At 46.0% G+C, this 144,179-nt stretch overlaps 4 protein-coding genes, 2 long non-coding RNA genes and 4 pseudogenes across 6 annotated transcripts; 5 read left to right on the top strand and 5 right to left on the bottom strand.

Moving 5' to 3' along the window:
* Window positions 1–6,411: 6,411 nt before the first annotated feature.
* Window positions 6,412–7,257, bottom strand: LOC136461051 (uncharacterized). Its single transcript, XM_066460520.1, has 3 exons — window positions 7,013–7,257; window positions 6,581–6,927; window positions 6,412–6,473 (listed from the first exon to the last, which is right to left on the bottom strand). Exons 1-3 carry the CDS (start codon window positions 7,255–7,257, stop codon window positions 6,412–6,414), a joined length of 654 nt encoding a protein of 217 aa, XP_066316617.1.
* Window positions 7,258–9,924: 2,667 nt separating this feature from the next.
* On the top strand, window positions 9,925–13,180 carry LOC136461050 (uncharacterized; annotated as a pseudogene).
* Window positions 13,181–35,606: 22,426 nt separating this feature from the next.
* Window positions 35,607–42,350, top strand: LOC136459133 (pentatricopeptide repeat-containing protein At1g09900-like; annotated as a pseudogene).
* Window positions 42,351–43,901: 1,551 nt separating this feature from the next.
* LOC136459131 (diacylglycerol kinase 1-like) lies at window positions 43,902–49,819 on the bottom strand. The gene is made up of 13 exons (XM_066459031.1): window positions 49,687–49,819; window positions 48,512–48,723; window positions 48,264–48,386; window positions 48,008–48,136; window positions 47,586–47,671; window positions 47,365–47,488; window positions 46,463–46,511; window positions 46,239–46,321; window positions 46,043–46,110; window positions 45,785–45,859; window positions 44,984–45,071; window positions 44,716–44,835; window positions 43,902–44,444 (listed from the first exon to the last, which is right to left on the bottom strand). The coding sequence occupies exons 2-13, from the start codon at window positions 48,707–48,709 to the stop codon at window positions 44,127–44,129; spliced, it is 1,461 nt and encodes a 486-aa protein (XP_066315128.1). The 5' UTR covers window positions 48,710–48,723; window positions 49,687–49,819; the 3' UTR covers window positions 43,902–44,126.
* Window positions 49,820–54,611: 4,792 nt separating this feature from the next.
* LOC136461049 (uncharacterized) lies at window positions 54,612–55,962 on the top strand (annotated as a pseudogene).
* Window positions 55,963–59,909: 3,947 nt separating this feature from the next.
* LOC136459130 (uncharacterized) lies at window positions 59,910–61,040 on the top strand. The gene is made up of 3 exons (XR_010760142.1): window positions 59,910–59,987; window positions 60,542–60,588; window positions 60,690–61,040. It is a non-coding gene; the product is annotated as an uncharacterized lncRNA (long non-coding RNA).
* A 3,603-nt stretch (window positions 61,041–64,643) lies between these two features.
* LOC136461048 (long-chain-alcohol oxidase FAO1-like) lies at window positions 64,644–66,235 on the top strand (annotated as a pseudogene).
* Window positions 66,236–73,573: 7,338 nt separating this feature from the next.
* On the bottom strand, window positions 73,574–74,251 carry LOC136459129 (uncharacterized). The gene is made up of 3 exons (XR_010760141.1): window positions 74,162–74,251; window positions 73,876–74,084; window positions 73,574–73,777 (listed from the first exon to the last, which is right to left on the bottom strand). It is a non-coding gene; the product is annotated as an uncharacterized lncRNA (long non-coding RNA).
* Window positions 74,252–79,365: 5,114 nt separating this feature from the next.
* On the bottom strand, window positions 79,366–85,717 carry LOC136459128 (uncharacterized). The gene is made up of 5 exons (XM_066459030.1): window positions 85,455–85,717; window positions 84,998–85,383; window positions 84,674–84,882; window positions 80,697–80,804; window positions 79,366–80,415 (listed from the first exon to the last, which is right to left on the bottom strand). Exons 1-5 carry the CDS (start codon window positions 85,646–85,648, stop codon window positions 79,717–79,719), a joined length of 1,596 nt encoding a protein of 531 aa, XP_066315127.1. The 5' UTR covers window positions 85,649–85,717; the 3' UTR covers window positions 79,366–79,716.
* A 248-nt stretch (window positions 85,718–85,965) lies between these two features.
* LOC136459127 (universal stress protein PHOS34-like) lies at window positions 85,966–93,188 on the bottom strand. Its single transcript, XM_066459029.1, has 2 exons — window positions 92,203–93,188; window positions 85,966–86,441 (listed from the first exon to the last, which is right to left on the bottom strand). The coding sequence occupies exons 1-2, from the start codon at window positions 92,975–92,977 to the stop codon at window positions 86,434–86,436; spliced, it is 783 nt and encodes a 260-aa protein (XP_066315126.1). The 5' UTR covers window positions 92,978–93,188; the 3' UTR covers window positions 85,966–86,433.
* Between the last annotated feature and the right edge of the window lie 50,991 nt (window positions 93,189–144,179).

Below are 144,179 nucleotides of genomic sequence, written 5' to 3'. Positions count from 1 at the left end.
AAGCATGGAGCCGGAGCCCGAGAGAGCCCTGCCAAAGAGGGCCTAAGCATGATCAGTTGCTCCTCTGAGGAACTCGAATCGAACACGGTGAGCCTGACCATGAAAAGACAAAAGAATTTTATTGCTCACGAACTAGTTTTCTTTGAATTGAAGGTCGAATCTCCAGAAGCAGGGTGGTTTTATTTTGACTAGGCTTTAAATTGTTTAATCCCCGAACGCTCCTCCGAAGGGAGGCCCACTGCCGAGCCATCCGTCCTCATAGCCCGGCGTCCGTGCTGAGCCAACCGTGCCTGCCTTCTCCCCTGACTCATCGCCCCAACAACAAAAACAAAGATAAGTCCAATCCTCCCAACTGAAAGGTCATAAATGGTTAGAGGGAGTGAATAGCCTAATAAAAAAAATCCTTCAAGACACTAGAGCAAAGTGATTAGATAACTAAATGGCGAAATAGAGGTTTTGCTTTAGCTCTACTTGTTAGGCAAGCCACCTACCAATAGTTCTAGTCGATTAAAATCACTATGACACACAAGAAGCTATGTCGCTACTTTAACCACTAAAGAGCTAGCTAGCAAAGAGATTACAACTAAAAGCAACTAGCTACTCAACTAATTTCTACTCTAGTCAACTAGCTACACAAGGTAACAACTACCACTACACAAATATATCAAGAATGTAATACAAGAGTGATAGAGTGTGATACCAACGCCGGGCAAGAGATAAATCAGTCACAATATGAACACCAAGAGACACAATGATTTATCCCGAGGTTCACTTGATTGCCGACAAGCTAGTCCCCGTTGTGTCGACCGTTCACTTGGTGGTTCACGAGCTAATAGGCGTCACAAGCCTAGCCTTACACAAGGGTGTCGCAAGAACCTACACAAATGAGGGTACTCAATGACACGAGCAATTTACTAGAGTGGCTTTTGGCGCTCCGCCAGGGAATAAGCCCAAGAATCCCTCACAATCACAACGATCGGAGCCGAAGATAATCACCACCCTCCACTCAACATCCCGCTGCTCTAAGCTATATACGTGGCAACAACCACCAAGAGTAACAAGCAATCCCGCAGCTCACACGATCACTAATCTCACTAGATGCTAGAACTCTAAGCAAATGCACTAATATCTCTCCCAATCTCACTTGGATGATGAATCAATGAAGGAGGTGAGTGGGAGGTGTTTGGCTTAGCTCACAAGGATGCATCAATGATCAAAATGTCCAAGAGAGTGAGCAAGAGCCGGCCAATGCATATTTATAGAGCCCTCAAGGCTCAAAAAGCTGTTGGCTACTTTACCTCAGCTGCTGCAGGGGCATCGAATAAGTCCAGCCATCGGACGCTGCCATAGCGTTCGATGCACCATGTGTCACACTTTGGTGAACTAGCCGTTTTGAAAGAGCCATTGGCGCCTAATGGCTACCTGTCAGTTAGCGTCCGATGACCACACTGAACCCTAAGGCTTTAGCGTCCGATGAGGAACAGAGAGCATCTAGAGACGTCAAATTCACATCAGACGTGTCTGACGCCCTCCATTGGACTCTACTTAGCATCCGAAGAATTATTTCTAGAGACAGAGAGGAGGCAAAACACATCGGACCCTACGGGATAGCGCCCGATGCATCTAGCTTTCGAGTCTGATGCTCTCTATTGTGCCTGGCTTCGAAGTGAATAATAACCTTAGACCATCCGATGCTGACTTCTCCAGAGTCTGATGCAACTTAGGGAGTTCTACTACGCTAAGGTTGCCCATTGGACTTCTACTGCTCGGTCGGGAAGCAGAGAATCTCTCCCCTGGGAGACCGATGACCATAAACTTGGGGTTCTCACAAACTTACTCGCTAGCAGCATGGGCATGGCGTTCTTGGCCACCAAGGCCATCGTCGTATCGAGTCCATCCTAATGAGGGACCTAAGACTCTGAGCATGACTCATGAGCATGAGATTACAAACGAAAGTAATTTCATGATAATGGGAACGACCCAGTTATAATATACGGCGGCAAAACCCGCAATGCCACCACCGTCTATATGGCGGCAAAGACCATAGAGTCTCGGCTGGCTCCTTAGCTAGACCCCCATGGCACACAAACCCGAGCTGGTGGCTCAGCTTCAGGACACCTCCTCCCTGAGGATCCAAGCCGATCGGTGTCGACTGCCATGCATGGAGCCAAAGCCGAGCCTCGCTCCCTCTGGTACAGAGGGGCTGTGATTGACCCACCCCGGCTAACCCTCCCCAGGAAAAGTGGAAGAAAAGTCCTTTGGTGACCTAGGCTGGCTCCTCGGTTGGACCCCCGCGACACACAAACCCGAGCCGGTGGCTCAGCTTCGGGACGCCTCCTCCCTGAGGATCCAACCCGGTCGGTGTCGACCGCCATGCCTAGAGCCAAAGCTGAGCCTCACTCCCTCTGGTATGGAGGGGCCATGATTGACCCGCCTTGACTGACCCTCCCCCAAAAAAGTGGAAGAAAAGTCCTCTAGTGACCTAGGCTGGCTCCTCGGCTGGACCCCCGCGGCACACAAACCCGAGTCGATGGCTCAACTTCGGGACGCCTCCTCCCTAAGGATCCAATATGGTCAGTGTCAACCACCATGCCTAGAGCCAAAGCCGAGCCTCACTCCCTCTGGTATGGAGGGGCCGCGACTGACCCGCCCCGGCTGACCCTCCCCGAAAAAGTGGAAGAAAAGTCCTTCGATGACCTACATCGCTAGAATTCTTCCACTTTCTAGGGGAAGGGGACGGGGGAAGGGGTGCTTCACGTCGTGTCATCACCCCTCCTTCACCAAAATCCTTCCACTCTCATGGGAGCGATTTGCTCGGCGAAGGGGAGGATCACTCAAAGGGCAATGTCACACTCCAATGCCGCCATGATTGAGAGGAGATGAGTTTGGGGAAGAAGAGAGGTTGCCGGAGTGGAGATTGAGGGCGTCATGCCTCGGGGGCTCCCCTTTATAGCCCAAGGCAAAGGGCCACAGGGGGCACCAGCACTCTGATCGGCCATCAACGGCATGGACCCTGGGGCTAGTTGGGCGCCCCTCAATCTCAATGAACTGGCATTGAGCGATTGCGTGAATACGGTCGCACAATAAAAGTAGAGTTAGGCATGGCATTAATGGCCAGTCACGCCCCCGCTCCACTTCCCATCAAACATGTCGCCCACTCCACGCACGCCTCCTCAGAAGGCTCGAGGGGACCTGACTCTCCTTGGGCCCACCTAGACTTACCAACAGCCTAGATCCGCGCACAACAAGTGTTGCAGCTTCTTTGCTGTCAGATTGGCACCACGTGGTGAGACGCCCCACCTCCCAGAGGGCGCGGGATGGGGTGGGAACCCCCATCTTAACTCCTCCAAACAGCACGATAGTCCAAGCGCCATCAATTGCCTACACAAGGCACCAGAGGGAGGGGCGCTTGGAGAAGCGGCCCCACCCATGGATGAGGAGGCCCCACGGCGGCCTTGGGCACTATGCCAACTCCTCCAATGGAGACTTTGGGCCCCCGACCAATAGGCGCCAGTTGGCGCTCCCCCAAACAACAACCCCCTAGAGTTGGGTCGGGAGCCACTAAGGAGTGGGCCCAACAAGGGTCCCGTTGATGGCTCGGTGTGTGCATGGCGCCCTGACCCACACTGCCAAATTCGTCTCGAGACACCGAGGCATGTTACCGAGCCCCTAGAAGGGCATGGCGCACCGAGCGATCGGATGACACTGAGCCAGGGCCCAAACGCCCATGATCTCTCGACCAACGGCAGTCCAAGGTCAGAAAGAAGGGCACCCCCAAGCGTAAGGCCGATGACTCCCCGACAAGTCCGCTGGGCCCTCGCTTGGACTCCTGACTAAGGCAGTACCAGTCATCACCAACACTTGGCCCCAATAGCCGAGCACTCTAGTTAGACGTGGAGACCCTCCGAAGGGGATCCGACCCATGTCAGCAGAAGCCCCCTGGCCATGACCAGCCTGGTCATAAGGGTTAGACTCAGCCCCTCATCGCCACCGCCGACATGACCTGTAAGGCCATGAAGGACTCGGGACGGGTGCGTCAGTTCACCATGATGTCCGCCAGGATGGAGTGGAGCGCCATGACCGGCAGACGACACCTGCACATGGCGCTAGTGACGGACAGGGCTGCGACGAGAAGCCATCCCTGTTGATGTCTACAGGGTCGGCGGGACCCGTATAGAGGAGAAGAAGGACCCAGCGATCCTGAAGGACTTCTTCCTCTCGTTCTCTTCTCTTCCTCCACGGTAACCCGTGCTTTCCCTTGGCTTATAAAAGGAAAAGCAGGGTGTCCCACAATGGACATCGAAACGGATCGCAACACATCACACCGATTCGGACTCGAACCCCGAACCGATTAGAACACAAAAGCACACAGCCGAGAAGCGGCCGAGCCCTAGGCACCCGTTCGCTCCTCTCACCAGAGACTTGGGACCTATCCCTCTCTCAACTGTTTGTAACCCCTACTATGAACTTTCAGTGCTAGTAACACGAGCAACAGCACTGACTGGACATAGGGACATTCTGCCTGAACCAGTATAAACCTCGTGTCCTCTTAGCACACCATCCGAGTCAAACGGTAGTGACAACTCTGCTAGGGGTCTAAGGATGCAAGTTGACATCGCACGGAGTGAGCGCGGTTGAAACCCTAATCGCCCCTTGATCCCTTGTTATCCATAGTAGACATGCTCTTCACCGTAGCTAAATTAACAACCCAAGCAAAGGATCAGAAATCCCTTCAACATGGGTTAAACTGGACTACGTCGAGGTTTCCTTGGCCTGGCATATTTCCTTACTACTAGTGTTTACCTATATAGCATCATAAGGCGTATTTTTCTGGCGGTTATTAATTAGGGATCCAAATTTGTACAGCCATCAAAATGTGTGACCGCGAGGAGACATACGTTTTAGGCCGCCGGTGGTGGTTGAACTAGCAGAGTCCAAAGCATACAACAACTCTCATTAGCAACATGATGGACGGAATGAAGAACACACGAACGCACGGGACATGCATATCGAACACATGACTACATGAGAGCAAACCGACGAAATCAAAATTTTCCCTGGAAAGACACACATCACTACATAATACTGAAAAAAGTGTGACACACAACCTGCCGACCCTAGCTGATTAGTAACTTATTCGCTCATACATGGAGGGGAACATAACAGAGAACGAAACGGCCATAGGACATGCCTCCTTATTCAAAGCCATATATAGCACGACTCATCGTCGCGATGCAAGGGACCAAGGGGGGCAGGGCAAATTATTAAGCCAGTCATGCAGGCACTCAAGCGCACGTGGCTTCAAGGCAGACCCAGCTCTGGCGACTCCTACGGCTCCGGCTCCTTCGGAGGCTTCTTATGATTCCTCTTCGGCTTCCCCTCATCATGACACTCCGGCTCCAGCACCATCGGCGCTGCAGCATCCGCCACGTAACCTGCGGCATTTCATTCATTCGGCACGCACGCTCGTCATACGGTCAGACAACTACGCACGGGCACATATGCATTTCATGTCGGATGATTGCTTGGACGATGGGTCGGAGTATGTAGCTGCATACCTCATCCATGCGCGTCGCGACGGAGGGCCGCCATCTTGTTGGGACGCATGGTGGGCCTCGCGTCAGCCCCGGAGATGGCGACTGCCATGAAGAGGGACGCGATCAGGAGGAGGGCGGTGGCGGAGCGGTGGATCGCCATTGCGAGTGCTGCCGCTTCAACCGTGCAAGCAGATAGATTTTGTTTAGAAGAATTGAGCTCGAGCTATATATGCTTTATTGCTTGGATGGCTTGGTGTCGCAAAGATCATGCTTGGCGCCTTCTTATAGCTCGGCGAATGCAGTAGCTGATAAGATGTATGTAGTAGTACGTGACGAATCGATGGAAGAAGCTACAAGTGCGGAGGGCGTTGGACATGTCGTCGCAAGGACGGCCAACACGGACGGGTGAATCGGCGATGCTTCTATGGACATGTCGTCGCAGCACATTTTTTAGCCGGAGTCTGCCATGGCAATTTGGCCCTGGACCAGCAAGTGAATCCGAAGGGATTCCAATGGGCTCATTTGGAATATGGTTTTGGCTAAGCAACGATCTTAATTAGTTACCTTCGTATTTGCCCTATGTACCTGTGGATGCATTAAGAGGAGTTAACGAGGTTTGTGAGTGTTGCCCATTCTGGTGAGAAAAGGTGGGGTTACCCGATATGCAAAAGTGTTTAATTAAAAGCTCTGGAAGACAGCTTCTTGCTCTGTTTTATTAAAGCCCTGTTTGTTTATCCCTTGATTTGGGTTATAAGCCAATGATAAATGGGTTGCCAAACAACCCGAATCATATATAGCTGGCTAGGTACCCAGCTTATGACAAATCCATAAATAGTTTGGAGGAGCTTATTTGGTGCAGCCTGGTTGGCTGCACCTACGGCTGCTGCACATATGCACTGCTCCTCCACAGCGGCATTCGTGATGCGGGCAGTAAGGCTGCAACAAGAAAAGTACAGCCGAGATGAGGTCCAATACTCCGGCTGGTGTTGGTTTGGTGTGACCCTGATGTTCGACTGGACAATTCTTCCACGCCCAATGCATACCGTCAATGGACCCTAGCATTCCAGGAAAACCCCTTCTCTCACCGAGTGCCAGAAAGCGTGCCGTGTCTGCCTCATTGGGATGTCTCAGGTACTCATCTTCAAATAAATCAACAACTGCAGCAACGAACCTACGTAGGCTCTCAAGTGCAGTACTCTCTCCAATGCGAACATACTCATCTGTAGCATCAGCGAGAACCCCATATGTGAGCATACGAAATGCAGCAATGACTTTTTGGAAGCAACTTAATCCAAATACGTTGGCCGCATTTCTTTTTTGCACAAAGTAATCATCATGTGACTCAACAGCAGTCATTATGCGTAGGAAAAGCTCCCTACTCATCCTGTACCTGAAGAAAAATAAACAAAAGTTTAATAACACATATAATACTTAAGTGCATAGTACGGGGCAATCAAAGGTGAATGACCACAAACCTCCGACGGAATAAATGTGGTCCGTGCGTTGGATTATCCGCCAAATAATCTTGAAACATCCTTCGATGGCCGCCTTCTCTATCTCGATAAACAACAGCATGGCCAGGGACAGAACCACCAGGTCTTCGTTTATGACCCGAAAACGTTTGGACAATTGCAGCAGCTGCGATGATGAAATAATCATCGTCGTCTGAAGATGAATCATCCTCCAATTCTCTTTGGAGAAGTGATTTGACACCACTCATGACGTCGCCTGGAAATGATAATTGTACAACATCAATCAATCTGTACATAGCACCCTGACCATTCCCAAAACACTCAAGTACTGTGTACCTGATGGATGGCCAAGGATGGCCGCCCTGCAGCTCCTGCCGGATGGCGACCAGGAGACCTGACGACGTCCACGGCGACCTGATCACGGCGCCCCAAGATGGAACCACGACACATAGGGAGGAGAAGTACCAGCGATGGAGAAGTACCAGCGATGAACCACGACCTGTATATGGTTGCCGCCTGGGACTTCCTGGTGGCCGCCTGGCAGGACACAAGTACCAGCGATGGACTGCAGGGAGGAGACAAGACCGGCCAGGAAGGATCTGCCGCCGTCAAGGAGTCGCGACACGAAGGAGATGGCGGCGATGTTTTGGCGCGACGACACGAGTAAAAATTTGCTCGGAAAGGCCTTCATCCCGCGGCAAAAACCCAGCTCGTGGGCCCAACTTTTCAGATTGGCAAGTGAAATTTGGCAAACTATTGGAGATTGATCTTTTTTTCCTTTGGCAAAACATTTGGGGAGTTGCCAAACTACAAGATTTGGGAAACAAAAAATCCCAAACTGTTGGGGTTGCTCTAAGCCCAATGATAAATGGGTTGCCAAACAACCCGAATCATATATAGCTGGCTAGGTACCCAGCTTATGACAAATCCATAAATACTTTGGAGGAGCTTATTTGGTGCAGCCTGGTTGGCTGCACCTGCGGCTGCTGCACATATTCACTGCTCCTCCATAGCGGCATTCGTGATGCGCGCAGTAAGGCTGCAACAAGAAAAGTACAGCCGAGATGAGGTCCAGTACTCCCGGCTGGTGCTGGTTTGTTGTGAGAGAAAAACACGGTTGGCTGACTGATAAGCCCTGGCTGAAACCAACAAGCGAACAGGCTGACTGTCTTTTCCTAAAAAAAAACCACACCTCTAAGTAATTTGGTTAACAAATAAGGTATAACATACTTCCCTCTACTTTATACTCCTTTCGCACTAAAATTTAGTATAAAGCATTTAAAATTGTAGCCAAATAAAAATGATTTAGGGAAGGGGACATAAAGACAAATTTGTATTAAATAAAATTTGATAGGTACTATAAATTGTATTTTGTACTCAAACTCATTTTTCAAATAGCCCTTTTTTGCGATACCCAGTTACCGCACACTCACCCCTATGAACGTACGCACGCCCTACCTCTATGAGCATCTTTGAAGAACTGAGTTGGACCGACAAATCTCGTGATTGACGAAGTCACCACAAGCGCCTCGCTGTCGACGAGCACGTCGCCTACCACTAAAAGAATAGAGCGGTTAAATCCTAGAAGCTATCATTAATCAAGCAATCCCCTTTGATCACTTGGGTGGTAGTGTCTATACATACAGGAATTAATTCGATTAGTATTAGTATTAAAGCCATGGTATACTCTCTTTTATACTCTCTCCTAACCAATCTTAAAGTCTCTATTCCAAAATGCAGGGAGTATACGTTATTAGCTTATTTCGGCCGTCACGAATAAACCAGCTTATATAGCTGAGAAGGGAAACAAACATGCCCTAAATTATATATTAAAATAACATTTGTCTTAAGTCAATTTTTTATAAGTATGAACAAGTTTTTAGAAAAACACGTAAGCATCTAAACCGTTAAATTAGTTTTATTAGACTCGTTATTAAATATATCTAGTGCACTTATTTTGAATTTATTGGTATTAATATACATTTTGAAGACTTTTTTTAACGAATGCCCACTGGCAACTTTATTGATTCATCAGAATAGTTTGATCGTTCGTCGAATACTAAAGAAGAAAGCTAGGGGGTTAGTTAGCGTTATATAAGTGACATGGAGCCTGGAGGGACCTAGTCATGAAGCAATGATCTGGCCTACATGTTTAGGCTACGGCCCATTTTCTAAGGTCTATTGGGCTGGGCTACATTTACCAGCCAACTTTATTTGAAAGGAAGAAGTCCACTTTACCTCCCTCATCTTTTACGATAGTCAGCTTTGCGTCCCTGATCCCGAAAACCAGAGAAACGACCTCCCTCATCTATCCAAACCATGCACATGACCCCCAGTCCTGGTTTCAGCTGTGATTTCGGCTTTGTTGGCGCCACGGTGGATATGGGCCAAGCTGACTCAGCCCTAGGCTAAATAGAAAGGAAGAGGTCCCGTGAGCCAAAAAAATCCCCCCAAACGCCGGAGACGACGCCCACGCCGGCAAACGGAGAAGGGGAGCAGCGGCGAGGCGGTGGGATCTGGGCGCTGGTCGGGCGCAGCGCGCAGGGCGCAGCGCGCAGCGCGCAGGCAGGAGCATTGCCGCTGCTCGGGCACCGGTCGCCGCAAGCAGTGAAGCACAGGATTTGTGCTGACCAGGGTGAGCGGTAAGGCACAAATGGATCTGTGTAGTTTTGAGTTGTTTTTGTTTCGGATTCCTTGATTCCCTTGGAATTTGTGTTATTTAACTAGTGATTGGTACATCTGACTATGATTATAGCCTTTGCTTTATAGTGTTCGTCATATTTTAAGGCCAACAGGCGCCTTTATGTAGCACTTGTAGTCATATTTTAAGCACTGATGTTGTTTATTGGACCGATTTGATCAGTACTGAACCGCATAGCATGTATGTTTTGCATGTAGGCTTCAGGTGCTTAGCAATGGATGGTTGTGACTTGCTCCCTGTTCGGTTCCATTTTAATGGGGAGTTCGTGAGGAAAAGCGATAGACTGTTTTATGATAGAGGAACTGAAGCTATGTCTTTTATAGACCGAGATAAGATGTCACTGCCTGAAGTTGTTGGTCATCTCCGTGACCATTGCAATGTCAAAGAAGGCACAATGTTGCATTGGCTATTTCCAGGGACAAACATGAGTATAGGCCTAAGAGCTCTGGTTGATGACAAAGTGTGCCAGTACATGTCTGACAACACTACTGAAGATGGTGTTGCCGATGTGTTCGTTGAAAATCACGCGCTGGATGCAATAGCTGAAGCAAGTGAGTATGAGGGAGAGATGGAAGCTGGCTCAGAGGATGATGACATAGAAGATGAAGATCTGCATCCTTTGGCTGTTTGGAGAAAATATGAAAGCAAAGAAGAAGTAGAGAAGCAAGTTGCCCTTGTTAGAGAATTTTACAGTAGTCCAAGTAAAGGGAAAGAACAAGCAAAGCACATGCCTGGAGAGACAGCGAGAGGTGATGATGAAGAGAAGTCTGACACTGATGTAGAAGAGAAGTCTGACACTGACAGTGAGTACATGCCTGGAGACTCATGCAGTTCAGGTGATGATGAAGAAGCAGAGCAAATACATAGGAAATTTAAGGATTTCAAGAAGAAGTTCAAGAGGGGTGAGGCAACAAGCTTAGATGATGTGATATATGAGGGTGTTGCATCTAGGCCTGGAACTAGGCAAGATGATGAGGATGATGGCAACTGCACTCCATATGTAGACAGTACTGATGCAGAATCTGTTGATGAAGGGCAAGGTAGCATGCATCCAAGATTTAACAAGAAGAATCCTATTGTCAATTTTAAATTGGGAATGAAGTTTAGTTCTAAGAAGCAATTCAAGAAGGCTGTAATTAAACATGGCCTGGATGAGAGAAAGGTTATTGTCTTTGCTAAGGATGATCCAAAGAGGGTGAGGGCCAATGTGTCTGGAAAGGTTGTCCATGGGTATGTTTGTTGTCAAATACTTCTAGGTCTGATAGCTGGTAGATATCTACATTTGTAAATAATCACATGTGTCCACCAAGAAGAGACAACAAACTAGTCACCTCAACTGTAATTGCTAAAAAATATGAGAAGTTCATTTTTGCCAACCCATGCTGGAAACTTGGGCATATGTTGCAGACAGTTCAAGAAGAAATGTTTGCCAAAGTTTCTATGTCCAAGCTAAAGAGAGCAAAAGCACTAGTGATGAAGAAAGCATTGGATGCAAGTAAAGGGCAGTACTCTAGGCTGTATGACTACCAGATGGAGCTTCTTAGAAGCAACCTAGGAAGCACTGTTATTGTTAATAAGGAAGATAATGTAGAGCCTCCTATTTTTAGAAGAATGTACATATGTCTGCATGCTTGTAAAGAAGGGTTCAAAGCTGGTTGCAGGAAGGTTGTTGGGTTAGATGGTTGTTTCTTCAAAGGAGCAACTAATGGTGAACTTCTTTGTGCTGTTGGGAGGGATGCTAATAACCAGATGTATCCTATTGCTTGGGCTGTTGTGGACAAGGAGAACAATGAAAATTGGGATTGGTTTTGTGATCTGCTCTTTAGGGAGTTGGTGTGCATGGAGGAAAGGAATGGGTTTTCATCTCAAACCAACAAAAGGTAACCAGATGTATCCTTTTTGTTGTTTTCACAATTCTAAACATGTGATGGTAGATGCTTTATAATTTTTCCAACTTGTGCAGGGAATTCTTAATGCAGTTAGCAAATGGGCACCAGAAGCTGAACATAGGAACTGTGCTAGGCACATTTATGCCAACTGGAAGAAGGAGTTTCCCATGAAGGACTACCAGAAAAGGTTTTGGATGTGTGCTAAAGCACCTTGCCTTATGCTTTTCAACTTGGAAAGAGCGAGACTAGCACAAAAAACCAGAGAAGGGGCACAAGCTATTCTGAACACTCATCCACAGCATTGGAGCAGAGCTTGGTTCAGGTTGGGCTCTAACTGTGACTCAGTAGATAATAATATTTGTGAGTCATTCAACAAATGGATCATTGAGGCTAGGTTCTTCCCAATAATCACCATGCTAGAAACAATTAGAAGGAAAGTAATGGTGAGGATCCAAGAACAGAGAACTAAATTAGGGAAGTGGACAAGTGTTATATGCCCAAACATCAATAAAAAAATTAAATGTCTATATATCTTTGTCTGCACACTGCCATGCCATCTGCAATGGGGAAGAGAAATATGAAGTTAAGCATTACGACAATAGGTTCACAGTGGATTTGGTATCAAAGACATGTTCATGTAGGTATTGGCAATTGTCTGGACTTCCATGTTGCCATGCCATTTCTTGTATTTTGTTCAAGACCAACTGCCTAGATGAATATGTGACCGACTGCTACTTTGTGTACCATTTCAAACAAACATACAGCCATTGCTTGAATCCAGTTGAGGGTATGAATAGCTGGCCCTCATCTGATAGGGTACCCCTTAGAGCTCCTGGTTATGTGAAGATGCCAGGCAGGCCAAAGACTAAGAGGAGAAGGGAGCCCACAGAAGTTAGAAAGGCCACTAAAATGCCAAAAACTGGAACTGTTATCAAATGCAGCAAATGCCACTTGCCTGGGCACAATAGGACAACATGTACCAATATAAGTGGAGCAGGAAGTTCACAGGCAGGAGGATCTCAGTCAGCCGGAGGTAGCTCACAGCCAAAAGGAAATGAGTCATATGCAAGATCACAGCCAACAGGATCTCATTCGGCTGCAGGAAGTAACCAAAATGCTATTGTTGTGTTGTCCAACACACAAAAGAGCAGCATAAGCGGTACAAAAAGGAGTTCCACAGCTGATGTATCTACTGCACAGAGCAACAAAAAGGTAAGTTTACCTATATCTCAAAGTTTTAACTTATGCATCTTGTATTTTAAATTCATTCTTCGAACATCATGTACATCTTGCTTCATCTAACTTATGTAGGCAAAGGCAACAAACTCACAGAACATCATCAAATCAAGTGCACGTGCAAGGGTTTCAACAATTCCTTCTGGGTCAGCTACAATAAACCTGCAAGCTAGAGTGCCCACTTCCAATGTTAATTCTAGTGTGCATGTACAGTTAACTGGCGGGACTGCATCTGTGACTATGTTAGCTCAAGAACCGACCAAGAAGAAGCCCAAGCCTGCTCCAAAGCAATCTGGAATTGCTCCACTCCAAATGCTTCCTCCATGGCAATCTGATAGGCTGTGATGTGTACAGTCTGCTGGCTGTATGCCAAACTTGAATAATTATGTAGGCAGGAAACTTAAGTTCTGTGGTTGATTACCTTTTATGTATGCCAAACCATGTGTTATGCCAAACATCTGGCTTTTATCTATTTGCTACTTATGCCATGTATGACAATTATTTGCACTTTTATCCATTCGTCAGTGTTGTGTTATCTGTGAGTACATGCCTATGTTATCTGTATGGTTCCTGCATAGTGCAATTATTTGCCTATGTTATCTGACATTATTATGGTGTATGCATTGGTTCCTACATAGTGCAAATATAAGATTCAGCATGTATTGCTTTGTTTCTTTTCTAGCACGACAAGAGACAGCTTATTGGCAAAAAAAGAAGGGAATTTGATTCATGCCATTACAAAGGGTAACATCCTACCGATGCCGGCAAACATTGACTACTTATACATTTGCATCACAACCAACACAAGGAGAATGGCAGAATTGAAACCTAACAACACTAGGACAGCAACACCAACACACATCATCCAATTCAAATGTCCTTGCTTCTTCTTGCCTCCCTTCTTGGCCGAAGCTATAGTCCTCCTGTGCTCATACACACCAGCAGCTTCTTTCTTCATCACCTGTTCATACATCTCAGCTTGCACACTATCATCTGTCATCTCCAATGGATGGTAATGACACATCTCAGATTTTGGAAGCATCCCATAATTAACAAGAAAGTTGGCATATTCTTCTTCGAACATGTAGAAATCACAAAGAGGAAACTGCAATGCCAAACCAACAGAAAAAATCAGAAACCCTAAATTTCAATTACCATCGGTAATTTCAATAAGGAAACCAAACCTTCTTGTACTTCCTCAGGCATTTGAAGAACCTTTCCATTGGGTGCTTGTCTGATTTTGACAACAGCTCTAAAATCCTCCCCATGCCGCAGTAAGGACACCAGATCAGCGGCAGCCCACTCTCTCCTAGCGGTGGCTCTCCCGCGAAAACTGGCTGCGGCAGGAGAACACGCGACGTGCTAGGATCCATGGGAGACGGCGGCAAGCAGGTGCCGGAGGCAAGGAAGAACTAGCGTCAGCGGCGGGGTGGCTAGGGTGCGTGAGCAGGGGCCCGCCCGGGATGCTCCTGCCTGCGCGCTGCGCCCTGCGCCCAGATCCCACCGCCTCGCCGCTGCTCCCCTTCTCCGTTTGCCGGCGTGGGCGTCGTCTCCGGCGTGGACGAACAAGGCCGCCTGTGTGCGAGCTAAGGTTGTAATTTGGGGGGATTTTTTTTGGCTCACGGGACCTCTTCCTTTCTATTTAGCCTGGGGCTGAGTCAGCTTGGCCCATATCCACCGTGGCGCCAACAAAGCCGAAATCACAGCTAAAACCAGGACTGGGGGTCATGTGCATGGTTTGGATAGATGAGGGAGGTCGTTTCTCTGGTTTTTGGGATCAGGGACGCAAAGCTAACTATCGCAAAAGATGAGGGAGGTAAAGTGGACTTCTTCCTATTTGAAATTGGTGACGGCACACCACTACCGGATCCAAGATAGATTGTATCATTAAAATACATTAAACTTTTTTGTATTTTAACTACTAATAATGGAAGAAACGACATATTCATGATAAAGTCTTATATCTATATTCATACCTTTTGATAAAAATTCTATTCACACCTAGACCCGTTAATTACAATACTCATTGATACTCGTACCACAAATAGGATTGCTATCCACCAAATAAACTGGCTGAAATTTGCGTAGCTTGACTCAGAAGAAAGTCCAATCTATCTACACCTTGCTGTTTAAATGAGTCTACTCTAACTTATATTAGAGGGACTTATGTTATTGACAACTTCAAGTCACTCTAACTTAGGATCCGTTCTGCGTAGGTCATGCATCAGCTTTGTGTGTAGCTCTAAGCTCTAACATCTGATTGGATGGCTGTGTGAGCCAATGTCAACTCTCCTTCCACCATGATGATGAAGTCTAGGCTCCCGAAGCGCACGTGTGCGTCTAAGACCCAGCTGATGTCGTGGCTAGCCATCCATGGCCTGATGTTTATCGTTGGAACGCGCAAAGGTCCCCTACCTGGCGCGCCAACTATCAGTGTTTCGAATAAAAACCAACTAGTAAATTTATATTTGTTGCGCGTTAGGCCCGGATGGTGTACTAAAGGACACAAGGTTTATACTGGTTCAGACAGAATGTCCCTATGTCCAGTTTGCTGCTGCTCGTGTTATTAGCACCGAAAAAGGTTCGTAGTAGGGGGTACAAACGGTCGAGAGAGGGACAGGTCCCAAGTCTCTAATGAAAAGGTCGAAAGGATGCCAAGAGCTCGATTGCTGCTTGGTTGTGTGTTGGATCTGTCCCCTTAGTGGGGTGCCATGCCCTCCCTTTTATAGACCAAGGGGGAGCAGAGATTACAGACAGGAGAAAGAGGAAAAAAACCAGAGGTAGAGAGGGTCCTTCGAAGCTGCCGGGTCTTCCTTTTCCCTTAAGCCTGCCCTGCTAACATGGCAGACGGTGTCAGGGATAGCATGTTGGTTGATCCTGATAGGGCCATGCTCTGGCTTCGGTCAGCTAGTGGTCATGTCCCATCCTACTCCGGCAGACGGTGCGGCGTGCCAGGGTGCCAAGCCATGACCCAACGGGGAGCAGACAGGAAAGTGACCATCCATCCGTTACTGTAGATGATGTGAGTTCCCTCCTGGATTATAGTGGTTGTCGTATGCTTATGTCAAGGTCTACGTTCGAGGGCTGATGGCGGCGCCCACAACACTATAAGGCAAAAGTCGGTGCCTACAACACTATTCGGGCTCTGTCATGCCTGGAAGGGCTTAAAGCGCCTGTCCTGTCGTATCCTAACGGTACTTTCCTGCAAGCGTACAGGGCATGGTCCTCGGTACTGCAATTGACTCGAATGTCCTATCTTACCATGTGCTCGTCATTATGAAGGAGCAGGGTGTAGTCCTTGGGCGAGGTGGAGCCTGTCCTAGGATGTCAGGCGAGGTGGAGCCAACCCTCAGTCATCGGGCAAAGCAGAGCCTAGCCCTCAGAGGTCGGGCGAGGTGGAGCAAGCCCTCAGTCATCGGGCGAGGCAGAGCCCAACCCTCGGGGGTCGGGCAAGGCAAGGCCAGTCCCTAGTCGTCGGGCGAGGTGGCGTCTGCCTCAGGACGTCGGGTGAGCTGGCGTCTGCCTCGGGACGTCGGGCGAGGCGGAGCCGGCCCTCAGTTGCCCCCAGACGTCGGGCGAGGTGGAGTCCAGCCCTCGAGGGTCAAACGAGGTGGAGTCCTGCCCTTGGGGGTCGGGCAAGGTGGAGTCTAGCCCTTGGGGGTCGGCCGAGGCGGAGCCAACCCTCAGGGGCCGGGCGAGGCGTGGCCAACCTTCGGTCATATGGGCAAGAAGTGCAGTTGCGTTCTTATCTATTTGGAAGCATCAATGTTTGATGGTTATTAGCTCCACCTCATTGGGTACCCCAGTATTAGGTCCCCGACAGTAGCCCCTGAGCCTCCAGGTGATTCGGATATAATCACCCAGGGCTGATTTGACTTGCCAGTGGGTGCGCACGAGCGCACCCGACGGGTGTAGCCCCCGAGCCCCTGGGTGATTTAGATAGAATCATCCGAGGGGTATTTCGATTTGTCAGAGGGTGCGTGCGAGCGCACCCATCGGGTGTAGCCCTCGAGCCCCCGGGTGATTCGGATAGAATCGCCCGGGAGTAATTCGATTCGCCAGAGGGTGGGCATGAGCTCACCCATCGGGTGTAGCGCCCGAGCCCCTAGGTGATTCGGATAGAATCGCCCGGGCGGTAATTCAGACCCTTCATGGGTATGGCTATGAGATTTGGTGTTTGACAACTAGATAGTTTAAAGGGAACCCTAATATCCTATTCACAGGGATTCATCTAGGGTCAGTCCGGTTGAGACTCGATTGCGGATCGAGACTCCCTTGAGTCTCATGCACCTGAGTGTTGGTCGCTCATGGGATCATCCCTCGTTGGGACGACTGTCGAAACTATTGGGCCAGCCCCCAAACTCCTAGGCCCAGGCAGGCTGGAGACATGCTTTTTAACCCGCATCCCCTCCATGGGAAAATAGTCTGGTCTGTCTGGGAAGGCGAAACATCCGGTGTGACTTTGGTGGGAAAGGATAGGGATCACGGACGAATATCCCGCGACATGACATGGTGGTGTATCGTGGTAGGCACGGAGATCTAGGTGGATAGTTGCCCTTCTCGCATCCGTCGCCCCTATAAAACTAAGGGGTTCGCCCCCAGGGTTCCGTACTTTGCCTCCTCGCCTTTGCATCTACAACCTCCGCCGCCAATCGCCTGAGCCTCCCGCACCCGCATCGCAGCCGCCATCAAGCTCGCATCCAACCACCCATCCCAATCGTTCAATGGAGCCATGGTGCAAATCCGATATCACCCTTCGGCACCTAGAGGGCCTCGTTTGTTGTGGCCTCCTTTGCCCATGGACCACCACCGTGGAGTGGTGGCTGCCCAGCAATGAGGACGCATCGTCGTCGCCCGAAGGGTATGTTGTATCCTACGCTCTCTTCAACGAGCGGGGCTTCACCATACCCGCCCACAAGTTTCTTTGGGGCTTGCTACACTACTACAAGGTGGAGCTGCAACATCTTACCCCCAACGGAGTCCAGCACATTGCGGCGTTCATTGCCCTGTGTGAGGGATTCCTGGGGATTAGTCCCCACTTTGACCTATGGCAGTATTTCTTTGCCGTCACCCTCTTGAAGAAGCGGGAGAAGAGGCAAGAGCTGAGCATGCCGGTGGGATGTGCTAGCATTCATCTCCACAACAACCAGGTAAATGAATACGTCTGTCGACCTCCAACAAGGGGTGGCATTCGCTTTGGTTTTACGTCAAGGACGACGTAGCCGCCCCCTTGCCAGCGTTCTTCGAGCGCATTGTCAAAGAGGTCTTGGAGCCGTGGAAATGGGGTGTCCTGGATAAAGACAAGAAGAAAATCCAAGACCATCTTGCCACCATCTAAATTTTGAAGGAGAGGGGTGTGAAGAGGTCAGGGATCATCGGCACCTATCACACACGGAGGGTGGCGCCGCTGATGAGTCACGCACTTCCCCTATATCTGATGGAGCCAGGAGCATCGCTCGAGGGGATGATGCTTGCCGAGGAAGCGCTTCCCCCCTCTAAAGTGGTGCAGCGCATCAAGGAGGCGAATGAGCCCTTGAAGGATGGCGTTGGCATAGTTCTTGATTTCATGTATCCGGGACCGGGCACCCCCCAATGCGGCTAGAACCGGGGTACATTGACTTCGTAAGTTCTCTTTCCCCGTGCCTCCTTTTTACTTGAAATCCTGACCCCTTGATGCTGACCTTAGGATAGCGGGACCAGCCGAAGAGACTCATCTTCATGGATAGCTCGGCTCCGCTGCCGAAGGACCTGCTCATGGCAGCGGCGAATCGCACCACAGCCGAGTAGGAGAAGAAGATGAAGGAGTTCAAGGGGAAGAAGTAGCAGTAGAAACAGAAGGCATAGGAGCGAGGAGAGGAGATAGATAGTGACGATGATGATGAGGAAGAATATTACGAGGTAGTCATCGACATTGAGTGGGGTGACCTAGGAAGCGAAGATGCGCTGACAGGCACCCACTCATCAATGTAGGGACCCTTCCCATTCCACGCAAGGGAAGGTGAGGCCATGAGGCCGGAGGAGGAGGCAAGCCGGATCATCAGCCCGTCCTTAGCATCATCAGGGGTGGGCAGATCTACCGCCGCGCTCGAGATGCCAGCGGAAGCGGGCGGACCCATCGCCGTTCCCCAAGAGCCGGTAGGGGTGAGCGGATCCACCGCCGCGCTCGAGGTGCCAGCGAGAGCGGGTGGACCCATCGCCATGCCCCAAGAGCCAGCAGGGGCAGGTGGGTCCGCTGCCACACCTGAGGTGCCGACGGGAGTGGGCGGATCCGTCGCCGCACCTATGGTGCCGAGAGAGGGGGGTGGCTCCGCCACCGTGCCCCTAGATACGAGGGAGGTGAGCCTCTCAGCTCAAGAGCAGGGGACGGGCTCAAAATAGTCCTGTCTCGATGAGGTGGTGCAGGGAACTGGGGGTTCGTCCCCCAAATGTCTCCACCACCCAACAGTGCCGACGTAAGTTGTTGATTCCTCTTTTTTCTCTATTTTTCATAGTGACTCACGCCTTTTGTTTCTTCTACAACGTCGGGAGATGGGTCAGACGGGGCACTTCCATAGCACTGGTGCCCAAGAAGACCATCGCCCTTCAGGCAAGGCAGGGGCCGCCGCCTGATGTTGCTCCCATTTCAGGCGAGAGCGGAGTCGGCGTCACAGCCTCATTGGCCGGTCTGGCACCACCCGGGGTGGTGTCCATGCCCTCGGTGGGTCAAGCTGTCGGTGAGGCTGAGGAGGTGCCCTCGGAGGTCGTCACTCAACTGGCGACGGAAGTGATGTCGCTGCCAATGTTGGGCCAGGCGGAGCTGTCGGACGCACCCGTTGCGTCGACCATGGCCAGTGCGGTGCAGCCAAACGAGGTCCCACCGATGGAGGCGGAGGTGATGGTGGCTATGACGGATGGGTCGTAGCCAGGAGCAGTGGTGGCAGCGTGCGAGGCAGCGGCACATCCCGTGCTACCGATGGCCCCAAAGACGACGCCTGCTATGGGAAGGACCGAGGGGGTCATGGCCCAGGGACCCTCGGGCACCGTGGCGGTGGTCGCGGAGACCGGCAGGGAGTTGTCCCTAGTCCTGCCATCAGAGGGCCACCACCTGCCCGCATGGGATGAGCCCCCGTTCTGGTGAGTGAGTCCATGGGACCCGTCGTCGGAACTCTTCACCCTCGATGATGTCGCCGAGGGCATGCAGCGGGAGAAGCTTAGCGAGGGGTTCATGGCCACGCTAGAAGCTCTGAACCAGTCCAGTGGTGTCCTTTGAGATGTAATCGTTCGCACCGGCTGGGTATTCACTTGGTCCTACCTCTCGATCTCTTTTTTCTTCATCTATTTTTGTTTCCTGACCACCGTCTTTTTACAGTCTCTTATAACTCGCAGCCGAGAGAAATCCTGGTTCCTTCATGAACACAAGGAGGGTTGGGACCGCCTCATCGATGAGGCATAGCTACATAGGGATATGACCGCCCAGCTTTGACAGAGGGTGACCGAGTTGACTCTCCTTGCCACAGAGGCGGACGATCTTCGATGGTGGGAGGCCGAGGCCCGCGGGGATGCAGAGCTCACCGAGAAGTCTTTTGATGAGCTATCGGAGAGGGCGTGGTGGGATCAGGAGGAGGCCGCCAGAGTGCAAAAGGAGCCGGATGAGCTGCTCTAGCGGGATGCCAAGACCCATTAGGGGATCCTCGACCTCTTGGCTGAGGTCGAGAGGGAGTGGGATCTTAGGCTGGTGGCCGAGGAGAGGTCCGTGGCCCTATAGCAGAAGGCAAAACTAGATGCCAAGACGGTCACCCGGCTGCGCTCGGAGTGAGATGAGCTATGCCATACTCTGGGGAAGCTCTGCTCAGAGCACGGCGTGGCCTACGGGGAGCGTGACCAGGACATTCGGGAGTGCGACGAGGCACAATAGAGGATGAGCTCCCTCTAGGACGAGCTAGAGACCATGAGAGCCTAGAAGCTGGAGGCCGAGGGTGCCACTGCCGGACTAGCCACGGATCTCGCCAAGGCAAGGAGTCTTCTTCAGGTGGAGAGTGATGAGCTCGATATCCTAAAGGTTGCCCTTGGCATAGTCTGCGACGACCTATAGGTGGTGCAAGCGGAGGGGACCAGCTCGCTCGTGGCCCATGTTGCAGATATCATAGCGCGGGTGCGCCAGCTGGAGAAGGAAGCTCTTCACTCAGGGATCACCCAAACCTTCACCATTGCCTGCTCGCATTACGATGCCAACATAGATTTCAAGGCAATGAGCCTTGGCTTCGTGCCTAGTTATGAACCCTCCGAGCTAGATGACATAGAAGCGACGGTGACTCCTTTTGCGGAAACCCTGGCGAGCAGAATTAAAGATATGGTTCTCCCCGAGATGGGGTAGTTAGTCAAATGAGTCTAATGGACATTTATCTGTAATCTATGGACAAGTGTCAATTCTTTTGAAAATAGATTCGCAACTTCATTTCGTTAAACAAATTCACAATTTCATTTTGTTTGATTAAACTTGCTTTCTTCCCTTTTTGCATTCGAAAAAAGGTGCTTATGCAACCTGACCCTTCCGTTCGATAAGACCGTAGGGCCCGAGGTGTATAAGGGGGAAATTTCGATTATGCTGGTGAGCAAAGTTACCATAGCCGTCGGGGCGTGGGTGTTTTGCAGTCTTACCAGGCATGCTTGGTTATTTGTTCCCACAAACCTTGCCGCTAACCTTAACATGAGGAAGAGGCCTGACGCAACGACTGTTTCAAAAAAATGAGGTATTTATACCTTTATCATCCCCCGAGTGAGATCTGACCCCTTGCGGTCGCTGGCGCCGGATGTTACTGGAGACCGAAGCGAGGGTAGCAAACTTACTATTGTATTCGCACGTACCCCTTACTTAGGATTTTAGCTATCGTTCTGTGACCGTGCGTTTGGTCTCATTGCAAGCCCGGCCTTCCCCGAGCCTCCACGCATGGTGGGGATTCGGTCAAGGGTCGGCTCATTTTGTGACTGTCGCTCCGTTCGTGGTTTTCGCAACTGGAGGGGTTGAGGTGATGTCGCCTACCTCGACGGCTTGAGTGACGCGCTTGATGAGCTCACTAATGGGGATGCTCGAATAGAATCCGGTCCCATCGCTTGTGACAGGGTTGGCAAAGCCCTTGGGTGGCATTCCGTTGTTCCATAACCCGCCTTCCAATAGATTCCCCCGCAATAGGGATTCTATGGGCTTGGCTAGAGGCTGGATTAAACTAGAAGGTTGAGATAACCCTATCCGCCTCTATGCGGGTTGGGCGAAGGCCGCTGTGGCTCATCTGTGTTTTCACCCCTAGCTCTTGTTCGATGCGAGGTGGCCTCGGACCCTTCGTGGGCCAACCTTTGAACCTCGGTCTCTCGATCTAGGATCAAGCGGCTTGAGCACCCAAGCCCATTAGGGTCTGATAGGGGTCATCCGTGTTTCATGCGTCACCCCATCCTCAGTTTCCGCAACCAGAGGGGTTGAGCTAACGACACTTGCCTCGACGACTCGAGTGTCGCGCTCAATAAGCTCGCTAATGGGCACGTTCGTGTGGAATCTGGGTCTGTCATTTACTGACGGGGTCAGCAGAGCCCTCATGTGGCATTCCACTACTTCTTAACCCACCTCCCAGCAGATGCCCGAGCCGTTCGATAGGCTCGGGTGGCTCATTGGCCTCTCCTCGATGGAGATTCTATGGGTTTGGCTCGAGGTTAGAATCGAACAAGAAAGGTTGAGATGTCCCTGTCCGCTTCTGAGTGGGGTCAGGCAAGGCTGTTGGGGCTCATCTTAGTTTTTCTCCCCTGGCTCTGTTTGACGCGAGGCGGCCTCGAGCCCTTCGTGGGTCAGCCTTTGAACCTTGGTTAGTTGTCGCTCATATCGAATGAGGTGACTACCACTTCGTGACGCGACATGAAGCATTGAGATGCAGCAATTGCATATGCAACGTTTGGATGTATGGGATTAATGTACGATTTAATTGAAACAAAAGCGAGGGTTGGTGATGTTACCTTGGTGGCATGAGCGATGAGAAGCTCTTATCAAACATGTGTGTGTGGGGTTCAGGTCCGACGTTTGCGATGGGGCCGATGTAACCTGCACGAGCATCGCAATTTTTTTTGTTTCTGTCTCTCGGTGGCGATTCGAGTCGTTTGATTAACTTAGGCGACCTGATGGCTTCTCCTTGAAGGAGATTCCATAGGCGGACCCCTCTGAACCCTTCTCGAGAAGGTGAACGCTAAGGCTAGGGGTGTGGGGACAAAGAGTTTGATTATGCTGGTGAACAAAAAATGCCATAGCCGCTGGGGCATAAGGTCTAGCGGTTCGTCTAGTTTTACTCAAAGTTTTACACCCACACATCATGCCTCCAGTTTTTAAATGTAAGGAGGGGTTAGGTGAAGAGAATGTCTAAAACAAGTAGACACTCTCGGTAGCCCCCGAGCGATGCCCGCGCCCCGCCATTGTTGGGGTCGGAGGCTCGGTAGTAAAATTGACACGCAAAGTAAGTAAACAAGGGTGCTTATCTTTCGGTGGCCGTTTGTCTGGCGTTTGCCTGGGCCATCCAATCGACTCAGGAGGCCCATTGGGCTCCCCGTGATAGAGGTTCCGTCGTTGGGTCGTTCTAGGTCCTGCCTAGGGAAGCGGAGAGTCACCTGCATGCGGGTGCGCCTTGTTTCTCGTGCCCGGTGTGCGGTAGTGGTGGGCCATCCCCAAGCCATGTCCCATTTGACCAGGCACCATTTTGTTGAGTAGAGCATGTCCCATTGGTCTAGACGCGTCCCCTCAAATTCCAGTCAGCATCGATTTCCCATCTGCATTGAATAGGGGAAGGAGAGGGTTTTTCGTCCCAACCTTTCGCCTTTCATCAGCTGTTGCGTCTCCTCCTTAAATAGGGGGAGGGAGGGGGTTCTCATCCCCATTCCTTCACCTATTCTTGAGCTGCTACCTCTCCTCCTTTCTCCTTCTCGCCGAGCGCGTTCGCATGTCGTGGTGGTTCCTAAGTGAGAGAGGGTAATGCGAGGGAGAGGAGAACTCATAGATCCATTCGTGAATCCGGAGTGTGATGTTGACCTAGAGGTCATCCAACGTAGGAGCATGCCATTTGCATGCTCGACCTACCCGTTCGTTCAAGGGTGCGCGATGGTGGCCCAATCGACCCAGATGTGGTTTTCATCGTAGAATCAAACAAACTTTTTGCCGGTGAACTATGTGTCATTGTCTGTAATGATGGAGTTTAATACTCCAAAGCAATGGATGATGTCGAGGAAGAATAGCATGGCTTGCTCGAATTTGATCACGAAGATTGGCCAAGATTTGATCTATTTTGTGAACTTGTCTATGGTGACAAGCAAGTGGGTGTATACCCCGGGCGCTTTCTTGAGAGACCCAACCAGATCAAGTCCCTAGACTACAAAGGGCCATGTGATGGGGATCATCTGGAGCACCTAGGATGGGAAGTGAGTTTGCCGAGCATAGTACTGGCACCCTTCGTAGGTGCGAACGATCTGCTTGGCGTCGGCTACTGCAGTAGGCCAGTAGAAGCCCTGTCAAAACATGTTCCAACAAAGGTTCTAGGCATGGCATGGTGACCACAGACCCCACCGTGGATATCACTCAGTAAATGCTTCCCCTGTTCGATGGGGATGCAGAGCTACAGGATCTCGATGTGGCTTTGTTTGTAGAGTTCGCCCTCTACAAGAACGAAGGACTTGGTGCGATGCGCGAGTCATCGAGCTTTCGTCTTGTCCGTTGGTAGCATGTCACGGAGGAGGTAGTCAAGGTAGAGCGTTCTCTAGTCGACCAGAGGGTCGGGCTCTGTCGCTAGATCCTCTTCAAGCTCCATGACCTCGGGGCCAGACAGAGCTGTCGGGTTGGTTAGCCCCCGAGGCTAGATCAAATGGACTATCGTTGGCCTGCTCTGACCCTTCGTAGCGCACTGAGGGCTTATGTTGGTCACTGGCGAAGACACCTGTTGGCACCGGCTCTTAGCCAGATGCCGCCTTCGCAAGCGCGTCGGCTGCATCATTGAGGCATCTTGGGATGTGATTGAGTTCAAGGCCGTCGAATTTGACCTCCAACCATCGGACTTCTTGGTAGTATGCAGCCATCTTAGCATCGTGACAGCTTGACTCCTTCATGACTTGGTTAACAACCAGCTGGGAGTCACCTCGGATGTTGAGGCTCGGATGCCCAACTCGATGGCAATGTGTAGGCCATTGATGAGTGCTTCATACTCAGCCACATTATTGGATGAGGAGAAATGGAGATGAACCATGTACCTCATGCATACCCCGAGGGGTGATACGAAGACCAGCCCCATGCTGGCACCCTTCTTCATCAGCGATCCATTGAAGTACATCATCCAGTACTCTTGATCGACGACCGTCGGTGGCATTTGGACCTCGGTCCATTCCACGATGAAGTCTGCCAACACCTAGGACTTGATCACCATTCGGGAGGCATATGTAATGCCCTGATCCATCGACTTGACCGCCCATTTTGTGGTTCTTCCCATGGCATCCTGGCTTTGGATGACCTCGCCGAGGGTGAACGATGTCACGACCATCACTGGGTGTGACTCGAAGTAGTGGCATAGCTTCCTCTTGGTGATGAGGATGGCATATAGGAGCTTCTGGATTTGGTAGTAGCGGGTCTTATAGTCAGATAGTACCTCACTGATGAAGTACATAGGGCGCTGCACCTTGAGGGCATGCCCCTCTTCTTCCCACTCCACTACTAGGGCGGCGCTGACCACTTGTGTGGTGGCCGCTATGTATAGTAGGAGGGATTCTCCATCTGTTGGAGGAACCAAGATCGGGGCCCTTATCAGAAGTAGTTTGACCATGTCAAGTGCCTCCTAGGCCTCGGATGTCCACTCGAAGTGGTCGACTTTCTTCAGGAGCCGATAAAGGGGGAGGCCTCGTTCACCGAGGCACGAGATGAATCGGCTGAGTGCGGTGAGGCACCCTATGACTCACTGAACCTCCTTTATGTTCTGAATCGGGCCCATCCTTGTGACGGCTGAGATTTTCTCCGGGTTGGCTTTGATGCCACGCTCGGAGACAATGAAGCCGAGCAGCATGCCCCTCGGCACCCCGAAAACACATTTCTCAGGATTGAGTTTGATGCCACTCACTCAGAGTTTTAAGAAGGTCTGCTCAAGATCGGCAACGAGGTGGTTAGCCTATTTGGACTTAACTACGATGTCATCAACGTATGCCTCAATGGTCCACCCGATGAGGTCCACGAAGCATTTGAGCATACAGCGCCGGTACGTAGCCCCAGCGTTCTTCACACCGAACGACATTGAAACGTAGCAGAACGATTCGAAGGGGGTGATGAAAGATGTTGCGAGCTGGTCGGACTCTTTCATCGTGATTTGATGGTACCCAGAGTACGCATCAAGGAAGCAGAGGGTTTCACACCCTGAGGTAGAGTCGACTATTTTGTCTATGTGCGGCAAAGGAAATAGATCCTTTGGGCATGCCTTGTTGAGATCCATATAGTCTACACACATCCTCCATTTTCCACTCTTCTTTTGTATAAGAACGGGACTGGCTAACCACTCTGGGTGGTATACTTCCTTGATGAATCCGACAGCCGATAGTTTTGCTATCTCTTCACCGATGGCCCTACGTTTCTCCTCATCGAAGCGACACATGTGTTGCTTCACCAGCTTGGAGCCTGGGTGGATCTTCAAGGTATGCTCGGCGACCTCCCTCAGAATGCCTGACATATCCGAGGGTTTCCACGCAAAGATGTCTTTGTTGTCACAGAGGAAGTCAACGAGTGCGCTTTCCTATTTAGAGGAAAGCGTGGTACCAATGTGTACTATTTTGCCCTCGGTGCTCTCGGGGTCTATGAGGACTTCTTTAGAGCCCTCTACCGACTCGAACGACCCGGTTGACTTCTTAGCATCGGGCGCTTCTTTGATGATCTCCTCCTTGAGGGTGGCGAGCTCCTCGGAGGCGACGATTGTTGTGGTGTGACCGCAGCACTCGACCTCACACTCATAGGCATGCTAGAAGGAGGAGCTGACGGTGATGACCCCGTGGGGGCCCGGTATCTTCAGCTTGAGGTATGTATAGTTGGGGACGGCCATGAACTTCGCGTAGCATGGACGTCCTAGGATGGCGTGGAAGGTTCTAGGGAACCCAACCACCTCGAAGGTGAGGGTTTCAGTCCTGTAATTGAACTGATCCCCGAAGGTGACGGGCAGATCGATCTGCCCGAGTGGCATGGCCTGCTTCCCGGGCATGATGCCATGGAAAGGTGCTTGGGTTGGGCGGAGGCATGTCTGGTCGATGCCCATCTCGTCAAGTGTCTTGGCGTACATGATGTTGAGGTCGCTGCCACCATCCATCAGTACTTTGGCAAGCCACTTCGAGCCGACGATCAGGTCAACCATGAGCAGATATCTTCCTAGGTGTGGGACGCTATCTGGATGGTCGGTCCGATCGAAGGTAATGGTGGACTCCAACCATCGGAGGAAGGGAGATGTGGCCGGTTCGACCGTGTAGACCTCACGGCGTGCGACCTTCTGACGACATTTGGAGTTGTAGGCCGCTGATCCTCCGAAGATCATAAGGCAGCCGTCCAGCATCGAAAAGTCGTCGTCCTTCTCCTCGGAGTCATCTGTGGTGGGGGCAGGGTCCTTTCCTTGCTCCCCTTTGTTGGAACCTCCAGACAAGAACCACTGCATGAGGCCACAGTCCTTGAGTAGATGTTTAACGGGAAGGCAAGGTTCGGGCATGGCCCCTCGAGTAATTTTTCAAGTGGCTCGGAGTACCCTCCACGGGCTTCCGACCACCCTTGCGGTCAGCAGCGGCCATGAACGAGTCCTCACACTGTTGCTTCTTGTTCTTCCTTTTGGCAGAACGATTAGAGGTGCCTTCACTAGCGCCCTCGTCCTGCCTTGCCTTGCCCTCGAGACGATTGAAGATTGCTCCGACCACCTCTTCTCCTAAGGCGTGGCTAGTGGCGATGTCCAGAAGTTCCTTGGTGGTTCATGGGCCCTTGCGTCCCAGCTTATGAACTAAAGACTCGTAGGTAGTCTCGGATAGGAAGGCTCCTATAACGTCGACGTCGATGATGTTAGGGAGCTCATTGCACTATCGGAAGAAGCACCGGATGTACCCTAGGAGGGTCTCACCGGCCTTTTGACGGTAGTTCTTGAGGTCCCATGGGTTCCCAGGGCGCTTGTATGTGCCCTAGAAGTTCCCCACAAAGATCTCCTTTAGATCTGCCCAACTCTGGATCGCGTTGGACTGTAGGTGTTCCAACCACGCTCGTGTCGAATTGGCTAAGAACAATGCAAGGTTGCAGATAATGAAGTCATCATTATTTGCACCACCGGCTTGGCAGGTAAGCCGATAGTCTTTGAGCCAAAGTCTGGGGTTTGTCTCCCTAGAGTACTTCGGGATATTGGTAGGTGGTCGGTACCTTAGCAGGAAAGTAGCGTTGAAGATGTGCCGACCGAAGGCCTGAGGGCTCGGTAGGCCAGGGCTCGGGCTCTGGTCCTCGCCGCTATCATAGCGTCTGCCACAACGAGGATGATAGCCATGGCGGGTTCCTTCTCTTGGGTCATTGTAGGTGCGTCTGTGGGCATCGAGAGTGTTGCGTGCGTCGCGATTGCGGCTGAGACACTGATGTATTGGGACCGCAGCACGCTGCCTACCGCCTTGTGGTGCCTGGTGGACTGACGCGTCCCTGGCGGGGCACGCCGAGGTTGTGCGCTGGCTGGGGTCAAGCTCTCATCGTCGAGATAGCGAGCTCTCAGCCTGCTGCGCCGCCGTACGCTCGAGTAGCGTGCGAATCTCACGGTGGGCCTGATGATCCTCGGGCGTTGCGGCCTCTGGAAGGCCATGGAGCAAGGCTGTCGTGGCGGCGATGTTCTGGCTCACCCAGGAGAAGCAAGGAAGGGCTTCATCGTCGATGATGATCCTTCGGTTCACATCACAGGCCATGGCGCGTGCGCGCCCACCGTCTCCACGGCGCTCGATCTCCCGATCGAGCTCCACGCATTCCTGCACAAGCTAGATTCTGGCTTCTTCGATCTCTCATTTTCAGGCTCTCAGCTGCTCCACCCCCATGAGAGGTGGGGCCGCTGTCTCCCCCTTGGTTTTGTCGCCGAGGTTGCCCGCTAGGGTAGCCACCTCTGTGGGGACGCTTTTGACGTGTCCCTCGGGGGTACCCGTCATGAAGCATTCCCGAGAGGGGTGATGGCTCCCCCTGCTGGAGTTAGAGACAGAGGACGACCCTGGCCCCTCTGTGAGGAGGTTGTGGAGGGACTCTGTGACATGTTCGATCACCCCCATGAACTCGTTGTTCACGGGCGAAAAGACCATGCATCGCGCCACAAGGTGGCTAACGGTCGCCGCAGCGTTATGGAGACCGAACGGAAGCGCTGTCGGGGTGCTCCGTATGTGGTGCTCCGGAGAGAGGGACCCTCCTCCGGAAAACCACGCCATGTTGTTGGCGTTAGAAATGGTGAGGTGGCACTGGTCCTCCCTGGACTGCTGGGGTCTAAGGGAGACACCGAGCTGGCGCTCAAGCCTCTTGTGGTTGAGGCCGATGGAGGGGAGAGATTGGATGGCTGTGTGAGCCAATGCCAACTCTCCTTCCACCATGATGATGAAGTCTAGGCTCCCGAAGCGCACGTGTGCGCCTAGGACCCAGCTGATATCGTGGCTAGCCATCCGTGGCCTAATGTTTATCGTCGGAACACGCAAAGGTCCCCTACCTGGCGCGCCAACTATTAGTGTTTCGAATAAACACCAACTAGTAAATTTATATTTGTTGTGCGTTAGGCCCGGATGGTGTACTAAAGGACATAAGGTTTATACTGGTTCGGACATAATTTCCCTATGTCCAGTTTGCTGCTACTCATGTTATTAGCACCAAAAAAAGGTTCATAGTAGGGGGTACAAATGGTCGAGAGAGGGATAGGTCCCAAGTCTCTGATGGAAAGGTCGAAAGGATGCCAAGAGCTCGGTTGCTGCTTGGTTGTGTGTTGTGTGATGTGTTGTGTGTGAAAATTGATCTGTCCCCTTAGTGGGGTGCCTTGCCCTCCCTTTTATAGACTAAGGGGGAGCAGGGATTATAGATGGGAGAAAGAGGAAAAAACCAGAGGTAGAGAGGGTCCTTCGAAGCTACCGGGTCTTCCTTTTCCCTTAAGCCTGCCCTGCTGACATGGCAGACGGTGCCAAGGACAGCATGTTTGTTGATCCTGATACGGCCGTGCTCTGGCTTCGGTTAGCTAGTGGTCATGTCCTATCCTACTCCGGTGGACGGTGCGGCATGCCAGGGTGCCAAGCCATGACCCAACGGGGAGTAGATGGGGAAGTGACCATACATCCATTATTGTAGATGATGTGAGTTCCCTCTTGGATTGTAGTGGTTGTCATATGCTTATGTCAGGGTCTACGTCCGAGGGCTGATGGCGGCGCCCACAACATTGTAAGGCAAAAGTCAGCGCCTACAACACTGTTTGAGATCTGTCATGCCTGGAAGGGCTTAAAGCGCATGTCCCGTCGTATCCTGATGGTACTTTCCTGCAAGCGTGCAGGGCATGGTCCTCAGTACTGCGGTTGACTCGAATGTCCTGTCTTACCCTATGCTCGTCATTATGAAGGAGTAGGGTGTAGTCCTCAGGCGAGGCGGAGCCAGCCCCGAGACGTTGGGTGAGACAGAGCCTATCCCAGGACGTCGGGCGAGGCGGAGCCAACCCTCAGTCATCGGGTGAAGCGGAGCCTAGCCCTCGGGGGTCGGGCGAGGCGGAGCCAGCCCTCAGTCGTCGGGCGAGGCAGAGCCTAGCCCTCGAGGGTCAGGCGAGGCGAGGCCAGTCCCCAGTCGTCGGGCGAGGCGGAGCCAGCCCTCAGCCGTCGAGCGAGGCGACGTTTGCCCCGGGACGTCGGGTGAGGCGGAGCCATGCCTCAGCCGTCGGGTGAGGCGGCGTCTACGCCGGGACGTCAGGCGAGGCAGAGCCAGCCCTCAGTTGCCCTAGACGTCGAGCGAGGCGGAGTTCAGCCCTCGGGGGTCGGACGAGGCAGAGTCCAACCCTCGGGGGTCGGGCAAGGCGGAGCCAACCCTCAGAGGCTAGACGAGGCGTGGCCAACTTTTGGTCGTATGGGCAAGAAGTGCAGTTGCGTTCTTGTATGTTTGGAAGCATCAATGTTTGATGGTTATTAGGTCCACCTCATTGGGTACCCTAGTATTAGGTCCCCGACAGTAGCGCCCGAGTGATTTGGATAGAATTGCCCGAGGGGTGATTTGACTTGCTAGAGGGTGCGCGCGAGCGCACCCGATGGGTGTAGCCCCTGGGTGATTTGGATAGAATCGCCCGGGGGGTATTTCGATTCGCCAGAGGGTACGCGTGAGCGCACCCATCGGGTGTAGCCCCCAAGCCCCCGGGTGCTTCGGATAGAATCGCCCGGGGGGTAATTCGGACCCTTCGCGGGTATAGCTATGAGATTTGGTGTTTGACAACTAGATAGTTTAAAGGGAACCCTGGTATCCCGTTCGCGGGGATTCGTCCAGGGTCAGTCCGGTTGAGACTCAATTGCGGATCGAGACTCCCTTGAGGCTCGTGTGCCTGAGTTTTGATCGCTCGCGGGCCCATCCCTCGTCGGGACGGCCGTCAAAACTATTGGGCCAGCCCTCGAACTCCTGGGCCCAGGAGGGCCGGAGAAATGCTTTTTGACCCGCATCCCCTCCATGGGAAAATAGTCCTGGTCTGCCCAGGAAGGCGAAACGTCCGGCGCGACTTTGGTGAGAAAGGATAGGGATCACGGACGCAAATCCCGCGACGTGACGAGGTGGTGTATCGTGGCACGCACGGAGATCTAGGCGGACGGTTGCCGTTCTCGCATCTGTTGCCCCTATAAAACCAAGGATCAGAAATCCAGCGACGTGACATGGTGGTGAGCGCGGTTGAAACCCTAATCGCCCCTTGATCCCTTGTTATCCATAGTAGACATGCTCCTCACCGTAGCTAAATTAACAATCCAAGCCAAGGATCAGAAATCCCTTCAACATGGGTTAAACTGGACTACGTCGAGGTTTTCTTGGCCCGGCATATTTCCTTACTACTAGCGTTTACCTATATAGCATCATAAGGCGTATTTTCTGGCGGTTATTAATTAGGGATCCAAATTTGTACAACCATCAAAATGTGTGACCGCGAGGAGACATACGTTTTAGGCCGCCGGTGGCGGTTGAACTAGCAGAGTCCAAAGCATACAACAACTCTCATTAGCAACACGATGGACGAAATGAAGAACACACGAACGCACGGGGCATGCATATCGAACACATGACTACATGAGAGCAAACCGACGAAATCAAAATTTTCCCTGGAAAGACACACATCACTACAGAATACTGAAAAAAGTGTGACACACAACCTACCGACCCTAGCTGATTAGTAACTTATTCGCTCATACATGGAGGGGAACATAACAGAGAACGAAACGGCCATAGGACGTGCCTCCTTATTCAAAGCCATATATAGCACGACTCATCGTCGCGATGCAAGGGACCAAGGGGGGCAGGGCAAATTATTAAGCCAGTCATGCAGGCACTCAAGCGCACGTGGCTTCAAGGCAGACCTAGCTCTGGCGACTCCTGCGGCTCCGGCTCTGGCGACTCCGGCTCCTTCGGATGCTTCTTATGATGCCTCTTCGGCTTCTTCTCATCATGACACTCCGGCTCCAGCACCACCGGCACTGCAGCATCCGCCACGTAACCTGCAGCATTTCATTCATTCGGCACGCACGCTCGTCATACGGTCAGACAACTACGCACGGGCACATATGCATTTCATGTTGGATGATTGCTTGGACGATGGGTCGGAGTATGTAGCTGCATACCTCGTCCATGCGCGTCGCGACGGAGGGCCGCCATCTTGTTGGGACGCACGGTGGGCCTCGCGTCGGCCCTGGAGATGGCGACTGCCACGAAGAGGGACGCGATCAGGAGGAGGGCGGTGGCGGAGCGGTGGATCGCCATTGCGAATGCTGCCGCTTCAACCGTGCAAGCAGATAGATTTTGTGTAGAAGAATTGAGCTCGAGCTATATATGCTTTATTGCTTGGATGGCTTGGTGTCGCAAAGGGCATGCTTGGCGCCTTCTTATAGCTCGGTGAATGCAGTAGCTGATAAGATGTACGTAGTAGTACGTGACGAATCGATGGAAGAAGCTACAAGTGCGAGCGTGCGTGGAATTGCGGTGCGGCGCCGCGTTCAGACATGCCTCCTTCCCGCGCAACCAGGACAGACCTGACTCCGACGTAGCGGCCCTGACGGCCGCAGCGCTGGCGGCAGGCTGCGTCCGCCGTCGTGTTCCGGCACGCCAACCCGTCCTACTACTAATCATCCCGCCTGCTCCACGCAAGGTGTATCTGGTCCGCGACGCCGGCGCAGTGCGTCGGGATACGTTCGGGCGTTGTGGGCGCCGGGGATGTCGATGCTGCGAGGATGTTCGCGCGTGAGGCGGACAGGCACGTCGGCGCACAGCGCGGGAGAACTGCAAGTCGGTGACCGGGATGCTGGCAGCGGCGTGCGCGGCGCGGCAGGGCTGCGGCGGCACGGGAGAACGGCAGCGCGGTGCCGAGCGGGAGAGCTACGGCGACGCACAGCACAGGAGAACTGTCGCTCGGTGCGGAGCGGGATGCTGGCAGCGGCGCGCGCAGCGCGGGAGGGCTGCAGCCAGCGGATGGGTTGCGGCGGCTCGGTGTGAGGGGGGACTCGGTGTGAACCGGTGAACACGAAGCTGGATCCCACCAGCTACTGAGAACTTTTTTTTGAACCGTTGGATGGTGTTTGGACGTTGGATGCAGGCACGAAAGTCACGACGTGACCTGCCAGAGCAACGTTACTGAGTCTCGCCCGCCCTATCTTCACGGAGAAAAAGTGGAAAATCTCCTGGAAACGCTGACAGCCGTCGGATGGCGCTTTGACGCTGGATATAGGTTCGAAGTAACGTTACCCGGGCCTGTTCGGCCGATGATAAACCGGTTGAAGCTGATTTGTCGTTAGAGAGCCTGAATCCGGGCGGGAGTGGCCTGCTCATTCGCGCGCGCCGCGCTGGTTACCCGCTGGCTGCGCCCACGGCGCCCGCTTCCCGTCGTCCAGAGGAGCAGAGCAGTCTGCTGCCCGCCGCCCGGAGAAGCCTAGCCACCGAACTGCACAGCACCGACGCCGGGGCCGTGCGCCGCGCTGGTTTCCTGTGGCCTATGCTGACCGCAGCGGCGCCGGCTTCCCGCCGTCCAGAGGAGCCGAGGAATCCGCCGCCTGCTGCCCGGAGGAGCCGAGCCATCGAACTACGCAGCACGTACGCTAGGACGCTGACTGCTCGGCAGCATTGCTACTGGGCCACTGGCCCAGCACACCGTCAACGTCGAGGAGCTTGTAAGGACTTCACATCAGAAAAGTACCAGACCTCTTCCCTATCACATTCCTGTATTTTGCGTTCACTTCACATACAACAATCTTTCCATCTATACCTGAAATCAGAAAAGTAACTGACCTCTTCCCTATCACATTCCTGTTTATTGATTTAGGAATCATCATGTGCTATCCATTGTGTGCAGTAAATTTATTCTTTTTGACAGAATTTGAGAAGGAAAATTTGGTTTACGTTAAAGGTAATGGCAGAACTTCACTAAGGGAACACCTCAAGTTGGTTTGAGGTTTAAAGATTCGGATTAGGCTCGGCAGTTTTGGATGGCATATGGGGATTACATTGGACTGAGGGGGAAGGAAATTATGAAGTCACTGATGTTGGCAAAGGTATGTTGTCTGTAACCTATACATTTCTACATACTGTTTTCAATGTAAATCTAAATTAATTATTTTAATTTCATTGGCAGCGGCGAAAGAAAAATGTTGTTGTTCAGCCCCAAGTCCAATTGGAGAAGGACGACAGCAGCAAAAAAGCAACTCTGTAGTCTCAAGAATACAATGCCGTTAGCAGTTTTACTCAACTCATAACAACTGCAACTTGTGTTGATGATGACCTTCAGTTCTAGTATGTATAGGCTAGTCAGATAGCATTTTAGACACAGCTAACTACAGTCTTTTGCGGTCTAAATGTAGTCTTTTGTGGCGTGAATGTACATGTGAAATGGCCTTTAGAATATTAGGAGTAGCACATGTTGGGGCTTCAGTAGTAGCAAATATTATTGGAACACATAAATCTGAAGTGTGCTTATCTCTTTACCAATTGTGTGCTTACTAAAATGTTTCTATTTGTGTACAAATCTGATGTATTTGTGGAGCCAAAATGGCTTTGTGTCTGTGCAAATCTGATGTTGCAAAGTGGTGTTACCTCAACACATAAAGGAGACATCAATATGCTGCAAATCTGATGCAGCTAGAGATTTCAATTTTCACAAGTTTTGTTAATGCAATACCTCGAGATGAGACCTCTTGATTTCATTGTACAGACATGAAGAATCTAATTACATGAACCATAGGCAACTCAAGCAATGGAGCTTTGAATCTAGTCCCTGCAGAGAGCTCCTTCACGGCGTGCATGCCTCCGGACATCCATGTCTACTGCCATCTTCGTCACAGGAGCTCCTCCAGGACCGCGTGGTGCCGTCAGCTCGACTTCCGCGCTCTCCGGTGAGGCGCGAATGCCGGCGTGGTGCAGGAAGCCTGCGGCGCAGGAGGCTCGACTTTCGCCCCCTCCAAGGAGGCGTGAATGGCGGCGGCGTGGCGCAGGAGCGCTGGAGCGGCGCGAGGAGCGGTCCTCGAGCTGTAGCGGTGCGGCGCGGCGCCTGGTGCGGGAAGACTCGCCACCATGGCCGCGCTCCTCCAGTCGTCTTTCCCCTTCCCTCACGCCTACTTCCCCAACCCCAAGCCCCACCACCTTACCGCCCCCGCCGCTGCCACCACGAGGCCCGAGTCGCCCAACGCCCCCAACCCCGCCAGCGCCCACCTCCGCCGCCTCATAGCCCGCGAGGACCTCGCCGGTGCCGCGCGCCTCGTCGAGCGCTCCGCCTACCGCGACGGGGAGGCCCCCGACGTCTACCTCTGCACCAAGCTCATCCGCAACCTCTGCCGCCGGGGCCGCACCTCCGACGCCGCCCGCGTGCTCCGCGCCGCCGAGGGATCTGGGTCCCCCGTCGACGTCTTCGCCTACAACACCCTCGTCGCGGGGTACTGCCGGTACGGCCACCTCGACGCCGCGCGCAGGCTCATCGGCTCCATGCCTGTCGCTTCAGACGCCTACACGTACACGCCACTGATCCGCGTGCTCTGTGACCGCGGCAGGGTCGCCGACGCGCTCAGCTTGCTCGACGATATGCTCCGCCGCGGGTGCCAGCCCAACGTCGTCACCTACACTGTGCTCCTGGAGGCCATGTGCAGGAACAGTGGGTTCGAGCAGGCCATGGCAGTCCTTGACAGGATGCGTGCAAAGGGATGCACGCCCAACATCGTCACGTCATCATCAATGGCATGTGCAGGGAAGGCCGTGTTGATGACGCAAGGGAGCTCTTGAACAGGTTGCCCTCTTATGTCAGCCCAGGTGCACTGGCTGCCACTGAGTGAGCTGCTGGAAGCCGTCTTCTGCAGAAACAAACACATTTACCGTTTACGTTTTCATTCTTGTATGACATGGTGGGCCCACAGGCCAGAAACTGTATGGCACTTAAGTGCCCGTGACTCTGTAAGACGATACCAAAAGAGTACGCCAAGGCAGAGGGGCAACCTCGCCGGCGTCAGGGTTCGCCGGCCGAATCCATTGTCGTGCTCACGTTGCGGTGACCCGCCGCTGCCAGGGGCTGACATCTTATGGGTTCCAGCCCGACACTGTCAGCTATATCACCCTCCTGAAGGGCTTGTGCACTTCTAAGCGGTGGGATGACGTTGTGGAGCTCTTTGCGGAGATGATGGAGAAGAACTGCGTGCCAAACCAGGTGACATTTGACATGCTAATCAGATTCTTTTGTCGGAGGTATGGTGGAGCAAGCTATTCAAGTTCTTGAACAAATGACGGAGCATGGGTGCGCCACCAACACTACCTTGTGCAATATTATCATAAACTCAATTTGCAAACAAGGCCGGGTTGACGATGCCTTTATAAATTTTTTTTTTTTTTGAGGAAACTGAAGGGGCCAAGGCCCCTGCACAGAATTTTATTAGCTGAACAAGGAGAGTACAAATTACTGACAAAAGAAAGGCAAACCGAAATAACTGAGCTTTACAGAGCTAAACAGAGCAGCTTCAAGAAACGAAGAAGGAAACAAAGAATAAAACTAACACCCTGATCAATTATAGCTGCTGGATCCATTGTTCATAAGTTGCAGACAGACTTGCTTTCACCCTTAGGGAGACAAGTTTTGCTTCTTTGAAAAAATAAATCTTGCACTCCTGAATGCCAACTTGATTATTATTGAAAATAAGCTCATTCCTTGCCTTCCAGATTGTCCAACTCATAAGGATGACAGCTACCATGAAAAATTGACTGTGCATTTGATCTTTGATGGCCATTACATTTTCAAAAGTTCCTCCTGTTTGAATTATATTCAGATTTAAGAGACCCCAACACTGTTGAGCAAATGGACAGTGCCAAAACAGGTGATCCACTGTTTCTTCCACCAGCATTGAACAAATTTCACAGTTGTATGTCTCTAGAGCCATATGCTTTCTTCTTAGAATGTTCCTTGTGCTTAGCCTATCTTTTAGCAGTAACTAAAAAAATTACCTTGTGCTTCGGCTGACAGGATGACTTCCAGAACCACTTGAAGGCTGGGTCAATTTCTTGATGTCCTAGTAATTTTCTATAAGCCACTGCAGATTTGAATTTAGATGCACCCCCAGAGTATGTCCAGACATCATTTTTTTAAAAGGCGGCAAGAGATTTGCCGGATTTTTATTAGACGAGCAAAAAGGAACTAGAAAAAAGAATTACAACAAACAACGGGAGACCAAGCTCACCGCCACCACGGCACACCAGCCGACAACCCAACTAGATGCCCACCTGGATGACAACTTAAAGTCTAGAAAAACACCCTGAAACCGAAAAAACACAAAACTAGACCAACCGAACAGTGACCAACAAATGCTAGAACTACTCCTGTTGTGGTCCAGCATGAAATCTTGTTGCCAACTGGTATTGCTCTATATCTTCCTTGCAAAGGAGTGCCACCTGACTAGGCTGCAGCAACTTGTTCTGAAATGTTCTTCGATTCCTTTCCTTTCATAAATTCCACCAAAAATAGATTATAATGCCATCAAACGCCTTTCTCTGATCTTTGTCTATCTTAATTCTGCACTTTCGCCAGTAGTTGTGTAGGGATCCTGTCATTCCGACAGTATCAATCACCGATAGGCTGAACCATCGCTTGATGAAGGACCAAACTTGCCTTGAGAAATGCAGTCCTTGCAAAGATGTATCGGTGTTTCCGGGTCAATACCACAAAGCTTGCATACTGGATCATTTGGCCAATTTCTTTTAATCAAATTGTTTGCCGTTAGGATTTTTTTATGCAGCAAAGTCCAAGTAAAAAATCTACATTTGGGTTCCGCCTTTGCTTTCCAAATCGGTTGAAGTTTTAGTTTGCTGAATGTGCCCTGGAATTGAATGCAGTAAGCGCTTTTGGCTGTGTATTCCCCATCCACCGTCCAACGCCAACGGATGCTGTCCTCTATATTCTCGATTAGCTAGATTTGGCTCACCTCTTCCCAAAGGGTTACGTACTCTCTTATTTCCTGTGCAGTGCCTAATGGAATGACATGTGATATCCAGCGGTTATCTTCCAAGGCCTTTTGCACCGTGAGATTTTTCCTTTTTGATTTCTTGAACAATGTCGGTGCAATCGCTTTCGGTGTTCGCCCACCGACCCAAGACGATGTCCAGAACCTGGCCAACTTACCATCACCTACTGTCACCACTGTCGAAGCCGCAAATAACTCCTTGTCTCGGCCATCTACCGGAAGGTCAAGCTTGTTCCAAGCTCTATCTCAGTGCTTCCATTGATACCATAACCATCGTAGTCTCAATGCTCTTGCGAAACGTTCAAGGTCCAGAACCCCTAAACCACCTTTCGCTTTGGGTCTACATGTTGTTGGCCAGTTGATAATGGAATGCCCACCATATACCTTGTCTGGCGTTTCTCCCCTCCATAGGAAACTCCTTCTCAAGCGATCGATCTTTCTAATTAACCATTTTTGTTCTGGAAATGCGGTCATATGATAAATTGGTTGAGTTGATAGAACCATTTTTACTAGAGTCTCTCTCCCCGCTGAGGACAAGAGCCTGCCCTTCCAACCTGGTAGTCTGGCTCCTATTTTGTCTATCAAAGGCTGTACCTCTACCCTGTGTAGTTTTCGGACGTGTAGAGGAAGTCCTAGATATCTCCCAAGGAAACTGCAAATCTTGCCGGGGAAATTTTGAAGTAATTGAGAGACCACTGTGTTGTCCATTCTTATAGGGAAAATTTCCATTTTGGAGATGTTGATTTTTAGCCCCGAGCATTCTCCAAAGAAGTTTAGTATCTTGAGTAGATGATCCAACTCTGTATTTGCAGGGTATGCGAAAATCGCTGCATCTTCAGCATATAGGGAGCACCTCAAATTAGCCGCCTTCGGTAGCACCGGTTTAAGGATCCCTCTTTGTGCTGCCGCTTCAATTATCCGTTGTAGTGGGTGGATGGCTAGAATGAATAAAAGGGGGGATAGAGGATTCCCTTGCCTTAACCCCCGTGTATGTCGGATACCCTGGGTCGGCTCCCCGTTGATCAATACTTTTGATGTTGTTGTTCCAAGTAGGGCCGCTATCCAATCCCTCCATTTTGTGCTAAAGCCCAAAGCCTGTAGCACCTCTAGCAGAAAGCTTCAAGCTATGGAGTCGAAAGCTCTGGAAATGTCCAATTTGATGAACAACGCCGACCTTCTCTTTTTATGCAACAGTTGAATCACTCTCTGCGCGTAAAAGCAAAAAGTTATATCCTTTCTGTTAAAAAACTTGTCCAGACATCATTGATACCCTCATTTATAACTGTATTCTCTATCAAATGCTGGATACTTAAGACTTGATCAAAGGCCACTTGAGATAAAGGTAAAGCAAAAGGTTTAGTGAATTCACCTTCACTGAAGGCATTTTTCACAGAAATGTGTTTATTCTTAGCAAAAGAATATGCATGAGGGAACTGTTCATCAAGGGCCTGTGTGCTCCATTTATCCTTCCAGAAAAAAATGAATCCCCATTGTTCACCTGAATGTTTGCCATCTTTTTAAAGGATGTTAAAAGTTTCAACACATCCCTCCACCAGAAAGACCCCTTCTTCACTGTACCTGGTAATCTGCCATTCCTGTAATGTTTTTCCCACACCAGATTCACCCAAGTTATATCCTTTCTGTTAAAAAACTTGTTCAGATTTTTCATTAACAGTGCCTGATTTTGAAGTTCTAAGTTAATGATTTGGAGCCTCCTCCTTCCTTTGAATTGCATACCATTTCCCAGGCAGCTTTGGGACGACTTCCCCCATTTAGATTAGTCTCTCTCCATTAACAATTTTTCCTGAACTTATCTATCTGCTTGATCACAGATTTGGGGAGCTCTAGTGTACACATGTAGTAAGTTGGCAAAGAAGAGAAGACTGCATTAGTGATTTGAAGTCTACCAGCTTGATTTAACATGGAGGAGACCCCTCCAAGTCTTCTCTCACACTTATTCACCAGGGGCAGAAAATCTATGACCTTAGGCTTGGTTGTTCCCAAAGGCAAACCTAGATAAGTGAAGGGCAGGGACCCTTTAGAACAACTAAAGGTTCTAGCCAGTAGGTCTAACTTTTCCTCAGAGATGTTGATGGGAAACATCATTGATTTGTTGTAGTTAACCTTCAGGCCTGTTGAAGCAGTGAAGTTCTGTAGAACAGTTTTGAGAAAAAAGAGTTGCCTGGGGTCACCTTCCATGATGATTAGAGTGTCGTCTGCATATTGTACAATGGGAAAGCTGGAATCTGACTGCATTGGAATAGGCAACTTGAGCAACCCCATGTTTTTGGCTTTATTGATTAGCACTTGCAAAAAATCTGCAGCCATTACAAAAAGAAGTGGAGATAGGGGATCTCCTTGTCTAACTCCCCTTCTGCAGTGAAACTTCTTGCCTGGGACACCATTTAAGAGAACTGAGGAAGTGCCAGAACTAAAAATAGCTTTCATCCAAGAAATCCATCTTTGTCCAAACCCATGCGCTTCCAGGATTGAAATCATAGCCTAATGCTCTATTTTATCAAAGGCTTTCTCAAAGTCTAATTTTAAAATGACCACTTCTTTCTTAGACAGATGACAAAAGTGGATGTACTCAAATGCCCATACAAGGCAGTCCTAAATTGTCCTTGATTTTATAAACCCATATTGATTCCTATGAATCAATGGGATAATTGAAGACTGCAATCTTTTTGCCAACAGCTTTGTTAATAGCTTGACTGAAGAATTCAACAGGGAGATGGGTCTGTAATCATTGACATATCTGGCATTTTCAACTTTGGGGATCAGAGTAATGTAGTAGGAGTTGATACTTTGCAGGCAACAATCGTTATTGAAAAAACTTGCGACATGGGCTCCTATGGGTGCAATCCAGATACCATTAGCTAACACGGTCCTAAAGGGCTTGTGTCGTGGCGAACGAGGGGATGATGCCAAGGAACTTTTGAAAGAGATGGTCCGGAATAATTGCCCCCCCAACGAGTTAACATTCAATACATTTATCTGCGTCTTGTGCCAAAAGGGGTTGATCGAGCAAGCTATTATGCTTATTGAGCAAATGTCTGAGCATGGCTGTACGGTGGGTGTTGTCACATACAATGCTCTTGTCAATGGATTCTGTGTGCAAGGCCATATTGACAGTGCCTAGAACTGTTTCGCAGCATGCCCTGCAAACCCAATACCATCACATACACTACTTTGCTGACAGGCTTGTGCAACGCTGAACGGTTAGATGATGCTGCAGAGCTCGTAGCTGAAATGCTTCGTAGGGATTGCCCTCCAAACGTAGTGATTTTCAATGTACTTGTGAGTTTCTTCTGCCAAAAAAGGATTTATTGAGGAAGCAATTGAACTCGTTGAGCAAATGATGGAACATGGTTGCACCCCTAACCTGATCACGTATAATACATTACTTGATGGGATTTCCAAGGATTGCAGTTCAGAAGATGCCCTGGAGTTGTTGCATGGCTTGGTCAGCAAGGGAGTATCGCCAGATGTCATTACATTTTCTTCAATCATTGGTATCCTCTCAAAAGAAGATAGAGTTGAAGAGGCCATTCAAATGTTTCACGTAGTGCAAGATATTGGAATGAGACTCACAGCTGTGGTGTATAACAAGATACTACTTGGGCTCTGTAAAAGATGTGAAATAGATAATGCTATCGACTTTTTTGCCTATATGGTATCCAACGGATGCATGCCCAATGAATCAACCTACATTATACTTATTGAAGGCCTTGCTCATGAGGGTTTGTTGAAGGAGGCCCAAGTTCTACTGAACGTGCTGTGTTCAAGAGTTGTTGTTAGCAAGAACTTAATAGAAGAGTAACACTAAGGTTGAAAACCAAACTGTGCATACCCTTTGAGTCATGATGAATCCTGGCATTAAGTGCTTATTCATTATTCACAGTGAGTGGATTGATAGTCTCGTGTCCTTCAAGCTGCAGTGCTTCATGTAGATGGTTGTTTGAGGGCCCATAACCTCGTATGAAGGAATCTTGACAATGTGAGTTTCTGCTTACATGTATTTATCATACTTTTGCCAAGGGGAATGTAAAGTTTCCCGTTTTAGCTTACTCTTATTGGTGTAGATGTATATATTGCTAAAAGCATTTTGTATGTGAATAGGCTTAGGGTTAGAAATCTTAATAACAACAATAATCTTGTTCAGGAACCTCATTTAGAAGAGTCAAGACCAATGAGACCAAGAGACGAATCTCGAGTAAAGCACAAGAAAAAAAGCTTGGTTCTCATAGATTTCATACTGTCGCAGCTGACACTTTTGAGTTTCCCTAATACAATGACTTGTTAAACTACAAGCATTGTGCTTACAATGATTTTGGGTTTTCCTTTCATGAGCAATGGACATGTGTGCGGTTGCTTTTCTGTTCATTGAAGAATGCAGATATAACATTCCTCACTGAATGCTTTTCTGTTCATTGAAGAATGGAGATATAACATTCCTCACTGAATCTTGTTTTTGCCCAGGTTTCTGTCTCTTAAAATTGGCTTGTCTAAGAATACTATAATTTAGAATATAATATCATCTGGATGCCCTTTTTTACTTTATAAACAGGCTGGTGTGCTTTACCATCTTCATCACCAAGAATTTGTATGCTGTAAGCTTTTTAGCTTCCTTTTGGTTGTTGTAGGTTTATGCCATTATATTTTAGGCCTCCTGAACCCTCAGAATCTAGCACATCCTGAATAGTCAATTCTGGTATCAGATTCTAACATTATTCTATGTTTCGAACTTTCGATGGCTGATTATCGACTTTGGTGGAGATGTGAGAAGTGCGATACTAATCAACGATTCAAGATGAAACAAACCCAATGAAATCGTGAAGTCCAAGAACCTTTTCTGTAGGTTAGGTCATTCAGGTATGCAGTAAACTTTTATCCTTGCATATCAGCGCAGCACTTAAATTGGTTGGTAAATCCATTGAATTGCATGAGATGCTGAGCTGAAGAAATGTCATTGCTTAGATGCTCAGAAAGTCAGAATCAAATGTCTGATCTAGGAGTTGTTGGGGGCATGGTTATCAATGGCGTAATTTTTCAGATAAGCTGGTTCTGGTCCTTCTGGATGTACACCGGCTTTGATGAAGTTTTCAGTACTGTCCCAGGAAGAGTGACAAGTGGCGCATGACTTGGTCAAGCATGGAATGGGCTCGAGATGGGTTGTATTTGTAGGGTTTGTACAGAACTTGGTGGCTAGAGATTTGTCTAGTGCACCAGTGGAATGAAAATTCACTTTCATTTACATTCTTTAGAAAATAGTCAAACCATTGTATATTATTACTTCCTCCTATCGTAATACAAGTCCATCTCAATTTGTCCTAAGTTAAACGTTGTTAACTTTGCCCGTCAAACAATCAATATCTGAAACTTTATATAGATTGAATTGATTGTACAACATTTCTCAGGCAATGAGTTGCCGAAGAAAATCTGTATTGAAAAATACTGATGGTACAAACAGTCACACCAGAATCCGTTGTATTGTCAGCAAAAGTTATCTTACATCGGCAAGTTACAATCTTACAAAAGTTAGTGCCTCAAACTACTTCGCTACGTCCTATGCAAGCAAACTGTACAAGGCTCAATCTTATTGTTTGTTCACGTCACCCAAGTATCTAAAAGACAAGGCAGCACCAAAGTTCCTCCGCTCCTCCTCGAAGTCATCGTTCATGTCGTCGCTGGAGCTGGACTCTGGATGGACCGTTGAAATAGCTGGGCACGATTCATGGATGCCTTTGGCTATGCAGTCTTTGGTCGCGAGCATCTTCACCTGCCCAGCATGGGAGATCTCTACCACGACTTTGCCATCATCCTTGGGAAGAGGCTGCTTCCAGGGCTCCCCATCCATTCTCATGTAAGCATGATCAGTTGCGCCTCTGAGGAACTCGAATCGAACACGGTGAGCCTGACCATGAAAAGACAAAAGAATTTTATTGCTCACGAACTAGTTTTCTTTGAATTGAAGGTCGAATCTCCGGAAGCAGAGTGGTTTTATTTTGACTAGGCTTTAAATTGTTTAATCCTTCTGCTTGCCTAGTTGTAATTGCATTTGAATTGGGCCTGGCCCTAACTAGTATTACTTAGATCCATCTATCCACTGATAGTAATGCATGTGGCATGTGGGGAGTGGATGGGGGAAAATACAGCAAGTAATGATCCAGTATGCAGTTGCAAACCTGAGCAAGGCGAGTTCCATGGCCTTTTGGAGATAGCAAGACAAGGCCATGCCAAGCATCTTTGAAACCCACAATCTCCAGAAGACCATCATCCACAAGTGGAGGCATTACCAAGTCTCTCTGCAATAGTATAATTCACATGAGAGAATCAAATAGGAAATTTAAAAATACCCTCCTAAACATAATTTTCCTTTGTGGAATAAATCGAGTTCAATAGTATAAAAAAGGTAGTGTACAAGGAATATCATTAGCATAAGCTTAAACTCACTTTTCTTTGCTTCCTCTTACTTGGTGTTCCCCAAGGGTTTAGTCCACCAGAGAAGCTAGGCAAATTGAGACAAACAATGGACCGAATACTGCATTGGTGTAAGAAACTTGGTAAGAACATTATATATACCCAATTTTGAAGCATTAGTCTGACATCATGTCACAAACATCTGAAAATAATATAAGCACCTAGTGCTTCCACTATGATGTGTGCTAACTAGAAAGATGGTTCAGAAGGAAAACATGAGGATTATATGCTTCAATATTGTCTATATGCTATAAGTGAAACTTCAAAGTTTCATCAACGCAAAGATGAGTACATAACATCCAAAACTCTTTGATATGCTCACGGTTTATTTATACTTTTTTTAAAATATAGAAGGGTAGGCCTGGTGCAGTGGTGAGAGTTGTCTCACTGAGTCACCAGATCGTGGGTTCGAAGCAGCCTCTCCGCAGATTTTGCGAGGGAAAGGCTTGTCTCGGTTTATCCCTTCCCCAGACCCCACTCATGTGGGAGCCTCCGGCACTGGGTCTGCCCTTTTTTATAGAGTTGGCCAAAATCACTTTAGAGGAGTTTCTACAGATTGATTTACATTTGTGACTGTGAGTCATGAGTTATGTGTGTTTATGATATGAGTATTTTTCGCTTACTTCGCTTCATTATATGTTAATTTTACATGTAATTTCTAGATTAGCGGATTGAGTTGACCTGTAGTAGTCATTTATTTGGTATCGGATCAGACATATTGGCACCTGGCTAGTTGGTAATTGATATAGACAAGGAAGAGCACAGAAGGCTTACCTTTGTGGAATTTCCATGGTTTCCCATTTTCCAGATTTCTTCATTATCTTCACTTTCGCAAGGCAAGCAATGTTCCTGGGGCCAGTGAAAAAAATGCCAAAAGTGATGTGAGCCGACTACAATGTTATCAACAAGCCATGATTTTTTAAAAAATAAATAGAATAAATACCAAATTTCTGAATTGTAACTTGTGACAAATATTCCTTTTCACGACAGAAGACAGATCCACAGCCAAGTTAGTGCCACCAAGAGAATTACCGTGACATTGGATGAAACAGAGAGGTACAAAACCATCCTTGTGTACATGCCAGCTTCAAATATGTTTTCTGCAGTACAGAATAGCATAGAGATTGGTTTATGTACTGCTAAACGTATACGTAAATCATAAATGAGAATCAATTATAAGGAATGACCAGCACTAAGAAAATAAATAAAGCACACCGGCTTATTTCACCTGATTGGACAACTGATTCTTGAACTTCTCTGGATGCAGTTTCCTCTCAGAATGAAACGCATAAGACACTTGGGCATCCATTCCTGCGATGGAAAAAGAATCTCTTTCAAACTGCCATTTTAGCTAAGGAGAAAAGTTTCTTCTTTCCATTTTATTAAAAAAAATCAACAAAAGGTATTGAGCCACAACTTAAAGCAAACATCTTTTTGGAACAAGGAACTTACCCATACTGAAGTAATTCCAAAATCCCCCGCGAAATGTGTAAGAATACTCCTGGGAACACGCAGATAAAAAGATTATACAGAAAACATGGCATAGCATAGCATAGCATAGTTCAAATTGTTTGTTTTCAAATAATATTGTTGACAATTAGTTCAACTTTTCTCACAATCATTTTTACAAGAATTTTCTCTTATGTGATAACTGACATTTAAGAAATTCAAACAGTGGAGAGAAAAACACATTGCACAAAATAAGTATCTACTTCAAAATACATTATGTGCTATTCAATAAGTTGAAAAGGTTAATTAATCCTTATGTTCTACTCAACAAGTTGAAAAGATCCCAACTAAATATTTGAAGTTCAAGTAATGGAGTATATATAGAATAGCACAAGACTACAAGCAAGGCGTGTTTGAGCAATGGTTGTTCTTGATGCATGATATGTACTATTCACTTTTGTTATAATTCAAGATATTATCTACTCCCTCCGTTCCAAATTGTAAGTCGTTTTAGATATGTCCTAAGTCAAACTTGTCTAACTTTGGCCAAGTGTATAGAAAAATATATTAGCATCTACAATATCAGATAAATACACTATCAAAATATTTAATAGTTTATCTAATGAATCTAGTTTGATGTTGTAGATGTTTGTACATTTTTCTATAAACTTCATCAAAGTTGAAGAAGTTTGACTTAGGAGAAAGCTAAAATGACTTACAATTTGGAACGGAGAGAGTAATATATATCAACATGTAATTCAAATATAGCAAAGCTGATGGATCATATTCTTACGAAGGAGAAAGCGGGAAACAACAGCCATGTCCAAAAAGAAAGGCAAAGGTAGATAAATGCAGTAACTATGCTAACACTAAGGAAAAGAAATGGTAATGTCCAGCATTGTTACCATATCTTGTGGATCTGTCTTGGGCACATGGCGAAATGCATGCAAAGAATGAGGCAAGTCAGGAGGTGCGATTGGATCACAAGGAGAATCTTTTGGGCCCTCCATTCTCATGACAATGTGCCAGCTGAATTCTTGTAATGATTCCAATATTAGTCAAGACCCACATACCATATGAAGATTTCATACAGAAAGATAGTGAAGGCTGTAAAAAGCAAACCCACCTGTCAATGTTCATCTCTCTTGATTCCCTTACTAATTGAAGAAATGATATGACCGAATCATGATCTGTTCCAGGATTTTTCTTTCCCTGCATATTAATTGTTTGATATTATGGGCTGCCAGTCACATAAAGTGTTCCTTAGCAGCTAACAGCCTAACACGAAAGCTAGCTCCACAAAAGGCAATGTAAAGAGGAGTTTACTACCCAAAATTCTCTAGACTTAACCAGAAAAGCTACTAAAGTTAAAAAAAATTGCAATGTAAGGAGAAAAGGACTACAAAATATTTCGCCTTTGCATAAAGCTGAATGCATTAAAGATCTTATCATCAAGTATATATCAAAGGCTTAAAGCAGATCTATGCAAGTACTGCAGTAAAGATTGTCTAATAGGAAGAAAAGGATTGTTTTGATTTTTAAACTCACCCATCCAAAAGAATATGGCAAGTTATTTCCAGTTCCCAGTGGAACTGTAGCAACAGGAGGTGGACGTACTAACTTAAGATCAGATACAACTCCAAGCAACCAACCTGCCGTTCCATCACCTCCAGCAACCTGATTGGATTTCCATGATAAAATAGACGCATGTTAGGACTATTCAAATAAACAAACATACAAAATATTGGTAAAAATATTAGCAGGAGATCTTGGATCGAATATGAAATTGCCAGATTGCACTCACTATTAGCCTTAGTCTCCTATAGACTTCAGAAGCAAGAGTGTCACCACCATGCTTGAGCCTTTCCAGGTTGCTGTATAGTCTGAGCAAGACCTTGTCTGGAGCTTCATCAAGCAGATCAAATACCTGAATTTTACATAATTACATGGTTAGGCCTAGCCACAAAACCATAATTTCATTTACTGCAGTAAAAAATGCAAGATCAATGTGGTACCAAACAAGTATATCTGCAAAAAATAGACAATATCTACCTGGGCATGGTTGAGAAGCTTACGGTATGTGACAATTAACTCACGTCCCAGTTGACCTCCACTTTTGGTGTTGATAAAAACAACCACTGGACAAGTAGGTATCTGAGATGCATGCTCCACTGGAGACTCCGGTACGAAAATATAAGTTGGGATACAGAACTCTTTCAACATGTTATTTTTCTCAACGTTGTTCTCCATTTTAAGTCTGCAACCTGCAATATTAATGATATGTTACTTAGATGGTTAAACACTGTAAGGCTAGACATTCTAATGTGTGCTCTGAAGCTCTGACGCTTATGTTCTTTCACTGGCAAAAGGCAAATGCAGTACAGCATTTTTGGCAAAGGGTGTGATTCCATTCTATTCCAAGTAAGTGAAACGGCTTCAAATGGGATCATAACCAAAACCAGGTGAATAGCTGCTTTAGAAAGATTCTTGCTCATGACGTCCATCCCTTCTCAAGTGCGTGGAAACAGATGCCAGTCGCTATCAGTCTGACATAAGGCTTACTACTCCTACCAATTACGTAAAGATGAATTACTGTTGTTGCTAATTTGCCAATAAATCACCCCACCTGCCAGCATCCTAGAACAATCCAAAACAGGTAGCCATTATTTTGATTGCTTTTGTAGAAAAAAAGTAGCCATAAATGACCACGAATCATTTCTTTTGAAATAAGGCCCGAGTAATTTGAAATCATTCAAAGCGCCCAAACTGAAGTCACCAATCAATCAAGTTAAATTCAGTAATCAGACCTAGATGCACTCACTGATCATGGCAACCTAGAAACTAAAAACTGATCAAACTAGATGACACACCACAGGTAGAGAAACAGAACCGACACCAACAGTAGGAATCCGAAACAAACCGTGACGAGATTGTGGAGCTTGGAACACTACAACAAGCGAAAAAAAAATGCATGCCACGCCACTCAGCTAGAATCAAATCGTTGTAGAAGAACGCAGCGGAAACCCCCAGCCTCACAGGCCGATCAGAAGCACTCCAATCTGCAGAGCTATTCTGGACTTTAAACAACAACAGGGGAAAGAAAGAAGTTTTGCAGAAGTGCGCAAAACTCCCCCGCTCGCAATTACCGCATAAACCAGGATTCGAAACCCCATAAGAGAGAGAGATTAAAAACAGAGGAATAGCTTAGGGATCGCACGCGCGCGCACCTGGAATGCTAGGGAGAATCCGAATCGCTTGTGGGCGGATGGCGCAAAGGCCGAAAAGCAGGAGCGCCGCTTTGGGGGTCGGTCGGAGGCGAGCCGCGAGCGGAGGAAATGAATTGGAATGGGATGGGATGGGAGGGATTCCCTCACCTGCGCGTTTTTGTTGTGTGTCCTTGTGTGCCGAGCTCGAGGAGGGAGCCAGGGAGGGAGGGAGGGAGGGGGCAGGTTGAAAAAAACAACCGGTGAGATGGGCAGCTTATAAGCGGCCGCCAGCCAGGCGGGCCTCGGCGCTTGGTCCACGTGCGGCGCCGACGCGTGGCCTCTATTCCCGGCCCACCGGGCGGGCCCAACAGAATGATACAGGTGCGGTGCGGGACCGTTGGAACCTGGTCGGTTAACTTTACTTTAGTAGGTTTGGTTGGACGAGTAGTCTTCTTCCTTGACGGCTGAAACGGTTGCCGTGTCTGACGTGTGGCCCTGGGGAGAGGTGGTGCCTCCGTTCAGGTTCGTGGAGTCGGGATGCTGAAACGATTCGCGCCGCCCGCGGACGGAGTAGTTCGTTTGTTTGTCCTTCGGCTTTGGCTGGAGCCGACGGGAAACGGAAACCCGCCACGGGACACCCTTCGCGAGCTACACTTCAGCAGCGCGCAGCGGGCTCCTCCTCGTGCGCCGTTTCTTTTTCAGCGATCACGGCGCCGTGGTGGTGGGTGCGCCGTTGCTCGGGCCGGGACAGGTCAAACCAGAGGACAGTGTCCGGGAATCTTGACAGGTGATTTGCCGGTAGCTAGCTCCACGTGACCTGTACTTGGGTGTGTACTCGTTTCTGGATTTCAAGCGTTGCGAAAGGGTGTTGTGTGTACTCTCAGTTTGGCAATCAAGATCAGACTTTCGGGGGGCGGAAGATCGAATCTCATAGTAGAATGAAATTGGTGGTTTGAGCATTCCGTGCGTAGAAAAATCACCGTGGCCGACAAATTAAGACACAGCTGATGTCACTTTCTCTCAAGCGGCTGCATTCGTCGTTGCATATACTTGCATGTGCATGGTACGATAAGCACCCAACAACTTACAACTGCCGCCACCTTTTTACCATAGACGAAATAAACAAGCAACCACACCGTGGTCTCGTGGGTCTCGATTATGCCGAAATTATCCACGAGCAGAAGACCTGATATTAGTGGTTTTTTTCTCGAATACGCAAAAGATTTGCATATCATTGTATTAAGGAGAAGAGTTTAAAGAAACATACAACGCACTTCTATCGAGCGCCGAAGCAGGTCGACCTAACACAGCCGAAGCTGGGACATTAGTGGTGGTCTCATGCATCAAAAGAAAGGGGACCGATAGGTCCTAGGGACAGACACTACTACAAAACAAGAATATTGTTACACTTTCTTGTACACATTCATCGATGTGTTTCTATGAAATTTTACGGTAACACAAAACAATGTGATACAGACTTGGGTTGTAACACAAAACACGTTTTTTATAAAGATGTGTTACTGACAGTAATTATAGTAACACAAAATTAGTGTTACAAGCGAAATGTTATAAAAGTGTACTATATTATAACACATGAATGAAACATATAAAAGGTGTAACAAATATATGACCTATAGTAACACAAAATAATGTTGCGGTTCAAGTGCTACTAATCTTTAGCATGGTGTGAAAAATGATCAGAAAAAAAAATTGGGTGCCACCAAGATTTGAACCTTCAACCTCACCACCAACCCAAGGAAGACAGCAACACCCTCGCTACCACTAAACCATTTGAACCTTCAACCTCACCACCAACCCAAGGAAGACAGCAACACCCTCGCTACCACTAAACCACTTATATGTTTGTGAAAGATCTAGCATTTTATTTTATTTGTTATAGAAACCACGACTTGATCCATCAAGATATAAATTTTGAATTGTTTAAACAAATTCGAATGGAAAATGACCAAAAGACAAGTTGTAGATCTTGATGAGTCCTATAACTTTGTTGTTGATGACTTTTTCGTTATTCAAACAAAGACTGATGGAAAAATGACCAAAATAAAAGTTGTTGATTTGAATCAGTTCTAAAAACTTGTAGTTGGCGACTTTTCCATTTAAAATCATTACTATCACAAAATTATATTTGAAGTTTTTTATATTACAAAATCCAAATTTAGCATGGCGAGGAAAAATGACAAGAAAAATCTATTTGAAATCATTTACTGTCCGAAAATTCTATTTGAAGTTCTCATATTTTAAAAATTCAAATTTAGCATGACGTGGAAAAAATTACAAGAACAATCTATATCTGAAATCATTTGTTGTCCCAAAATTCTATTTTAAGTTTTCATATTTCAAAATTCAAATTTAGCAGGGCGTGCAAAAAATGACAAGAAAAATCTATTTGGAATAATTTACTGTCCCAAAATTCTATTTGAGGTTTCATATTTTAAAATTCAAATTTAGCATGGCGTAAAAAAATGACAAGAAAAGACCACCAAGATTTGAACCTACAACCTCAATAATCTCCAACGCCACCACTACCACTAGACCACTTGTGTATTTGTTGATATTTATTGGTCATTTTATTTCTCAAGTGAATGGAGAATGACAGCTCATCATATTTTGAAATTCAAATTTTGAATTCTTCAAACAAACTCGAATGAAGAAACAACTAAAACAAAAGTTGTTGATTTGAATTAGTTCTAAAAAACTGTAGTTGACAACTTTTTCATTTAAAATCCTTACTATGACAAAATTATATTTGAAGTTTTTATATTTCAAAATTCAAATTTAGCATGGCGTGGAGAAAATGACAAGAAAAATCTATTTGAAATCATTTACTGTGAGATGCAGGGCAGATCTCTATGGCACGGGATGCGGCGGCGATGTGAGATGCGGCACCGAGGCGGGCGGGCGGCGGCGTGGGATGGGGCACTAGCGCGGCTGCACTACCGGAAACAGTAAATATGCCGAGTGCGATTTGCCAAGTGCAATTAATCGGGCACTCGGCAAAGAGCTAATTTGCCGAGTGTAGGACGTAAGACACTCGGCATACATATTACACTCGGTAAAAAACAATATTTGCCGAGTGTAGACTATAAGACACTCGGCAACCTACAATACGACACTCGGCAATAAATTAACACTCGGCAAAATCGTATCACGTGACCAGCATGTGTGATGGCCGTCTGATGGCGTGCCGGGCGTTAGCAAAAATGCAACTTTACCGAGTGTTTTGACAAAGCACTCGGCAAAATAATCAGTTTGCCGAGTGTTTTCATCCGGCACTCGGTAAAATTATAAGTTTACCGAATGTTTTTCCCCAACACTCGGCAAATACAAAACTTATTTTCCTCTCCTACCCTCCAAACTTTTTCTACCATCCACATACACCATTTGTTACTACATGTTAAAATTTGGTATATTTTTGAATCCGTTTGATATATTTAATTAATTTATTGCGTTTAGAGGAATTTTTTGGTATAAGTCAAATTTGAACTGCAAGTGATTCAAATAATGGAATAAAATGAGTGGAAAAATTATATTCATGTTATTGAGTCCATTTTGAGGCCTTGCCCAAGAAATGAAAAGAATGTTTGAACATCTTGTTCACGAAACCCGACCACGAACATGTGGTTGAATGATTTTTAAATTCTAAAAAAACAAACAAAGTCTGAAAAACATGAGATTTATCAAAGTCTCATGATATCATATGTGGAGGCTATGGTAAAAAATTGAGAAGGTTTTGAACAATCTGTCACATACGATGTTTACAATCCGAAGTATCTCAGAAGAAGAATCGTAGCGTAGAGAATGATCCGGTAAGATTTGGATTCAAAGTGACGGTCGAATCGGGGTTTGACTTCAGAAATTTTTGTATAGGCAATAGAGAACATAGATTGATCCATGTGTAATTTTGGTAAATTTTTGGATCCGTTCGATAATTTTAATTTGTTAAGTGCAATTATAGAATTTTAATTGTTATACATTGAATTTGAGCTACAACTGCATGAAATAATAAGTTTTTTCGCTCCTGGCCTTGAAACTTTTTCTACTCTCCACATACAACATGTGGTACTCCATGTTAAGAATTGATATATTTCTAGATCCATTTGGTAGGTACATACGACATGTTAAGATGTGGTATTGCATGAAATAATAAGTTTTTTTCACTCCTGGCCTTGAAACTTTTTCTACTCTTCACATACAATATGTGGTACTCCATGTTAAGAATTGATATATTTCTGGATCTATTTGGTAGGTACATACAACATGTTAAGATGTGGTATTGCATGAAATAATAAGTTTGTCGAGTGCCCGATATATGGACCTAGCTAGGTGCTTCTTATTTTTTAAGGTTATTTGTTAACTAGGCCTGATTAGCATTAGAAGTTTGTGAGTGTAGTTTCCAATACATCCTCGTAGATATCAAACTTGCACAATCACATGTCTAGGTGTGCGACTCGAAGAGAACTTTCTCGGATCAATGACCTACTCATGGTGCTAAGTAAGTAAGTGAAGCTAGTAACATATAATTTTCTAATCGCATAGCACATTCTAATTTCATGGCCTTTCACACTTTATAGTGTCATGCTGAGTCAAGAAAAATATAGACGGGCACAGGAAGAACCATTTCGAGGCTCATTATATGGAAACACATACCCCTAGAATAGTTAATAGCCAACAACAAATGCGGGTTCTACATGATGTGGGCAATGCATTAGTATCTCAACGAGAGCACAATGGAAGGAAATAAAATGGTGTGTATGTTTCTCATTTTATGTATATCAGTTAATTCAATAAAACACACTACTGTTTTGTCTAACACTTGTGCACGTTGATGTCATCTTGCTTCAATGATAGCGTGAGAAACATAAAACCCCAAAAGCTATTAGACTTTGAGATCAAAGAACTACAAGACATAGCATGCATCCTTCGCCATGGACGATGTTTTGAGTAAAAGAGTATCTTTCAGGATTGATCAAGCCAAGGATAAGAGTAGTATAGATTCAGAGATGACGAAACTTCTATTGTAGTATATACATTTTTACTGTAACGACATATACATTATTGTAACATTTGTAATATAAATCTTGATGGATTTCTGATGTATGTGATGCTTTAAATATCTAGTCCAGTAACCATAGGAAATAAAAAATACATTACATAAAAATAATAAAATAAAATAATGAATAGCATATGGAAAAATCAAATCAGTTTGCCGAGTGCCCGATATATGGCACTCGGCAAATCTCAATTTTGCCGAGTGTCATATCTGGGACACTCGGCAAACCCCTTCATGGCCCCACCGAGTAGTTTAGTTATTGAAAATAAAAAAACAAAACAAGGTTTGCCGAGTGCTAGATCTCGGGCACTCGGTAAATCCGTTCACGGCCCCACCGAGCAGTTTAGGTATTGAAAATGAAAAAAAAATAACGGGTGTTTGCCGAGTGCTAGATCGCAGGCACTCGGCAAACCTCCTTTGTAACCACCCAGGACCCACCCGGCCGCACACACGCCGCCCACACCAGCCCCGCCGCACTCGAGCACACCAGCCCCACCGCCCACCCACACCACACCGCACACCACATCTACAAATCGGCGATAGAGGTGCTGCTGGGCGACGTCACCAACCTCCTCCTCATCGCTGAGACCCCGACCCCGAGCAAGCCCAGGAGGACCGCACGTCGTGCCCTCCCCGTGCCACCCTCCGTTGTCTCCATGGTCTCCTCCGCCTGCTCCTCCTCCCGCCTCGGTCACGCCCGCGCCCAAGCCTTCCTCCGCCGCCTCGGCCAAGCCCATGCCCAAGCCTTCCTCCGCCGCCTCGGTCACGCCCGCGCCCAAGCCTTCCTTCGCTGCCTATGTCATCACACCCGCGCCAAAGCCTTCCTCCGTTGCCGGTGAGTGAAGCTACGGCACCGATTTGTGCTCGATCCACTGCAACTGGCTGTGGTAGGCTAGTACTTCGATCCGCATCGAGCTGGGATTTCTAATCCTACGTCCTCCTCGTTTGTAGTCCTCAAGGAGGAGCGCAGCATGCTCAAATCGCTGACCATCTCCACAGTTCACCGCAGGACCACCGAGGCTCAGGGGAGGTGGAGGTGGAGGAGGAACCCCGCCACCGCCAACAGCAAGGGCAAGGAACCTGTCGCTGCCACGGCGAGGTGCCCACCTCTTGGGAAATCTGCAAGGACCAATAGCAGGTGTGGTTACTTACCTTGCCTTGCCTGGCCCCAGTACATGTCATCTGCGTTGGTGTATGTTCAATTCAGCCTCATTTGTGTTAACTAGAACACTGTAATACTCGATGTCTTAATGCTTGCATTGCTTGTTGCAAAAGAGTTGTTGTGATGTCATCTCACCTAGTGCTAAACGACCGCCGTCCTTGCTAGTAGCTAGAGTACACATCATGCATCTAGATCATTCAATTTTGTTTTCTGTTTAGTATATAGCTAGGGACGATGGATGTACAGCACAGGATGGATGTCTGTATGAGCGTGTGATGATCAACTTAATTGAGTTGAATTAATATACACACCAGCATTTAGTCGACAATTGACATCATAGCATGCATCCATGATGTCCATCTGTTTCTGTCTAACCGATCGATCCAACCATTTCCTTTAGTACATACATTTCATTTTGTTTGATTCATTTGATTCACTCCTAGTATTTTCTTTGGTTTTTGAGAACATCTAGGACTCATCTCGAATTCTAGAATTAGGCCGAATCGTCGAAATCATATTGTTTCGGCAGCCTGAACTACAAACGACGGTTCATTCTGTGCATTCTAGACTTAAAAATGGCATGTTTGCCGAGTTGAAAGCTCTAGTTTGGTTTTGGTGAATTGATGAAACCCTAAGTGCTAACCTAGTTTATCAAGTGATCATGAGATAGGTAGCACACTCTAAGTCGTGAAGCAAATGAAGATCATAGCATGATGAAGATGATGCCATGGTAATGATCAAGTGCTTGGACTTAGAAAGAAGAAAGAGAAAAATAAAAAGCTCAAGGCAAAGGTATAATTTGTAGGAGCTATTTTGTTTTGGTGATCAAGACACTTAGAGAGTGTGATCACATTTAGGTTTGATAGCCATACTATTAAGAGGGGTGAAACTCGTATAGAAATACGGTTATCAAAGTGCCACTAGATGCTCTAACTCATTGCATATGCATTTAGGATCTAGTGGAGTGCTAACACCCTTGAAAATGTTTGTGAAAATATGCTAACACATATGCACAAGGTGATACACTTGGTGGTTGACATATTTGAGCAAGGGTTAGGAACTTCACCGATGGAGTGTCCGCCCATAGAGTGCGGACAGTCCGACGGTGCCATCGACACTCTTTACAGAAAAGATGGAGGTCACTGAAAGTGACCGGACGCTGGTCTCGGTTGGACCGACGCGTCCGGTCAGTGGCAGCAGAGGGCGCGTGTTTTGGTCTTCGACCGGACGCTGGCGCAAAAAGTGACCGGACACTGGCAGGGTGCATCCGGTCAGTGCTGACGTACGCTGATGTGGGGTGTACAGAAGAGATGTTGAGTGACCAGACGCTGGGTGAGTCCGGTCGGGCATTTGGAACCTTACTAGAAACGACCGGATGCTGAGATCTAACGTCCGGTCACTTTCTAACTGACGCATCCGGTCAACTCAAGTGACCGTTGAGATCGGGACAAGTGGTTGTCGTCGGGCGACCGAACGCTGAGGTCCAGCGTCCGGTCAACATGACCGGAGCGTCCGGTCAGCCCGTGTTGTGCCCAATGAAGGGGTACAACGGCTCTATTTCGTGGGGGCTTCTATTTAAGCCCCATGGCTGGTTCAAGCTCACTCTCTTGGCCATTTATATTGATATAGCAACCTTGTGAGCTTAGCCAAAGCCCTCCCACTCATCTCCATCATTGATTCATCATCTTTGTGAGATTAGGAGAGAATCCAAGTGCATTGCTTGAGTGATTGCATCTAGAAGCACTTGATGTTCATGTTTTGCTACGGGATTTACTTATTACTCTTGGTGGTTACCGCCACCTAGATAGCTTGGAGCAGCGAGGATCGTCGAGCAGAGGTTGGTGATTGTCTCTGGCTCTAATCGTGGTGATTGTGAGGGGTTCTTGACCTTTCTCCGGTGGAGAGCCAAAAGGTACTCTAGTGGATTCCTTGTGGCTTGTGTGATCCTCATCTTATGTTGGTTGTGTGGCACTCTATTGAGAGTTTGGCGTGTGAAGCCAATTAGCGCGTAAACCTCCAAGTGAGTGAATCGCCACAACGAGGACTAGCTTGCCGGCAAGCAAGTGAACCTCGGTAAAAAATCATTGTGTTCATCATTGATTCCGAGGTGATTGGTCTTCATTGTTATTCATCCTTGTGATTGATTGGTTCCTTTATCTACATGGCGGTATAACCTTCTTGATCACTCTCTTTACATTACCGTAAACTAGTTGTCAAGCTCTTTAGTGTAGCTAGTTGTGAGAGCTTGCTTGCTTGGTTGGTGTGGCTCTTTAGTTAGCCTTTGAGAGCACACTAACATAGGGTAGTGTCATAGCTATTGTGTGAATAGATATTATCTAAACTATAATTGTGGTAGGTGGCTTGCATTTTGAGTAGGCTAGCGCAACACTTGCTTCACCTCATAATTGTCTAACTATTTTGTTAAGTATTGTTGTAGAAATTTTTATTAGGCTATTCACCCCCCCTCTAGCCATTAGGACCTTTCACGAGTGTCAGCCCTTTGACACTTGGTAAAGAAGTCAAATTCTATCGATTTTGGAACGGGCTTTGCCGAGTGCTCATACTGTGGCACACGGCAAAAGCAGTAAGTTTGCCGAGTGCCACTATTTGACACACGGCAAACTGGACAGCTTTGCCAAGGGCCCCAAGTTTGACACACGGCAAAAAGGAAATCTTTGCCGAGTGCCTCACCGTTGACACTCGGCAAATGTGTCGTGACTGTTTCCCCTTTGTCACGTAATTTTTTCGCCGAGTGTCGTTTTCAGCTCTCGACAAAGTCTTTGCCGAGTGCCCGACAGAAAACACTCGGCAAAGCTACTGTTTGCCGATACTATAGATGCCGTGTCCTCTTTGCCGAGTGTTACACTCGGCAAATCCTTTGCCGAGTGTTTTGTGGCCTTTGCCGAGTGCCTGTGGCACACGGCAAACCTACTGTTTCCGGTAGTGCTGGCAGCGGAGATCCAAAGGTGAAATTCGTGCCAAGTACCTAGCTTTTCCCTCACATTTGAAAAGTAAGGCATTAGTTCATTCTCTTGATCGAGTTTTGTTTTAGTGGTGAAATTCATGGAGAGATGACGACAGGTGTGCTTGTTTCTACACTCGCAGCTTATCTCAATTCTCTTACAAGGGAAGGGGTTCATGGTGCTATATGAAATCTTATTGTTTGAATTCATCATGTTCCTGTAAACCTAGTTGATTTAGTGGGATCCTGCTAAAATTCATACTGACTACTGATTTTTTGTTTTTGTAACACACGAGTGATCATGTGCATGTTTACTCTACTATTTTTTGTGCTTTTAAAAAATAGATTGATTGTTAAATGTCGTTTTATGTTGTTTAAGCATGATTTATAGGAAACCATGATGCAGCAAACCTGTGGTTTAAATCTCAACTCTAGCGATCTTGATTTGATATGGCTTTAAGAAAAATTGGTTAACCTTGCTACAATTTAGTTTTTACAGTACTTCTGTTCATTTCAAGCTTCAGCAGCTTGCTCCATATCACACTTCTCCATTGTGCTTCTAACGGCTAGAATATCTTATGGTATTCTATTCATCTGTACAGCTGACAAGAAGCAGCAGCTCGACTGTATTAATTTTCAGAGATTCAGTTGGACTTCAGTAGCTTGCAAATAAACCTTGGACACCATTCCGTTTTTCATTGAATCAAATTTCCATTTGGCGCTGTAATTTTCACTTTCCTATCTTCTGTTGGCTTCAGTGAACAAAACAGGTCATCTGGGCAACAGCAGAAAATCAACTATTTTATTTCTTCAGAGTTTTAGTTCTATAAGAGCAGCTTAGCTATTTTTGTTCTGCAGTTCACTTCTTCAGCAGGGTACTGCTCGTCGATTTATTTCTGCAGCTTGGTGCAGGCTGTCCATCTCAACTATTTTTCTTTGATTGGTTAGAAGTTTTCTTCTCTGGTTTTCAGATCTTTAAGAGTGATTTTTTCATCAATAGCATCATCAAGTGTCTATTCTCTCTCTGGCTTGGTCATCAACAACAGTTGCTGCAATTCAGAGTGCATGCTTTCTCATCTATCACAACTACTGTAACTGATTAATGGAGAATCTCAGGTAGTGCACAGGTATTAATTCCTCAAGCCTGTACATCATCTCACCCATAATTCCCGTGAAATGTCTATGTGAGCTATATATAGTGTTGCAATAGTTTTGAACTTTTCATGCGATCATTAGCTTTGGACTAGTGAGCTTGATAATTATTTTCGCATGTTTAATTAGACCTCTTATTAGCAGGCTTATTTGTGAATTGATTAATCTGCACCTATTGCTTTGCTTCTGCACTGCTTTGAGATTCCTAATTGCCTTTTCGGTAGTCCTGTTTGTTGGAATTTGGATCCAGTTTGGTACAGATCCTGTGTAACTTGAAATTCTTAACATGATCCTCACAGTTAATAACTTATGCAAGATTTTCATATACCATTTTATTCAATCCATGAGATGTGTGTTTGTTCATTCCCATCTAAACTTAAAGATCAGTGTTAATTTGTGTTTCTTTTTCTCTACCCTTTTCCGATTAGTGTGAAGTACACCTATACTGGATTCAACATTTTCCTTCTATCTCCTTTAGAGTCTACTTTTCTTAATAAAATTATGCTAATTTTTGCTTCTATTCTTTCAGAACCCAAGGAATTTACTTTTGTGTTTTACCATCTTCAGAACTAGAGAGTAAGATGACCTACAACTTAATAATCCATTTTCCACATTACTTATATGTAAACAAAATTACCCAATAGATTAATATAGTGATGTCTCATTGTATTTTTCAGACAATATTTGAGAGGTTTGATCGTGATCGAAGTGGTAGAATTGATTCATCTGAACTGTGTGATGGTCTTCTCACTCTGGGATATTCTGTCTCTCCAAACGTGAATGTTTTTTTAAGCAGGAAGATAGAGTTTGAGTGGAGCACTCGAGTGATGGAATGGTCAATTCAAGCCAACCTTTGCTGTAGTTGTAGACATAGCTCATTAGATTTTGATGTGTACAAGTACAAACAAGTGTGTCAAATACCTTTTGGGTTTGAAGTTTGAACAATGTGTGTAGCTAAGCTGAGTTTGATATGAGATGGTTTTATTCCAGATGTGTAAACAAATCATATTTTTGGTTTAATTGCTTTGTCAAAATGCTTTTTAACCATATATTATTTTGAAAAATTAATGATGTTTCAATATTGTTTGAGGCTAGTAAATAAAGTGTTGCAATGTAAACTGTCGGTATCATCATCTGGCGGTGGCAATATATATTACATACCTACAACAACCAAACATTTAGTGTGGCAATTGGCAATAGAGGGTTCCACCTATAGCAACTAAACAACAAATATGGCAATAGAGTGTTCCACCTATTCTAGTAGAGTAGACAATCACTGTAACACTAGGCAAATGTTTCAATAGATTAGTTATTGTGTTACAAACTCATTCTACTATAACCTGAAGTATTACTAGAGCAAAAAAAATGTGTTACAACAGAAAATCGCTGTAACACTAGACAAATGTTCCTGTAGATAAGTAAATGTGTTATAATAAACCAGTCTAGAGTAACATGGCCAATTGGAACAAAAAAAAAAGATATGTTACTGAGAGAGCTAGTAACATTTTTTTTATCCTATACTAACAGAAGTTGGTTACTGTATCTTTGCGCTGCAGTAGTGAGAGCAGTTCTTATTCGCGAGCTAGGTGTATAGCAGCGCACCGAATTTGTGCTGGAGGTGCCCTTGTTTACAAGCATGAAGAGATTCCTGACGATGTGACGGAAGCATCAAGCATCTCCTCTTTTCTTTTCCCGTGCTGACCTGGTGCTTACATAGAAAGGGATCGGAATGTTCAAATCAAAGATATAGCATGTGTTGTTTAGCTGAAAGGTGGTGCCGAAAGTTCTTGCCCACAGTGTGGAGCCATTTGCGATTTGCGATAGGGCTTGGTGTGCGGTAGATGCCCCAGCCTGGCCGGTCGAGGGCATGTATTCCAGAGCTAGATGCGGCGGTTGACGACACGGCAGCCTACGACGGGTTTTATTGTCGATCAGTCGACGGTTGGATTGATTGTCTTTGCAATTCAGGCTCCGTTCGCTGGGAGGAATTTTAGATAAATCTGAAGAAATTTGTGAGAGAAAAACATTGTTCTGGATAGAAAAAGAAGCGGATCAAGCCGGGTTTAAGGGCACGTGAACGGGCCTCAGTTGCTCTAGGACATGTTTAATGGCCCTGTTCGGCTTACCCCATATTCAGCTTGTTCGGCTTATTTTTTCAGCCGAAACAGTGTTTTCTCTCACAACAATTCAGCCACAGCAGTGTTTTTCAATCAGTTTCAGCCAAGTTTCAGACCAGCGAACGGGACTATAAACATATACATGTTCCCTCCTATAAGTGTTTCTATTCGCTCCTATAAACGATTCTAGGAGCCGACATTGAATATTAAGATTAATGAAGTTGCCATGTATCTCGCTGTTGACGGACACATATCACCTGCAAAGTCGTCCAAACCTGCACATCCATGCTGAGTTAGAGATTTGAACGTAGACGATCAATTTTCACTACAAGGAATCTAACTATTCAAATAAGATCAGATTTCACCATACTGGCTTAACATTGTGGAATGGCTTTATAATCTTTAGCTGATACAAACAGACTACATGTGGAAGCAGCTTCCACAGTTTACATGCTTACAGCTACCTTTTCACAATTCCAAAATCTAGCCCTCGTATATAATCATACAAACAATACCCAACTTTTACAGTATCTAGCTAATCTTAATGGTTCTATCTTGCTGGTTTCTGAATGTATAGTGTGCGCTAGATTTAACCCAATTACTCAAAAGTGGCTAACCCGAGGTTTTGGGCTGGCTGGGCAGTTTATTCCGCAATCTCATTTGGACCTAGTGTAAGGCCCCATACAAATCAGGTCCACTAAAGGCATTTTCTCTTTTAGAATTCTGGATACATCAGGTTTTGGTGGGTTTCCTTGTTCAATCGCTGAGAATAAAGTCGACTTAGGAGTATGTTTTTTTAATTGTGATGCTTCTTCGTCTGTTGGGAATCAGTTTCGAGCTTCTATCTCACAGTTTTTATCTACTCCTAAGTCCTACAAAGGAAGAGACGAGAGCGTAGAGCGGCATGGGCTAGGCCTGTGCAAAGATGTAGACTCCTTACCAATCAGGTCCACAGAAGGCATGTGGATAGATCATGGCCGGCTCTCCAAGAAACTGAACATAACAGTTTTTTTACCAGACTAGAAATGGAAGCGCACTTCGCGGCGCTCTACCAATGCCTCATTAGAGCTCAATTTAAGATTGTAAGGAAGTAGTACAAAAATATATGGAGGAACTCATAAAAACACATGATATTGGTAACACTAATTGCATGGTCTATCCATATAATTTACATGAAGACTTAAATTCATTAGGCAGAATAGCCGTTTTGGTCCCTGAACTATTACTCGAGGCTCACTTTCATCCCTGAAGTTTCAAAATGGCTATTTTAGTCCTCAAACTCTACTTTTGGGCTCACTTTCATCCTAGAACTATGAAGATGATCATTTTAGTCTTCAAACTTTGCATTTTGGACTCAATTTCATCCATAAACTATCAAAGTGCATTTCGGTCTTTAAACTTTATCTTTAACTCAACTTTGTCTATAAATAAAACTTTATATTTTAGGCACAATTTCATCCATGAATTACAAAATGCATTTTGGCTCAACTATAATAATATAGGGTTATAGGTCCAGCACCACCCACGTTTTGAGATGGACGATTATTGTTAGGTACTATTGTCCCTAATGTCGTCCCACCTAGCGAATCGGATAGCAGACTTTCAACATTTATATTCATATTCTAAGATGCATATAGATATAAACATTATTAAATATGAACTATTTTTAGCCTATGGATAAAAAATATTATTTTATACACTAATTATTTTTTAGTTGAGCCTAACTCTAGAAGTAGCTAAGGAAAAAATTATAGATTTACTATTATTTTAGTATATATCCATGTATTCTTAGGGAATAAATAGTGTTCCAAGCAACTGTAATTGCTCCCACAAAAATTATTTAATTGGATATATATATATATACAAACGGTACCATTATAAGGTAACATAACAGCTTGGGATTATTAATGGCCACTGAAGAGTTTTTTATGAATATTATATGTTCTATCTCCGATCGTTGGTGGTGTTGGAGATGAACAGGTGCAACAGTGCAATGTTCCACGTAGGACGATAGACAAAGTTCAGTTGAAAAATAAAAAGTTTAAAGTCTGAAATACATTTTGATAATTTACGGATCAAGTTGAGCCCAAAATGCAAAGTTTGAGGACTGAAACGATTATCTTCATAGTTTTGGTATGAAATTGAGCCTAAAAGTAGAGTTTGAGGACTAATACGGCCTTTTTGAAAGTTTGGGGATGAAAGTGAACCTTGAGTAATAGTTCAGGGGCCAATACGACTATTCTGCCAATTCATTACTACATAGATTGTTTTCCCAGTAGTTTAGAACACTGGTACAAATTTGCATCCAAAGTACTAAATGGGTTACTGATGATAATAACGAAAGAGTTAAATACACCGGAGGTCCATTAACTTATGCAGGGATTTCGGTTAGGTCCGTCAACTTTGAAAGTTGATTTATGGGTCCATAAACTTTCTAAGTCGTTCACCACAGGTCTAAACTAGTCCACGTGTACATCTAGCAGTGACATGGCATGCTGACTGGACAACTCCCAAATGAGGCATTTCGTCGAGCAAGTCATGGATGTGAGAGAAGTAGCATGCAGGCCACGGGAAGAAGGTCCAATGGAAGTAGCGCCATCGCCGCGGCCACTGGACAGCGGCATCGTGGAGACCAGATCCCTGAATGACGCCACGCTGCTGAGGTCACTCATGGAGAGAGGACTGGCGGTGAAAGCGGACGTGTCGGGCGCGCACCACACTATGCAATGCGACGTCGTCATCGTCGGTTCCGGCTACGGAGGCGGCGTGGCCGCCGCTGTGCTGGCGGCTGCGGGGCACAAGGTCATTGTCGTCGAGAAGGGGGACTACTTCACAGCCAAGAACTACACCTCCGTGGAGGGCCCGTCCATGTAGCGCCTCTACGAGAAGGGAGGCATCTTCTGCACCTCCAACGTGACGACCATCATGTTCACGGGCACCATGGTCGGCGGCGGCTCCGTGATCAACTGGTCGGACAGTATCCGCATGCCGGAGTGGGTCATGCAGGAGTGGCGCGCGAGCATGGGCTCCCCATGTTCAGGAGGCGGGAGTACGTGCATGCCATGGACGCGGTCTGCCTGGCTCGTGGTGACCGGCGGGTGCCGGGAGGAGGGGTTCCGGTACGGCGGGTGCCGGCTCGTGGTGACCGGCGGCGCGGTCATACTGACAGGCTGCAAGGCCGAGCGTTTTGTACTCGAGAGCAACCCCGGCAGTGAGAACGGCCGGAGCAAGAAGTGTGTGGGCCTGGTGGCGGCGTGCATGAGCGACGGCATCACCAAGAAGTTGTGCATAGAGGCCAAGGTTTCCATCTCGGCGTGTGGCGCGCTCATGACACCGCCTCTCCTCCGCAACAGCGGGGTCAAGAACAGGCACATCGGCCGCAACCTTCACCTGCACCCGGTGTCTATGGCGTGGGGCTACTTCCTGGATGGCACGCCGGAGGCAGCCGCAGAGCTCAGTGGCAAGTGCTACGAGGGCGGCATCATCACGACCATGCACCGCGTCACCGCCCGCACCATCATCCAGACGCTGGCGCTGGGGCCCGGGTGCTAGGCTTCGTTGATCCCCTGGGAGTCCGGCCACGACATGAAGGAGTGCATGCTCCGGTACGCGCGCACCGCGCACGCCTTCGCCCTGGTCCACGACCGCGGCGCGGGCACGTGGACAGCGAGGGCCGCGTGCGCTGCGCCCCGAGCCGGGAAGACATGGAGGAGCTCCGCAACGGGCTGCGCCAGGCGCTGTGCATCCTGGTGGCCGCCGAAGCGGCCGAGGTGGGCACCCACCACAGCGATGGGCTCCGGCTGCGGTGCAACAGCGGCCTCCGCGATGAGGACCTGGAGGCGTTCCTCGACAAGGTGACCGTAGGGAAAGGCCCCATGCTCTCGGGGCCTGACACATGGGCACTCCATTGCTCGGCGCACTAGATGGGCAGCTACCGGATGGGGTCCAGCCCAAAGGACGGCGCTGTGGATGGGCGCAGCGAGAGCTGGGAGGCGGAGGGGTTGTACGTGTGCGACAGCAGCCTACTGCCCATAGCTGGTGACCATGCTACTTCTCTCACATCCATGACTTGCTCGACGAAATGCCTCATTTGGAGTTGTCTGTAACGTCCCGCCTCTACAAGGCCAGGCCCGCTTATATCTGGTAGCTTTTCTAGGACATAGACTGCCCTCATAGACCCACACAAGCCTTTTCTGCGCACTTTGTTCTCACTCATGCGCACCCGGGAAGGATTTCCGGGTCGGTCACCCATCCTGAAATTACTCTAGACCAAGCACGCTTAACCTCAGAGTTCTTTAGAGATGAGATTCCGGAAAAGAAGTTACAACTTATTGGTATGAGTATCCTATTAATCCTGTTAAGCCCTAGGCCGGGATGTTATATCCTCACCCCCTTAAGAGACCGACGTCCTCGTCGGTCAATCCCAAGCCAGAAACGTCCTCTCTTAGCCACATCCGTGTGTCCAGTGCCAGCGCATGTGCCTTACTATGTGACCACTCTAGGATCACCCCAGCCATGCGCACCATGTCAACTACGACACACGCGCCTGTGAAACCGCGAGAGTCGGCTCTGATACCATTCTGTAACGTCCCGCCTCTACAAGGCCGGGCCCGCTTATATCTGGCAGCTTTTCTAGGACATAGACTGCCCTCACAGACCCACACAAGTCTTTTCTACGCACTTTGTTCTCACTCATGCGCACCCGGGAAGGACTTCCCGGTCGGTCACCCATCCTGAAATTACTCTAGACCAAGCACGCTTAACCTCAGAGTTCTTTAGAGATGGACTTCCGGAAAAGAAGTTGCAACTTATTGGTATAAGTATTCTATTAATCCTGTTAAACCCTAGGCCGGGATGTTACATTGTCCAATCAGCATGCCATGTCACTGCTAGATGCACACGTGGACTAGTTTGGACCTATGGTGAACGACTTAGAAAGTTTATGGACCTAGAAATCAACTTTCAGAGTTGATAGACCTAGAACCCCTGCATAAGTTAATGGATCTCCGGTGCATTTAAGTCATAACTAAAAGAGGCAGCCTGTTCACCTAGATATCCGGTTGACTAAAATAGTAGAAGTTCCTTCAACGCCACAGGTAAAGAGTGGCCTAGGCAGTTCCTGTTCGCAGATGTTTGGTAGTTTTTCGCCATGCTTAGACGGGCTCTAAAATTCTCTGATGGGAGTAAATTCAGGTTCGCACCTTTCTATGGAGTGACATGCATAGTACATAGAAGTGCCATAGAAATTTAGGCATCTGTACACGTACATCATTTGCATTAGCAGAAAGATCAACTGATAAAGAAAACAGAGCAAGCTTGTCTGATTATTCGGTTCTGTAGCTAGTGGGTAGTGGCTGCACTAGTTATATATAAACATATCAAATCAAATAAAACAACTAAACATGTGGAGCATATCACTGCTTATTACATTCTCGTATTTCACGATTAAGCAATTTGGACCAAATAGTAATGTAGAATAAACCTCACTGGACTCGCCAGCTTCTGAGATCCTCAGTTTCCTCACGCGCCAAGGCCGGGGGGTCTTCCAAGAAACCCGCGACGTGCCCTCGCGAGCTCGTGGCACTTCCATGCCATGGACTGATGGACCCTCTGGAGGCTGGTCCTCCCCTGGCAGCCACCACACTCGAGCTCACCAGCGGTGCCGGAATCTGGCGGCGCCCGAGCAGCCTCCTAGCAGCGGAGAGAGATATGAAGAGAACAGATAAAGAGAAAGGTGAAAGGAGATGGGTGAGAGAGATAAGAGAAAGGGAGAGGGAGTCGTGCGGTGCTCACGGCTTAGCGTGCCCCGTGACCGATGAAAACGGATCGGATACGGACGGATATCACCGATATTATATTTGTTTTCATATTTATGTCTGGATCCGAATTTGAATACGGATAGTGTCAACTATGTCGGATAGGATACGATTGGATATCGACATCATAAATATGCGATTTGAGTATTTGGATACGGATACGGTATCGGATGTTGGATATCCGGACTCGGATACAGACAGATCTCAACCCCTCTAAACGGATTCAGTTTCGAATACAGTCGGAAAATATCCGTACCGTTTTCATCCCTACCCATGACCCATCGTCGAGACCACGACGCCTCGCTTCTACAATCTACACCCGTCCTCTTTGTCCGTGGGTCCACGCGCCCCAGGGACCACTGGGCCAGTGAAAATTCAGTTTTGCACCCGACAGGGAGGCGGGATGGCCACGAGGTGTTGGGCCTGTTGGCTCACGCTCCCTGAACCAGAGCCCCATCTCTGCATGTGGGCTCTCGCTATACTATGGTCCATCCGTCAGTGAGTCATGTTGGAAATTCGCTTGCAGCACAACGCAAATGCGACGCACGACGAGGCGCCCGAATTTTTTACAATTTGGCCCTTTTTTGAAAGTTTCTCACAAATAGACTCCTGGCGGAAAGAATTCAGGAAATGGACCCTTAGCTCGGCGCCATTTATGCTGGCGCCCCATCTCTGGCGCCGAGCTCCTGGGCACGGTCGGTGCCCTGCCAGGGGGCTCGGCGCCAGAGTGGCTGGCGCCGAGCTCGGCGCCGTAGTGAGTGACGCCGAGGTCCCTGCATTTAACCCCAGCCCAACCTTCTTGCCCGAGCGTTCTTCCTCTTCTTTCTCCTCCCTCTCGGAATTTTCTCTCCCCACTTCACCCTACCTCACGAATCGACATATTGGACCTTAAAACCTTAATTTGATCCGTAGATCTTCGAGAGCAAGGTATCCTCGCTCACCTCCTTGTTTTTTTCGCATCGATTCGGTATATATTAGTCGGATTTTTGAACCTAAGAATCGTCATCACTTAGGGTTTCATTGTATCCCTCAATATATGTATTATACAACCGTAGGTTGATAGGCGTGGAAAAAACTAGCAAACCTAGACGCATGTAGTTATATTATGGGTTCATTGTTATGGATCAAATGAGAAACCCTAGGTTTAGGGTATAATGTTAACTGCTTTTGGTTCTTAGAACGAAATTGGTTGTATTATAGTTATGGTTCTCATTGATATTTATTTATGATATTTTGATTTATGTTTGTTAAATTACATCCGTTTTGTAAGATGCAAGAAATGTTTCGGGAGGAGTTTTGACGAAAACGGGGTCGTCCTCGAGAATTATACCCCGACGCGTCTAGCAAAGATGCCCCCGTCTCTCCTGACCTTCCTGTCCCTAACTGTGACTGTGGTTTCCCGACCCATGTTTTTCAATCAAAACATCTGGACACAGCCGCGCGTTGCTTCTACACATATAGTCGGTTTAATGTAAGAAATTGTTTGCACTATCCTTTATCTTTATTTGTTTAAGTATGGTACTAATATTTTATTGAAATCTCGTTGTGTAGGACCATAAGAGGTGCTTTTTCTTTCAGTGGATCGATGGTGCAGACAAGTTTGATCCTAGGTATCTCTTTTTCAACAATTGGTTTAGAGGGAGACATCCACGTGAGCACTTCAAGCGGTGGGTTCCACCCCCCTAACCCTCCAGCAATGACAGCTAAGGAGAAGCACCTAGCCACAGTTAGACGACTTGAGGAACCTCCTCTGTGCGATTGTGGAGATCGAGCTATGATAAACCCTGAGAATACGTTGGAGTTTGTGTGTCCAAACAAGCATGAAGTAAGTGCAAAGTGTATGTGTTAAAATCTTGAGCTATATGTGTTCATGTGCTAATGTCTCATTATTTAGGTGTTTTCAATGACGAAGTGTCGTTTTAAGGAGTGGTTGTATGGTCCTAAGAACCAATGGCCGGAAGAACCGCGGAGGGTTAAGGAAAAGAAGAAAGAAAGGGTAATCTACAAAGCACCTCCTGTCATGTGCGAATATGGTGTAAAATCCAACTATGGCCTAGTCCCTTCGGAGCTCGGAATATGCCATTATTGCGCCCATATGATTGAGTATGATGAGGTTCATTATTTTTCTGGTAAACATGAAATCGTATTTTATTTGTTTTGCTAAGACATATATAATATAATATTTCTTTTGAACAGAGCACTAGGAAATACAGTTGGGAATATTATGATGGTCAAACTAAGTTCTTAGATGAACTGAAAAAGAGGCAACTAATTGCACGGAAGAGGGGATATGGACCTGACTACGTCAACCTATTCGTTAAACATCACAAAGAAAAGATGCGTGAGTTTGCTAGACCGCGCGGTATTTGTAACCCGGTTGATGTTGGGCTTAACAAATGGGGATTGAAGAGGCGGATGACGTTAGAGGAGGAGAGGGCAAGCAATGAGGCAAAAGAGGAAACAAGAGTACAGATGCAGGTCTTGAACGAGCATGTTGCTACATTATGTGCCAGTGAGTGCTTCAAAACCTTTTTTTCGTTGCCTGGTTTTAAATGTAATATAATTGTGTTGCTAACTGATTCTATTTTATACATGAAGGGATTGGTTGTAGCGGGGAACATGCTGCAGAGGTGGCTCGTGCAAGGTATGAGGAGAAGAAGTTAGATGGCTATAGATCATGAGCTGGTCGCACCGTTCAATCATCGATTGTGTTGTCTGATGAGGGAGATGAGGATGCGGACGACACTGCCAGACTGAGTGAGCTCATTGCTCTAGCAGAGGCGAGCATACAGGCGCATGAGACTGAGGACGACACTGGCAGACTAAGCGAGCTTATCGCTGTAGCAGAGGAGGGCATTCAGGCGTAGGAGGCTGACGACAACACTAGCAGACTGAGCGAGCTCATCGCTCTAGTAGAGGCGGGCTTACAGGTAGAGAGGGATGACGACGCGTTCTTCACTCAGGCCGCAGCGGCCGCAGATGAAGCGGAGGCCGCTTACTACAAGCGACAGGCAGGTCAGAGCAACGTAGTTGAGCCTAGCCACAGCAACAGGGTTGTAGTAGATGACTGGTACTCGGATGATAAGTTGCATACTCAGTATGTTTCAGACTGAGGATTTGGAAGTGCATTTACCCTATGTCTACTGTCGGCACATAGTTGTAGTATTAATATGTTGTGTAATGTGGCATAGTATCGAACTTTTAATTATGTGGTTGTTTTCATTATCTATGGCCTTAATATTCCGCTTAATGATATAGACGTATTTAAATTTGAACACATGCTGCAAAAAAACTTAACGACGTACGACATTATATAAATCAACACACGAAACACATTAAATGGCATGTGACTACATGTACCGAACCTGGGTATAGAGTTTTCTTTGACTAAACCTAACATGCCTTAGGTAATTAAACCATGCCTTAGGTAATTAAACCTAACATGCCTTAGGTAATTAAACCTGGGTACATGTGAAAAAAGATAGAGTCATCCTAGTAGTGTGGCCACATAGCAAATTGTGTTGCACCTTCTCCATAGTAGCCTCCCGTTGTTGGTGGTGGTGGTGGCAGGGGTAACGGGGGAGGCCCCTTGTTCTTGTGGTTAGGGCAGGTGCAATATGGATCATTGCAGAGTGCCTCCTGTGAATCGGCTCCATTGTTGTTGTCGTCCTGTTCGTCGTCCTTGTAACCGCTACTAACTTCCCTTTCTAGATCGAAGATATGGTCCTGTAGGTAGTAGATGTACTCCGCATGCGGATAAATAGGTCAAGGATCGACCCACCTACTGAACCCACAGTTTTCTTCGGCCAAGGAAGACTACAATAAGTATGTCATGTAAGTGATATACAAGACAAACATATTGAAGAAACAAATAGTAATAGCAATTACCCATGCTCGTGGGCATTTGAAGAAACGACGACCTCCATCTATTTCCTCGGTGAACATCTGCACTAGGCAGTCCTCACCATGCATGCATTTTGGCCACTCTTCTTTCCTTTTATCGTATCCTCTCAGTGGTGTCTCTTTGGTGAAATCACTTTTGCTCTCAACTAGGAATCTCTCATAAAGAGCTTCCTCAAAGAAATTAGGACCAAGAGGACCCTCCCACCCCTAGGTAGTTTCCTTCCCCTTTCCTCTCCCTCTGGACGACACTCCAGACATTGGTACTACAACGAAAGCAAATGCTGAGGAGTGTTCTTCTTCCTTGTTGTTTGTGTGAATGAGAGGGAGTGAGTTGTTATTTATATGTTGAGAGGAGGAATGGAGGCCTCTCACTGTGCCATGTCAATGATCCGTGTGCCTCTTCACCTCAGCCCTTGGATCAAACAGTCAAAAGATGGATGGTGGAGATAGAGTGGAGTTGTGCTTCCTTGCATGCCAGTACTATATCAGTGATGTGATAATTCGATGTTGTCCGTGTATCTGAAAAGTCTATGTTTATTGTCTGAAAAGCATAGATTCGTTCACTGTTGTTTGGTAATCCTAGATTTATCTACAAAACGCATGTACAATATTTCCTGGATTATACATGTTCTAATAAATTTATAGTTAATCTGTGTACTACATTTGTGTCTTTGTACAAGTGTAGTATGATTAAAGGTTCACGGAAAAAATTCGCAAAAGACAGTCTTATATTAGGAGCATCCACAGTTACAAACAGAGACATCAATATATATTCCAAACATTTAATCATCCATGGAGCATAATGCAACCACAATGAATATCACACCCAACATAATATGTCATGCAAAGTCCAAATAGTCCACAATGTCCATACAGTCCTGAATAGTTACAGAAAAGTAAATATAAAATCCATAATAGTTCATACTAACACCTACCACATCCCTCACTGCCTCCTACTCTTGCCCTTACCCTTGTGACCCAGAGCGCTGGTGCCTGGAGTGTAAGGGTCACGCGGACGGCGTCACCTAGTGCCTAGAGGCGGTGTAGGATGAGTCAAGGGAGCGCCATGGAGCTGAGAGGGGCCAAGCTCATCGTGCCTCTTGTCCACATCATCGTCGTCGTTGTCCTCCTCGTCCTCGTCCCCATCCTCTGTAGCTGCTTGACTAGAGGAACCCAAGCCTCCTCTTCCTACGGAAGGAACGTACACGTCTTGCATCGTGTCTATCCTACAACCACAACGACCAGCCGCATGGCATAGACGACGTGACAGCCTCTATTGTACAAAACTATGTTAACTGAAAGAATATAACGTATTAATGATATGTTTGAAAGAATATTTTAAATCTTACGTCTAGGAAGCCAAGTATGTAGTCGTTATTGACTCTCGGCCGAACGTGCTCGATCTCTTCAACTGAGCATTTCAGTGTATTGCCCTACAACAAAGTTCTCAATAATAAGACTTCTGAACAGATAGCATTTAGTTTTGTTTTCTTTTGTACAAGAATCTAACTTATTATAAGGGTTATACGGCTCGAAGGTTGCACTAACTACAATAGATAACTCCTAATGTCGGTCCAAGAATGGCGAATGTATTGTTATGTAACTCAACGTAAAAAATAAGGTGATTGGGTTACCACTCTATCCAAGAACAGTCCTGCCTCCACCTGCCTTCTTGCACGAGTCAACTGGTCATACGTCGTGTCTTCATCGTCGGAGGACTCGATGTCGGCGTAGTCAGTTTCGGTCCACTGTAGCCTTAGCCTGCACCATGTCGCACGCTGGTACCAAGCTTGGTACCGCCTGAACTCACGGTTCATGTGCAGCTCGTTGTTGTCGTCCACGTTGTCATGCATCTCCTCCCATTCCTCAATGTAGGACTGGTGGTGCCTCTCCCAGTCAAAAATCTTCTTGTTCCTCTGACGATCCAACCTGCACGTATATCATCGTTACATGAATCCATGTACGTGTCACCATATTAATAGAAATGGACCATCATCATGAGACATTTGAAATATCAAAACACTTACTTGTGTAAGTCAACGCCAGTCGAGAACAGAGCCATAGGCCAAAGCTGTCTCACTCCAAATTGGCGTGCAACCCTATCTGGCAGGTGGTACTCGACAGCATAGAAGCAGATTAGAGGGCACCTCATCCTATAGAAGTAGTCATCGGCCCCACAGACGTTGCTTAGCTAAAAAGGAAGTGCGTCCTCTCCACCATACGGCTCCCACTCCACCTGCAACATGTACAAATAAGATGTTAGATGGTATACTAATCCTTTTCAAAGCAGCATGGAAAATAAAATTTACTTACACTAGACGCCGTCAGCATATCTAGCTCATTCGTGTACTCAATGTACGCCCGGTCTATCCTCGTGTGTGGAACCCTGACCTAGTCCCAAAGATACGCCCACGTTGGCTGGCGACTTGGAGGCTGACCTTGGAACCACTCACGACGAGCTAGAACCTCTGGACGACCAACTGGAAGATGAGCCCACATCCACAGCTGTAAAAGGTACACACATCCACCAAGTGACGGGTTGGACGTAGACCGACGACACCCCTCGCATAGCTATCAGTATAGAAAACACAAGACTACAGAGCCCCAGCTATACTGATCCGCCTGGTCCCAGTCACTGAGGCAGTGGATCCACATCTAGGACGCACTGTCACCCATGGCGTCGGGAAATAGAACGTAAGCAAAAAGGTGTAGGATCCACGCCCGGCAGTAGTACCCAACCGTCTCCTCATCTGCCTCCTTAGGGCACTATGCGAACTTTGTACGTAGCCATGAGATGGGAACTCCAAAAGTGCGAGCCCCTTGCTCGCCAAGCTCACACCCAAGGAAGGCCTCCACTCGTGCTCTGCAGCCCTCTGACCTGCACTGCCCGGTGACTAGGTTGCCATGAATCCTTAGGCCTAGCATCTTCTGACAGTCCTGAAGCGAGACTGTCATCTCCCTGAAAGGTAGGTGGAAGCTGTGAGTCTCCGGCCGCCACCTATATTTAAGACAAAGCAAGATTACTTGTCAAAAAATCAATCGCATGAACAAATGGCCATGAATGGAGGCAATGATTCACTTTAATACCTGTCTACCAACGTAGTTATCACCGCTGAGTTGAATTGGGCAACCCATGACGAACCTGAAAGGAGATGACATCCAGGCCAGCTCTTTGTAGGAAAGGAGTGTACCTGTCGTCGTACTGAATGTCCAAGAACCCACTGTGGGTCCTAGAACGAAGATGCGGAAGGTCCTGCATCGAATAAAACATAGTCACATGTTACTTCACGAACACATGTACGAATAAAACTTATAGATTATTACCTGCCCCAGCGCAACGAGACGTCCTTGGTGGGTCGCCTCGTACGTCGGGCCGAGCAGGTGGAATTGCTCCATCCTACAAAAAAAGTGAATTAATTAGAATTCCAATATACAATGAAACATGAACTTATAAATGTATAAGTATTTGACACAAATACAAGCATAAATTGAGACATGCATAATTAAATATATGAATAAGACAAATATAAAATAATACTATAAATCAATAGTCCTACCTCACTAATCTGCCAACGGCAACTTCGTGAGTTGTGGCCAAGTCTACCGCACTTGCCGCACTCGTACTGCTCGAGATCAGTAACAAATGGAGTTCCTCTCCCACACCTAGTTCTTCTGGGTATCTGATCCATAACCATCATGTGCCTCGTCCTCTGCCTTGATCCACGCTTGTTCCAACGGTAAGCTGGATCCGCAATGTACTTCAGCCAATCATATGGAGGCCACTCTCCAGGGTCCTAGAAAGGCACAAAGCGGGGGCTCCATGTGTTCACAAGCGTGTCGACACTAAACTCATGAGGTATCCTCCTCTCGATATTATAGTTGCGATGCCTAACTGCTGCCACCAAATGAGAACATACAAAGTGATATTGTCTTGGTTTACCACAAGTGCACTTGAAATCTTGGAGGACAACCACATGTATCCTCGACTCTCGGACCTCGCCATCGGACGTTGTATCGCCCCTATGCTCGACCTGATAAGTCCTTGTGGCGTGGTCAAAGCATGCAACCTCATGTGTGCCAGCCCTTTCTCTTGCCTTCTCTAGATGTGCCTTTGGTTTCGGAGCCCATATCTCTCCATCACTCCGCAACTGCAATGCATGGGCGTGTCTATCGTTGAACCAGACAACAAGCTTATAGAAGGTGAATTGAACGATTGCATTCACGGGCATACCACGTATCCCTAATAGCAACTTATTGAATGACTTTACCATGTTGCTGCACTGAAACTCATACTTCCAGCCACCGGCGTCGTGAGCTCTCGTCCATTTCTCCAAATCCCTCATCAAACCAGTGAGCCATTGTCTACCTTCTGCATTTGATGCGGTTCTAACCCTCTCCAACTTTTCCTTAAAGTACTTGTCCTCAAGCTATCGAGCAGCCTCCTAGAACAGATCAAAGTTACCCTTGACACCATCCTTCTGGAGTAGATTCTCGGCAAGGTGTCGAGTACACCAACGATGGTGCAACGGTGCATACCCCTGTATCTGCTCTCGCACGGCATTAAGTATGCCCTGATGCCTATCAGATATGACGCCAACCTCCCTGCCAGGCCCAACCACGTGTATCCGGACTAGCCTCAAGAACCATCCCCAACTGTCATTGTTCTCCTTCCCAACCAAGGCAAATGCCAAAGGAACCAACTTGTTGTTCGCGTCACAGGATATAGCTATAAGAAGTGTGCCCTGGTATTTGCTAATCAAGAATGTACCATCAATGGAGAAGACGGGGCGACAGTGCCTAAAGGCCTCGACACACTGAGGGAAGCACCAGAAGGCACGGAAGAATATCTACCTCCCATCCTTCCATGCATTAGGTTTTGGGATGTACTCATAATGCATGCCAGGATTCACCGCTTTGATTGCATTGAAAAGAACTGGCAGCTGCTCATACCCATCCTCCCAGTCCCCATATATCATCTTCCACGCTCGCTGCTTAGCCCTCCATGCTTTACCATAAGTTATCACATATCCTCCATACAACGCTTCAACGGTCTTGATAATTGTCCTCACCTTCATGTTGGGTTCTCCCTACAAAATTCCCATCAACCGCTTGGTAATAAGGGTAGATGTCAACTGCCGATGCCTCAGTGTCAGTTCATGGTCAGCACAATTGTGTGGCCCAACAACTTTTGTGATCTTCCATTTTCCGGTTACCTGTTGCTTCCTTGCACAAACCCTCTATGGGTAGCGTTCCTTGTCACACACAACTGTGTAACGGCGCTCCACATATGAATGCAATACCCTATAAGGCCTCTTTCGTATCACTGGAAAAGCCTGCAACCACCTCTTCAAAGCAGGGAGGTCATTGAACACCTTCCCATTCTCAATTACCATGTTAGGACCGGCCTCAGGAGCTTCTAGGAGCTCATCATCACGTCCTTCTGCAAATGCCTGATCGGAATGAGCAAGATCGCTGAACTCGTGAACTCTAGGATCACGACGATCGGGAAAGATACGCCTCATCATCTCAACGTCACTCTCCGTCAGCTCTCCAACAGGGCGATCATCATCAGAATCAACAGCCCTAGCCATCTCATATGGCTCCGAATCATGCATAATTTCAACACTATTTGACTCATGAAATCCATCTCCAAACTGCACTTGCGCAGCAACAGGGGGCACATCCACATTCTCAGGAATGTCTCCTGCAATATCATTAAAGAAATGAGGAAAGAATGAAAGAAATAGATGTAAGGAACGGGGTAAGCTCCCAAAAACCATGCGATTAAGACACTTACTCGGATGCTTCTATGTCAAAGGGATCTCATAAGGAGGATCTACCATGGAAAAATGAGTCTGACAACCATCTCCAAATACCGCATTGGGGGCAGATTGAGCATCGGGGACCGTAGGTGCAATCTGCACATGCAGGTAAGGTTCCGGAATGGGAGGGTCGATGTATGCCTGATGATCCATTATTGGGGTAAACCCATGAGGGATGGGATCAACTAACACCCGACGCACAACCACGTCCAAACATTGCAGCTGGCTCTTCATAGCCGATCTTACATAGTTCTCCCATTGATCCGCACAACCAATTGAGATCATTCGCCTGAAGATGTTCGGAGGACAATCTAGGTGCAGTACACCATCAACTGCAATGTCATCATCTCCAAGGCAATGTAGCTCCTCCCGAGCCCTTGCAACCATGTCACTAAATGAAGGCATATCATTGAATAGCACAGGCACGCTTTGCATGTCAAGAAACTCAACATATCCATAGCGATCGCTTTCAACGGTGCCTCCATGATATATGGTCACTAGGTTATCCATCTATTTCAAACAAGTAACGAAATATATTTCCTTTAATTCAAATTAGACGATAGATAGTACCTAACAAGTACTTTCTAACTACAAACTAAGTAATCAAGATAATAACTACGAATATATTTACAATGTACTCACTAAATAGCTAGATCATATGTAGATAACTAAAAATGTAACTACATATCTAAGTAGCTATCTAACTATACCTATGTGCCTATGTGTCTATGTTTCTATCTATCTACATATATATCTCACTAAATCACTAACTAAGTCATCACATTAACTAATAAATAACAAATACCAACTAAGTAAGTACATTGCATATTTATAATTTTTACCTGTCTGGGCCGGCGGACGATGGGCGTGGGTCAGGCCGAAGATAGACGACGGTGGTGGTGCGGCAGACGACAGTGGTGGCGCGCGGCGAGCGCGGGATGCCCGGGGCTACGCGCGACGAGTCTGGCTCGACGGGCGCGGCCTAGGGCCGACGGTGGAGGGCAAGGCACGGCGCGGCGGCCAACCACGGGAATAGCGCGGCGAGGGGCACGGCGGGGGGCGGCCTCGGCGCGGCACGGGGCGGGGGGGGGGGGGGCGAGCACGGCCTCGGGCGCGGGCGCGGGAGCAGGCGTGGCCTCGGCGCGGCGAGGGACGCGGGGCGACCTCGGCGCGGCGACGTGCGCGGCACGGGGTCGGCGCAGCGAGGGGCGCGGCACGGGCCACGGGGGCAGCCACGGCGCGGGCTCGGCGCGGGGCGACGCCGTGCGGTCGGCGCTGGCTAGGTGCGGGCTCGGCGCGCGACAGCAGCGCGGGCGCGGTGGCGGCCGAGGTGGTGGCGGCGCGGGCCAGGACTAGGGCGCGAGAGGAAGAAGAGAGGACCGGCGCGGGGTAGATATTTCCGAGCTCGGCGCCAAGATCTACGGCGCCAAGCTCGGCGCCAGCCACTCTGACGCCGAGCCCCCTGGCAGGGCACCGACCATGCCCAGGAGCTCGGCGCCAGCATAAATGACGCCGAGCTAAGGGTCAATTTCCTGAATTCTTTCCGCCATGGGTCTATTTATGAGAAACTTTCAAAAAAAATGGCCAAATTATAAAAAATTCGGACGAAGCGCGTGCTCGGACGCTGATACACGCTGCGCTGCTACATGTCGATACGGCAGGTACCCCGCGAATCCGTGAAGCGCGGAGGGAGCTCCAATTCGCGGTAGGTTTTAAGATCTCTGATTCCAGTCACTTTCAGTGATGTATATAGGCCGTAATTAAACTTATCAATAGCTGATAAGGAAAAAAAGAAATGTATCAGTAGCAACTAACAAGCATACAAACTTTCAGCAATGTAACTACTGAACAGCATCACAAAAGGAATGGCACTTGCTACCACGACAGGGTTCTAAGGAACAGATAGCAGATTCCGCATCTTGATTCCTGGCCGGCAAGTTGTTAACTTTGGGCTTTGAACAACATATCCCATCTCATTGCTTCAAGCCTTCCGCCATCCAGCTGTTAATATTTACAAAAGCAAAACCTTACTTGGGGAGCAATAACTCAGGCAACACCAATGTGTTCTTCAGTGTCATCAATCCTTGCACCGCAGCACTCCCTCCTTTTCATTGTAACTTTGCTTCTATACAGACTTGAACTGTAGATCTTGACCTTCCTCTCTTCTGGAGTCACAGAACCATTTCGCCTTCTCTTTGGTGTTAACTTATTATCATTATCCCCACCCTTGTTTTTTATGGGCGTCCTGTCATCATTAACATTACTGTCTAAACAAAGATGTCTGAAGTGGTGACGAGGATTCACATAGCAGAACGATGAGCCGACGATTCCTATGACTGTTGATGGACGCGCTGTATGCATAAAATCCTCCAGCTCTGAAAAGCAAGCATGCCCAGAATATGGCAAAGCGTAAGAATCCTTGTCAAACAGCTTCGGTGGTGACAAGGGATTGTAGTCCATTTCTGTTAGGCCTTCACCTCTCCCTAAGCACTTGATAGACTTCACTGATGATCTACCTTTGGATTTGACCTTTTCTTTGCTGCTCTTCCAAAGCCAAGGAATACCAGAAGGCATGATCCCTATAGTGGGGCACACTGTGTTTAGAGCTTCAAGATTATCAATGGTGACACTGTACCTTGGAACAGCACGGATCCTAGTCAAACTCGTCTGTGTGGTAAAAATCTCGTGGTTTTCGTCAATCCCTAGAAGGTGTATTGTCAGTAGGCGCTGGGGCCAAACCCAAATCTGATGAGAAAATTGAAGGAAAACATTCTGGAGTAAGGAAGCTGGACGTGTAATATTTAGAAAATTAGTTAAACTAGCAGTTAGCATATCAATTGTTTGCAGTTCAACTTAGTTATAGCCTGCATATACTAATCTGAAAAGCAAGTTAATGTTGAAACATAGAGCATCAGCCATGGCTACTTTAGTTGTTTCTCAAAAGAAATTAGTCATCATCACTCATCAATGTTCTGTCAAGACTCAAGGGTATAAATTGGAGTATGTTGAGAAAAGAAGTCTATAACCTTCGTCTGTAGAGCTCTAGATATATGAAGTAAGAGGTCTTCTTTTCCAAGAGTGTCAACACCAATGATAACTTCATGATCAGGATGTGCCCGAATAATATCAACCACCTGCATTTCAAAAATAAGAAACATAAGCACCGACAATCACAGATTGATGAACTACATTGATGTCTATTTTGGCTAGTTCAGTACATTCAACACATGAAACATAAGCATAGACAATCTGTTTACATGTTGCTATTGACATTTTATTGCAGGCTGTTCACAGTGGCAGCACTAGTAGGACAGCAATCCCAATCCATACTCATTTACTGTAGGCATGATGGCTACTGCAACTTAAGCAACCAATATGTGCACATGAGATTTCACTTGTCATTCAGCAACAAAAAACTATGCTAGACTGTTTTTTCAAGGAAACACTAATTATTAGTTGTGTCATGAGTCAAGATGCATGCTCAAGGTGAACCAAGAGATTCAAACAGAATTAAACTGTAACAATATCCCATTGACAACTCACGATACGCTCTACAATGTGCACGGAAGGAGGTATGGGCGCTCTTTGACGCTCCAGCACCCGCGCCGCTCCGCCGCCACCGGCCCGTGCCAGCGCCCACGCCGCGCCCCTCGCACGTGCTGCCTGCGCGCTGCCTGGGGCGTACCCACGCGTGCTGCCTGCACGCCGCCTGCGGGCCGCCCCGCGTCGTCTCCATCCACCCTGCCGCTAAGGAAGCCGACGTCCCCAAGATCTGCCGCCAGAGGTATATGGGAACACGGATCCGCAGCCAGAGGAGCCCACGACGGAGGCCTAGGTGGAGGATCTAGCGACCATGGAGCCGGAATAGCCTACAATAGCGTCAACTGACACCAGTTGCCGCCTCCGCTTCTCCGCCTCCTCTGCCGCGCCACCCACTCCCTCGGCGGGGTTCGCTTGGGCCGACGCCCTCCGCGTCGCCAGGGACAACGGGCGCGGCGACGAGCCTGACCTAGCCACGATGTGAGCTCCTAGTTCGTGGATGTTGCTTGCGGGCGCTGCTCGCCAACCGACTGCGGGGAAGCTCCGCACTGGGGAAACTCGTCGCCGCTGGAAAGCTAGCTGCGGGGGAGGAGCTGCGTAAGTAGTCGTCCGCCTGCCTCGCCGCCGACGCTAGTCCCAACCCTGGCAAGGCCGTTGCCAAGCCGATGTCGACCATGGCCACCAAGCTTGCCACCAAGCCCACGAACAAAGATCAAGACCGCGCTGCTCAAGCCTCCATCCCCGTCATGCTCGACCCACCATCGCTTCGGCCTCACGCGTCATCGCCGTCACCGGAAGCCTCCGCCTCCACATTCCGCTTCGGATCAATGCCCCCTGCTGTGGATCCACCTTCTCCCAACAACATCCACCACTCGGAGCCCGGTTCTAGCAACCATTTGGAGCTCGATTCCGACGATGAGGATGTGGATGAGGTCCTGTTGGTGGACTCGCCACCACTGCTTCCTCGTCCTGGTGGATCCTGGGCGCATTCATCGTCGCCGCCTCTCGACGCACCAATGCTGGAACAGTCACCTCCCAACAGTTGCAACTTCGACCAACGGCGATCCGTCCCCAACTTGTCGACAACTGATCTACATAGCTCCGTGGACACTCCGCCGCCGCCGCCGCCGCTCAATCAACGTCGGCCACAGCCTGACGACGACCTAGTAGTGCCTCCAACGCCCGAGTCAGAGCCCAAGACAAGCCTTACCTACGCCGATATCATGAAGCTTTCTTCGTCGGGCAAAAATCATCACCAGCAGCCGCAGGGCCACAAGCTTAAATCAATTATCATAGATCCTGCTCGCCGTGAAGTTCCTCCCCGTTGTGCATGTCTTCGAGTTCGCTTCGCTGACAACCCTTCGTACTCTGCTTCTTCAAGCATCAAGTCATCTAGGAACACCTGGTGGAGAAAGGTTGAGTATCCACGGGAGGAGCTGCGCCGCTCACCAACCCATCCAAGTTGCAAAGATGGGAGCATGACTCGTCTCTCTCCCCACATTCGGAAGATGATTGAAGGCCGCTGCTTCATTTGCCTTGCACGAGGTCACTGGACTGCCGCTTGCCGAGAGCCCATCACCTGCTTCCAGTGCCGCCGCTCGGGCCATCGTGAGCGGGATTGTCATCAGCGTCACCAACATCCCCATCAATCGGCCATGCCTTGTCATCCACCTCTGCCGCAAGGTCTTCCACGGGAGGAACAATCATCAGGTCACCAAAATAATTGTCGCACCGAGCGTCTGCACCTAAGGAGCGCTGATCCTACAGTTCAGCATTTCTTTACCGAACATGCTAATTATCTTCCGCACAAAATCAAGAAGATGCTTGACACAGGGATACAAAGCTTGCTTAGTGAATTATCCCTGTTGCTCAATGCACAGCTGCAAAAGTTGCAAGAGTCCAGCAAAAAATGGATGAAGCTAGCGGAGAATCTTGTGCTTTAGATACATGCCATGGCAGAAAAGCTGAAGATACCTTCGGCGTTGAATCAAGACTGGTCAGGCGTGAACCAAGCGACAATAACTGAACCGAGCCAGGAACCAAAGAGCTGGGGAGACCAACTTCACAGGACCAAGGAGATTGCCCCTAGTGGTTCCAAAGGGAAAGTGGCGACAACATTCAACAAGATCAATTCTTCTTCGTCCAACGGATCAGCAATACCGAAGGTTACAATCCAGGATGTCGAAGATGCCCTTCTTCAAATAGAGATTGTTGCAGCTAAGGAACCCCCATTGCACTCCATCTCATGTTGCTCACCTACTCATGATGCTGGTGGGGAATCCGACTCACTTCTACTCTCCCCAATCTCAACAAATGTTGAGCCCTCTTGTCCTGTGGAGATTGATGCATCGTCCCCTGTGCTAACATGCCATCAGCTCGAGGATACAAAACTGGCAAAGGCGACCTTGGAGGGGGCGACGAGGCTCAGGTTGAGGAGGTGTCGTTTTCGCCCGGGTTGCGTGTACACCAGGCGTCCGTGCTGCAGGTCTGAACAGCTCCATCGTGGCTTTGGGGCTGCCGCTGGGGCCGAGCCTTGCATGGACATTGGAGGATAGGAACACACTTCGCCACCTTCGCCAGAGGATGCTGGCCAGTCTGCACATAAGGTAGCGTTGGCAAACTTCATCCAGTCACTAACCAAGCCTGTCCAACAACCCCTGCTTCCTCCACAACATGGACTAGTGAAGCCACGGAGGGAAAAGAAGAGGCCGAGCAAGCCGTCCCGGTGCAGTGCGCGTCTAGCAGCCATTGCTTGGCCGCATGGTGATGCGCAGAGCAAAGCAAGGCAAGTGCTCATGAAGTGGTTGGGCGTCACACAGGAAGAAAGCACAGGAAGAAAGCGAAACTATAGAGATGACCTTGCAGCGCTACCTCAACCTCTTCAAAGGTTCGATGTCCGACCTTATCATCAAGGCGCTGGTGGCACTCAGTGGCCTCGACGGACCAGCCATGTCGAGGCAAATCGTCATGGGAGGATGTCTGGGCGTTTAGCTGTTGTTCACCATGGGAAGCCGGAGCTGGTTTTTGCTGCTTGTGATCAGCTCGGCAATGAGGACACGTGGTGGGCGTCGTTTGGCTTGGTGTGTTACCTCTGTGTGTTAGTCGCCAGGGCTATCGTGTTCTGGTGCTGTGGGTATTTCCTGTGTTCTAATCTATGCCTCTGTAAGGTTTTTAGGCCGAGTTTCCCTTATAAACTAGGCCAATTCTATTCTTCTTAATTGAAAGGTAGAGCTCCTGCCATTGCTTAAAAAAAACAATGTGCACGGAAGTGTATTCCTGATGACATTCAGGCATCAGTATTTCACTGAATTTATCATCAAATTATTTAACCCGTCCTATTTGTCAGATGTAACTGTTCCAAAAATGATGTTTCGAGTAAGGGCATCATCAGCGGTAAACTGAACCATTATGCGAAGAAGACAAATTGGCATAATAATCACGCTTGTGTTTAAGCGAAACTGACCTGCTCAGCGACGACGGGGCGTGGAGGGAAGTAGAGTGACGGGTGGCAGTAGGTGTTGTCCAGATAGAGCACATCAATGGTATCCCCGCCGAGCGCGTCCAGTAAAGCCTGCTTCGCCCGCCGCGCTTTATCGCACCCGAGCTCCCACCGGAAGTCCCCCGTGTACAGCATGCATCCGAGGTCTCCGCGGAAGAGGTACATGAGCGATCCTGCGCGGAGGGGCGCGTCGGCCACGGAAACCAGCCGAAGATCAGTGGTTCCGTGCCAATCGTGTAGAGAAAACAGTGAAGCGAGCGAATCAGGAGGGGTGGCGACGTGACGTACCGGGGCAGTGGAGCGCGGGGATGGCAGTGACGCGGAGGGAGAGGGACTGGCCGGAGGAGGGAGAGGATAGGGAGATGGAGGCAGAGGCACCTGGGGCGAGCGGGCGGATGAGCGAGGCGTCGATTCCGGGGAAGCGGATGGGGAGGAGGCGCGCCGTGGTCGGGGAGCAGTAGAGCGGGCCATGGCGCCACCCGCCCGCCGCGCCAAGACCACGGGTGTGGTCCTGGTGGAGGTGCGTCAGGAAGTAAGCCTGGCTGCCGCCAGAGAACTTGTCCACCGATACCAGGCCCTCCTCCATGGCTCGCCGCCTTTGCTGGATGCCGATGCCGATGACGATGCCGATGCGGATGCCTCTCCTAAGACTGTCTTCCGGGCCCCAAATCAACCTGCAATAGATTTTTAGGTTCGGTTGTTGGAGAGAAGGTTGAATGGATAGCCTCGCCGTAGATAGTCTAACCTCGCCGTCCCCTCGCTTCGCTCAGCCTGTTCCTGTTGCTGCGCTGCGGGTACGTGGGATCGAGTTTTTAGCGGCCCTTTTGAAAAGGGAAAACAAAAGGGGGGAGGGAAAGCGGCACGAGCGCGCGGCGCGCCAAATCGAAAAAATTCACTGCACGCGTACTCCCACTTCCAACACAAGTGCACAACTCGCATTTTTAGAGTTAACTAATCTCAAATTTAACCAAATACTAATATTTATTATAACAAATAAAATTCATTAGAATAATCACGCCACATATTTTTTATTAAACAAATTTAAATATACATACTGTTTTTTTTTATAAATCTAGATAAATTTCATGAAATACGAAATGTGCACTTATTTGAGAAAGAGGGGGTACTGATCTAGAAGCGGCTTACATGGCATTTCTTTTGACAAATTTATTTCTAATAAATTCTTCACAAACCAGTAAAAAAATACAAACGTGTAGCATGCACGCATAAGCTGATGATTTTAACAGAAAAAAATGTCCAGCTAAGCAATTATTCTATCCAATATCGGAGGAGTAATAAATACAGAAAAGTAGCGGTTCTCCATTAACAAGTATCCAATACAGTAAACAGGCTGAATAGAGCAGATGATACCGTGTAGATTGCTACCATTTGAGAACATAAAGCTCATCACCGGCTCCGCAAAACAAGACAGGAGAGCCCAGCCCCCAGCATAAGCATCTGCAATACAGCTTCTACCCACGGGAAGAGTACATGGTGTCGAGTGTCGACGACATAAACATCTCACAAGCAAACCAACAAAGACTCCGATGATCTAGGACTCCGATATGAAACTCAAACGGGAAGCAGCTAGCTGATCATGATACGCAGTTGATATACAGAACCAAAGATAAACAGCCGGTCCCATCTTCCAGATACACAGGATCGCCTCACTACAATACAAGCCTCATGTTTTCCTCGTTCTCCAGCTGCTTGCGGCCATTACCTCAGTTTTCTGCATCCACAGATACAGTGGAATCAGAATCAAGCAAGCAACATATGTCAAGAAGTCGATTTCCACACCACAAAAGTTGGATAGCAGGCTGATTATGAGGTTCAAGAAAGCAAAGATTGGCATACGACGAAGTGACTGGTCATGTTTTTGTCAATTGTCAAATAGGGGCACCCAACATGCAAGACATGAGAGCAAATGAATATATGCTCCATCAAACTAGATGAAATAACAAGCAAACACAGTGCTAATGCAGCGATACTGTTTTTGCAAAATCGAGTTAAAATATGGCATCATAGAACATCGGCACCAGTATTCTACTCAAACATTTTTTTTTTCTCAAAGAATATTCAAAAGGCAACTGCATATGAAATGTGTTTTATTCTCTGATGGAAAACTGCATATGAACAACAAATAGATGTACACAAGGACCAAAGCATTTTTGTATCTCAAACTATCATCAGTAAGTTGCCAACACTCAGAAACAAGTAGGACAATTCTATCCCAAACTGAAGGACCTAGCACATCATACAGTTCAATCGTGTAGGGAAAATATCCCTGTCTTGTTTTTTTTTAATCTTTTGTTACAATTTTCTGCAACCAAGGACATGTTAAACTCCCTGTACCTACTGTCACAAGTTGCCCACAAGCTAAGAATAAAAAAATGGTGATGGCAACAGGGCCAACAAACCAATAAGGCCCCTAGTCCAGATCCATTTGTTCCAAACAACTTCCAAGTAAGAAGAATAGCTTGTGTTCTTGAGCTAGCAGACAACAGTAACTATATCCACAGCATGGTTACTTATAAATGAAAAATAAGATGATAAAATGGTATGCTTCAATCAATAATATGTGGATGATCTGTAGTTTGAAGCGGTTTAATGACAATGTTGGTTCTCATTTAATGCAACTAGGGAGAAGTAACAACATGAGAGGATGAAAGTAACAGAGTAGTAACACCAAGGCAATAAGAGAAGTGAGGATGGCATGATAACAGCATGGCAGTAGCAATACGGAGGACCCTTGTCAGGGCATAAGAATAAACAGAAAAAAGGAGGGGGCCGATACCACCATAGAAGTGACACAAATACTCTAGATGCGTAAAGGATTAGAGAGGCGGACAATCAAGATAATTTTTAACCAGCGTTTCAAAGGTGTCGCCTAGGCGTCCAGCGGACCCAGCACTCGCCTGGACGCCTAGCCGCCTTTTAAACACTGTTTTTAACAACAACAACAACAACAACAAAGCCTTTAAGTCCCAAACAAGTTGGGGTAGGCTAGAGTTGAAACCCAGCAGAAGCAATCCAGGTCCAGGCACGTGAATAGCTGTTTTTTCAAGTACTCCTATCTAAGGCTAAGTCTTTAAGTATATTCCATCCTTTCAAGTCTCCTTTTATTGCCTCTACCCAAGTCAACTTCGGTCTTCCTTTGCCGCTCTTCACGTTACTATCCTGGCTTAGGATTCCACTACGCACCGGTGCCTCTGGAGGTCTCCGTTGGACATGTCCAAACCATCTCAACCGGTGCTGAACAAACTTTACTTCAATTGGTACTACCCCTAATCTATCACGTATATCATCGTTCCGAACTCGATCCCTTCTTGTATGACCGCAAATCCAACGCAACATACGTATTTCCGCAACACTTATCTGTTGAACATGTCGTCTTTTCGTAGGCCAACATTCTGCACCATACAACATAGCAGGTCTAATCACCGTTCTATAAAACTTACCTTTTAGCTTCTGTGGTACCTTTTTGTCACATAGGACACCAGATGCTTGGCGCCACTTCATCCACTCTGCTTTGATTCTATGGCTAACATCTTCATCAATATTCCCGTCTCTGTAGCATTGATTCTAAACATCGAAAGGTATCCTTCCTAGGCACTACTTGACCTTCCAAACTAATATCTTCCTACTCCCGAGTAGTAGTGCCGAAGTCACATATCATATACTCAGTTTTAGTTCTGCTGAGTCTAAAACCTTTGAACTCCAAAGTCTCCCGCCATAACTCCAGTTTCTGATTAACTCCTGTCCGACTTTCATCAACTAGCACTACATCGTCCGCGAAAAGCATACACCAAGGGATGTCCCCTTGTATGTCCCTTGTGACCTCATCCATCACCAAGGCAAACAGATAAGGGCTCAAAGCTAACCCTTGATGTAGTCCTATCCTAATCGGGAAGTCATCCGTGTCTCCATCACTTGTTCGAACACTAGTCACAACATTGATGTACATGTCCTTAATGAGCCCGACGTACTTCGTTGGGACTTTATGTTTGCCCAAAGCCCACCACATAACATTCCTTGGTATTTTGTCATAAGCCTTCTCCAAGTCAATAAAAACCATGTGTAGGTCCTTCTTCTCCCTATACCGCTCCATAACTTGTCTTATTAAGAAAATTGCTTCCATAGTTGACCTACCGTGCATGAAACCAAATTGGTTCATAGAGACCCGCGTTATTGCTCTCAAGCGATGCTCGATAACTCTCCCATAGCTTCATAGTATGGCTCATCAACTTAATTCCCCGATAATTAGTATAATAACTTTGAATATCCCCTTTATTCTTGTAGATCGATACCAATATACTTCTCCTCCACTCGTCAAGCATCTTGTTCGATCAAAAAATATGACTGAATAGCTTGGTTAGCCATACTATAGCTATGTCCCCGAGGCATCTCCACACCTCGATTGGCATACCATCCAGTCCCATCGCCTTACCTCCTTTCATCCTTTTCAACGCCTCTCTGACCTCAAATTCTTGGATTCTCTACACAAAGCGCCTATTGGTGTCATCAAAAGAGTCATACAACTGAAAGGTTGTGTCCGTATTCTCACCATTAAACAATTTATGAAAATACTCTTGCCATCGATGTCGGATCTCATCCAACTTCACCAAGAGATGCTCCATTTCATCCTTAATGCACTTAACTTGGTTGAAGTCTCTTTTCTCTCACGAACCCTAGCCATCCTATAAATGTCCTTCTCTCCTTCCTTCGTACCCAAATGTTGGTAAAGATCCTCTTACGCTCTACCCTTTGCCATACTTACAGTTCGCTTTGCAGTCTTCTTTGCTACCTTGTACTTCTCTATGTTGTCCACACTCCTGTCATGATACAAGCGTCTATAGCATTCTTTCTTCTCCTTAATAGCCCTTTGGACTTCCTCGTTCGACCACCAAGTATCTTTAGCCTCGCCTCCACTTCCTTTGGTTACTCCACACACCTCTGAGGCCACCTTCCGGATGTTGGTTGCCATCTTCTCCCACATGTTGTTTATGTCATCTTCTTCCTTCCAAAAGCCTACTTTGATAACCCTTCCCCTGAATACCCCTGGCGTCTCCTCTTTTAGTTTCCATCACTTTGTTCTTTCAATCTTAGCTTGTTTATCCCTACGGGCACGCACCTGAAAACGAAAGTCTGCCACCAAAAGCTTATGTTGAGAAACAACACACTCCCCTGGTATCACCTTGCAACCCAAGCATGCTCGTTTGTCCTTTCTTCTTGCGAGGACAAAGTCAATCTGGCTAGAGCGTTGTCCGCTACTGAAGGTCACTAGATGAGATTCTCTCTTTCTAAAGAAAGTGTTAGCTATCATCAGGTCAAAAGCTACCGTGAAGTCTAGAACTTCCTCCCCCTCCTTATTCCTACTACCATACCTAAAACCTCCATGAACTGCCTCGAAACCTGCGCTTGTAGTACCTACATGCCCATTAAGATCTCCTATAAAAAGCTTCTCACTACTAGGTACAGCTCTAATCAGGCCATCTAAGTCTTCCCAGAACTATCTCTTAGCACTCTCATCGAGGCCTACTTGGGGGGCATACGCACTAATCACGTTCAAGATCATATCACCAATGACAAGCTTGACTAAGATAATCCTATCTCCTTGCCTTCTCACTCCCACCACACTATTCTTGAGGATTTTATCAATCAAAACTCTTACTCCATTTCTATTCGCGACTGTCCCTGTGTACCAAAGCTTGAAACATGTATTGTCCACCTCCTTCGCCTTCTGACCCTTCCATTTAGTCTCTTGAACGCATAATATATTTACACGCCTCCTAGTCGCGGTATCAACTAATTCTCATAACTTACCTGTAAGCGACCCTACATTCCAACTACCTAAACGGATCCTAGTTGGTTCGACTAGCTTCCTTACCCTTCACACCCGTCGACTCAGATGTGAAGACTCTTGCTCATTTTTCACTACACCCGGGCGCCGATGTAGCGCGCCACTAAGGATGCGACGACCCGATCCTTGCTCACTTGACACCGTGCCCAGATCGCGACACGGCGCGTCACGGGGGTGACGACCTGTCCCTTGCTCATTTAACACCATACCCGGGTTCCGATATGGCGCGTCACTAAGAGGGTTACGCCCCAACGGTTTTCTTTCGGGTTTCATCTCCATTAGAATGGCTAGATTTAACGTTGGCTCGCCACGCCTATCACAACCCCCCTCTTTTACCGGGGCTTGGGACCTACTATGTTGAGACAACTGTTTTTAATAAGAAAAAAAATATTCTAGATTTCTGAAGTACGCGATGTTTTTAAATGTCTGTGTCGCTAGGCAAAACCTTCCAAACAAGCAAACACTTTGAAGTGGAAAACCCTCCACGAAGGTGGTAGTGAATAAACTTCTGCTTTAGTGACAACCTTAAATGTGTGACAGATTAGACCTAAGAAAAAGAGAGACTAATTTTAAGCAGGCAGTCTTGAACTAGTTTGATTAAATTGCAAAGCAAGCTAAGTAGCTATGTGCAACTTTGGCAAAGCATCTGAGCTACTGGAGTTATTGTCCCATGATGCAAATTTTCCCTATTTATTCAACTGGAAAGCATAGTCTACCATTCTGATTTATGATAAACTTCTACAGTGAGTATTGAACTATTAAAAATTTAAAATAAAATAGCGATTTATCAATCAGCCTATACACTCATAAAAAAAGTAACTAGAGATGTAACACGCCCAACTCTTGCCAGCCCTGCCACACGCAACTAATAATATAGCTATTGACATTATAATTCTGTCTGGCAAGGTTCAGTGTTTGCTTAATATCTGCAAAATTGTTGTTCACTTGAATATAAATTTTGTGTGCTTACTCTAAACACGTTAAAATCATATCTGAGCAAATATTTCCTCAATCTTTCAATGTACACTATCCAGCATAACCAACTTAGCACATCAGCTTTTTATAGCAACATACACAGGAAAATTGCATTGCATATTTTTGCATTAAACAAGGAATAAAAAAGCAATATCAACAGTGAAGATATGCAGTCTGCAGAAGCAGATGTATCTGCACCATACTTTCATGTACACTTGTAGCTTTGCCACTACGATGGTATTGTCCTGGTACAATTCTAAAAGAACCGGCAAACATGTAGCATTAAACAATATCAGTATTCTTAACAGTTTACAAGAGCCTGAAGCAAGTTAATTGATTTAACATAAACTAATTTGCCTGGCCAAAAAGATTTATGGGTCTTTAAATAAGCCTGAGGACAGTAGTACCATGAAACACACCACGCTATCAGGCTTGTCATTGACGCTAGAACTTTTACAAAAGATCAAAGATTAACAAATAACAAAATGACTGAAGGAAATTCCTTACCGAATCAACTATACTGTACTAACATTTGTCTTCCATATCAGAAAGTTATGTACTAAGACGTTGCATAAAACACTTCATTGCAAAATAGTCAATCAGCATTATTATTAAAGTGAAAACATAGAGTTATAAGAAAAGGAAAGAGGCAGACCTTTCTGCACCTCAGGGGCATCGTGATAAACAGGTTCGTCCTCTGGTACAGTGTGCAGCTCATCTGTCGCCCCTGCTGCATCTCCACCGGCACCTGCAGCATCATCAGGGTAGCGAACAACCACAACGGGGCATACACAGTGGTGTACGCAGTAATCACTGACACTCCCAAGCCTCCCCTTGCCGCCTTTCCGGGATGCCCCGAAACCGCGGCTCCCCATGATCATAGCGGAGAGGCCAAGGCGCTCAGCCTCGAGGCAGAGGCGCTCCTTCATGTCGTGGTCTTTAACGACGTGGATCTTGAAGGGGATCTGGGCGTCGACCAGCGGCTGCGCGAGGTCCTGCGCCTTGGTGGAGGTGAAGGCGTCGTAGTCCTCCTCCCGCTTCTTCTGCAGCTCCTCCTCGGAGGGGCCGCCCTCGACGGCGGCGGCGGCGGCGTCCTCGGCGGCGTCGGCCTCGTCAGCGACGGAGACCGGGATGGAGCCCCAGTCGGCGCCGTAGAGGACGGAGGTGGGGCGCACGTGCAGCAGCACGACGGCGTCCCCGGGGCGGAGGTAGTTCTGCACGGCCCACTTGACGGCGAAGGCGGACTCGTCGGAGAGATCGACGGCGATGGCGATGCGGCGGTGCGGGGAGGCCGGGTTGGTCCCGGCCAGCGAGGAGAAGAAGAAGCGCGGGGAGGAGGGCTGGATCGTGGCCGCCTGCGCCGCCGCCGAGAGCCGCACCGCCGCCGGGGCCGCGGGGGCGTCGGCGCCAGTGGAGGGGTTGGCCGCCATGGGGGTGGGTGAGTGGGTGGGAGGTGAGTCGTCGGAGGAACGGCGCGCTAGGGTTCTACCGCGTTTACTCTGATGATGAACAAGTGCTTGTTGTTTTTTGGGGAATTTTCGGTGGCGATTTGATCCGGGATGGAGACAAGAGGGGAGAGGGTTTTGGTTCAAATGGAATGGGCGAGACCGAGAGCGAGAGCAGCGTAGTGCGGGTGCTCCTAATCTTTGCAACAGCGAGGCTGATTTGGGGAAGAATGACTTGTCGTACACGTAGCAGTCTAGTGGTGCCCCACCGTCTGCTCCTTTTGTTTCGCTTTTTCTAATTCTAAATTCTAAATTTTTATTTGTAGCCCGTCCATCCGTGCGATGATTTTCAGTTGCTGCCTGACCAAAAGTCCAAAACCTGTTTCAGCTGTTCGGTTGTTCTTGTCTCGGTTTTGTTTCAGTTTGTTTTGGTTCTCTCACAGAATACTATTGAATCATCCAGTGCTTTGTGTACCAGCCGAACACCCTGAATCAAATGCCGAGTGCACGACTTTGGCAAGAATCAGCATGATTACTTTAGAATTTCCCTGCTAGGGCCTTGTTTAGATTGCAACTTTTTTCAACCTGATGAATAGTACCACTTTTGTCTTATTTAGCAAATATTGTCTAATCGTGGACCAACTAGGCTCAAAAGATTCATCTCGTGATTTCTAACTAAACTATGTAATTAGTTATTTTTTTTACCTACATTTAATACTCCATGCAAATGGCTAAAAATTGATGTGATGAAGAGAGAGTGAAAAAACTTGGAACTTTGATGGGATCTAAACAAGGCCTAGGGATACCTTCTGCTTGACAGCATGCTGGCAGCTGGTTAAGTCTCTCTCTTCTTTTTTTTTGAGAAACTGGCAGCTGGTTAACTGTTCTTAGCTTACCTTGCTGATAGTTTTCCTGGTGGGCGGTGGCGGTCCAGCCCAGGATCAAATGATATATGGCCCCGTTCCGGTCAATGCGCATAGGCCAATCCTGAGCGCACGACGTGGTTCTTAACCAAAGGTCGGCGTGGAAACGCATTGCCACATGGCCGCCCCCATTCGTTCGCCGCCGGTCCATAAGCGTAAGTAACTGTAGACTGCATCGAATGAAGAGGACTATTGACTCCCGACTCAACGAGACAATCCCGTCAACGGCGGTCCACAGTAGCCGTTGGAGGCGGAGGAGCCGTCGGCGTCACGTCCCGGTCACCCGGCGAACTGCCGTCTCCGCCCGCGCTCGCGTCGTACCAAAATCTCGCGTCATGTACGGCGCACCAAACTGGCAGGGAATGAATGGGGTGACGTGCGTGCGACGCGCGGGCGGTTGCAGCACTTGGTGCCGACGTCCCGTCCGGCTTTCTTCGATGAGGTTGACGATGATTCCGATCGTCTCTTTCCTTGCGAGTGGCGCCGTCCGGATATTCCTCCTGAATGTCCAAAGATTTTTCGTGTCGTGCTCGTGCGTGGTATCGCTCCATCCATCTGTATTAGCTGACCACTCTCGGTCATGGCTCGATAGTCTATAGTGTGCCTTGGTCAAGGCGGCAATAGTACGTCGGTTGGCCGGGATTCAAAGAACCCAGCACAAAAGGCCCTTCGCATTCTCTTTTTACCGGTTTACCCCGTGGATTCTGGATTGTGATCAGAATCTGCTCAAACTTTGGCATGGCATAAGCATACACGTCGCATGAAACATTTCCTAAACCTCCCAAAGAGCGAGACAATTCTTCTAGCTGCATCCATGCCGTTGGGCTACTGGTGATGGGAAACAATGCGATTTCCGTGTGCCAATGCGCCGTGACTCATGTTCTCCGATCCTACTCTACCGCTATATACAAACACGGTGTCCAAGTCCAACTACCTTCGCTTGGATGACCACTCGTTCGTGCACTTGCCTAACAGTAGGCAGCATCTGCTATGTCCTTCCCTAAAGAACAAAATGCTTTCAGCCCACAATAATAGGTCTACTTAGAAAAAGCATAAGATATGTTCATACTGGCCTGTTGGACCACTGTTCGCGCGCTTTACGCTTCGTGCATCTCTCTCTTCTCCATGCCACCAATATATGATGATGACATACCTTTTCTTTCCAACTTAGACCAGAACGTACTGAGAAGCTACTAGACCATTTTCTCCCCAAGGAAACTAAGGCTGGGTTTAGTCCAAAAATTTTTACCCCAAACTATCACATCGAATCTTGCGGCATATGCATGGAGTATTAAATATAGACGAAAAAAAACTAATTGCACATTTTGATTAGAAATCGCGAGACGAATGTTTTAAGACTAATTAGTGCATGATTAGCCATAAGTGCTACAGTAACTAACACGCGCTAATGATGAATTAATTAGGCTTAATAAATTCATCTCGCAGTTTCCAGGCGAGCTATGTAATTATTTTTTTATTAGTATCTAAAAACCCCTTCCAACATCCCCGAAACATTCGATGTGACATCAAAAACTTTCATTTCGCGAACTAAACACAGCCTAAATATGTATTAGATCCCTCTTCCTTATAACTTTCTCTAACATTCTGACAGCCCATTACACCTAAAGGGCAACTTCCATGGTGAACTCTAGATTAGTATTATATGTCACGTAGAGGAGATAGAAAGCAAAACACCTTTGAGCTAGCGGAAAGAAAGGACCTAAGCTCTTTACACGTACCAATGCATGAGAGACATAACTCCTCGATCTCTCTCTTGGCATGAGAGAGAATATATGACTGTCTACCTCTTGGCATGAGAGAGAATATATGAATAAAAAACATCTTAAATGTGGGATAATATATATGGGATGAGATGTCATCTAAAAGTCACTGCCCGACTCTTACTATTAAAGATTCCCTTATAGAAATGTACTCTCTTTGTCCTATAAAGGATGACAATATAGGATTTTATAGGACATGTTTAATGAGGCTAGTCTTAGTAAATAAGGGTTTCATGGACATTAAATAAACTAAAATAGTGTAGTTTCATGAAAGTTTAATGGGACGAAATGAATTTTATAAGGATGAAATTTGTCTACACTGTTTTTAACACGTGTGAGTCTTGGGAACTAGGACATAAACCCCCACTAAGACTAGACTGGTGAAGCAAAATGACTTAGATATCCCTCAAAATCAACGATGAATTTGCACCAATACACTGTCAATCAATGCTAAATAATGCTAAATTTTGTCCTTCCTGAGGTATTATTTTTTATATTAGGCTAATCTTCATGGGGCTTTCATGAGATTCTCATGAACATTAAATAAGCTAACATGGTATAGTGTAAATGAAGAGAGATGATAAATTTTCATGTGATGAAATGGGTTTCATGAGAATGAAACTTGTCTACACAATTTTTAACACATGGGAAGTCTTAGAAACGAAGACATAAAACCTCCACTAAAATTGACCTTATAAAGACCTATTTGTAGAGCATCTAGAAGTTTACACATTAATTTTTGAACAATCTATATATGTATATGTAATATATATTAAAAAGAAAAATTTTGTCTCTCACTTTTTCATGCTAGTCCATCCCCAGCATACTTTACTCTCCACAATCCAGATATCACTCTTGTTATCCACAAGTTTTCAATCCAAATCCAACTACATGGGATCACGTTTCGAACAACGTGCGTCTAGCCATAGTATGAAGTATAATTTCAAGAGCTTTAAAAAAGAGAGTCTAATTTCAAGACGTAATAGATAACGCAATCGTTGTATAAATCTATGAGAGACGAGCAACAAGTTGTACGTTTAGTTATAGGGCACAAACAAGTTTGCTATCACTACGCTAGATTTGCACATCACTGTCGGATTTGTGAGAACCGACAGTGATGTACCTTCACTGCTGGTTATGAGCTTAAAAATAAAAAAATGATTGGGGCTGGGCTAAAACCAGCAATGAAGAACCACATCACTACCGGTTTGTGGCTTGAACTGGCAATATTTTGGTGGCCACACATCACTGTCAGTTTAAGCCAAGAGCCAACAGTGATTAGGCTCTATCACTGTCGGTTCTAGCCAAGAACCGACGGTGATAAGCCTACAACACAAAAAGGCTGCAGCCGTCCTCTCCTTCCTCCTCTCTTTCATCCCGAGAACAGAGGCGCGCGTTTAGACCCTTCCCTCCATTGTTGCGGCTGCTCTTCACCATGAAGCTAGTGCTTGGATTTTGAAGAATAGCTTGATCTTTTTGCTTTAAGGTTAGTAACAAACATCCACTCCTTTGATTTTGTTGCTTAATTAGCTTTGTTTTGATGGCTACATTGCCTGATTCTCATTCTAGTTCTTTCTCTATTCTAGAGAGCACTTTTCCAATTGGACATTTGTGCAAGACTCAAATTATGGTGAATCCATCATCCAAACGGTTGGTGTCTATGAACACATTTAAATTCCTAGTTAATTATTCCATGGTGGTCAAGATCATCATTGTTAGTATGTGATGCTATAATTAGTTCTTAGAAGTAGAGTAGAATAGATGTTCTTCATTATTGCGCAATAATTTTTTTTACTACGATTTTCAATTTACAGGGCCAGGGCTACCAATTTCAATTTTTCAATAATTAGTGTACAATAATGTTTTCCAAAAATAGTACTTTCAAGCTACAATTGTTGTTCATGAAGCTCGATTTCTTATTAATTCTTTGTAATTATTGTCTCAGTATTTTTTTGTGCAGAGATGGATCGAGAGTGGATGCATCTGTCCTGAACGGACAAGCGGTACATGCATGGCGTCAGCCAGTATATCACCGATGCCAAAGCCCATGCAAAGATTGCAAGAATCATAGGAACTTTCGTCAAATTGAGTCTATACGATCGCACTTGATTATCAAGGGGTTCATGCCAAACTATACGATATGGACTATGCATGGTGAGGTTGGTGTGAATGTTCTATAGGAAAACGATGATGATGTAGACATGCCTGACATAGCCATCCACGATGCTGACGAGGAACCTGGTGTCAATATGGAACCTATGGCCATAGTTAATAATGTGTTTAGGAACACGCTAGCTGATGACACCGAGGATAACGATGGTATTTCTTAGCTGCTACATAATGTAGAGATCGGATGTCTTAATGAAACACAACTGAGAAAGCTAGAGAAAATGAGACAAGATGGCAAAACACCATTGTATAGGGATTGTCCAATGAACAAACTAGAAGCCGACATCATGCTGTTAGAGTTCAAATCGACAAACGGATTGAGCGATAAAGGCTTCAATCAGTTGTTAAGTATAATAAGGAAAATGCTCCCAGAAAAAATGAGTTGCCAGAAAAGACATACTTGACCAAGCAAATGATCTGCCCCATCGGCCTTGAGGTTAAAAAAATCCACGCGTGTTCCAATGATTGCATATTGTACCATGGAGAAAAATACAAAGACTTGGACAAGTGCCCCAAGTGTGAAGCTCCACGGTATAAGGAAGGGCCGTCAGATGAGGGTACCAAGACCAGATAAGGTCCTATAAAGGTCGTTTGGTATTTCCCTATAGCTCCCTAGGTGCATAGACTGTTTGCATGTGCAAAGTTAGCCAAGCTATTGTGCTGGCATGGTGAAGAGCGTAAGAAAGATACAATGATGAGGCACCCCGCCGATGGACATGACTAGAGGACTATCAATACTATGTTCTATAAGGACATAGGTGGAGAGGTAAGGCACCTTTGGCTTGCTTTGAGCATAGATGGGATGAATCCTTTCGACTAGGTTAGAAGCAATTATAGCACCTAGCCAGTGACGCTTTGTATATACAACCTTCCACCTTAGGTCGGTATGAAGTGGTCGTACATCCAGATGCCACTACTGATTCAAGGACCAAGATAACTTGGGAATGACATCAATGTGTTTCTGGAACCAGTGATCGATGAACTAGTGGAGATGATTGAAAAGGGTGTGCCGAATATTTGGGACGAGTACAAAAAGAAACATGTCATGATCAATGGAGTACTTATCGCTACAATCACCGACCTACCAGGTCGAGGTTCGTTGTTCAGAGAGAAGACAAAAGGTTATACTGGATGTGTCGAGTGCTTGGACGACACCGATGCGGTAAATCTACCAAATAACTCAAAGATAGTTTATATGGGACACCGTAGGTTCCTATATAAGGATCACCCTTACCGTAGGAACAGAAAAGATTTCAACGGTACTATTTTGAAACGCTTAGCTCCAAAATATTGAGATGGGCCTGCGATACTTCGAGAACTCAACAAACTAGAGGTTGTCCTTGGGAAGGGGAACAATGCAGTAGCAGCACCTGATGGGAGCGTTTGGAAGAAAAAAATCTGTATTCTGGAAACTACCTTATTGGCCATTTCTGAGTGTACGTCACTGTCTTAATCCCATGCACATCACTAAAAACGTGTGTGCTAACACTCTTAACACCTTGATGGACACCAGGGGTGTAACAACCCAAAAATCCACACACCAAAAATCACAACTACAAAATTTTTGTTGTTACCCCATGCAATGTTGAGTGACATCTGTAGGAGCCAACCCTAGGTGTTGCATTAGTTGTAACCCAACTAGACAATTTCATGAGCATGGCATGTTATTTGTTAAATATGTTTATTTAAATCCTAACAAATAAAATGTAGCATATATTGTTAATTCAAATGGTAATTTGGATTTCCATTTGCTTTATGTAATGCTTAACAACTTCTTTAAAGTAATAAACCATAAAGTAATTATTAATCAGACCAAAGAATAAATGCTTAAAAGAGAAAACTATTTCTATTCTTGTATAACAAAACTACACCTATTTTTGTTATACAAAATAGCTAAATAAAGTTCCTAAAATGTATAAGAGTGTTGTGGACTTCACATCTAATAATCCAATGGATGAGGTACACTAGTTTTGAATTCAAATTCCAAATCAAATTTGAATTCAAACAAAGAAGAAGAAAAATAAAACAGATAAAGAAAAGAAAGGGAGAAGGCCTCGGAGCTGGCTCGGCCTGCTCGGCCCGCAAGCCAGCCCTGCTTCGCGCGTAGGCTGGCCCAACTCGCACGACCAAGCGACTAGCCCAGCAAGCCAGCCCAGCATGCGCTCACGCCCGCGCGCCCGTCTGCCCCACCAGCTGCCGCTGCCACCGGACCCCACGCGTCAGCCACTCCCCGGCACAGTGTCTTCTTCCTCCCCACGCCGACACCTCCTCCGACCGAGTCCCAACCAAAATGACAGGTGTGGGCCCGGGGTCACGTGAATCACCTGTCCCTATCCCCTTGGCGCCGCGCCCATGCAACCCCTATGCCAACCACCCGCGCCCGCGATACCATCCGATGCCAACGGCGCATCGCCAGCCGTCCACCCCGTCCACCATGGATGAAGCTCGGACCCCAGGGCTATAAAGCGACGCCAGAGCGCCCTAGGGATTCCTCAGCCCATGACGCCGCCGCTCGGTGGCCCAATAGCCCGCACCGCACCGAGAGAAGAGGGCCGAGAAGGAATTCAGAAGAGGAGAGGTGAGCAGGGAGCTCGAAGACGCCGATCACCGAAGCCGGAGCACCACCCTAAGCACCTACCCCGACAATGTGCCTCGCCACCGCACCACCACCGAACGCCGCCAGCACCACTCGGTGAGTCCTTTGGCTGAGACCTCCTCCTAGCCCCTGGACGCCATAGCAGTGCATGCGCACGCCACGCTCACGACGTCGCCGTCATGGCGCGGCCACCACTTGCGCACTCGGCCGCCTCGCCGGACTAGGAAGTAGCCGTAGCACCACCGTGACACTCGGAGGATAGTCACGTAGACCGAGACCCCGATAGCTAGCCACAGCGCCTTGGCCATGAGCACCAGACCACCGGCCAGAGCTCCGCCGTGCACCACCACCGCGTGTGGACTCCGCCATGCCCTATGGTCGTCGTCGATGCTATACCCTGTCTCCCACTAGCCGTCTGAAAGGAAACGGGACACCAGGACCCTTGGAACAGCCCTGAGATGCCCCGCCGGCAAGCACCACCACGATCGAGCCACCGATCACCGTGGCCAACGCCCTAGGAAGCCCTGGCCACCACCTTGACCCCACCACCGTACACGCCGAGGCCTGGTGAAGCTTTTCCCCACCTCAATTGGACGCCAGTGCCGCTGTGGAAGCTCATCGGTGAGTGCACCACCGGCGAGAGCACGCCGGGGAAGGAAGCAGAGGAATCCTTCCTCTCCAGCCACACATGCCTGCACCCGGTGCACGTAGACTAAGCCAAAGGGAAGAAGGATAGACTCGGTCCATCGAAGACCCAGCCTACGGTCCATGGACCGTGAACACCAGTTCACCGTGAGCCATGCGGTGTGGGCCGAACCATGGATGAAGCCCAGTGGAGGCCCTTGGCTACGACATGGCAGCACCACAGCATGCCACGTGGTGGGCCAAAGCCTAGCCCGTATCTAGGCCCAACCGGCCCAGTTTGGACCCGGTCTGTGTTGACCGTTGACCGGTCAACATTGACCGATTGACCGGACCCACATGTCAGCGACATAGAGACTCTGGACCCACTTGTCAGTAGGTGACATCATGCTGACATCATGACGATGTCATGCAGGTCACACCTGTCAGTAACAAACACAGCCGAGGTGACGTCATGATGATGTCACGGTGACGTCAGCTACTGACGTCAGCAGCTCTGACCCACCTATCAGTGACTGTGATCCGTTGACCATTGACTCACCCGTTGACTTGATGTTGACTTTGACCGAACCCACAAGTCAGTGACCCAAGAGCCCTGGCCCCACCTGTCGGAACTGATGACGTTGAAGACGTCATGCTGACATCAGCAGGACCCCACTTGTCAGCTCGGAGTCGAGAGGATGACATCATGCTGATGTCATGTAGATGTCAGCATGCCACGTGGACCAGTCACAGTGTGACACGTGTCAGCCCTGAATGAATCAGCCTTAATTATTTTCAGAGATGATTTAAACTTCAGAAATTCATAACTAATTCATATGACCTCAGAAAAATACGAAACTAGGACCAAAATTCATCTAAAATCGAGCTTTACGCAATGAACCCATGTTTGAGTGCATTTGGCTCTTTTGAATTTTCATTGCTTCTTTATGCTATTCTATAAACGTCGCTAACGTGACTATAATTCTAATGTATGCAGACTCGGAGGAGAACCAGACGGACAAGGATCATGAGTACCGTGAGGAGTATGGAGACGACTACACTGAAGGTGCCACATGCCACCCAACCTCGTAGCACCTATTACGCATGGCTAATATAGAACTGCTATTGCTTTACTTTACTGTTATAATCATACTATGATAGGACTTGCATGGTAGTATGCTTACTTGATGGCCTCTACCTTGACGCAACCTTATCCCGGCATACCCTGCTATTAGGCTAGACACACGCTTACTGCTATATTTCATTTGCTTATACTTCTACTATGCTTATACTACATTAATGCATGGTGTTATCTGGGCTATGGGGAGAGTGCTACGTGTGTGACTTGGGTGTGTGGATGGTGAGGGTTGTGTCGACCAAGTTGGAGTATACGACGAGCCTAGAGCAAGTCTTGCCATGGGGTGCTACCTAGGCACCCCTAGAATGGATACCTATGGTGGGTAAATGGTATATGAGGTGGTCCTGGGTGTGAACCTGTGATGGGAGGAGCCCGGGATGGAGGTGCTGTGGTGGCACGATAAATGGAAACCCTGATGGAGACATTCTGGCTTGGTCATCCCTAAGGACTTACTAGTACTCAGATTCACCAAGAAGCCTTACGCACCACTCACCTTATATGGTGCAGGACGGCCAGACTACTTGGTAGGATATTGCCACTACTGCTAGGTTGATAGCGGATAGTGTAAGGAGGTACGGGGCATGGAGGATTTCCCCCACACCCTTTCGAGACTTCATGGAGACCTTGTTGACTCGGCTCATAACTCACAATTTTAGCCACCCCAGACTAGACTTGGGGTGTACCAGGGCTGAATGGTAGAGTGGCATTATCCTAGGCTAGCAAGCAGCTGGAATCAGCCCAGTTGACGACGGTCAGCGAAGAAGGCAGATCTTGTGGTCATGTAAAACCTCTGTAGAGTGTATGGTTGATCGATCGATATATGTGTCGACTTATCGGCTATGGACCTTTCATGGGTTTCGCTTAAACTAGATAAAGAAATGAGTCCTTCTCTTCTTCCCCCGTGAGAGAGTGTCGGTCGTAGCCAAGGGCTACGGGCCTTGAGACAGTGCCAAGAGGGAGTTGGCCTATCGATTGAGTGATGGTATGGTGATGGTGTGGAGATGGTGGTGTATCGATCCCAGGATTGAAACCTGGCTCTAAACGGAAATAGGGTGGAATGGGTGTGGGAATGGTGTTAAAACTTGACCAACTATTATTATATACTTAATATGCTAAAACATAGGAAACCCTAGCCTTATAGGTTCCTTTTGATTATATATCACTTGCATCCAATTTCCACAAAGCAATGCTCATAGGGTGGGAGTGGCCAGTACAAATCGTACTAATAAATTTTGGCACACAGGTTCTGCTGAGGAGTATAGCTCTGAGGAGTTTGACGATTGAGGGGTTCGTTCCTACGCTTGAGTTTTTTGTGATCTTATCTCCAAGCTATTCTGGATGAATGCTACTTTTGATTCCGCCAATGTGGCGATGTAATAATTTATATAATTCTACACTATTTGTACTCTGATATTACGTTGTATGGATGTGGTATTCGACTGGAATTTGGGTAATATGATTTACAATGGTCATACTATACTTCGACTCTATGGATTTCCCTTCATGGAAATCAGGTCGTTTCAGTTGGTATCAGAGCCATACTTGACCCTAGGACGAAACCCTCAGAATTGGACGATAGAATAGGACATGAACAGCCCTTCTTTCGATTATATACCGACCCTGCATTCACTTTTATGCAAGGCTTATCTATTATTGACCTGCTAACACCTGTTCCTTAAATCATGCAGATGGCAACGAACGTCGACTAACCGCCTCTAGGACCGCTACCTCTGGACCACGCCAAGCTTACCTTCGACCTACGTGAGCTCGGAGGTTTTGCACAAACCCTCTTCCAAGTTCTTGTCACGTTAGGAGTTCCCAACGAGCTTGTCAAGGTCACCTGCATCAGGAAGCTAGCTCAGGAAGGAGGAATCGAGGGACCAATTGTCACCTCAGTCGAGTTCCTAGCTAGCACTACCTTACCTTCTGTCCCAGCTTTCACCGGGTTGACTATAGAGGATACAGTCGAGGATGGACTGTGAGCTATCTCACATAAGGCACTTCGCAGAGTGATGAGGGACCACTACGAGCACCTAAAGATGATAGAGTTCCATCTACTTCCCTAGGCCCTCGACCTCAGCCTTACCCCTAGTGAGCAGAGTTTCACAGCCGGTAGAGTTATCTTTACCGAGGAGGACAGATGCCTTCGTGTCTCGGCTATCCACCTACTAGAGCAAGACTGGTACGTGACCTAGCTAGAGTAAAGGAGACATTAGGACCAGGCCCTTCTGTGGGAGTACCAGGAGCAAGACTCATAGGGAGCTCAGGAGCAAGCTAGTCTACTTGAGACAGTTGCCAAGCTATAGGACGAACTCAACCGACGTGAAGAAGTCCATAGAACCGAGGTCGTAGACTTATAGGACAAAGCCGCTGACCTAGGCAATAGGAACTGCTACCTCGACAGCAAGGTCTTGGAGTTGCAGAGAGAGTTGGACAATAAGAAGGCCAAGTTCAACCGCAGAGGAGACAGAGAGAGGTCCAAGGGGATTGATATGCTGAAAATCCAATCTCAGAACAAGACCATGACTCAGGATCTAGAGGAGTTCAGGAAGAAGGCCGTTCGCAACCAGGGTCACCTGATCGAGGCACTCAGGCAGAATGAGTACCTACAGGACAAGTATGAGAGGACATGGTAGGCTTGGTAGAAGTCTGATAAGAAGCGCCTCAGGGAGATGAAGGGTATGTGGGATCAGCTACCCAAGGAGATTCGCAGCAAGACGAAGCCTAGGATAGAGGAGTTTGAGTTAGCCCCAACTCGCCTCAACCTAGATGCCTACCCTACCCTACCTGGAGCCAAGCCTACTAAGGAGCTCGCCGAGGCCTTGAAGTACGTGTCCCGACTTCACAAGTCTGACGAGGAGATCGAGATCGAGAACAGTCGTATCCCAGCTACGGTGTATGAGTTAGAGTAGATGACCCTACATGGTCATGAGTCATGTTAGTGGCTTCCATAAGTTGTACCCCATGATGTACCCCTTATGAGATGTAATATGAGACACTATGCGTAGTACGATTCTCGCAAGTCTTCAAGTGTAGCTACTAGAGATGATAATGTGTAATAAAACCCATGTAATGAATGTTTTGGATCTTATTGCATCTTATGGATCTAATTGCTTCTTTGTAATGAATGTTGGATAGTATCAATGTTTTTCTTTAAATCATCAAAAAAATCATGTAATCATATTGAATTATAAGCACTTATGGCACAAACACTAAAATTCCTATGATCCGTGTTGCAAATGCCAAACCACCGATCTGATCGCCTAATGAACCGTGGACATGAGCCCACCCCTGAACCAGTCGAACCAAATGGGGGCGTGGTGGCAACAACCGTGGCCATGGCCATGGCCGAGGATGTGGAGGGATACCCTTCAACCTGGAGAATACCCAGCCGCCTGAGGAGAACATTCCACCACCACCACCACTGAACCTAGCAGAGGTGATGGCACAACAGACCCAACTTCTTGTAGCTCTTGTTAATGGAGCAAACCATCGCTAGGGAGGTCAGCAGAATGACTTCCAAAGGAAGCTGGAAGGATTTCTGAAGCTAAGGCCACCTACCTATGATGGCACCAACCCTAACCCGCTTGTAGCCGATGACTGGCTCAAGGAGATGGAGAAGAAGCTTGACCTCACTACTTTCACCGACGATGAGTGTGTTGGAGCTACCACACACTAGCTCACAGGTGCAGCATGCGCCTAGTGGGACAGTTTCAGTGATTCCCATGAGGACCCTGCCAACATCTCGTGGGATGAGTTCGCCGAAGCATTCACTGAGTATCACATTCCCAAGGGTATCATGGAGGCCAAAGGTGAGGAGTTCTGCAACATCAAGATGGGAAAGGACAGGGTGACTGAGTACACTACTCATTTCACCAATCTTCTTTGCTATGCACCTTCCTATGTTGTGAACTTTGAGAAGGAGAAGCTATACTATTACCGCAAGGGACTTAACCCACACATCAAGCTGAAGTTTGGCGGTATTGAGAGTAGCACACTACGTGCTCTGGTGGATCGCTGCATTTAGATTGAGAAGGACTGTGCTAAAGCTAGAGAGGAGTACAGGGAGAGGAAGCGTAAGCCTGAGGAGTCCCTCCGTGGCCATGATCGCAAGAGGTTCCGTAGAGATGCACCACCCAGAGAACGCTCTCGCCACAATAGGGATGACAACCCTAGATCGAGTAGGGGTAGTGGAGGCTACACCACCAAATACTCCTGCCCTGCTCAGGATCGTTACACCTGGGACTGTTATGCTCAGGACCGCAACACTCAGGACCATTTCAACTGTCCCCACTCAGTGAATGAACGCCCAGCACAGAACCGCTCCGCACCAAGCACTGGAAACTAGAAGGCACCCACGCCAACCCCTACAGGCGATATGCCTTTCACCTGCTTCGCTTGTGGCCAACCGGGTCACAAAGCCGCTGAGTGCCCTCAGAACTCAGCTGCTCAGAAGTCTCAGTTCAAGGGATCTGCTACTCGTGGACGTCTCAACCATCTGGACGCCGAGGAAGCACAGGCTGCCCCTGACGTTGTGTATGGTATGTTTTTAGTTAATGGCAATACTGCATTAGTTCTATTTGACTCTAGAGCAACTTGTTCTTACATATTATCCAAGTTTGCACAAGAGCATGACCTGCCTGTAACCCCATGTGTAAAGCCTATCATCACTAGCTCACCTTTAGGAGACCTAAAGTGCACCCACATCTGTAAGGGAGTGAGTCTTACCATTGAGGGTCTTATCTTTAAAGCTGACCTAACCCTGTTACCTTCCACGAGCCTAGATGTCATCTTAGGTATGGATTGGTTAACCATTCACTGAGGTATCATATCATGTTCACCTAGATACGTCCAAGTGACCCACCCATCAGGCCAAGTTATTAGGTGTGAACCTCAGTTCGGAAAGTCCACTTCTATCCTATGTACCCTTAAAGCGAGTTCAGAATCACAAAAAGAGGAGAAGACAGTTCATGATGTGCCTATGGTCAGAGACTATCCCGATGTATTCCCTGAAGAATTACTGGGTATGCCACCAGACCGTGATGTGGAGTTCATCATTGATCTCTTACTGGGAACAGGACCCATTGCCAAGAGACCCTATCGCATGTCAGTTGATGAACTGGTCGAGCTTAAGAAATAGCTTGATGAGCTCATCTCGAAGGGGTATATCAGACCCGGTGCTTCACCCTGGGGATCCCCTGTTCTGTTTGTCAAGAAGAAGGATGGCTCGATGAGAATGTGTATTGATTACCGGGACTTGAACGTAGTCACCATCAAGAACAAGTACCCTCTACCAAGAATCGATGATCTGCTTGATCAGCTTTGAGGTGCCAAGTATTTTTCCAAGATCGATCTTAGATCTGGCTATCATCAGATGAAGATTCAAGAGAGTGACATCCCGAAGACAGCTTTCGTGACTAGGTATGGGCAGTTTGAGTTCATCGTGGTGTCCTTTGGACTCACGAATGCTCTCGCATACTTCATGAACATGATGAATAAGGTTTTCATGAATGAACTTGATAAGTTCGTGGTAGTATTCATTGATGACATCCTTGTCTATTCACCCACCGCTAAAGAACACGAACATCATCTGAGAACTATGCTTGAGAAATTAGCCCAACATCAGCTCTACGCAAAGTTCAGCAAATGCGAGTTTTGGCTATAGAAAGTTGCCTTCCTAGGCCATGTACTATCAGCTGAAGGTGTTGCAGTTGACCCAGCCAAGATTGAAGCTATGAAAGAGTGGGATCAACCTCGTAATGTGACCGAAGTCAGAAGTTTCTTGGGATTGGCTGGATATTACCGCCGGTTCATCGAGAACTTTTCTAAGATAGCCCATCCAATGACCAACCTACTGAAGAAGACTAAGGAGTTTGAATGGACGCCCGAGTGCGAACAAAGCTTTCAAGAGTTGAAATTGAAGCTTACCACAACTCTTGTGCTAGCATTGCCTGATATCAGCAAAGATTTCGTGGTCTACTGTGATGCATCCCGTCAAGGACTTGGCTGTGTATTGATGCAAGGTGGAAGAGTGATAGCATATGCGTCTCGACAGTTGAAAGAGCACAAGAACCGTTACCCAACCCATGATCTTGAGTTAGCAGCAGTTGTGCATGCCTTGAAGATCTGGAGACACTACTTGATAGGCAACAAGTGTGATATCTATACAGATCACAAGAGTTTGAAGTACTTTTTCACTCAAGAAGATCTAAATATGAGGCAATGCCGATGGCTAGAGTTGATCAAGGACTATGACCTAGAAATTCACTATCATCCGGGAAAAGCCAATGTAGTCATAGATGCTCTTAGTCACAAGAGTTACTGTCACACTTTGATCACTAAATCCGTACCACCTGAGCTCAAGGAAGAGATTGATGATTTCCAACTTGAGATACTACCACATGACTTGTTGAATAAGATCCGCATACAGAATGATCTCACAGATCGCATCCGTCAAGCTCAGAAAAGTTATGAAGAGATCGAATATCTCTGTGGTCTGATGAAACTAGGCTACAAGACCAACCACGAAGAAGATGAACAAGGAACCATCTGGTTCAAGGACAGAATCTATGTTCCATCTGACCTAGTACTACGAGAGGAAATTCTATCAGAAGCTCACAATTCCAAGTACTGTATTCACCTTGGAGGTTCAAAGATGTATCAAGACTTAAAGAAACACTTTTGGTGGAAAGGCATGAAGACAGACATTGCGGGACATGTGGCATGATGTGACACCTGTAATAGAGTCAAGGTTGAACATCAAAGGCCTACAGGATTACTGAAGCCTCTTGATGTTCTCGAGTGGAAATGGGAGAGCATATCCATGGATTTCATAGTTGGATTGCCCTATTCACAGAAAGGCAATGATTCCATCTGGGTGATTGTTGATCGTTTGGCCAAGATTGCTCCCTTTGTACTAGTTAAGACCAAGACCGATGCCGAAAAATTAGTAGATCTATATGTTGAGCATATTCTCAGATTGCATAGAGCTCCCTCTAGTATTGTATCTGATCATGGTCCTCAGTTTGTGTCCCAATTCTAGGAAGCCCTGCACAAGTCCATTGGCACCAAACTTGATTTCAGTACCGCTTATCACCCACAGACAGATGTACAGACAGAGCGAGTAAATCAGATCTTAGAAGACATGCTCTGTGCTAGTGTACTGACTTATGGCTCTGATTAGGAGAAATGTCTATCCTATGCAGAGTTCTCTTACAACAACAACTACCAAGTCAATATCAAGATGTCGCCATTTGAAGCTCTGTATGGCAGACCTTGTAAGACACCTTTGATGTGGTCTCAACTGGGTGAAAGATCATTCTTTGATTCCGCTAAGATCTAAGATGCAGAAGGAGTTGCTCAAGTGAAGGAGAATTTGAGGATTGCTCAAAGTCGATACAAGAGTTATGCTGACAAAAGAAGAAGAGAACTTGAGTTCAATGTGGGAGACTTCATCTATCTCAAGGTATCCCCGCTACGTGGAACTATCAGATTCTATGTGAAAGGAAAGCTAGCCCCTAGATTTGTTGGCCCATACAAGATTTGCAAGAGGATTGGAAAACTCGCTTACAAACTTGAGCTACCTAAGGAATTGGTGGGTGTACATCCCGTATTCCATGTCTCATAGCTACGCAAGTGTTTGAGAGTGCCCGATGAAGTAGTTCCAATCGATACACTTGACATTCAAGATACACTTGAGTATAAAGAACATCCTATCAGAATTCTAGGCAGAGATACCAAAGAGACCCGAAGCAAAACTATTCCTATGTGCAAGATCCAATGGAGCAATCATACTGAGAGAGAAGCAACATGGGAAAAAGAGTCTGACCTCCGGCTACGATACCCTTACCTCTTTGAAGAGTACGTTATGCTTTAATCTCGGGGATGAGATTTTGTTAACGGGGTAGGACTGTAACAACCCAAAAATCTACACACCAAAAATCACAACTACAAAATTTTTGTTGTTACCCCATGCAATGTTGAGTGACATCTGTAGGAGCCAACCCTAGGTGTTGCATTAGTTGTAACCCAACTAGACAATTTCATGAGCATGGCATGTTATTTGTTAATTATGTTTATTTAAATCCTAACAAATAAAATGTAGCATACATTGTTAATTCAAATGGTGATTTGGATTTCCATTTGCTTTATGTAATGCTTAACAACTCCTTTAAAGTAATAAACCATAAAGTAATTATTAATCAGACCAAAGAATAAATGCTTAAAAGAGAAAACTATTTCTATTCTTATATAACAAAACTGCACCTATTTTTGTTATACAAAATAGCAAAATAAAGTTCCTAAAATGTATAAGAGTGTTGTGGACTTCACATCTAATAATCCAATGGATGAGGTACACCAGTTTTGAATTCAAATTCCAAATCAAATTTGAATTCAAACAAAGAAGAAGAAAAATAAAACAGATAAAGAAAAGAAAGGGAGAAGGCCTCGCAGCCAGCTCGGCCCATAAGCCAGCCCTGCTTCGCGCGCAGGCTGGCCCAACTCACGCGACTGAGCGACCAGACCAGCAAGCTAGCCCAGCACGCGCTCATGCCCATGCACCCGTCTGCCCCACCAGCTGCCGCTGCCACCGAACCCCACGCGTTAGCCACTCCCCGGCACAGTGTCTTCTTTCTCCCCATGCCGACACCTCCTCCGACCGAGTCCCGACCAAAACGACAGGCATGGGCCTGGGGTCACATGAATCACCTGGCCCTGTCCCCTTGGCGCCGTGCCCACACAACCCCTGCGCCAACCACCCACGCTCGTGATACCATCCGATGCCAACGGCGCATCGCTAGCCGTCCGCCCCGTCCGCCATGGATGAAGCTCGGACCCCGGGGCTATAAAGCAACACTAGAGCGCCCTAGGGATTCCTCAGCCCACGACGCTGCCGCTCGATGGCCCAATAGCCCGCACCGCACCGAGAGAAGAGGGCCGAGAAGGTATTTAGAAGAGGAGAGGCGAGCAGGGAGCTCAGAGACGCCGATCACCAGAGCCGGAGCGCCGCCCTAAGTGCCTACCCTGACAACGCGCCTCGCCACCGCACCACCACCGAACGTCGCCAGCACCACTCGATGAGTCCTTTGGCTAAGACCTCCTCCTAGCCCCTGGATGCCATAGCAGTGCACGCACACGCCATGCTCACGACGCCGTCATCATGGCACGGCCACCACTTGCGCACTCAGCCGCCTCGCTAGACTAGGAAGTAGCCGTAGCACCACCATGACGCCCGGAGGATAGTTGCGTAGACCGAGACCCCGATAGCCGGCCGCAGCGCCTTAGCCATGAGCACTAGACCACCGGCCGGAGCTCCACCATGCACCACCACCGCGCGCGGACTCTGCCACGCCCTATGGTCGTCGTTGATGCTATACCCTATCTCCCGCTAGCCGTCTGAAAGGAAACGGGACACCAAGACCCCTAGAACAGCCCCGAGATGCCCCGCCGGCGAGCATCGCCATGACCGAGCCACCGATCACCGTGGCCAATGCCCTGGGAAGCCCTGGCCGCCACCTTGACCCCACCACCATACACGTGAGGCCTGGTGAAGCTTTTCCCCACCTCAATTGGACGCCAGTGCCGCTGTGGAAGCTCGTCGGTGAACGCACCACCGGTCGGAGCACGCCGGGGAAGGAAGCAGAGGAATCCTTCCTCACCGGCCACACATGCCTATACCCAGTGCACGTAGACTAAGCCAAATGGAAGAAGGATAGACTCGGTCCACCGAAGACCCAGCCTACGGTCCATGGACCGTGAACACAAGTTCACCGTGAGCCATGCGGTGTGGGCCAAACCATGGACGAAGCCCAGTGGAGGCCCTTGGCTATGACGTGGCAGTGCCACAGCATGCCACATGGTGGGCCAAAGCCCAGCCCGTATCCAAGCCCAACTGGCCCAGTTTGTACCCGGTCTGTGTTGACCGTTGACCGATCAACATTGACCGATTGACCGGACCCACATGTCAGCGACATAGAGACTCTAGATCCACTTGTCAGTAGGTGACATCATGCTGACATCATGACGACGTCACGTGGGTCCCACCTGTCAGTAACAAACACAGCCAAGGTGATGTCATGATGATGTCATGGTGACGTCAGCTACTGACATCAGCAGCTCTGACCCACCTGTCAGTGACTATGATCCGTTGACCATTGACTCGCCTATTGACTTGACATTGACTTTGACCGGACCCACAAGTCAGTGACCCAAGAACCATGGCCCCACCTGTCAGAACTGATGACGTTGATGACGTCATGCTGCCGTCAAGATGATGTCAGCAGGACCCCACTTGTCAGCTCAGAGCCGAGAGGATGACATCATGCTGATGTCATGCTGACGTCAGCATACCACGTGGACCAGTCACAATGTGACACGTGTCAGCCCTGAATTAATCAGCCTTAATTATTTTCATAGATGATTTAAACTTCAGAAATTCATAACTAATTCGTACGACCTCAGAAAAATACGAAACTAGGACAAAAATTCATCTAAAATCGAGCTTTACGCAATGAACCCATGTTTGAGTGCATTTGGCTCTTTTGAATTTTCATTGCTTCTTTGTGCTATTCTATAAACGTCGCTAACGCGACTATAATTTGAACGTATGTAGACTCGGAGGAGAACCAGACGGACGAGGATCATGAGCACCGTGAGGAGTACGGAGACGACTACACTGAAGGTGCCACATCCCACCCAACCTTGTAGCACCTATTATGCATGGCTAATATAGAACTGCTGTTGCTTTACTTTACTGTTATAATCATACTATGATAGGACTTGCATGGTAGTATGCTTACTTGATGGCCTCTACCTTGACGCAACCTTACCCTGGCATACCCTGCTATTAGGCTAGACACACGCTTACTGCTATATTTCATTTGCTTGTACTTCTACTACGCTTATACTACATTAATGCGTGGTGTTATCTGGGCTATGGGGAGAGTGCTACGTGTGTGACTTGGGTGTGTGGAGGGTGAGGGTTGTGTCGACCAAGTTGGAGTATACGACAAGCCTGGGGCAAGTCTTGCCATGGGGTGCTACCTGGGCACCCCTGGAATGGATACCTGTGGTGGGTAAATGGTATATGAGGTGGTCCTAGGTGTGAACCTGTGATGAGAGGAGCCTGGGATGGAGGTGCTGTGGTGGCACGATAAATGGAAACCCTGATGGAGACATTCTGGCTTGGTCATCCCTAAGGACTTACTAGTACTCAGATTCACTAGGAAGCCTTATGTACCACTCGCCCTATATGGTGCAGGACGACTAGACTACTTGGTAGGATATTGCCACTACTGCTAGGTTGATAGCAGATAGTGTAAGAAGGTACAGGGCACGAAGGATTTCCCCCACACCCTTTCGAGACTTCATGGAGACCTTATGGACCCAGCTCATGACTCATAGTTTCAGCCACCCCAGACTAGACTTGGGGTGTACCAGGGCTGAATGGTAGAGTGGCATTATCCTAGGCTAGCAAGCAGCTGGAATCAGCCCAGTTGACGACGGTCAGTGAAGAAGGTAGATCTTGTGGTCATGTAAAACCTTTGCAGAGTGTATGGTTGATCGATCGATACATGTGCTAACTTGTCGGCTATGGACCTTTCCTGGGTTTCGCTTAAACTAGATAAAGAGATGAGTCCTTCTCTTCTTCTCCCGTGAGAGAGTGTCGGTCGTAGCCAGGGGCTACAAGCCTTAAGACAGTGCCGAGAGGGAGTTGGCCTATCGACTGAGTGATGGTATGGTGATGGTGGTGTATTGATCCCAGGATTGAAACCTGGCTCTGGATAGAAATAGGGTGGAATGGGTGTGGGAATGGTGTTAAAACTTGACCAACTATTATTATATACTTAATATGCTAAAACATAGGAAACCCCAGCCTTATAGGTTCCTTTTGATTATATCTCACTTGCATCTAATTTCCACAAAAGCAATGCTCATAGGGTGGGAGTGGCCAGTATAAATCGTACTGATAAATTTTGACACACAGGTTCTACTGAGGAGTATAGCTCCGAGGAGTTTGACGGTTGAGGGGTTCGTTCCTATGCTCGAGTTTTTGGTGATCTTATCTCCAAGCTGTTCTGGATGAATGCTACTTTTGATTCCGCCAATGCGGCGATGTAATAATTTATGTAATTCCACACTATTTGTACTCTAATATTACGTTGTATGGATATGGTATTCGACTAGAATTTGGGTAATATGATTTACAACGGTCATACTACACTTCGACTCTGTGGATTTCCCTTCGCGGAAATCAGGTCGTTTCAGGGGGGACATCGAAGGATTCACTAGCCACACACCTGGACATGCAACACTTGGGAATCAGGAAGGAGCTACATTCTGTGGAGCTAGAGAATGGCCAGTTTGAACTTCTGATTGCGTCATGGACATTGAAGAAGGAAGAAAAGCGTGCGCTTATTTCTTTCTTCAATGAGCTCAAAGTCCCGATGGGCTACTATGCGAACCCAAAGAGGCTAGTGAACATGAGAGAACTCAAGTTCAACTATGTCCCTATGAAGGCCCATGACTATCATATCATTATGACTCAGCTGCTCTCTATTGCCCTATGTGGTATCCTCCCCCCCAAAGGTCCGCGCCCCAATCATAAAGCTTTGCTTGTTCTTCAATGCGATCTCAAAAAAGGTCATTGATGTGTCCACGCTAGAGCAGCTGTAGCGGGACATAGCCAAAAGTCTCGTTAGGCTTGAGATGCATTTCCCGCCGACTTACTTTGATATCTCATTGCATCTGCTCATTCATCTTGTTACCAAGTTAGAGCCCTTGGCCCAATGTACCTGCATCAGATGTTCCCTTTCAAAAGATTGATGAAAATTTTCTAGAGGTATGTTAGGAACAGATTCAGGCCAGAAAGGGGCATGGTTGAAGGATGGTCAATGGAGGAGACCATTGAGTTCTACACATATTATCTAGACATCAAAAGGGTCAGAGTTCTAGAATCTCATCATGAGGGAAGATTACGTGGCAAAGGAATGATTGGGGAGAAATCTGTTACAGTAGACGGCCCTGTTTGTTTCAGACAGGCACAGTTCGCTGTTCTCTAGCAAGCCGAGGGTGTGATGTCATACATTGACGAGTATAGGCAATTGCTGCAAACTCTGTATCCAAGCATGTCATAGGCTTGGTTGGATAAAAACCATAAGGAGGAATTTGTCAACTGGTTGCGATGTCGCTTGCTTGGAATAAAGTTGGGTAATCAACTGGATGCCTTAGCCAAGGGACCTTCGAGTACATATCTTAAGTACTAAGGGTATGAGATCAATGGATTCACATTTTACACAAAAAAGCAAGATGGAAAGAGCACATACCAAAATTATGGTGTTCGTTTTGATGCTCACGATGAAAATGGCAACGTGCATGCGACATACTATGGTTTCCTAGAGGAGATATGGGAGATAGCCTATGGTCCGTTGAAGGCAGCTCTTTTTCACTGCCAGTGGGTCTGGCATGAGGAAATCAACACTAAAAGCAAAGGGTTCACTACCATTGATCTCACTAAGACCACATACAGAGACGACCCCTTCGTCCTTACAAGAGATATTATGCAAGTATTCTATGCAAGGGACAACAAGACAAAAGGAAGGCTAAAAGTAGTCCTAGAAGGAAAAATGAAGATTGTCGGTGTCGATGGAATGACGGACGATGAAGACTACAGGGGCTATCAGGAAATGCCTCCATTCGGGGTGAACATACCCCTACCTATTATTCAAGAGGGTGACGAACCTGTTTACATATGGCTTGATCACAATGAGGCCCTCATTGTTGATGCACCTAAAGATAGTTAGATTATTGTTAACTATGTAATCATTATGCACATAACCATGAAGGATGTTTGATCCTAAAGAAACTCTCATGTCCTCTCTCCTCCTCATTAATACTCTGCCAACTCAACAAATATGCCGACGTATCATTTTTAAACTTTACTCTCTAAATTTAAACACCAGCTAAATATAAATATAAATATATATGTCTAGACTTCCGATAGAAGGACATTGGGGTGGCCATTCTCTTCTGAGCTACTACTAGTAGTGAGGGATCCACAGCTCCTCGGTGCCACTGGTCCCCAACTAGTTTGTAGTCCCTGCTCGCAATACTCGAAGGAGCCTAGCCCAGCACCGAGGAGCTGTGGATCCCTCACTACTAGTAGTAGCTTGGAAGAGATTGGCCACCCCAATGTCCTTCTATCGAAAGTCTAGACATATATATTATAAAATTGAAACAAAAAAATTAAAATTTGGGCCGCTTAGGACTCGAACACGGGTCTCAAGGGCTAAGTTGCGGAGTCTTAACTGTTGAGGCAGTCAGAGGAATTTGAAAGGAAGGGAAAAGTTATACTACTTAACCCCTAACTGGTACAACCACATCATTACTGGTTTGAGCAATGGCCCGACAGTGATGGTTCCTCGTCACTGTCGGTTTAGAATTACCACCGGTAGTGATGAGCAATTTCTCAAAGTCATTTAACAATTTATAAAATTGAAACAAAAAATTTGGGCCGCCTAGGGCTCGAACACGGGTCTCGGGGGCTAAGTTGCAGAGTCTTAACCGTTGAGCCAGTGGGTGGCATTCAAAATAATTGGAAAAGTTATCCTACTTAACCCTTTACTGTTACACCCACATCACTGTCGGTTTGATGATTCACCCAGTAGTGATAATTCCTCATCACTGTCGGTTTAGAGTTAAAAACCGACAGTGATAACTCCATTCACTGTCGGTTTTTAAACTAAAACCGACAGTGATGTGTAGATGCTCCTCATATGCCAATAGTGCTCCCACTAACCACAACAGTTGGAACACTGCTCCCACCTACCCCGATAACTTTAGTTCAGAAATAAAAATGTACCACGACTGCTAGCCCCTATAAAATGGCCCTTGGCTAGGAGCTAGCCTCTCCATGCATTTTGGTTTTAGCCAGGCCTTATCAGCCATGATACAGTGTTTTTCTCTCACAACAAACCACAGATATCATTATGCGTCGTAGTCCACCAAAATGGTGCACACAAGAGGTACTAGAAGAATGCTACTGAAGATAGAGCAACGCCGAAGATTGGAGATGCCACAAGGTTCACAAAGCCATCCGTTGCGATGCGCATCTGGAAAAAGGCCATGTACAGACAAGGTGGATTCATCAATGCCACCTTGTCATCTCCAACCGGTATAGCTCGTCGACCACCTCGGTGCTGCTATTTGCCCCTAGTTGGTGCTAGAAGAATGCTACTATGGTGGTTATATTATAATGTGTTGATACACATTGATTGTAACATTGACCTATACGCAAATAGGTATTTGTTATCGTATATGGAATTTTAGTGTAAGGTCTTTGTTATCGTATATGTAATTTATTTCTAATATTTTTATTATTTTTTGATGCATTTCATTACTATCTAAATAAATATATCGTTGTTGTTAAAACTTTCCCACTGTACTATCTAAATAAATATATCCTTTATATATATGCACCTTCACTGTCGGTTCTACTTAAAAACCGGCAATGATGTCCATGCCCCCCTATATAAAATAAATCGCCGACCACATACATCGATCCCACCCACCCACGAACTCTCAAAGTCTCATTTCTCACGTTTCACACTCACTTCTTAAGAAATCCACTCTCTCTACGTGATTTGGTCATGGCTCTTGCATTTTTCAATGGCATTGATATGTTGTCTAAAAGCGACCGTGATGCCTAAGAGGGGGGTGAATTAGGCAACTTAAAATTCTAACTCTAAACTATGGTCTCTTTTTCTAAACCTAGCAAAACCTATACAAAAGATAAACTATCTAAATGTGCAACTACGGTTTTGCTAGTGTGTTGCTATCTCTACCACAAAAGGAGTAACACAATCAATGTAAATGCGGAAGCTAAAGAGCAAGGTAGAGATATGCAAACTCCCGTCGATGACTCTGGTATTTTTACCAAGGTATCGAGAAGCACACAAGCTTCCCCCTAGTCCTCGTTGGAGCCCCTCACAAGGGCCAAGCTCCCGATCGGGTAACTCCGTGGATAGCCTTAGGCCTTCCCCAGGCATAAGTAGGTCTCCGACGTGCCTTTCGACAAGCCTCTCCCGAATGCTCCCCGCCATCTTCACTATCAAGCTTCCGACCGAAACTCCGCGGGCCTTGTTCCCTTCAGTACACGGTGGCGGCCACACCACAAACGCGGTTGGTGTGATCTTGCAAGACTAAATGCCCCTCCAATGTACAACAATGGTGCTCACAAGCACCGAGTGGTAAGAGGTATGCAAACCTCACTAAACACTAGGCCTAAACCTAGAGCAAGCGCATAAGCAGTGGTCTAATCTACCTAAGCACTTCGCAAAGCACCTACGCTAATCACCTAATGAATCACTAAGCACTATGCAAGTGGAGATCACTAAAATGGTGTATCAACACCCTTGATATGTTTCCTCAGCTCCACCTTTACCAAATGGCCGGTTGGGGGTTGTATTTATAAGCCCCACTGAGAATGTAGCCGTTGGGGATGAAATCCCACTTTTCTGCTACTGACCGGACGCTGAAGTCGTCCTAACCAAACGCATCCGGTCGTCCCGACCGTTGAAGCCGCGAACACTGATTGGACGCTGCCAGCATCTGGTCACTTGCCACCGGATGCGTCCGGTCGCAGTTTCGCCACTCTGGAACCTCTCTGTACTCGATCGGACGCTGCTTCCCTGCGTCCGGTCGGTTTTGCCGCTAGCGTCCAGTCCAGCGTCCGGTCGCTGCTGCTGACGCTAGTTTGCCGAGCCTCATTACCGAAGCATCCGACCGCTTCTGCCAGCGTCCAATCTAGCGTCCGGTCGTCTCTGCGAGCTCGTTTCTTCGTGATCTTGTGTATGGCTTGGTTCCTATCTTCGTGCTTGGACTTTGCTTGATATCTTGGGTCTTCTCTTGTGCTTCTAAGGTCTTCTTAAGGTGTTGATCATTGGATCATCACGTTGCCTTTGTCCAAGTCACGTCTTGCATCCAATTGAACTACAAAACAATCACTTGCAAATTCATTAGTCCAATTTGGTTGTGTTGGTTATCAAACACCAAAATCCAAAGTAAATGGGCCAAGGGTCCATTTTCCTTACAATCTCCCCCTTTTTGGTGATTGATGACAACACGACCAAAGCAAGCAAATAATAGAATTTTGAAATTTTAAAACTACCTACTTGCTAGGATGCAATGCAAGGGGCAAGATTATATGATGCTAAAAGATACTACTTATAAGACTACATAAAAACTTATCTTGCCCTTGCAAATGTCCCCATGTGGTATTATGGATTTAAGCCTTGCTTCCTATAATTTTTTCTCATTACATAGGCTAATCCATAATTCACTATCCTCCCTTTCTCGGACCATTACTATAAATTAATGCTTGCTTTTGGTCCTCTAAATTCTCCCCCTTTGGAATCAAACACCGAAAAGGAAGACATTAGTTGCACAAGGGAGGGTCAAACTTTGTGATCCTTTATGTGTAGAATGGAATAGATCATGAAATTTGACTCTCAAATTATATAGACAAAGCGCCCCCTAAATATATGCATACATATGATGGAAGGCAATGCATATGCATAATTGGCAAAAAAAACTCACTCACGGGAATTTAATCTATATAATGCATGGAGAAAGCATATAAATATCAAAATGAAATCAACATGATGATATTGGTTTAGAAATACCACATGTGGAAACCAATTTGATTTCTACCACTTGCAACTGGTGGTGGATCTTTAAAGTATGATGCTTAACTCCGGGGACTCCATTTTCCTTGCAATGAGACTACTACATACATGATAAGCTTGAAAAGGTGTTAGTCTCAAAGCATCCAACTTGTAGAGTAACCTCCCCCTAAATTTGTGCACACAAGTATGGAATATTTGTTGGAAACATGCACATTGATTTTAGAATCAATAATATCACTTGAAAGATGACTTTTCATGAATGTGAGAATCATTTTCGAAGATGGTATTTGGGAGAAATTATCTACAATTTGGACTTTGGCACATATTAGATGAGCAATTGAAGGACAAGCTATGTGCCGTGCTCCTAAACAATTTTACACCATGTAGGATTGCTCCAAGAAATAAGAATAAAACCGAGCAAGCCTACCATATGAAATACCTAGTGTATGCATGACAAAATATAAAAGAATGCAAATGCAAACCTAGGTAAGAAGAGTAACTAGATTCTAAAAGATACCAATTGTAGGAAAATTTAAATCTAATACCAATTGAAGTAAATTGAATCTAGTTACCTAACATGGGAAGGGGAATTTGGGTTCATAGTATTCACTAACCCACTTGACAATGATTTTGTCCATCATGATGCACCCCATGAAATGCATCCATACTTTGCCAAGTCTCCAAATTCCCCGATGTCCATCGGACTTCTCACTTCCCTTTTGGGATCCAAACCTTCTTGGTGCTCTTCATGTTGGAAATAATTTCCTTTGGCACCCAAAAGCATTTGACCTCATTATTGGCTTGCTTGTTCACCTTGATGGCCACCACCTTGTCATTTTTCTTCTTCTTCAAGAGATAAGGTGTGGAGGCCTTCTTGTCCACCTTGTTGGTGTAGGTGTTGGAGAGCTTGCTTGCTTGTTTTTTGTTTTTCTATTTCTTCTTTGCTCCTCCCCCATTCTTCACCTTGCACTCATAGGACTTGTGACCTTCCTTGTGGCACACGTAGCAAACCACGGTTTGTCCTTTATCAAGCTTCTTCACTCCCTTGATGGTGTTATCTTGATGAAGTTGGGCTTGCTTCGCCTTGCCTTTCACTTGAGTTAAGTCCTTGGTGAGGCGAGCTACTTCTTGCTTGAGTTGCTCATTCTCCTTTACAACCTCTTGTGTGCATGTATCTACAAACAACTTTCTCAACACAAACTTGGTTGCATGAGGGTGAGTCTAAACATAAATCATTGCAAGAAGTGAAGGCATCCTTTTTAGACATGTTAAAGATAGAACTTTTCTTTTTAGATGCCTTGGTGGGGGTTGTACTAACGGCTTCAAGCTTAGCAACTTTGTTAGTTAGCTCATCACAATGTTTGCACATGGTTTCCATTTTAGCAAGCAAACTTTTATAAGCATCTTGTGAACTAGCTAACTTTTCTTTTAATCTTTCATTTTTCTTTACAAGTTGCTCATCATTGATTGTGCATGCATTTGTTGTTGCACTAGCCTTAAGTTGCTCAATTTTAGTAGATAGTTCAACATTGAGATTAGCAAAGTTCTCATATTGTTCAAGCAAAGTTTTGTATGCTTCTTGTGAACTATTTAGCTTTTCTTTTAATTTTTCAAGCTTCTTTTGTTGACTAGTGCAAACTTTAGCATAATTAAGATTTTGTTGCACAATTTCATCATAAGAAGGCATTTCATCATCACTATCACTCTCACTAGAGAATGAGCTTTCGTTACCTCATGCCATAAGACAAACACGAGAAGAGTTTGATGATGAGTGCTTGCGGCCTCGCCTCTTGTGATGGTGTTTTTCTTCACTTAAAGAATCATCCCATGACCTTATTGATATGAGGGCTTGGTTCTTGCACACCTTCTTCTTTGTCTTGGGTGTGGGTTTGTTTGGACAAACTTCCATAAACTGCCCCAACTCGCCGCATCCATAGCATCCTCTCTTTCTTTGCTCATTTCTTTGATTGGTGAAAATGAGATCTTGGATTTGGATGGGCACACCCTTGACATTATGCCTTTGGATCATCTTCTCCACCTTGTTGATTAGTTTGATTGATTCTTCATCAAGGTCGGAGGTGGAGGAGGAAGATTGATCATCATCACTTGATTCTTCATCATCATCCTCATCTTCTTCTTCATCTTCACTTGAGGAGCTTGAGCTTGAGCTTGAGCTTGTCTCAACTTGCTTGCCCTTCATCTTCTTTTTCTCGCTACATGCGAGAGCTTTGCCTTTGCTTGATGAAGAGGCTTCTTCTTGACCCATCTTGCGTGACATTTCAAATACCACTATCTTGCCAATGACTATGGTTGGGGTCATGGTACTCAAGTTCTCCATGTTGTGAAGGATGGTGATGATGCTTGCATATTTCTTTTGTGGTAGCACGGAGATGATCTTCCTCATGATGTCCGCATCACCTAGCTTTGTTAATCCTATAGAATTGAGCTCATTGATTATTAGATTTAAACGAGAATACATATCATGAACAAGCTCATCATCATTCATTTCAAAAGAATCATAACTTTGTTGAGCTAGGCAATGTTTTTGCTCACGGACATTACTTATGCCGTCATGGAGCTCTTGGAGTTTTAACCAAATTTCATGTGCCATATTTAAAGTGAACACTTGGTTAAAAATATCCATGCTAAAAGATTCGAACAAGCAATTCTTAGCTCTAGCATTGAAATGTATTTCCTTTTCATCACTCTTTGTGGGTTTATCGGGATTCTTAATGGGTTTCATCCCGTCACGAGTGACTCTCCAAACTCCCAAATCAACCGCCTCAAGGTAGTAAGCCATTCTAGCTTTATAATAGGGGAAGTTAGTGCCGTCAAAGTGCGGAGGCCTAGAGGTATCCATCCCAACCACTCTAAGTAGCGTCAGCTCAACAGCGGTTAAGCCAAAGGTCCAAATTGAGACAACCGGCTCTGATACCAATTGAAAGGGACCATGACGCCTAAGAGGGGGGGGGGGTGAATTAGGCAACTTAAAATTCTAACTCTAAACTATGGTCGCTTTTTCTAAACCTAGCAAAACCTATGCAAAAGATAAACTATCTAAATGTGCAACTACGGTTTTGCTAGTGTGTTGCTATCTCTACCACAAAAGGAGTAATACAATCAATGTAAATGTGGAAGCTAAAGAGCAAGGTAGAGATATGCAAACTCCCGTCGACGACTCCGGTATTTTTACCAAGGTATCGAGAAGCGCGCAAGCTTCCCCCTAGTCCTCGTTGGAGCCCCTCGTAAGGAATCCCTCGCAAGGGCCAAGCTCCCGGTCGGGTAACTCCATGGATAGCCTCAGGCCTTCCCCACGCGCAAGTGGGTCTCCGACGTGCCTTCCGGCAAGCCTCTCCCGGATGCTCCCCGCCGTCTTCACTATCAAGCTTTCGGCCGAAACGCCACAGGCCTTGTTCCCTCCGGTACACAGTGGCGGCCACACCACAAACGTAGTTGGTGTGATCTCGCAAGCCTAAATGCCCCTCCAATGTACAACAATGGTGCTCACAAGCACCGAGTGGTAAGAGGTATGTAAACCTCACTAAACACTAGGCCTAAACCTAGAGCAAGCACATAAGCGGTGGTCTAATCAACCTAAGCACTTCGCAAAGTACCTACGCTAATCACCTAATGAATCACTAAGCACTATGCAAGTGGAGATCACTAAAATGGTGTATCAACACCCTTGATATGTTTCCTCAGCTCCACCTTTACCAAATGGCCGGTTGGGGGTTGTATTTATAAGCCCCACTGAGAAAGTAGCCGTTGGGGACAAAATCCTGCTTTTCTGCTACTGACCGGACGCTGAAGTCGTCCTGACCGGACGTGTCTGGTCGTCCTGGCTGTTGAAGCCGCGAACACTGATCGGACGCTGCCAGCGTTCGGTCACTTGCCACCGGACGCGTCCGGTCGTAGTTTCACCACTCTGAAACCTCTCTGTACTCGATCGGACGCTGCTTCCCTATGTCCGGTCGGTTTTGCCGCTAGTGTCTGGTCCAGCGTTCGGTCATTGCTGCTGACGCCAGTTTGCCGAGCCTCGTTACCGGAGCATCCGGTCGCTTCTGCCAGCGTCCGGTCCAACATCTGGTCGTCTCTGTGAGCTCGTTTCTTCATGATCTTGCATATGGCTTGGTTCCTATCTTCGTGCTTAGACTTTGCTTGATATCTTGGGTCTTCTGTTGTGCTTCTAAGGTCTTGCTTGAGGTGTTGATCATCGAATCATCGTGTCGCTTTTGTCCAAGTCACGTCTTGCATCCTATTGAACTACAAAACAATCACTTGCAAATTTGTTAGTCCAATTTGGTTGTGTTGGTCATCAAACACCAAAATCCAAAGTAAATGGGCCAAGGGTCCATTTTCCTTACATTGTCTTCTCTAATATTTTATCTATATTCATTGATCTATACTTATATTCATGTTTCTTTGCATTCTACATTTATATATATTATTATTCCTTGCATTCGATCTATATTTAATTATGTTGCCACATTTTACTTGGAAGAATTTTTTGTGCATATATTTTATGTTCATATTTTTTTTGGCATTTTATCGATCTGGTGATATGAACAACGGACCTCCCCCACCATAAGAACCAGGTTTTTGCCCTAGCGATGAGCCATTCGCTCCTAATGTGGCCATTCCATGGTTCCCTGTTCCAGCTATTGTGTGAAATATTTTCCAACATCTTTTGTTTTTTTTATGCTAACAAATAAGTGTAATTAGTTTAATATCATTGTTGCATACATATATGTCGCATACTATATCCCTAATAGATTGGCTGCAAATAGTACTTAGCTGGTTCTTTATCTTGGACATCGTCGAGAACATGGCATCTAATGCAAGTGGTCAGCTATGGATGTGTGAACTCAGTTTTTCCATCCCTTTGAGGGGTGCAAATCATCGGAACCATATCCATGAGATGGGAAGACAGAGCCCGAACATGATAAGCGCCCAATTCAGTATCATGCGCATCTGTTTAGAGGCACTTCAACGTGTTTGCTATAATGTGCTTGATTTCTCTCACTTCAAGGCACTTGGTTTTAATGCTGGTGATATCCTTGTCCCGCAAGCAAGCGAATGGTTTGCGAGCTACAACCGTGTGGATGTGGTAAAATGGTCACTTATACCTGAGTTGTGGTTATTTGCTGTTTATTATTGTAATAACATTCTCTAATTTTTTTCTTTTTCTTCGCATGCAGATTATGCTCCAGGACCTTACCTATGCTGCATGTGGCTTGTGGGCCATTCTAGACCAAGCTACGGAGCAACTCGGGTATGATTGGGACTTCTATAATGGTAACCTCGGCCAGCTCACTGTAGAAGGACGATAGTACTACATAAGGATTACTAACAGGGGCAGTGGTCATTCAGTAGGTTACATCTATGGCCGACCATTCTTTCGGTATTGTGAGGCACGAGAGAGTGCACTCATACGGGCATTGGACTTCATCGATAAAAGTGGATACATAATCCGTGACATCAATTACCATATATGGCTTCAGAGGCACGTTAGTGTGCGTGGCCCGATCGAACCCGATAGTGATTCTGATAGTAATTAATGTTTATTAGGTTGGTTTCAAGTTCGTAGTTTAATTGGGTTCTAATTTTAATTTGTATGGCTTTGTGTGTTTAATTATTGTCATGCATATAGTTCATGTAACATTTGTTGGACAACTAGAAATATACATTCTAGTGTCATATTTGTCTCAACCTTTTTCTTAGGCTTCCACGTGCCACGTGTGAAGAAAACACAAAGTTTGAGATTTTTTAGAGATGGTTTGCTACTTTCTGAGGTTTAATTGAATTTCCGCGCGACGACATCGATTAATTATAGGTTGAACTGAGTCTACCCACAAAAAGATCCAGAATGGTGCCAAACTTTTACACAGGCTCTAATGTGCCCTAGGGTTAAGAATTTTGAGGAGGTGAATGACAAAATCTATTGGGTCCAAGATGAAATTCACCCTCTTTTATCTCATTCGGCACAGAGAAAAATATAATAAATAAAAAAACAGATCAGAAAAACCTTAGATCTTGTGTGGGGTCTTAATTCGGGCATACATGCTTGCTAAAAAAATTTCAAGCCATTTTGATATAGGCAGAGTATACATGCTTCACAGAGGTATATGTGTCTTTTCATCGAACCATGACTATACACATAGGTTATCAAGGTTTCTGTGGTTTATAGGCATTCCGGTGTCATATTTTGTCTCAAACTTTTTCTTAGGCTTGCATGTGCCAAATGTGAAGGAAACACCAAGTTTGAGATTTTTCGGAGATGGTTTGCTACTTTCTGAGGTTTAATTGAATTTTCACGCGATGACACCGATTAATTATAGGTTGAGCTGAGTCTACCCATAAAAAGATTCGGAATGGAATGGTTCTAAACTTTTACACAGGCTCTAATGTGCCCTAGGATAATAATTTTGTGGAGGTGGATGAAAAAATCTATTGGGTCCAACATGAAATTCACCCTCTTTTGTCTCATTCAGCACATAGAAAAATATAATAAATAAAAAAACTGATAAGAAAAACCTAAGATCCTGTGTGTGGTCTTAATTTGGGTGTACAAGCTTGCCCAAAAAAAATCAAGCCATTTCGACATAGGAATACACATGTTTCTATTTATTCAGTATATAAAAGAATTTTTTAATATATATAAACATCACTGCCGGTTTCAAAAAACCAACATTGATGAGAATAAACCGACAGTGATACTGTTTACTGTCGGTTTATTTTGAAAACCGACAGTGATATATAAAAAATTAAAAAAATTGTGCCTGCTCTCGGGTTCGAGCGCGGGTCTCAGGCTGCAGATTTCATAGACTTAACCGCTACGCTAGTATAGAGTGTGTGCCAAGGGTTATTTACTTTTTTCTTTTGACCTTTAGGCCACTTAAAAAATTATACAATAGATAAGTTGAGGGTTCTTAACCGTTGCGCCTATAGGAGGAGTTCGAAAGAAAACGAAAACTTATCCTACTTAACACCTAACTACTACACCACATCACTGCCGGTTTGGGGAATGACCCGGCAGTGATGTACCCCATCATTGTCGGTTTACAAGCAAAAGCGGCGGTGATGAGCTATTTCCCATAATAAATTAATAATTTATAAAATAGAACAAAAAATTTTAGGTCACCTAGGACTCGAACGCGGGTCTCAAGGGCTAAGTTGAGGGGTCTTAACTGTTGCGCCAGTAGGAGGAGTTCAAAAGAAAACAAAAACTTATCCTACTTAACACCTAACTGCTACACCACATCACTACCGGTTTTGGGAATGATCCGGCAGTGATGTACCCCATCACTGTCGGTTTACAAGCAGAACCGGAAGTGATGAGCTACTGGTATAAAAATGGCACGGGTTGAAATTATCCAAATTCATTTCAACCCCACGCCAACCCCTCCCCCCGTGTCGCTGGAGCACCACCCCATGCCAGAGCACCGCCCCACGACGTCCACCTCCCCACGCCAGAGCACCGTCCCACACTGGATCACCACCCCACGCCGTCCACCTCCCCAAGCCGGAACACCACACTATTTATGCCAAGCTAGAGCACCGTGCCGTTCGGAGCACCGCACCGTCCGTCCCACCGCTGAGGCCTTCAGGAGCGCGCGGACAGCTGCTTTCCCACCCCTACTGTGAGTGCGTGGCTCACTGACCGCTACATGTCTGATGAAATGTCCCACAACTGCTTACTTGAATCAGTAGAGGATTTTCATTTACCAAGTACTACAACTTATTGTTTGATATGATAATTTACTTGCCATAATTTATGTTACTGCTACTTTATTACAATGCTAGCATACAGTTTGGTCATGAATGTCTAGTCTGTAGTGCCACCGATGCTCAATGTTTTTGGATATGAGGATGGAGTATATATATTTTAGACCTATGGAACTAATATATGCACATCTTAGCATGGACCAGATAGGTACAAGTACAACTACAACTAATTTCTAAAAGATTTGGGTCTTCTTACTCCTTTCACAAATCTCATTCCTAGAACTGATTATGAGTCACTTCAAGTTTCAAGCTTGTGCAAAAGCCAAGATAAAGAAAAGTTAATTGGATTGAGGCTAACTACAAGCAAATGAGGGTTGTTCGATCAGTATCAGGCAGGAAGAAACAATCATTATCAAAGAAGATTGGAATTTGGAAAGATGCTTACCTACACTGATACTTGTGAAAGAACCTCGCGCTGATGGTTGGGGGATTTATAGTGAGACTGAAGACTCTAAGACATCTCTAGTAGTATATCCAAAAGTCTTAAACTGGCTCTCTAAATCATCATTTGGTTTTTAACAAATAAAAAAATATTCTTTATATCTTTCCTACATCTAACAACTTTTCTTTATCTTGTATGCATTGTAGAGGGTTCAATGCACTTAGACTAAGGTTATGATGACTTAATATATTAATTGGACTGAGGCTATGGTCATGTGCAATGATGATATAATCATAAGTTGTAGTAACTATTACTGAGGCACATGAATAGTTGTTTTCCAAACACTCCTATCTATGCAATGGTTGTTTGTTATTCATAAATATATTAAATTTTATAAGAATACATCATATTTGAATGACAACCTAATTTACTTAAATGTATAGGCAACCATGGCATGGTATGTAGTGCATGTTGGTCACGTGCCTAGGATTTATTGAACCTGGGAAGATTGCTATGCTCAAGTCAATCGCTACCCTGATAATTTGCACAAAAATACAACACAGAAGCTGAAGCTTTTAGGGTCTACTATAGTCATCCAGCCTACCTTGCAAACCATGGGCAACCGGCCTACTATGGTCCAATGAATGCAAACCATGGCCATCCACTGGCACTGGAGATTGAAGAGAAGCCACCCGCCGGAGATGTGAAGATTAGAAGAATTGCTCCTTGGTCTTGAAAAGATGTTATGCTTTTGTTTATGGCTATGGTCATTGCTTTTCTTATTTGGAAGTTGATATAGGCTTAGTTTTGTAGAACAGTAGGTGAACTTTGTTGTATGTGGTCAATCAAACAATGAATTTATTCTAGGTGAACATATGCTATTATTTGACTTTGTTGTATGTGGACTTATTATTAGACTTTGCTTTAAACATATTAATATATATATATATATATATATGCTATTAGTAGTTGTTCACAGCCAAAACTAACCATGATTGTGTCACTGCCATGACTCATCGTCGCCTGTTATCCCGTCGCCGAAGAATAGATCGGCAACAAGAAGCGGCTGATATCGCTAGGATGGGAGAGCCACATGATCCAACAAACGGTGATGGTGTCAATCAGGACGGTGAGAACGAGCAGCCATGGACCCTGTCTGGCCTGCTCGATCTAGGAAAAAATGACCAAGATGGTCAGGTAACTTTGGTATCATGTGACTATATAAGCACACACACTAATCAATTGAGAGGGTCATAACTTATTTGGTGTCTCTAGCAGGAGCCTCCGCCGATCGAGGAGCCAAAGTGTTCGGGTAGCAGAAAGGCCAGATCCAAGCGAGGCGTGTCAAAGATTTTTATTGGTAGGAATACACACTGGCATATTACTGAGTTCGATGAATTCGGGGATCCACTCTCACCAGGGTTAAGATCCCTCAACTTAGCCCTTAAGACCCGTGTTCAAGTCTCAGGCGGCCCAAATTTTTTTGTTCTATTTTATAATTTTTTAAGTGGCCTAAAGGTCAAAAGAAAAAAGTAAATAACCCTTGACACACATCCTATACTAGTGCAGCGGTTAAGTCTCTGAAATCTGTAGCCCGAGACCCGCGCTTGAACCCAAGGGCTGGCACATTTTTTTTAATTTTTATATATCACTACTAGTTTTCAAAATAAACCGACAGTGATAAACAGTGTCATTGTCGGTTTATTCTCATTAATGCCGGTTTTTTAAAACCGACAGTGATGTTTTTATATATTAAAAAATTCTTTTATATACTGAATAAATAGAAGCATATGTATTCCTATGTCGAAATGGCTTAAATTTTTTTTGGCAAGCTTGTGCACCCAAATTAAGACCCCACACAGGATCTTAGGTTTTTCTTATCAGTTTTTTTATTTATTATATTTTTCTATGTGCTGAATGAGATAAAAGAGGGTAAATTTCATCTTGGACCCAATAGATTTTTTCATCCACCTCCACAAAATTATTATCCCTAGGGCACATTAGAGCCTATGTAAAAGTTTGGCACCATTCTGGATCTTTTCGTGGGTAGACTCAGTTCAACCTATAATTAATCGGTGTCATCGCGTGGAAATTCAATTAAACCTCGGAAAGTAGCAAACCATCTCTGAAAAATCCCAAACTTGGTCTTTCCTTCACACGTGATACATGCAAGCCTAAGAAAAAGTTTGAGACAAATACGACATCGGAATGCCAATGAACCACAGAAAACTTGATAACCTATGTGTATAGTCATGGTTCGATGAAAAGACACATGTACCTCTGTGAAGCATGTATACTCCGCCTATATCGAAATGACTTGAAATTTTTTTGGCAAGCATGTACACCCAAATTAAGACCCCACATAGGATCTGAGGTTTTTCTGATTAGTTTTTTTATTATATTTTTCTCTGTGCCGAATGAGACAAAAGAGGGTGAATTTCATCTTAGACCCAATAGATTTTATCATCCACCTCCACAAAATTCTTATCCCTTGGGCACATTAGAGCATGTGTAAAAGTTTAGCATCATTCTAGATCTTTTCGTGGGTAGACTCAGTTCAACCTATAATTAATCGGTGTTGTCGCGCGGAAATTCAATTAAACCTCAGAAAGTAGCAAACCATCTCCGAAAAATCCCAAACTTGGTGTTTTCTTCACACAAGGCACGTGGAAACCTAAGAAAAAGGTTGAGACAAATACGACACTGGAATGTATATTTCTAGTTGCCCAACAAATATTACACGAATTACATGCATGACAATAATTAAACACATAAAGCCATACAAATTAAAATTAGAACCCAATTAAACTACGACCTTGAAACCAACCTAATAAACATTAATTACTATCAGAATCACTGCCGGGTTCGTTCGGGCCACGCACACTAACATGCCTCTATAGCCATATATGGTAATGGATGTCACGTATTATGTATCAGTTTGTATCGATGAAGTTCAATGCCCGTATGAGTGCACTCTCTCATGCCTCATAATACCGAAAGAATGGTTGGCCATAGATGTTACCTACTGAACGACAATTGCCCCTGTTAGTAATCCTTATGCAGTACTGGCATTCTTCTACAGTGAGCTGGCCGAGGTTACCAATGCAGAAGTCCTAATCATATCCGAGTTGCTCCGTAGCTTGGTCTAGAACAGCCCACAAGCCACATGCAGCATAGGTAAGGTCCTGGAGCGCAATCTGCATGCGGAGAAAAAGAAAAAAATATAGAATGTTTTTACAATAATAAACAACAAATAACCATGACTCAGGTATAAGTGACCATTTTACCACATCCGCATGGTTGTAGCTCGCAAACCATTCGCTTGCTTGCGGGACGGGGATATCACCAGCATTCAAAGCAAGTGCCTTGAAGTGCGAGAAATCAGGCACATCATAGCAAACACATCGAAGTGCCTCTAAACATATGCGCACGACACTGAATTGGGCGCTTATCATGCCCGGGCTCTGTCTTCCCATCTCATGGATATGGTTCTGATGATTTGCACCCCTCAAAGGGATGGAAAAACTGAGTTCACACGTGCATAGCCGACCACTTGCATTAGATGCCATGTTCTCGATGATGTCCAAGATAAAGAACCAGCTAAGTGCTGTTCACAGCCAATCTATTAGGGATATAGTCTGCGACATATATGAATGCAACAATGATATTAAACTAATTACACTTATTTGTTAGCATCAAAAAACAAAAGATGTTGGAAAATATTTCACACAATAGCTGGAATAGGGAACCGTGGAATAGCCACATTAGGAGCGAACGACTCATCGCTAGGGTGAAAACCTGGTTCTTATGGTGGGGGAGGTCCGTTGTTCATACCACCTGATCGATAAAATGCCAAAAAATTATGAACATAAAATATATGCACAAAAAATTCTTCCAAGTAAAATGTGGCAACATAATTAAATATAGATCGAATGCAAGGAATAAGAATATATATAAATGTAGAATGCAAAGAAACATGAATATAAATATAGATCAAATGAATATAGATAGAATATTGTTGAAGACAACATATCAATACCATTGAAAAATGCAAGAGCCATGACCAAATCACGTAGAGAGAGTGGATTTCTTGAGAAGTGAGAGTGAAACGTGAGAAATGAGACTTTGAGAGTTCATGGGTGGGTAGGATTGATGTATGTGGCCGGTGGTTTGTTTTATATTAGGGGGCATGGACATCACTACCGGTTTTTAAGTAGAACCAATAGTGAAGGTGCATATATGTAAAGGAAATATTTATTTAGATAGTATAGTGGGAAAGTTTTAACAACAACGATATATTTATTTAGATAGTAATGAAATACATCAAAAAATAACAAAAATATTAGAAATAAATTATATATACGATAACAAAGACCTTACACTAAAATTCCATATACGATAACAAAGACCTATTTGCGTACAGGTCAATGTTACAATCAATGTGTATCAACACATTATAATGTAACCACCTCAGTAGCATTCTTCTAGCACCAACTAGGGGTAAACAGTAGCACTGAGGTGGTCTACGAGCTATACTAGTTGAAGATGACAAGGTGGCATCGATGAATCTGCCTTGTCTATACATGGCCTTCTTCTAGATGCACACCGCAATGGATGGCTCTATGAACCTCGTGGCATCTCCAATCTTCGGCGTTGCTCTATCTTCAGTAGCATTCTTCTAGTACCTCTTGTGTGCACCATTTTGGTGGACTACGATGCATAACGATATTGTGGTTTGTTGTGAGAGAAAAACATTATATCATGGCTGATAAGGCCTGGCTGAAACAAAAATACATGGAGAGGCTAGCTCCTGGCCGAGGCCCATTTTATAGGGGCTAGCAGTCGTGGTACATTTTTATTTTTGAACTAAAGTTGTCGGGGTAGGTGGGAGCAGTGTTCCAACTGTTGTGGTTAGTGGGAGCACTGTTGGCATGTGAGGAGCATCTACACATCACTATCATTTTTAGTTTAAAACCGACAGTGAATGGAGTTATCACTGTCGATTTTTAACTCTAAACCGACAATGATGAGGAATTATCACTGCCGGGTGAATCATCAAACCGACAGTGATGTGGGTGTAGCAGTAAAGGGTTAAGTAGGATAACTTTTCCAATTATTTCAAATACCACCCACTGGCTCAACAGTTAAGACTCCGCAACTTAGCCTCCGAGACCTATGTTCGAGTCCTAGGAGGCCCAAATTTTTGTTTCAATTTTATAAATTATTAAATGACTTTGAGAAATTGCTCATCACTGCCGGTTGTAATTCTAAACTGACAGTGATGAGGAACCATCACTATCGGGCCATTCCTCAAACTGGCAGTGATGTGGCTGTACCAGTTAGGTGTTAAGTAGTATAACTTTTCCCTTCCTTTTGAATTCCTCTAACTGCCTCAACGGTTAAGACTCCGCAACTTAGCCCCTAAGACCCGTGTTCGAGTCCCAGGCGGCCCAAATTTCAAATTTTTTGTTTCAATTTTATAATATATATGTCTAGACTTCTGATAGAAGGACATTGGGGCGGCCATTCTCTTCTGAGCTACTACTAGTAGTGAGGGATCCACTGCTCCTCGGCGCCGGGCTGGGCTCCGTCGAGTGTTGCGAGCAGGGACTACAAACTGGTTGGGGACCAGTGGCTCCGAGGAGCTATGGATCCCTCACTACTAGTAGTAGCTCAGAAGAGAATGGCCACCCCAATGTCCTTCTATCAAAAGTCTAGACATATATATTTATATTTATATTAAGCTGGTGTTTAAATTCAGAGAGTAAAGTTTAGAAATGATACGTCGACATATTTGCTGAGTTGGCAAAGTATTAACAAGGAGGAGAGAGGAGATGAGAGTTTCATCAGGATCAAACATCCTTTATGATTATGTGCATAATGATTACATAGTTAACAATAATCTAACTATCTTTAGGTGCATCAACAATGAGGTCCTCATTGTGATCAAGCCATACGTAAACAGGTTTGTCACCCTCTTAAATGATAGGTAGGGGTACGTTTGCCCCGAATGGAGGCATTTCCTGATAGCCCCTATAGTCTTCATCGTCTGTCACACTATCAACACTGACAATCTTCCTTTTCCCTTCTAGAACTACTTTTAGCCTTCCTTTTGTCTTGTTGTCCCTTGCATAGAAGACTTGCATAATATCTCTTGCAAGGACAAAGGGGTTGTCTCTGTCTGCGGTCTTAGTGAGATCAACGGTAGTGAACCCTTCGCTATCAGTGTTGATTTCCTTGAGCCAAACCCACTGGCAGCGAAAAAGAGCTGCCTTCAACAGACCATAGCCTAGCTTCCATATCTCCTCTATGAAACCATAGTATGTCGCCTGCACATTGCCGTTTTCATCGTGAGCATCAAAACAAACACCACAATTTTGGTATGTGCTCTTTCCATCTTGCTTTTTTGTGTAAAATGTGAATCCATTGATCTCATACCCTTGGTACTTAAGATATGTACTCAAAGGTCCCTTGGCTAAGGCATCTAGTTGATTATCCAACTTTATTCCAAGCAAGCAACATCGCAACCAGTTGACAAATTCCTCCTTATGTTTTTTATCCAGCCAAGCCTATGACCTGCTTGGATATAGAGTTTGCAGCGATTGCCTATGCTCGTAAATGTATGACATCACACCCTTGGCTTGCTAGAGAACAATGAACTATGCCTGTCTGAAACAAATAGAGTCATCTACTATAACAGATTTCTCCCCAATCGTTCCTTTGCCATGTAGTCTTCCCTCGTGACGAGATTCTAGAACTCCGACCCTTTTGATGTCCAGATAATATGTGCAAAACTCAATGGCCTCCTCCGTTGACCATCCTTCAACCATGCCCTCTTTTGGCCTAAATCTATTCCTAACATATCTCCTAAAAACTTTCATCAATCTTTCAAAAGGGAACATCTGATGTAGGTACATTGGGTCAAGGGCTCTAATTTGGTAACAAGGTGAATGAGCAGATGCAATGAGATATCAAAGTAAGTCGGCGGGAAATGCATCTCAAGCCTAACGAGAGTTTTGGTTATGTCCCAATGTAGCTACTCTAGCGTGGACACATCAATGACCTTTTTAGATCGCATTGAAGAATGAGCAAAGCTTTAAGATTTAGGCGCGGACCTTTGGGGGGAGGATACCATGCAGGGCAATAGGGAGCAGCTGAGTCATAATGACATGACAGTCATGGGCCTTCATAGGGCTATAGTTGAACTTGTGTTCTCTTATGTTCACTAGCCTCTTTGGGTTCGCACAGTAGCCCATCGGGACTTTGAGTTCATTGAAGAAAGAAATAAGCGCACGCTTTTCTTCCTTCTTCAAAGTCCATGACGCAACTGGAAGTTCGAACTGGCCATTCTCTAGATCCACAGGATGCAGCTCCTTCCTGATTCCCAAGTGTTGCATGTCCAGGTGTGTGGCTAGGGAATCCTTCGATGTCCCCCCGGTGTCCATCAAGGTGTTAAGAGTGTTAGCGCACACGTTTTTAGTGATGTGCATGGGATCAAGACAGTGGCGTACACTCAGAAATGGCTAGTATGGTAGTTTCCATAATATAGATTTTTTCTTCCAAACGCTCCCATCAGGCACTGCTACTGCATTGTCCCCCTTCCCAAGGACAACCTCTAGCTTGTTGAGTTCTCAAAGTATCGCAGGCCCATCTCAATATTTTGGAGCTAAGCATTTCTCAATAGTATCGTTGAAATCTTTTCTGTTCCTGCGGTAAGGGTGATCCTTATGTAGGAACCTATGGTGTCCCATATAAACTATCTTTGAGTTATTTGGCAGATTTACCACATCGGTGTCGTCCAAGCACTCGACACATCTAGTATAGCCTTTTGTCTTCTCTCCGAACAACAAACCTCGACCTGGTAGGTCGGTGATTGTAGCGATAAGTACTCCATTGATCGTGACATGTTCCTTTTTGTACTCGTCCCAAACATCCAGCACACCCTTTTCAAACATCTCCACTAGTTCATCGATCACTGGTTCTAGAAACACATCGATGTCATTCCCAAGTTATCTTGGTCCTTGGATCAGTAGTGGCATCTAGATGTACGACCGCTTCATACAGACCCAAGGTGGAAGGTTGTATATATAGAGCATCACTGGTCAGGTGCTATGATTGCTTCTAACCTAGTCGAAAGGATTCATCCCATCTATGCTCAAAGCAAGCCAAAGTTGCCTTACCTCTCCACCGATGTCCTTATAGAACATAGTATTGATAGTCCTCTAGTCATGCCATCGCTGGGGTGCCTCATCATTGTATCTTTCTTACGCTCTTCGCCATGCCAGCACAACAGCTTGGCTGACTTTGCACATGGAAACAACCTATGCACCCGGGGAGCTATAGGGAAATACCAAATGACCTTTATAGGACCTCCTTTGGTCTTGGTACCCTCATCTGATGGCCATTCCTTGTACCGTGGAGCTTCATATTTGGGGCACTTGTCCAAGTCTTTGTATTTTTCTCCATGGTATAATATGCAATCATTGGAACATGCATGGATTTTTTCAACCTTGAGGCCAATGGGGCAGATCATTTGCTTGGCCATGTATGTCTTTTCTAGCAACTCATTTTTTTCTAGGAGCATTTTCCTTATTATACCTAATAACTAATCGAAGTCTTTATCGCTCAATCCGTTTGTCGATTTGAACTCTAACAGCATGATGTCGGCTTCCAGTTTGCTCATTGGACAATCCCTATATAATGGTGTTTTGCCATCTTGTCTCATTTTCTCTAGCTTTCTCAGCTGTCTTTCACTAAGACATTCGGTCTCTACATTGCGTAGCAGCTGAGAAATGCCAACGTTATTCTCGGTGTCGTCAGCTAGCGTGTTTCTAAACACATTATTAACTATGGCCATAGGTTCCGTATTGACACTGGGTTCCTCGTCAGCATCGTGGATGGCTACGTTAGGCATGTCTACATCATCATCATTTTCCTATAGAACATTCACACCAACCTCGCCATGCATAGTCCATGTCGTATAGTTTGGCATGAACCCCCTGGTAATCAAGTGCGATCATATAGACTCAATTTGATGAAAGTTTCTATGATTCTTGCAATCTTTGCATGGGCAGAAGATAGGGTTCCCATTCCCAGCATGGGCTTTGGCATCGGTGATAAACTGGCTAACGCCATGTTTGTACCGCTTGTCCGTTCGGGACAGATGCATCCACTCTCGACCCATCTCTGTACAAAAAAATACTGAGACAGTAATTACAAAGAATTAATAAGAAATCAAGCTTCGTGAACAACAATTGTAGCTCGAAAGTACCATTTTTGAAAAACATTATTGTACACTAATTATTGGAAAATTGAAATTGGTAGCCCCAGACCTATAAATTGAAAATTGTAGTAAAAATAGTTATTGCGCAATAATGAAGAACATCTATTCTACTCTACTTCTAAGAACTAATTATAGCATCACATACTAACAATGATGATCTTGACCACCATGGAATAATTAGCTAGGAATTTAAATGTGTTCATAGACACCAACCGTTTAGATGATGGATTCACCACAATTTGAGCCTTGCACAAATGTCCAATTGAAAAAGTGCTCTCTAGAATGGAGAAAGAACTAGAATGAGAATCAAGCAATGTAGCCATCAAAACGAAGCTAATTAAGCAACAAAATCATAGGAGTGAACCTCGGTAAAAATCATTGTGTTCATCATTTGATTTCGAGGTGATTGGTCTTCATTGGTATTCATTCTTGTGATTGATTGGCTCCTTCCTCGACATGGCGGTATAAACAAATCGCTCACTCTTTTTATATTACCACAAACTAGTTGTCAAGCTCTTTAGTGTAGCTAGTTATGAGAGCTTATTAGTTTGGTTAGTGTGACTCTTTAGTTAGCTTTTGAGAGCACATTAACTTAGTGTAGTGACATAACTATTGTGTGGATAGAAACTATATAAACTAGAATTGTGATAGGTGGCTTGCAATTTTAGTAGGCTAGCACAACACTTGCTTCACCTCATAATTATCTAACTGGTTTGTTAAGTGTTGTTGTAGAAATTTTTAATAGTCTATTCACCCCTCTTTATCCATTAGGACCTTTCAAGTGGTATCAGAGCCGAGGTCACCGTGATTTGAGGCTTAACAATTTGATGGTAGAGACAAAGAAGCCACCCCAATTTGATGGCTTAAATTATCCTTATTGGAAAGGAAAGATGACAACTTATATCAAGTTAATCAATAGGAAGGTTTGGAAGGTGGTAGAGACAAAGATTGAGATTGTAGATGAAGAGGCTCCCACCGTCGCCGAAGAAATGCTACTCCAAAATAATGACATTGCTTTTAGTGCCATCCATGATGCTTTGGATGAGAGAACTTTTGAGCAAATCAAGAACATTGAGAGAGATCATGAGGCATGGAAGAAATTGGAGGAATCATTTGAGGGCACTCAAGCCATGAAGGGTGCAAAGGCATACATTCTCAAAGAGAAGTTTGCAAGCTTCAAGATGAAGGAGGATGAGAGTGTGTCAGAGATGTTTCATAGGCTTCAAGTGCTTGTCAATGATCTCAAAGCACTTAGAGAAGAGGTGAAGGACAAGGACTTCTCCCACAAGTTCTTGAGATAATTGTGTAACACCCTAAAATTTTGCACTTTTGAAAATAGAGTTAAAATAATGGTTATCGGTTTTTGTGCTCATGAAATATAGGAAAAGTAATATATTTTTTTAAAATTAAAATTCATCATAGGAGTAGCAACATGAGGGATTGTGCATTCATGCTGGTTGCATTTGGTGTTTATGAGTGCAAATGGTTTTGAAATATGATAGAGCGATGTTTCTTTCTCTCCGGAAAAATTTTCGACCTTTTCTAGAATTAAATTCCTTTTTCCTTGGGCTTAATATTTTTCCTTGATCTTTGCAACAATATTTTCGTGAGCTCTAAAAACTTTATTTGGGTTCATTATGTTCAAAAGTGTCTTCGAGAATTTTCCTAGAATTTTTGGAGCCATCGGAGTATTTTTCGTGGGCTAAAAATCAATTCTGGACTTTTCTGGAATTATCTTAATCCCGGAATTAATTAGATCCAAAAATAATAAAATATCTTGTTTTTCCACCGACCTCAAAACCCTACACTATATATATGCCGGTGTTCCTCTCGACGCGAGCTTTCTAGAAGTACAGCTCGTTTTTCGAGCCGCCACTCGTAGCCCCGCAGATCGGACGCCGAAGTTCTCCACAGCTAGGTTTCCGGCGAACCTTCGGTGAGCTTTTTCGGCCACCTCGGACGTCTCCGGCAAAAACCACCACCACCATGAGGTTGCTCTCTTCGACCTCTACACCGTCATCTTTTTGTTTTCATGAATCCGTGATCGTTTGATTGTTTCCCTAATGGTTCTCTCTCCTTCCCGACGAGGACATCCATGGCCGGCATCTTTCCTTCTCCGTTCCGGCCAGAGCTGGTCCCGTGCGCCGCCACCAGGAGGTCGATGGTGTAGCTGCCTGATGCCCCAGCCCCGCGTGTTCACCCCCCGTGCTTCGGCCCCTAGTCACACGCGCCATGCTTGGCAGGGCAAGGCCGCCGACGCACCTTGCACGGTGGTGCGGGTCAGCCCGGCTTTGCGGGCCATATGGCCTGGCGTCACGCCACCGCCGGCCGCGACCGGCCGGTCATCCCTCCTTGCTGGTCGAGGCCCCCTTCTCTCCCTGCGTGGTGGAACAAAGCAGCAACAACAGTTTCCCCATGTTCTGTACGTGAAGATCACAAGGAAGAAGATGACCATATTTACGGTATTGCCACCGGATCGTTAAATCTGCGTAGTTCCTTCGTTTTAATTCCGTTTCAGTTCGTTCCAGTTGCGTTAGTTTCGTGTCATGGAGGTCTACACAATAGCACTATTAGTTTTCATATCACATGATTATGAATTTATTTTATTAAAATATTAATTATGCCTATAATTAATTAATAGCTGATTAATTAAAGTCGATTTAGGTTTTCGATTTCGATTCAATTGCGCGAGTTTCATCGCAGTGAGAGATACGTGTTAGTAGCAATGTTTAACATGTCTCACATCTTGGAAATTTATAAGTTAAATATTAATTTGATTAATCTGTAACTTCAGTATAGTCTTAGATTATAATTAGTTGAATGTTGCATATGTGTTAAGTATGAACAAATGCCCTCACATGATTTATGTTTTTAATTTATAGATGTTTAAATGACTAAAAGTATATATATAATCTTTTATAATTATAAAATATGATGTATGCCAACATTAATGCCTTTTTAATTATGACTTTGCTTAGATCAATTATGAGACATAATATAATTGTTCTATTAGTTGCTCTCACATGTTCTATATTTCTAAAGTAAAGTTTAAATACTTTATATAATATGAGATATGTTGATTAATAAAATATGATTAATTAGTGACATAAACATGTATGTCTTTAAATTGTAATTTGTCAAGTTTAAATGTGACATATATACTTTGAATATATATACTCTCATTTGTTATTATATTTCAATTTAATTTGCATAAATGATATCAAAATATTTATAATTAAGATATGATTAATTTATCTTAGTTTTCTAAATCTAATAACTCAAGTATAAAATGACTTAACTCAATTTTAGATATTCCCCTGAGATATCTTATACATGTTTTATGATCATTAAAATAGATAAAGCATATAGTTTTCTTTCCAACGTAAATCCTTCGATAGATGTTTTTGTTTTACCGTAGCTCCGATTAGTGTGCCTTTCGCGTGTGTGTGATCGTAGCAATGTGTAGATTAGATTTCAAATCTTTTCATTGATTGGTGTATTGTTCTAATCTAGTATGTTTGCTATGCATGCTTGTTCGGGTGCTTGTGTGGTGCTTTTCGGTCTTGTCCAGTCGGTGAGTTTTGCGTTGGTGATCTATAAGAAGTTGGAGATCAAGAAGAAGAAGAAGAAAATGTTGAAGATTAAAGCTTACCGAAGGATCGGTCTTTAAGGCAAGTATAGTTTGGGTTTTCTTTCTGTGACCATGATCTTGAAACTTGATTAATGAATATGCTATAAACATAAAAGATGACTTGTTAGCAACAACAGGAGGGTTAAATTCCCTCTCCACAAGGTCCCATTTGTAAGTGGTCATCCAGGACTTACAGTATAGCTGTGAGGGCTATATGGCTCTGGCTTTAGCTCAGTATGTGGTCTTTTTCTAGTCGGCTTAGAGGATACTGCGAGTTGGGTATAGGACAACCTCTATCCTGTTGAGCCTAGCTATGGTAGCGGCCTTTTTTTTGGAAGGGGGGTTCCTATATCCGATGACCCTGTGGCCCTTCCCGGTTAGACGAAACCTTTGAAAGGCTTCATAGTGAACCCTGCCGGCCTTCCTTTGTAGAGGGTTAAGAGGCTCGCGACCTCAGGCAAAAGGGCAATTCACGACTCATAGTGAAAGTGTACACCTCTGTGTAGAGTTTAATAAACTGATATATCAGCCGTGCTCATGGTCACGAGCGGCCAAGGGATTCTTACGCTAAAGATGAGCACTTGTTTAATTATGCTTAACTGAGTTATTTTGAGCTATTTATTATTCAATTATACTTGATCATGTGGTTATGGAATACACTACCTTGTTGCTATATTTGCGGAGTTCGACATGGACTCACCCTTGCAATTTCCCCCACACCTTAGGCCAGATAACAGTTTGTCAGAGACTTGAGAAGTTAGGCTTGTGATCAACCAGTCAGTTGGATCCAGTGGAGTGAAGTCTGCACCCGGAGATCAGAGTTGTCTATCCGTTGATTGCTTTCTAAGGTTATCTCTTTTGCTAAGTTTGCTATATATTAAGCATTGTGAATTGATACTGCCCCTTCATTTGTAGCTATATGTGAGGTTTGATTACCAGAGCTCACATATGGTGTGCATTCGGCTTTGTCCTTAAAACCGGGTGTTACAAGTGGTATCAGAGAAATGCTGACTGTAGGACGCAAGCCTAGTAGAAACTGGTCGTTCTAAGGTTTACAAGTTATAGCAAAAATCCTTGTTCTATAAATCTTGATATTTTCTTCTCTACTACATTCTTACCCTTGATATTCGTCCCCTCCTTGATGCTTCTTTAAAAGCTTTTTGTTCCCATCTACTCCTTGCTTTGATATGCTTTTAGAATCTTGTCTTACCACATTCTCGCGCAATTTGAAGTTAAGCTATAGGAACTTTACCCATAATATGAAGAAGATGATAGTATCGCAAGTGTAAGTCAATGATTGAATTGTGCACCTTAATTGCTTGTTGGCTTGTCATTATGATTATGTTTTGTTTTGAATCTTTGTAATGAGTGCACTGATTTTGTGGGATTTTCCACAAATTCATTTAGTTTATAGGCATAAGACATAAGGATTAATGAATAGATAGTTGGTTTTCGGTTTTCTCCTGTTTTCCTATCCTATCTTTCTGGAGCAACCTGTCATCTTTGGTTTATATCTCTGTTTTCGGGCAATCAAAAATCATGGTAAACTTTTAGAGAATACTAGACTTCAACATGTTTCTCTGACCTCAAGAATCACCCTGATAGCTATTATGGTTATGAAGTTATGAAAATCATAAGAGGATGTATCTGTGCTGTCAGAAATCTGGAGCAGTCTGTGGTATTCTAGTCATAACGCAATTTTGGTTGGTGCAAAGTTTGTGGAATTTTTCTGGATACAACTAGACCTCTGTATCTTTCATATGCCTCTGGAATCACTATCATAGCTAATATATTTTGGGAGATATAAACATCACAAGCTGAAGTTTCTGTGCAGTCTGTAATCTGGGACAGTTTCTGTTGTGTGCTGTGGTTGACCAACTGAACTGCCGAATCTGGAAAAGTGTTCTAAAATAAAGTTGTAGAATATTTCATAAGCTTTCCAACGGTATAAAGTACAACTTCATTGGATTTACATAACAGAAGTTATACTAGTTTTACTACGCTGCTGTTTTTATGCTCGCGAGGAACTGCAGGTTCTGGTTTTTGCCAATGCACATGAGTCACTTTGGGATAATAGGACGACATCATGATAACTATCTCATTTAGAAGAAGATGCAAGCTATTCTTTGGTGCCCCTGGTTGATGTGTTCTTAAGGGGGGTAGCCAAGGCATAAAGGAATCGCAAGATGGAGGTCTCATACAATCTAGAGCTTCACTTGGAAGTATCGGTTATTCCTACGGTTGAGGAATCACTATCAGACACAAGGATCTTTGTTCAAGATTGTTAATAGGTTGGATCATCTACAAGGAGCTCAAATATTTTGTCAGGATTGGTCTTCGCTTCAAGCTGTCATCACTTGGGAGTTCAATCTTCAACTCAAGACAAGTTGGCACTGATGGCATACGAAAATATGATGATTGGACTTCTCTACAGTTGGTTCTTTGGCAACTTAAGTGAGTTTAGTTTGAATGGAGTTCTCTTTTTGGTTGTGGGATGTCTCTAATGATAGAATCATACGGACAATCGCTCAAGAGAGATGTGTTGAGCTGGAACCCGCTTAAGTATGCAAGAGTGATTCAGAGTTCCTCGGAATGGTAAGATTCTATCACACGTTCATTAGAGGTATTATAGTGTTGAACACAAGAGTTTCTTTTATAAAGCGGTTGGCAAGGATATGGATGTGCTCTATGTAAGAAAAGCAGTGAATTGTGCATCAAGACAACTATGGAGGCTTGAGATGGACTATTTGACATATGAGATCTGGAGTTATCCATTGTGGAGCATAGTGGTATTATCTACTTGGACATGAAGAGTGATATCTACGTGAATCATAAGAATCTAAGGGACATTTTCAGTAAGTTGGTTTGAGATTGTGACATCAGTGTTGGGTTCAAGTAACCAAATGTTTTTGGTTTAGAAGTATGTGTTATCTTTAGGAGAAATAAAAGTCGTTGCCAATGCCGTTAGCAAATTGGAAGAGCTATGCTAAGAAGATTGGACGACACCATGGATTAAGTTTTGTGTTTAAGAGTCACAACTCAACCTGAGCATATATATAGTTAATAGTGTTTTGAAGTTGGAATCTATTTTGGACCAAGAGAGAGTAATACATGAGGATCAATTGGAATATGGATGTATGAAGTAGTCGATTTGATATCTTGGACTAAAAAAATCTAGCAAGACATGTTGA

This window comes from Miscanthus floridulus, chromosome 6, assembly GCF_019320115.1.
Source record: "Miscanthus floridulus cultivar M001 chromosome 6, ASM1932011v1, whole genome shotgun sequence".
In the NCBI taxonomy this organism is placed as follows: Eukaryota; Viridiplantae; Streptophyta; class Magnoliopsida; order Poales; family Poaceae; genus Miscanthus; species Miscanthus floridulus.
Note: the sequence above shows the minus strand (reverse complement) of the source record. Positions and strands in the feature narration are given on the sequence as shown.

What these genes read in the sequence shown, in the direction of transcription:
- LOC136459127 (XM_066459029.1), bottom strand. Translation starts at nt 92,977, where the DNA reads ATGGCGGCCAACCCCTCCACTGGCGCCGACGCCCCCGCGGCCCCGGCG.
- LOC136459131 (XM_066459031.1), bottom strand. Translation starts at nt 48,709, where the DNA reads ATGGAGAACAACGTTGAGAAAAATAACATGTTGAAAGAGTTCTGTATC. An exon ending in TGCCATATTCTTTTGGATGG is followed by an intron (nt 47,672 to 48,007) that starts GTGAGTTTAAAA and finishes ATTAATATGCAG; the next exon opens with GGAAAGAAAAATCCTGGAAC. An exon ending in AGACAGATCCACAAGATATG is followed by an intron (nt 46,512 to 47,364) that starts GTAACAATGCTG and finishes GCGTGTTCCCAG; the next exon opens with GAGTATTCTTACACATTTCG.
- LOC136459128 (XM_066459030.1), bottom strand. Translation starts at nt 85,648, where the DNA reads ATGCGAGTTGTGCACTTGTGTTGGAAGTGGGAGTACGCGTGCAGTGAA. An exon ending in CCCCGCGCTCCACTGCCCCG is followed by an intron (nt 84,883 to 84,997) that starts GTACGTCACGTC and finishes CCCTCCGCGCAG; the next exon opens with GATCGCTCATGTACCTCTTC. An exon ending in CTAGAGCTCTACAGACGAAG is followed by an intron (nt 80,416 to 80,696) that starts GTTATAGACTTC and finishes TTTTCTCATCAG; the next exon opens with ATTTGGGTTTGGCCCCAGCG.
- LOC136461051 (XM_066460520.1), bottom strand. Translation starts at nt 7,257, where the DNA reads ATGAGTGGTGTCAAATCACTTCTCCAAAGAGAATTGGAGGATGATTCA. An exon ending in CCACATTTATTCCGTCGGAG is followed by an intron (nt 6,928 to 7,012) that starts GTTTGTGGTCAT and finishes ATTTTTCTTCAG; the next exon opens with GTACAGGATGAGTAGGGAGC. An exon ending in AATGCTAGGGTCCATTGACG is followed by an intron (nt 6,474 to 6,580) that starts GTATGCATTGGG and finishes TTCTTGTTGCAG; the next exon opens with CCTTACTGCCCGCATCACGA.